Genomic DNA, 121,896 nt, shown 5'->3' with positions numbered 1-121,896 from the left:
GGTTCACCACATGAACACTCCTGAGAAATTTCATCAGAATTGGACCTGTAGTTTATGAGAAGATGCTTAAAGAAAAAGTTAACGCACAGACGCACACACAACGGACACAGGACCATGACAAAAGCCCCGCTGGCCTTTTGCCAGTGGAGCTAAAAACTATATCCTTCTGTCTTTGGAGGGGTATAATAATGAAGTATGTCCAAACAAACTGTATTTTACCCTAAATTGACCATTGACCATTAAAACACTGACAGTGTTTCATAATCATATTAGTGTTTCCTGAATGACTAGCCTGTCTTGAAGGACACACATGCATGTCAGCTGGCAAAACGAACAACAAAAACGCACTGTGTTTAAATTACATGTATTAACATCTACTTTTATAATAATTATCCAAAAACCGACATGAATTACAGAGAGTGAGCATGCAATGGTGACAGACTGTGAGACATCAGTAAGAGATAACATAATAGCACTTCCATAGTCTGAGCCTTTTTCTAGGAAAACAGGGCTTAATGCATGTGCCTTGTGTTGTCCCTTATGCAGTTCACACAGGCTAATCTGGACCGGTAAAATAAGAACATGCATTAAGCCCCATGTTCCAAGAGCGAGGTTCATTTACAATACTGCTCTCAGAGAACAGTGATGTGATCTCTGCTGCTCTCAGAGAACAGTGATGTGATCTCTGCTGCTCTCAGAGAACAGTGATGTGATCTCTGCTGCTCTCAGAGAACAGTGATGTGATCTCTGCTGCTGTCAGAGAACAGTGATGTGATCTTTGCTGCTCGCATGTTTACAAACAGAACTGAATAAATGACATCATTTACACTCAAATGAGCTCATTAAAAAAGCCTAGAAGAGAAAGGAACGAGGTAATGGTGTTACATTTTAATACGAGAATACAGTTTATCATTTCAGATGCATTAAGCTATTGCTTCTGCATAGCACATGTTTTAGCAGGTATAGATTAAGATAGCACTGTATGTAAGCACTGTATGTTAGCACAGAATTTTCAGGTACCATATTTAAAAAGAGTATCAGTTGTTTTAATTCAAGTTAAATATTGAAGTCAAAATAAGCATTTTTTGGAAAAACTATTTTTATGATTGGTATTATATTGAAACTTCTGCAAATAATGCATTTCAACATATTTTACTTCGGTGAAAACTTCCTGAACAAATTTGAGAAATTCCATAATTCGACATTTACATTTTCATTAAAAGATACAATTCTTTATAAATACTGGCCCTGGCTTTATTTATATGACAAACATTCTGAATTCTTAGTGTCATTACTTAACAAGTGAGAAAGACAGTAACCATGTCGAAACAAGTGGTAACAACAGAATTCCTTGAAGATAAAACAAAATACATTTACATACTTTTATCTGAAGTAAATTAACATAATTTAGACAATAATACGTAATATATTTAGTCTTAAAATGTTAGCAAGTTAACATATGGGTTATTATTTAATTGATCAAAATACTACATGTTCTATCAGATAATGCTAGCAAATGTAAAAACACTTGTACATGTATACAGTTGTTTTAACAGTTGACTCAAATAGTTTATAAATGCATTCAAATATTAGCATAACCTTGTTAAACATTAATTTCTTTAGATTATATTTATGAAAAAAATATCCTAACACTGGCCATGCAGTTACAAAATTTACTGAACTGACAAACACTTGCAACTGAACAAAAGAATGACCTTGCGTGTGTTTCAATAACAATTGACTTAGAGCTTCACTCAGAGAAAATGGGGCTTATGCATGTGGTAAGTGTTGTCCTAGATAAGCATGTGAGGTCAATCCGGGATGACACTTTACGCACATGCATTAAGCCCCATTTTCCTAGACAGCGCTCATTAAATACAAAACTTCATGTACACCAGTAATATGTAATGTCTAAACCCGTGAAAAGAGTGCCAAATACTCAAAAGTAGTTAAGAAAATACAGTGCAGCTTACCAATTGTAAATGTTAAGAAAGCTTTAAGCCCTTTTCAAAGTGTTACAAATGTTCAACCGATTACAAAAAAAGCCCTAGAGGAGATTGGGTGCATGAAAATCCAATTTTAAGCCTTGATCCGTAAAGGGATAATAGTTTTGGATGAGAAGTAAAATAAATTTAAACTTATAATACTGCTGAAATATTACGAAAGAAAGCACTAAAATCAGGCACTTTAAATGCATATATTTAATTTCATTTATTTCGTAGCAATTTTATTGGCTTTCTTTTTTATTAAAATGTTGTGCATGGAAATAATGAATGTCAAACGATGGGGAAAAAAATAACCTCAAACACATTTAAAATTTGTCTACAGTATGTCATAATATTGGAGTTACAGTGTATTAAGCATTAAGATATGCAAGAGGAAGATGTCACTTTATAGAAGTAAAATAAATTCTATTTGCACATTTGCAAACACTATGCTTAGCAAACAAATATTCATATTGCAGATGCATGTAACAAAATTTTACCAATTATAATACTAATAGCACATTTACAACAATTGTTTTCGAAGACATAAAAGAAGGGATAAGTAGGCGGCGAGCGTGTTTACTAAAATCCTCTGTATTGGGTGGGTTGAGATAATTGACAAGATCTTTTGTAGAAGCCAGAGTTTATCTACAGCACACACAATAGCTTTTGATAATTATTTGGGTACTCGAGCGGGTTTTAAATTTGTTTAAATGTTTGCATAACTACTTTGTACACTTGGTAGGCAACACTATAAGCTCCTTACTTAAGATCGAAGTGGAGTGCTTGAAAAACAGATCTGTTGTATTATTGTATATGTAACTTGCATGGTTTACCTGCAGCATTCCACCTATTTAAAACTGCATGTTTAGGACATATCACATTGTTGTTAAATACATTTCTTTAAAAATCAATTATGACCCCCCCCCCAATTTTCATACTGATATTTTTACACTTGTTTGTTTGAATTTATGAAACCACTGGATGTATATGATTGATACAGTAAATTTTATGTGAAACATTGTTTTTTTCCTTATTTGAAAAGAAGAGGACATTTTGTACTGAACATTTTCTTATCTGCAGAACAGAAGGTGACACTAACAATTGAATCCTCTCAATAAAATAATAATAATAATATTAATATCCTTCAAACTAACAAGGAATAACAAAAAGAACAACATGAACTGACATGGTTTTCTTCTTGCATCATGGAAAAAAACAACGTAACAGAATGATCAACAACTACAAAATATAAGGCAATACTAAAATTTCCCAAGACATTCAGAGAGTTTCTATTTTCATGTAATTTAACAATTCTCACAAACTTTACATTTCTGGCTTCCCAACTGCGTATCATAAAACTAAGTTAGTTGTCAGGTGCCAATTTAGGTCACAGACCTAACTTATGAAAAGAGGGATTATCGACTATTTGATTTAAAGCAAATATTAAAATCAATTCCCAAAGGTGAAATAATTAATCCCCGATTGGCAGTTTGTCTAAAGCAATTTGGAAACATTCTCTAGGCATTAACATTTGGTAATGTATTTTTTACAATAACAAGTCATGAGTTGATTTTTTTTACCAAACTTGTAATATAGTCATCATATATATATGTAATAAAAACAAAATTCCTGAACGAGTTAAATTAAATTGTGTTGCCATTTCATGACTACATGGTACATGTAAATGTAAACTTATATTAACAATGAATGCATTTAAAAACGACATAAATACATATGAATGAATAATGTTATCAACATAATGGACGGATCTATATAACGAAACAAAATAGATGTAAATATTTCTGAAATTGGACGGATATTACAGACTGGTATTATACAAGGCGAAACAAAACAATGCCAACGACAGATCTTTGGTTGCAACTAACAGTCAAAAACTATGTAAAAAGAATAATCAATTAACCTTTAAAATGCTTACAGATCATTTATAAAAAAAACATGTGAATAACAAAATTATATGTTGTTAATACCCAAAGTCCCCTGTTTCTCAATTACAATATAGTGGACTAAACAAACTAAAAAATGACAGAAACACGTACAAAGATATACATCAACAAATCCTCAACAATATGTTCTCTACATTTTTATACACAACAAGTACAAAAATAAAAGTAGTTGGCACTGAATCTTCAAAATATCACCTATAACAAACGAGTGAAAGATCAATCATGAACAACAAAACTCAAAATGTTCAACAAGTGAATACAACAAGCAGTAGAATTGACCAATGTTTACTAGGTGCAGGGTTTTGTCCAAGTATTGAATTACATTTTAGCTGTGCTCTGGGAAAACAGGTCTTAATGTATGTGTGTAAACTGTTGTTCCAGATTAGCCTCTGCAGTGTGCACAAGCAAATCAGGGACAACACTTTCAGCTTAAAATGGATTTTTGCTTAAAATAATCCTATCAATAAAACAACCCAAAAAGATTAGAAAGTGTTGTCCCTGATTAGCCAGTGCAGACTGCACAGGCTTAACTTTGACAAAACTTTATGCACATTAATAAAGACACAGAGCATGGCTGTACCCTTATGTATTAAGCCCTGTTTTCCCAGAGCGTGGCTTTACACTCATGCATTAAGCCCTGTTTTCGTAAAGCGTGGCTGTACGCTCATGCATAAAGCCCTGTTTTTGCAGAGCATGGCTGTATGCTCCTGCATTAAGCCCTGTTTTCCCAGAGCGTGGCTTTACACTCCTACATTAAGCCCTGTTTTCCCAGAGCGTGGCTTTACACTCATGCATTAAGCCCTGTTTTCCCAGAGCGTGGCTTTACACTCATGCATTAAGCCCTGTTTTCCCAGAGCGTGGCTTTACACTCATGCATTAAGCCCTGTTTTCCCAGAGCGTGGCTTTTCACTCATGCATTAAGCCCTGTTTTCCCAGAGCGTGGCTTTACGCTCATGCATTAAGCCCTGTTTTCGTAGAGCGTGGCTGTACGCTCATGCATAAAGCCCTGTTTTCGCAGAGCATGGCTGTACGCTCATGCATTTAGCCCTGTTTTTGAGGGAAGGCTCAATTACAAGTCAATGTTTTATGGACATGATGAACAATTAAAACTTTTATACAAACATAGTTATTATAATATAAAATCACTGCTTGTAAGGCAGAAACCTTTTGAACAGATTGGTTATTACTTGTGTATGAATATAACAAAAAAATAGTACAATTCCTGTAAAGAAGTTACGTTAGTAGAAAGTTTAATATGAACAAGTTCCCTCATGTTGTATTTTTCCTTAGTAAAAGTTCCTTCCTGTTCATCATTGACCCAAACAAATGTTTTCCTCAACAATAAATTGATTTGATGCGAGGTAGCCAAATTGTACATGTTTAAATATTAAACTGCTGATATGAAAAATTAAATGAAACATGAGTGAAATATGCACAGAAAAATAGGAAATGAACTTGTGTGAGTTTTTTTTGCTTTTGCCTTTTTATGATGGATCCTTGTTTACTTCAGTACAAACAAATAGAAATAATTGAATAACTCATTGACGACATTATACACATAATATCCCTGCGGAGTTTACAAAAATTACAGACATACACTTGACACTGGAGTCAAACTCGAACCATTTCATTGGCCAAGTCAATTCTCCAAAACATACACAGCAGTTGTAACAGCACTATCAAGGACAATATGTTTTCGAAAAATTGTCTGATATTCTCAAGCACTTTGTATATAAACAATTTAAATTATCCCAGAAGATTTCACTCGTTTTTAATTTTGTACATATCTCTCATCAGGCCAACCAATCAAAAATGACTGTACGACCTTATGAGTTATGAAGAGAAATCAACACCTTTATCAGTTAGAGGGGAGGAACAAGCTTGACCTCAGTGGTTAGCGTCCCCAAGTGACTTCAAATCTGCCTGGACTTCTGGGTCGCGTAGCAAGGCTTCGATCTCTTCCTGCTGCACTCGACGATGCTCCGAGTGCAACGATCGATTCGACTTGTTTGACTTCGTCGATCGGTTCGACTTAGAGCTCTTGGTGCTGTTAGCGCGGGACCGCGTAGACTGGCGCTGCAGCAGGTTGTGGCTGATGGTGCGATGGAGGTTCTTGTTGCTCGCGCTGGCAGCCATGCTAACAATCCAGGGGTGTTTAAGTGTCTCAGAGGCCGTGATACGCTCGCTCGCAGATATGACTAGACAGCGGTTGATAAAGTTCTTGGCGAGATCTGATACCTCTTTCCAATGCTGAAAATAGAAAAGGAGACATATTAATGTTGATTTTTTCATTTTGTGCCATCAGTGTGAATGTATTACAAAGTTTATGCATCCTTTCAGACCTGAGGCTGGATAATGTGAGGACGCGCATTTGGTGAATGAGTGGAACATAACAGTGAACAAAACCTGTTAATGTCACTATTAATCATTGAGCATTCACTCATGGTTATATTAAACTTTTACATGATTTTTTTTAGAAGTAGGCAATTGATTCAATAGCCTAATATTCTGCCCAAACCTCGAAATAGAATTCCATAAAATAACATAGTAACAAGAGAAAATGATTAAGAAATAAAGCACTTTATCACAGTACAGCATTGGGCTGCAATTTTGTTCTCATGATGTCATCTTTACGATGTCCCACTACATCTAATTATAATCTCATGACGTAAGAAAACACTGTTTCTGGGCAGTCAGCACAGGCTAATCAGGGGCTACACTGTCCGCTTTCCTGAAATTTTCATGTAAAAAGTATGTTCTTCAAGTAAGTTAAGTGCTTGTGGAAAGTGTATTGTAATCACTGATAATCCCAGACACTTTACTCTCATGCATTTAGCCCAGTTCTCTAACAACGCCACTCAAATGTTTGAACTACTGGTCTTAAGGATCAAATAATTTAGGAAGCTGAGAGATGACTTGTTCTAACTATCTTAACATGATTTAGGAAACACCTCAAGAGGGAAATAACCCACCTCCTGCCCTTACACCACGCTTCACCAAAACTCTTGACTTTCAAACAGATAAAGTAAAGTTGAGAACCATTGTGAAAACTATTATAAGGGAAAATAAGATGAAGGCTGGATATATCATAGTGCTTATTTAAGAATTACCTTATTTGTATTGTTAAATTATAGATTTTATTAACCATTAATTTATACCATTTCAACCACTAAATCAAACCTACATGTATATCTGAAAATATTTTTCTAATTGAATCATGGAATATATCAGGGCTTTTTTTCCTGTTTTTGTGAAGCGGCCTTGGACTCCCCCCCCCCCCATTTTGTGAAATAATGAGTTGCAAACTGTTCAAAATTGTGAAAAAATGAGTCACAAACTTTCTAAAATTGTAAAAAATTTGAGTCGCAAACTTCTTGAAATTGGGAAAATTTGAGTAGCAAACTTCTTGAAATTGCGAAAATTTCAGTTAAGAATTTCCTAACATTGTGACAAACAGCTAATCTCACAGAAGGAATCAAAAGCCGTGTTTGTGAAACGCAATGCCCCCTACTGCGCCGCTTTTAAGCCATGTATTTGACCTTTGACCTTGAAGGATGACCTTGACCTTTCACCAATTAAAATGTGCAGCTCCATGAGATACACATGCATGCCAAATATCAAGTTGCTATCTTCAATATTGCAAAAGTTATGACCAAGGTTAAAGTTTTGGGACAGACACACACAATGACAGACAGACAGGCCAAAAACAATATATCCCCGATCATTCGATCCGGGGGCATAAAATAGCCCTGTATATAAATAACTATTGAAGCAGAAGAGGATTGGTTCCACTATTCATAATTTAACAATCACTATGATTGAGCCATTCAATGTCATTTCTTGAAAAGCAATAAAGAATCGTCTCTAAACACATGCACTTCTAAAATTGATCCACAAATCATTGAAATATTGTCACTTGACAAATAAAGCAAAAGAAATGTATGTTATATATCAATATAATGACAGTGTTTTGCTAAAACATTATATCTGAACCTTTATGCACATTAAAATTCATTTCTGAAAATTTATTTCTGTAAATTATATATGTTGAACACTAGACAGCCTTTAACATCTATTTATGATTGAAATTCAACAAAAATAATCAATGAAAAATAAACCAGTGTCATTGTCCGCCTCAATGTAAAATTGCTATGTGGGGGACTAGATACTCTATTCAGATGTACTTTATGGGTATCAATTTCTTAACTGGTTCCAACAAAGGGCTCTGTTTACAGTTTGATAACACTTTATTGGTAGAAATTCCACACGCAAGTGCCAAAGCTTGATTTCAATGCAGACCATGTCAAGTGGTGATTGGTTACTTTGATTCATTGTTCTTTCTTGAATATTACAGTAAATATGTAAATGAGAATATCTGCGCATATTTAATCTATTTCAACAATGAGAAATGTTTACAGGACCCCCTACCTATGCAGCCTTTTTTTCTATTTGTCAGCTATCTTTAAGAGCAAATGACTCAGTTATATGTGGACCCTATTCTCACCCCTCATACTGATGACATATTTCAAGTTTCAATTGTTTCTATTGAATCACTTGAGAAATGTGGAAGGCTTATAATATTTCATGCACTCTTATCAACCACAATACATCCCCCGCTCAAACAGACTGACTGACCACAATACATCCCACTCTCAAACAGGCTGACCAACAACGCGCCCACGCTCAAACAGGCTGACCAAACACAATGCGCCCCCACTCAAACAGGCTGACCAAACACAATTCGTCCCCACTCAAACAGGCTGATCAAACACAACAGTGATTGTTTTTGCCCAATTGGAAAAAGTACCTGTACCATAGCAATTGGGAAACATTGTCGCGAAAAATTGTGAAATTTGGAAAATTTGTGTAATGAAATCTTCAGATTGGGAAATATGGGCCTTATTATTGCTTCGTATAAATTGCGTAAATCATTTGGTCAAATATTCATTATCATGCATTTAGGCTTAAAATATTCAGTTTCTATGCTCATGTTATTTGTCAACCTGCAGATAATTCTATTTTGGAACAAAATTAACATTTTCCTCTCTTTTGGGAATTTTTCAGATGGCAATTGCGAATTGTGTAGTATTTCCTTAATTGGGAGCGTATCTTTTACAGGTACTTTATAAAGAAGGAAAAAAAATCGCTGCACAATACACACTTGGTCAAATAGGCTGACCGACCAAAATGGGCCACCGCTCAAACAGGCTGATCAACCACAATACACCGCCCGCTCAAACAAGCTGACTGACCACAAGGCGCCCCCTCTCAAACAGGTTGATCGACCACAATATGACCCCGCTTAAACAGGCTGACCAACCTCAATGCGCCACCGCTCAAAAAGGCTGACTGACCACAATACGGCCCCGCTCAAACAGGCTGACCGACCACAATACGCCCCTGCTCAAACAGGCTGACCAACCACAATGTGCCCCTGCTCAACAGGCTGACCGACCATGATACGCCCAGGCTACAACAGGCTGACCAACCATATTCCATCTCCCGCTCAAACAGGCTGACCAAAAACAATGCGCCCCTGCTCAAACAGGCTGACCAACCACAATACATCCCTGCTCAAACGGGCTGAACGACCACAATACGTCCCTGCTCAAACAGGCTGACCAACCAAAATACGTCCCCTCTCAAACAGGCTGACCGACCATTATACGCCCAGGCTACAACAGGCTGACCAACCCCAATACGTCTCCCGCTCAAACAGGCTGACCGACAACAATGCGCCCCCCTTTCAAACAGGCTGACCAACCACAATACGCCACTGCTCAAACAGGCTGACCAACCACAATGTTACCCTGCTCAACAGGCTGACCGACCATTATACGCCCAGGATAAAACAGGCTGACCAACCACATTACGTCTCCCGCTCAAACAGGCTGAACGACAACAATGCGCCCCCGCTCAAATAGGCTGACCAACCACAATACACCGCCCGCTCAAACAAGCTGACTGACCACAAGGCGCCCCCTCTCAAACAGGTTGATCGACCACAATATGACCCCGCTTAAACAGGCTGACCAACCACAATGCGCCACCGCTCAAAAAGGCTGACTGACCACAATACGGCCCCGCTCAAACAGGCTGACCGACCACAATACGCCCCTGCTCAAACAGGCTGACCAACCACAATGTGCCCCTGCTCAACAGGCTGACCGACCATGATACGCCCAGGCTACAACAGGCTGACCAACCATATTCCATCTCCCGCTCAAACAGGCTGACCAAAAACAATGCGCCCCTGCTCAAACAGGCTGACCAACCACAATACGTCCCTGCTCAAACGGGCTGACCGACCACAATACGTCCCTGCTCAAACAGGCTGACCAACCAAAATACGTCCCCTCTCAAACAGGCTGACCGACCATTATACGCCCAGGCTACAACAGGCTGACCAACCCCAATACGTCTCCCGCTCAAACAGGCTGACCGACAACAATGCGCCCCCTTTCAAACAGGCTGACCAACCACAATACGCCCCTGCTCAAACAGGCTGACCAACCACAATGTTACCCTGCTCAACAGGCTGACCGACCATTATACGCCCAGGATAAAACAGGCTGACCAACCACATTACGTCTCCCGCTCAAACAGGCTGAACGACAACAATGCGCCCCCGCTCAAATAGGCTGACCAACCACAATACGTCCCTGCTCAAACAGGCTGACCGACCACAATACGTCTCCCGCACAAACAGGCTGACCAACCACAATGTTACCCTGCTCAACAGGCTGACCAACCACAATACGTCCCTGCTCAAACAGGCTGACCAACCAAAAAAATGTGCCCTCTCAAACAGGCTGACCAACCACAATACATCCCTGCTCAAACAGGCTGACCAACCAAAATACGTCCCCTCTCAAACAGGCTGACCAACCACAATACGCCCCTGCTCAAACAGGCTGACCAACCACAATGTTACCCTGCTCAACAGGCTGACCGACCATTATATGCCCAGGATAAAACAGGCTGACCAACCACATTACGTCTCCCGCTCAAACAGGCTGAACGACAACAATGCGCCCCCGCTCAAATAGGCTGATCAACCACAATACGTCCCTGCTCAAACAGGCTGACCGACCACAATATGCCCTTGCTCAAACAGGCTGACCGACCACAATACGTCCCTGCTCAAACAGGCTGACTGACCACAATACGCCCCTGCTCAACAGTCTGACCGACCATTATACGCCCAGGATAAAACAGGCTGACCAACCACAATACGCCCCCACTCAAACAGGCTGACCAACCACAATACGTCCCTGCTCAAACAGGCTGACCGACCACAATACGTCTCCCGCTCAAACAGGCTGACCGACCACAATACGCCCCTGCTCAAACAGGCTGACCGACCACAATGTTCCCCTGCTCAACAGGCTGACCGACCACAATGTGCCCCTGCTCAAACAGGCTGACCGACCACAATGTGCCCCTGCTCAAACAGGCTGACCGACCACAATGTGCCCCTGCTCAACAGGCTGACCGACCACAATGTGCCCCTGCTCAAACAGGCTGACCGACCACAATGTGCCCCTGCTCAACAGGCTGACTGACCATAATAAGCCCAGGCTAAAACAGGCTGACCAACCACATTATGTCTCCCGCTCAAACAGGCTAACACTTTACTCATATGCTTTAAGACCAGTTTTCTCACAGCCAAGCTCATATTGTTCAATTACCACTAATAGTTTATCAAGGCATGAGAAATGCCACACCTAGGACTTGAAAAGTCAATCAACATAAATCATTATTTGTACCAGCTTGTTGATAGCATTCTTTCACAGACCTGTATCTGAACAATAGCGACTGCCAGCATATTTACACTGCTCTTCAATCCTGTTATATCAGTCCATACAAAACAAGCTGAATCATGGCAATAAAGAACAGACCGGTACATGTAACATGAAATAAATTACAGATTGTCATGCCGATTCTTTTGTTCTGCAAATGCAGGTATATGATTATGGACATTGTAATTGAAGGCTACAAAATATGGCACCTGTTTATTCAAAGTCAGAATTTCTGTTTTATTTTCTTTACTATTAAAGAGGCAAAATTAAAGAAATCTGCTACGTACATGTACATGTCTTACTGACCAAAAAGCATTGAAATCAATGTTTTGGTATTTATAAAATGTATAGTTTCTAAACATGTCTCTTAAGTTATTCAACCCAGAACCAGGCACTTTGGAACATAAAAATAACTTAATACATTTCTGACATATGAAATGAACCTGACTCAGAAATAAACAGAGCTAAGTGCATGCAGGTCCTGTCCAGACAGACTTTATCAGGGTATTATATCATTGGTATTATATCATTGGTATTACATGTATCATTGGTATTTTTTGTTCAAAGAAAGATTTTTCTTAGCGAAGATCTAGTCTAGATGGAAATTGTCGGCCCTAATTAGGATATGCTAACAGGTTAATGCACTCCAATTTAGCCTGTTTTCCCGTAAGTAAGGCTTAAATGGATTTCAGTGTCAATAGATTAATTTTGATTAGTACCGACACCCTTTCAAATGCTTTGAAACATTTTTGGTAGCAGGGGACTATGAGGAAAATAGTTCCCAATGTGAAAGCACTACATGTACTTGACAAAATAATACAATGGACAACAATAATTACAGACAAATAATACATTATGTACATGCATTTTTGTCAATACAATAATCATATTATCATGAGGTTATTTTAACTTGTATTGAACTTGCTGTGACGACATAATGGATGTGTCAATAAAGGTAACCGTGTTGTATTATGCCACAACAAATTGATCAGTTGTTCAACAGAATTTTGCCCAATCTTAGAAGCAAGCGAGCGCAATGAAATACAAATATTTTAATTCCATTCTCGATATGATCAGAGGCAAGCGCTTACAGTGGAACAATAATAGTTATTGTGAACATATTCGTTAAACAATTTTGCAAAACACATTCAGCGTACAAATTTAAGGTGTGGCAAATCTAAATTGTGATCAATTGGTTTGTTTCTTAATGCCTTTTTAAAAATCCTTCAAGTTCATAAACATTAGCGGAAAGGGTTTGTGGGTTTATATTTGTATGTTGATTATACATTGTTAAGACCCAGTATTTTTTTTGCCAAAAATTACTGCTGTTTCCAAACAGCACAATGAGCGACGAATTATGTCAGATTGAAAACGCATGTATGTCTTCGTCAATTATTTAGTCAGACGCTTTATTTAACTGTGAAATCTAGTCCGCAGAGCGTTTTAATAATTTTGACCGCTCCGTTATCCATGCGCTTGCTGAATGAAAGCGTCGCCGTGTTGTGATAATAATTTCAAAGTTAAGAGAAAATTCCGAAAACGAGCTAAGCATTTTCGATCGAAGCTATTGCATCGTACGCATCAAATTTGACGAATTTTCGTAAAAGTCAAATTGGTTGCGTTTTCAATACGCATGGTATTGTATTTCTTTGCGTTTTTAAACATTTTAATAGGGTGAAAGACGCAGATATGCAGCTTATCTTGGGCACTGATAATATAGAGAAAACATTTTAAATACAAACAACAAACACTTTTCCAGAGCAGCTTGTCCTGCAAGGCAAGCCAATTGTTACCAGTTGTGAATAGTAAAGTGTTCATGCTTTTGAAACTTTCAATTCAACTGCGCTCTGTGAAAATGATGCTTAATACAAGTGTGCAGTGTCATCTCACACTAGCCTGTGCAGTCTCTGCAAGCTAATCTGGGACAACACTTGAAGCTATCATGTATTTTTTTGTATAAAGGAAGACTCTTCTTTGCAAAACTCCCATTTTGATGGAAAGTGTCATTCCTAACTAGCCTGCACAGGCTCATCTGAGACATGTTTTAATGCACCTGTATTAAGCCCCAATTTGTCAGAGGGAGGCTACATTTTACTTTTCAGTACATCACTGAAACTGGTGGATGACTGGTTACTAACCTATTTACAGGGTTAAATGACAGTTTCCAGAGTATTATTATAAGATTGGAATTAACTTTTGAAGTAACTTCATTCATACAATTGCTTGACCCATTATTTAGCATGGATCATTAAGAAAGAAATAATTTCCGTGGCATAATGACTATGCCTGCCTAGAACCAGAAGATCGAGGTTTGATCATCAATGTCCAAACACACTAAGTAATGGTCCGACCCAGAAAACAGACTTGAAAGTGTCTCAATTAGTCTTCAGCTTTTAATAAAAACTACCACAAATAATGCTGATTTAACTCACACATTTTTGCAAGGAATGATATAATTACATTTTTTACAGTGAGAAGAAAAAGAAGCATCTTGCTATTGCATGAATCAGAATAAAAACTGTTGGCACTCAACAGGCCAAACAGCAGAAACAATAAACACAGGATATCCAGATGCCGGATTGGTTCCAACTAACACTGCAACTTCAATCAACATCCCTATAACAGTGACATAGATTCCTATTTATCTCCTTAAGTACATAGGCAACAACTGGCAGCCCTGCACCAGCCTTTCTACCCCGCCTTTCTTTTTACCCAGACCCTCTGTTCTGTGGTTGAACTATCAGCAGCATCTGACAGCCAATTCATAACACAGACTGCACTTCGGCAGTGGCAACTTCACTTAGGCCATTAGTGAAGAGAGTGTGGTTTGCTGTGCATGTTACCTATTCAAGAGAGATTCAATTGAGCCTCAAAATGTGAAAACAGGGCTTAATGTATGTGCGTAAAGTGCCGTACCAGATAACTTAATATAGTCTGCACAGGCTTATAAAAAGACACTTTCTGCTTTTATTGAAGCTTTTGTTTAAAGGACAATGAAATTCAAAAGAAAATGAATCTGATTGTTCTGGTTTTGCCCTTTGCCCTTTGTTATCAATACCCTGTAACATTAGTTATCTTGGACAGTGCTCCAGCTAGGATTTGAAAAGGGCAGGGGGGGGGGGGCTTTTTGTCAAAAGGGCACTTTGGAGCGCGCAGGCGTTTCTGGAATGCTTCCTCTTGCATGTTAATATATATGTTATTAATAATTGTTAGAATATATTATTCCCGTTATTATTAAACAATTTAAATATAATGTCTACAATGAGGAAAAAATTAATTACAATGTATTGTAATAAGGTAATAAGAGATTTATTCATCATCATATGTAAAAAAAAAAAATGTTTTGTTTTTTTTAAGGGCAAGGGGGGCCCTAGGAAGGGCAGGGCGGAGGTTCGGGAGGGCAAGGCGGGGCGCCCTTCAATTTAGGCCTAGCTCAGAGCACTGCTGGATCTTTCTTTAGATTATTCTCATCCTTCTCAGTGTTCTTTTAAATTGAGTTAGTTTGTCTAGAATTACATGATTTCATAGCAGGATCTTTGAACAAGACACATAACTTTGATTAAGGGGAACTAACTTATTTAAAGGATTAGAGTATGATTTAAAACATATTCATTAACTAGATGACTCCTATAAAGTAGCAACAAAATAGAGTTAAATGTGCATATCACTTATACCCATAGTTACATGACCAGAGTTACATGTTCATATCACTTGTACCCAGTGCTCCAGATAACATGCGTAAAGGCGTAAAAACGAATAAAATTTCTTAAATAACGATTTAGATTTAAAATGTTTGCGTAAAGTTACGCATTGAAAAAATAAAACACGAATTCGACATTTTCGAACGTGCGTAAAACTTCCAGTAGCAAATTATATATGGTAAACATTTCATCCCAGTTCTGACTCGTCGAGGCGCTCAATTAAAACTACAACTTTAAGTCAACGTCACTCAAGCGTTTGCTGTGAGGAAGGGCCACACTCAAGATCGGTCGAAAGGCCAAACAGTCTCGATTCTGTTCTCCTGGTATTTTAGGCGAGTCATTACTGTTTATTGTACCTTTTTAATTACACTTATCGTAATTTTTATACACAAGTAATATACAATATACCTATTCAAAATGTCATTAAAATTAAATGTTAAATGTATATTTTTGATATGACTTTAACGGCGACCAAAACGCCATTATGACCTAAGCCGAAGTGTCAGTTACTGTTTTAAATAAAAAATCAAAATGGCCGACCGAAGCGGTGTATCGAAGCCTGGAAGGCAAAAAAAGCAAGATTAGCAAGATAGATGTGGGGTCTTTTGAGCCAGAAAAAGCTGTCCGATTATGGGAAAGCAAGAAACGGAAAAGAAAGCCAGGCTTTTCCAAGACTATAAACCAAAATGTTGGATTGTTGATGTGTCAAAAACAATGCATAAAAATTATTTGGTAATATAGTGTTAAGAATTAATTTTATAAATAGGGGGTAAATTGAGAATTAATTTTCGAAATAGGGAGTAAATAAGAATTTGACCAAATTTTTATCTGGAGCTCTGCTTGTACCCATAGTAACCAACTACAGTTACATGTAGATATCACATGTTCCCATAGCAACCAACAAGAGTTACATGAACATATCACTTGTACCCATAGCAATTAACTAGAGTTACATGAACAAACTACTTGTTTCCATAGCAACCAAATTCTTGTTATTTACATGTAAAAACCACATGTACTTATTTTTTTATTCCCAAGTTGTTATTGAATTGATGTAGAGAAGCATTTAGTTTTGAAACCGCGAAAAAAATGATTTTTCACATAGTTGTCTTTTTTTATACTAGATAAACTAGTAAATGATTATAGCCACCCTTAACTCTAGCCATCATACCGAGTTAGAAGTCTAGAAAAGATGGCAGCCATGCAAACGGGCAGAACCAAAGATTTCCAATGGCCTTTAATACAATAGAAAGATAGGATTTTAATGGGTGTATTATTTTGCTGTGAGCGGGCTACACCTAATCATTTTAAGCCTGTTTATAGACATTAGGCAGACACTGATGGATGTTTACAGTGCGATTTAGCCTGATGATGTAAATAGTGGTGTGCAGCCATTAGCTACCCTAAATAAGTTGAAGTGCAGAGCATAAATCATCAACTGTGTCATTTGCAAAGTTATTTTCACTTACATTACCTGGTGTTTTTTTGTTTAAAACCAAGCCCAAGAAATGAACTAGTTCTTTGAAAATGTATCAAGTGCAGGTAAAAAAGGAGATTAAATACAGACACATAAATAAAAGACGAAAGTGTTAAATGAACATTGTGGACAAGACATGCCAAAGAAGATAATTAATTAATACAGAGTTATTTAATTAATTGACAAGATAAAATCATTATGCATTTGCGACACATTCAACACTGTAAAAATACCAATGCTTTTGTTCTTATCCTTGACTTAAGCTCATTTAACTGGACCTTGGAACATACGGAACCTGATGCCATTTTACGTTCAGTTTGGGTTTATAAAAAACAAGAGATTGAAAAGCTGACAGGCGTGTTTAAATCATGATGACAGTATTGCGCAAATAAATTATATCCGTAAAATAAGTTTTGTGTATCCGATATGATTTTAAAAATATGTAACCAAACTATTCCATGTCCTTGTTAATTGTCCTCAATATTAGTTTTGCAGCAATATAAGCAAAATATTAATAGTTTTTCATACGCAAAATAAAGTTTATTCCTTTTGTTTGCAAAAAGTCTCTCCTGAGTGGAAATCCTGTTAAAGTGGAATTTCCGCGGAAAGATTCATTCCTGATGGCCTGTCAAGACTGCACAGGCTCACCTGGTACGACACTTCACTATCAGGCAGTCAAGATTTTCCCAGAGTCAAGCTCATTCAAAAAGATGTTTTTTATTGCACACACAAACATGTATAGACTAATGAAAAAAGAAAAATGATCTTTCATTATGTTACTGTTTTTTCTTAGTGTGCATTTAGGTTTGACGGAATTGTATTGTAGAAATGTGTTACAGTAATAAATCAATTTTGACTAAAACAAGAGATGTGTTTGTCAGAAACACAATGCCCCCTTCTGCGCCGCTTTGAAGTCATATATTTGACCTTTAACCTTGACCTTTCACCACTCAAAATGTGCAGCTCCATGAGATACACATGCCAAATATCAAGTTGTTTTCTGAAGTGACATAGAAGTTATGAGCATTTTTTGAAACCTAAACGCAAAACCTAAATGCAAAGTGTGACGGAAGGACAGACGGACGGACGGTCCGATCACTATCTGCCCTCCTTTGGAGGCATTAACAAGTGAAATCTAAACATTGAAATGTCATCACTCTAGATCTACAATAGCTATGTTACATAGAGACATGCACAAATTCAAAGCTGTTATTTTCTTACACCTTAACAGTTATTTAACACATTTGTTAATTAGTTATTTTCAACAAGTGAAAATCAAGAAAGAGTACATTTTTCCAGGTGAATGGCGGTCAGATTACTTTTGGAGATGGGCTCTGTGAATAATCTAGGTCAGACTACATCAATACACCAGCATGAATCACCCCCAGGCTCTCAGGTAGGAAGAGCAACACTAGATCCAGGACTACCGCTGCCAAATTTCATTCACAAACAAGTGAAACCAATATGCACGAAGCATTTAATAACATCTTTTTTTATTTTCATCCCCAGATCTTAGGATTGCACTGGGACGTGTACAGTTTAACAAGTTCATGTTTCTGAGAATGAATCAGTTATTTTCAATTTACGTCCCATAGCTATACTTTACATTTTATTGAATTGTTTAAGTTTAATCAATCATAGTATTTATGTGAATAATGTTATGAAACAAGAATTAAAGGCTCATGAAAGTGAGTCTTTGACAATATATTAATAAATTGGGGGAAAAACACACATCACAAACAAAAACCAAGTAAAAGAAAATTCTCAAACTTCATATACATGTATCAACCAGTTCAAGTGAAAACATTTACATCTTTGAATTTTATTAGTGAGTTGTAACCTCAAACAATTGCTGCTCAATAACTTGCCAACACGAACCTTCTGGCACTGAAGTACTGGTATACTAGTAAGGCCTCATTAATCTCATGCAAAATGTGCATGAACAAAACCGAATGCGAATACAGAAAACAATTCAAGCCTTTTCATGTATGCTGATTGAGTTCACAAGTGCAGGTCAATGTAGTCCAGCTATACATTTGAGGGTTGGAGGTGTAGAGCAAAAAAACTTGTTTGCAATGGTAAACAGCAAATTATAAATTCAAAGAATAATTATATGGTGCTTTACTTGTCAGGTCATTTTAAGTTATTTCTGTTATATTACTTGATAAAATACATAGGAGCCCCTCTTCTGCAGGGCTTTTTTCCTTCTTTAGCAAGGGCCTTATAAACCTATCCCCTGAGAGAAAGGCACTTCCCCAAGGATAATTTCTTTAAATCGATGCAATTTTCCCAAAATTTCAAGCTTACTTTGGGAAATGTTTTCCCCTTTCTCAGTCTTGTCAATATAGTTTTCCCCTAAAAGGAAGGACAGGCCATTTCTCTAAATCAAGAAAAAAGCCCTGTTCTGGAAAAATGCGATAAAATGCATGTTTGCAAAATGTCGTCCCAGACACTTTCCACCTAGCAGGGTCTTCACTAAGAAAAGGAAAAAACCCATAAAAGTGGAAAGTATCATCCCTGATTAGACTGTGCAGACTGGAACAATGCTTTATACACATGCATTAAGCCTGATTAGACTGTGCAGACTGGAACAATGCTTTATACACATGCATTAAGCCTGATTAGATTGTGCAGACTGGAACAATGCTTTATACACATACGTTAAGCCTGATTAGACTGTGCAGACTGGAACAATGCTTTATACACATACGTTAAGCCTGATTAGACTGTGCAGACTGGAACAATGCTTTATACACATGCATTAAGTATGATTAGACTGTGCAGACTGGAACAATGCTTTATACACATACGTTAAGCCTGATTAGACTGTGCAGACTGGAACAATGCTTTATACACATACATTAAGCCTGATTAGACTGTGCAGACTGGAACAATGCTTTATACACATGCATTAAGTATGATGAGACTGTGCAGACTGGAACAATGCTTTATACACATGCATTAAGTATGATTAGACTGTGCAGACTGGAACAATGCTTTATACACATACGTTAAGCCTGATTACACTGTGCAGACTGGAACAATGCTTTATACACATACCTTAAGCCTGATTAGACTGTGCAGACTGGAACAATGCTTTATACACATACGTTAAGCCTGATTAGACTGTGCAGACTGGAACAATGCTTTATACACATACGTTAAGCCTGATTAGACTGTGCAGACTGGAACAATGCTTTATACACATACGTTAAGCCTGATTAGACTGTGCAGACTGGAACAATGCTTTATACACATACGTTAAGCCTGATTAGACTGTGCAGACTGGAACGATGCTTTATACACATACGTTAAGTATGATTAGACTGTGCAGACTGGAACAATGCTTTATACACATACATTAAGTATGATTAGACTGTGCAGACTGGAACAATGCTTTATACACATACATTAAGTATGATTAGACTGTGCAGACTGGAACAATGCTTTATACACATACGTTAAGCCTGATTACACTGTGCAGACTGGAACAATGCTTTATACACATACGTTAAGCCTGATTAGACTGTGCAGACTGGAACAATGCTTTATACACATACGTTAAGCCTGATTAGACTGTGCAGACTGGAACAATGCTTTATACACATACGTTAAGCCTGATTAGACTGTGCAGACTGGAACAATGCTTTATACACATACGTTAAGCCTGATTACACTGTGCAGACTGGAACAATGCTTTATACACATACGTTAAGCCTGATTAGACTGTGCAGACTGGAACGATGCTTTATACACATACGTTAAGCCTGATTAGACTGTGCAGACTGGAACAATGCTTTATACACATACGTTAAGCCTGATTACACTGTGCAGACTGGAACGATGCTTTATACACATACGTTAAGCCTGATTAGACTGTGCAGACTGGAACAATGCTTTATACACATACGTTAAGCCTGATTAGACTGTGCAGACTGGAACAATGCTTTATACACATACGTTAAGCCTGATTACACTGTGCAGACTGGAACAATGCTTTATACACATGCATTAAGTATGATTAGACTGTGCAGACTGGAACAATGCTTTATACACATACGTTAAGCCTGATTAGACTGTGCAGACTGGAACAATGCTTTATACACATACGTTAAGCCTGATTACACTGTGCAGACTGGAACAATGCTTTATACACATGCATTAAGGCCTGTTAGCCTGTGCAGACTGGAACAATGCTTTATACACATGCATTAAGTATGATAAGACTGTGCAGACTGGAACAATGCTTTATACACATGCATTAAGCCTGATTAGACTGTGCAGACTGGAACAATGCTTTATACACATACGTTAAGCCTGATTACACTGTGCAGACTGGAACAATGCTTTATACACATACGTTAAGCCTGATTAGACTGTGCAGACTGGAACAATGCTTTATACACATGCATTAAGTATGATTAGACTGTGCAGACTGGAACAATGCTTTATACACATACGTTAAGCCTGATTAGACTGTGCAGACTGGAACAATGCTTTATACACATACGTTAAGCCTGATTAGACTGTGCAGACTGGAACAATGCTTTATACACATGCATTAAGGCCTGTTTTCCCACACCAAGGCTCACATGTACCGGTACACACTTTTAAAGCTAGATTCCTGTGTGAAATAATATCGGTCACCAAACATTGCCGTGCTGTGGGGTGCATGATGCAGCAATTTGAACTTAATTAATTGGCACAAAATAGTAATTAGAACAATTATAATGACAAGATAAAGGCCTATCAAAACATGATCATTTATTGGCAGGCCATTGGCTTGGAATTAGCGTGAATCAATTACATGCCCGTTTGATGGCTGTGTAAGAATGAATTTATAATACATGTAGGTTCAAACAATTTACAAACCCATTTTAATATTCAGTTCACTGGTTGCTGAAATAACACAACTCTTGAGCCTGTTAAGCATTCCTCCCATCATAAATCAGACTGTAAATCAGTTTGTCAGAACATTTTTTGTAACACCTGCCAAATAAAAAAAATACTTTTTCACAGTTTTCATATTTTAGCATGGTTAAAGCAAGGTTTCTGTCATTACACTTTGCAATTGTTCTTCATTTTCCACAGTGACTATCATTTATTCCTTTTCCTGTGTGATCAAGTTGCGCGATTAACATTATTTGCATGTGTGACTATTAGTAAATACTCATGTACATGTATTTCCCTGAGTGATTGTTTTTCATTCCTCTGCGTGATTGTTTTCCATTAATCCTCTGTATGATTGTTATTTACTCCCTTTGTGATTGTTATTCATTTCAAAGTGTGACCGTTGTATAAATTCATTTTTCTGTGTGATTGTAATTCATTTTGGTCTGCTTTTGGTCATTCAATTATTTCACTATCTGATATATGACCATTGACATCATGGAAATAAGGGCATGGGGCAAAATTATAGGGTGAAAGATAATTATCAACAAAAAAATCAAAAATGGTTGCTTAATCTGTTCATTTGAAACAGAAAATTAGATAATGCCTGGCATACATTTTAAATGTCTGGAAATAAATGTTAGTATTTTCATTCTTGCAAGTTGAACACCTGTGCAAGATATTTCATTGCAATCTTATCTGGACCACATGTAAACAATCTGGATTATATGGAAGAAAACCATTATCCCAGATAGGTGTTATCAATCTTTGTTTTCAAAGATAGCTTTTGCAAGCAATATGGAAATGATCTTTTTAGAATTAATCTCTTGTCATACAATGGTTCATAATTTAGCAACAAACAGATGCTCATGAAAAAAAAAACAATCAGACTTGTAGACAGTTTTTTATTTTCATACTTGAGAATGCCTAGTTATTTGTTTCAGAACCAAACTGGATAGTTTGTTTAGAATTTAAGAAAATTCTTAATTGTTGTCAAGCATTTCTAAAAACAGTCTCTGCTTTTTACAACTACTGACTGTACTGGATAAACAAGAAACCGTCGGAGACGGGTGATGCTCCCCAAAGGTTTTTTTGTCACAATATTGCACTTTATATTCAGATAAAAGGAAACATCTAGTAGTTGGGGGACAAGAATTGCACTACATGTACAGTTAATGGAAAATTTCAAAGGGCCATTACTCTGTGAAAAATCATCCGACCAGAACCAGCTGATAATATGCACATCCCCTCTTGGTCGTGAAGCTTCCCATAAAGTTTAATTGAATTCCGGTCATTTATTGCTGAGAAATAGCCCAGACAAAAATTGTGCACGGACGGACGGACACATGCACGGACAGACGAAGCGGCGACTATATGCTTCCCCCAAAAATTTAGGGGGAGCATAAAAAAATAATTGTTTCACTTACGCCATGAAAGAAAATATAACAATTTTTAGCTGTAACAAGGCTATTGTCAAGCAATATGGTCCCCTACCAACTCCACTATTGTCAGAAATTCCACCATTTTCAGAATTTTTTTTTGGTTGCCATAGCAACCACAATTTTTTTCTGTACTGTAGGAACAAAATTAAATGACGTGCATAATGTCCATATTGCCATCTATCCATGTTTCAAGTTTCATGAAAAAATATGAAGAACTTTTAAAGTTATCGCAGGATCCAGAAAAGTGTGACAGACAGACAGACTCACAGAGCGCAAACCATAGGTCCCCTCCGGTGAAAGCAGTAGGGGACAATTAAGAGCAAGCAATATTGCACACAAATTAATAAGACAATTCACTGCAACATTGTTGCTGTCTATTGTCCTTAAACACGCCCATCAAGCAGTTTGTGAAGGCGTTATGGTTTGACAAACTTGACACATTTGAATGGTTATTTTCCAAACACTGGGGTTCATACTTTATAAAAAAAAGCTTAATTATTCATAAGGGTAATTATAACCATTACAATGTTCATATATTTGTCAGGACAAATGCAAAATCCTGATATGAAAAAGCAACCGTTAAAGTGAAAATGTGACTTCTAGAGAGTTCAGAAGCTTTTTATTTTATTTAACCTGGTAACCTAGTTTTTGACCTCACATGACCAAGTTTCCAACTCAGCCAAGAAATTATTGCACCAAATCTTTCGACTAAGTTTCATGAAGGCTGAAAATATATGTGGCCACTACAGCATTGGAAGTTATATGTTGAGGATCCGAAGCATGACTCACCACACATTATGGATAAAAGGAGATCACAAAAGCTAACCAAAATAAAGTTTTGTTTGATTCTCTTCAAAAACACTGTCTCTTGATAACATCAGGCATTAAAATAATCCTCTATTTCCTCTGAGGAAGTGAGATATACCATGCTGCAACATGGAAATAAATACAATGGCAATAGTATACCTGTATACTGCATTACTAACAACATGTTTTTCTTAATTATGAACCAGACATACTTATGGAAAGAGAGATTAGATTGCTTAATGATCAACATCATACAAGAACCATCCCATTATAAGAGTCAGTTACTAAACACAAGTACAGCCATCAAACAGTCACTGTCTACACCTACATGTACACAATGAGGAATTACCAATTGTAAAGCCAGACCAGGCTTACATTGTATCAGTACACCCCACTACAACATCTAGGTAGTTTACCAGATCAATGGATTATGGGACTACTTTTTACCCCCCCCCCTCAGCCACTCCCAGCAGCAAGTGGTATTGTTTTGTTACACAAATAAGACTAGCTGGCACAACCATCTAAGATCTACACAGAAAATACAGGCTCTGAATTACTGAGAATGTAAAATACTCTGTGAAGACCAAATGCACCACAGCTGCATTTTAATAAGGTGGATAAAACTGGGGTGTGTCTGCATGTACATGAATCTGACTTTGTCTAACAATCTGCCTGGCAGTTAAAACCTTAAACTTTACCTTGGAAGAAATGTTCTTTTTTCTTTCATTTTATCCACATTGTTTAGATGAATTTCAAAGCAACAGCATTTCTCGCTACATGTTATAAACAGTGGTTAAATAACTGATCAACTGAATTAGGATTCCTTTCAAAGAAAAAACTAGGTGCATTGTGATTGAAAGTTACAGTTTGAAGAAGACTTGTCCATTTGGGCGAAGAGATTTTTAAAATAATTTTTAGTTTTTAGAAAACTTACGTTGTGAAATCTTCCATTTCTGGGTATTTAATTGCACAAACCCGTTTAAATCTTCTTGTAAACGCCTTTTTTAGTAAAATGTTGAATACGAATTTCAGTGCTCATTTGAAACTGACACTCGTCATTGGAGCAGGGGTTTTCCAAGCCATTTTGGGAAAAAAGGTGTTGTCAAATTGGGATTTTTTATTTTTTTAAATTGATAAAATAGCAAATTTGGCAATTGTTAAACAACAAAATGGACCAAATTGTGTTGTTTTTTTGACCAACAAATATTGACTGTTTGCAGGCCATTTTTTAAAACAAATGCAATTCACGCTTTAAGCCCACAGATTTAAAACTAATTAACATGTAATATAATTCTTTATAATAATTCAAATCAGGAGAACTAAATCCTATAAATTATTAGTTGTATACTTTGTTAGATTGTTATGAAATAAAATTGATATATAATAATCATTAGAAGATTCTTTCTAAAACAACAGCATCGCAAAGCGGGTGCCAACGCTCTGCTGCGGGTGCAGTTTTGAGTACATGAAATCTTGTCAGAAGAATATTAGAGGTCACAGTGACCTTTGACCTAGTGACCCAAAAATGTAGCTAAATATAAAGTTTGACTTTCAATGTTGTAGGTGGAAGCACTTAGATTTTAGAGCCAATGTTAAGATTTTAGCACGGCGGACGACAAAAGACAGCGGACGACAAGCTGGCTATGACAATACCTTGTTTTTTTTCTGAAAACAGCCGAGCTAAAAATAAAAAAAAGGTTTATTGGGGGAAATTGGGGGAAAAAATTTGGTTTGGGATTGGGCCTGTTTACTTTGGGATCGATTCCGTTTTACGACCTTTTTTAAATAGCAGGAAAACTCCTGTGGAAAGCTGGACCAATCTGGTGACTTGTTCAACTCAAGTGCTATATCCGTGTCATTTATAGTCTAAGGCTTGTAATTAAGGCATTTAAGCTTAACATTATCCTTTGGCTTTAAATATTTTCCCAAACATAAACATACATTTCAAAAGATTTTCACACCTGTGTTTAAAAGTCATGAACAGGAGAAGCAAAAAGGAGCTGGGTGTAGCACCCTTCTATTTCATGCTAGACCTTTCCCTAAATAATGAAGAGTTACAGTAAGTTCACAAACTTGCAAATGTCCAATTAAAAAAGACAATAACAATTCTATTAGCAGCATTTAGAGCAGGGCATGCCTTGTTTTGCAGTTGACTTGGGATTAAATTAATGTTAATAAGTTCACCACATTTTTGTCTTTTGTCAATATTGCGCTTTTAACCATACATGCACACAGTTTTTAGCATAGGTGCAACGCACCTATGCTTAAGGTATATACGACATTTCGAAAACCCACATCGATCGGTTGACCATTATGAAGCCTTACCTGATCAAAAATCAGACGAAATATCTATTTAATTTAGTATATGGTAATTCTTACAATTTATTTTTAAACGTTTTTCTAACGTTTTCTTCCAAGAATATTGCTGACACCGTTTTTAGTGAATTTTTCTTAGACCGTTTTACGTGAAAAAACTTTCTAAGAAACCAAAACAAATTTCGTTCGTAAAACAATTCTGTTCTTGTTGATAGTGACCTCACACCTAATTTCTATTTCCTGTGTTTACTGTTCTGTGAGAGGTCAAATGTTTACATAACTGAATTCATAAGGCCCTGGTTTAAGGATATGTAAAATTTTATCAGTTAATTATAAATGGAAATTAAAACATATTCTCAGCAGGAAGTGGGGCATAAAGCACTTTTATTCTTCGGAAATGTGTAAAAAATGGCGGAGTGCGATGAATGTTTTCTGATTTATGACATGGATTCTGACCTGCCTTTCTATGGATTTGATGAAGTAGAGTTTGAAAGTAATAGAGATGTGTTAATTGAAGTTAAAATGATTTACTTTGAGCCAGAAATTAACGTTACGAGTAGAGCTAAAGGTTTAAATGTGGCATCGGATTTAATGGATTCGCGCGAATTCTGGACGAGTGTTGTGTCTGTAAAATATTAAATGGAAAGCTGTAAATGTATCAAGTCGGAAAAGAAAACGGATGGTTGCATAATGGTATGAGTGAAATAATGATAATTCTACGTAATTATTTTCATAGTTATGTCATTTTGTAACCATTCACATTCGTAACTATTTGGAATTCCCGTTTCTAAAAATAGAACAATTTGGTAACAAGGGGGGGGGAGACTTGTGATGTCAGCAATCGTTAAGGTTACAAAATACTAAATAATCGAGTCATGAAGGGCTGTACTCTCTAAACAAATCATCATATTTTCCTCGAAGGCATGTTATACACTTAAGACTGTTGTTCTGGTTTTATCGTTTGGAGATATTGATAGGGTAAGCATAGGTCTTCACTACTAAATCCCTGAAATAGGATAAAGTTGGAGATTAAAGTAAAAAATGGCACTGCAAAAGGTAATAATCCACTAGAAAACGGCCGAAAAAAAGGCGCAAAAACAGTCGATTTTGATTTGAGTCAAATTCTTTTTTGGTTTGAACATGACATATCTTTTTTATTGCTTAAATCGATTCAGCTAAGAATGCCCGTCAAGAAAAGGTATGGTTATGGGGGTCTCTACAGTACAGGCAACGTGTACTTTGACAAACGCCACTCGTCGCGGTGTTCATTTTATGGTGTTCGCTTACCAAACGACCTCCACGATGGGTGTTCAGATCAAATATTCGCGGGGGCCGTTTTCCATAAGGTGGACACCGCAAATCACCGCGGACCCATAATATCTACCGCCGTGTTCATCGTGTTCGCTAGAACTAAAATAATTAAACATAAACGCAGGTCGGTACCAATTCGCAGAAAGAATCTACCGTGCGTTTGAATGTTATAGGTGTCATTTGGTGTCTAAAAAATTAAAATGATTACGAACAATCACAATTGATTACCACATACATGCAAAAATTCCCGTCTCTGTCCATTAACCGATAATCCCGAGATTTCCGATTTCATTCAAATTCTGGTCAATGTTGATGATAAAAGTGTGATAGAAATGCAAAAATCACAAACGTTCGCCATATCTCTAAACTATCAAATGCATTTCGGCATATATTTCTATTTAAAGATTTGATGAAATAAGCGCCCAATCAGAACAGGTGTATTTCAACATTCGTAAATCCCCTGACGCCTAGTGCGCGCGTTGTGTAGAGTTCATGTTCTGTTACAAATTGTAGCCACAAATAAATACATGTATATACATGTATGCCCATGATATTTTCATTATCCCCACGCTTTTTGAAAAAAAGGTGGGGATATTGTGGTTATCTCCGCCGTCCGTCTGTCTGTCCGTCCGTCCTGGCCACTATCTCCTCCTACACTAAAAGCACTAGAACCTTGAAACTTACACACATGGTAGCTATGAGCATATGTGCGACCCTGCACTATTTGGAATTTTGATCTGACCCCTGGGTCAAAAGTTATAGCGGTTGGGGTGGGGCCGCGTCAGAAATTATCACTCATTTTTTTAGGTTATTTTACATTTACTTCTTTATTTCTACACCGATTCACTTCAAATTGATACTGGACCTCTCTTATGACAATACGGTCAATCTCAACCATGCATGGCCCCATTCCCAACCCTGGGGCGCCCCGCCCACATAGGCCACACCCACCAAAAATTTCCATTTACTATAATTTTTTCATTTCTACACGGATTCACTTCAAATTGATACTGAACTTTTGTTATGACATTAGGGTCAATCTCAACTATGCATGGCCCCAATCCCAACCCTGGGGCGCCCGCCCACATAGGCCACACCCACCAAAAAATTCCATTTACTATAATTTTTTCATTTCTACACGGATTCACTTCAAATTGATACTGAACTTCTCTTATGACATTAGGGTCAATCTCAACTATGCATGGCCCCATAACCAACCCTGGGGCCCCGCCCACATAGACCACACCCACCCAAAATTGCCTTTACTATAATTTCTTCATTTCTACACCGATTCACTTCAAATTGATATTGAACTTCTCTTATGACAATACAGTCAATCTCAACTATGCATGGCCCCATTACCAACCCTGGGGCGCCTCGCCCACATAGACCACACCCACCCAAAATTGCCTTTTACTATAATTTCTTCATTTCTACACCGATTCACTTCAAATTGATACTGAACCTCTCTTATGACAATACGGTCAATCTCAACTATGCATGGCCTAATTACCAACCCTGGGGCCCCGCCCACACCCGCCCAAAATTGCCTTTTACTATAATTTCTTCATTTCTACACCGATTCACTTCAAATTGATACTGAACTTCTCTTATGACAATACGGTCAATCTCAACTATGCATGGCACAATTACCAACCCTGGGGCGCCCTGCCCACATATGTCACACCCACCCAAAATTGCCTTTTACTATAACTTCTTCATTTCTACACCAATTCACTTCTAATTGATGATGAACTTCTCTAATGACAATACGGTCAATCTCAGCTATGCATGGCCCCATTACCAACCCTGGGGCACACCTAGGTCTAACATTCGGCGTGGGGATACGCGTCGGCCTCTGCCGCGCCATTTCTAGTTTTCTTTGTTCTGAACCATAAAAAGCGCGCGAAAATTGGCGTGGATGTATTTATTTTTTACACAAAATCTTCGTAGCGCAGACAACATTGAGTTCTTTTAATTTCGATTTAAAGTTTCGTAGTGAATTTCTTCTCAAGTACCGGGGTAGCTTGCGAATGATTTGGAACTGACATTTCATATGAATAAAATAAAAATCAAACAAGCTGTAACACGCCATATTTAGATTTCATGCAACATGTACAACAGGGCTTGCACTAAGAAATAAATTTTGGAAGTCCTGACTTCCTGCTCTTCACTTATGGAAGTCCCACTTAAAAATGTTGGAAGTCCAAACAACTTTAATGTTGATGTTAACGGAATGTCAACTGCGTAAATGATCACAAACTCTTCCCATCCATTTTGGGTCACTTTAATCATACATGCCATAATTTTTCAGACCAATTCCGGGACATTGAGTTAAATTGTCCGGGACTTGTTAAATTGTCAATCAATTGACAACCAATCACAATAAAACAAATACAACAAAACAGTACCGGTATATCGTCAACTTAAAATCCGGACAGTCAGATGTGTGAACAACTATCCTTTGCCCTTACGCAGCGGGAAATAATGACGTAGTAAATTAAAGTCAATTAACAACCACATTAAACAATGCCGCCTTTTCAGTTTGACTGCGAACGTGAGACAATCAATATGATAACAGGACCCCTGTTAATTGATCGATTTTGACACGTAGCGTAGTGTGCCTTTACGGGTAATCATTGTCATGGAGACCCTGCAGATATACACAGATTCGAGGTGCAGTTAAGCCTAAGATAAGGTACATGTATATATGGATTTTGTCAATTCCCGGACATTTGACAGATTTCCGGGACAGCGGGACTAGTTCTTCATTTCCGGGACTGTCCCGGACAATCCGGGACATATGGCATGTATGCTTTAATTCTGTGAAAGTAACTAGATATATCATACAAGAAGGCGGAGACTACCCTAGGCTTTAAGAATAGGGAGAAGTTTGGAAAATCAGGGTATAAGTTTGTGCAAACAATATCGACTTAAAAGACAAAACATGTTAATTTCAAAACTTTTATTATTTCTATCATTTTACTATGTTTATTCTAAAACATTAAATTCTCATTAAAATCTACTTAATCATAACACATTTAAGTCATTCAACACATTTAAGTAATTTGAGATATGTGCAGTTGCACCTTTTCATCACATATTTATTGTCATTTTATTATCCTCATCCCTATGACTGCATTTGCAACACAGCGATTTTCCTTGTCCAATTGGGAAAAGTACCCGTACCGGTCCGATTGGGAAAAATTGAGTCGTGAAAACCTCAAAATTGGGAAAAATCGAGTCGTGAAATCCTGAAATTGGGAAAATCGCATCGTGAAGTTTGGGTCTTATTGAATACATCATACAGTTCATACTTAATTGAACATACCCATTTAAATAATCATTTGCAGGCATGCCTTAATGACCATTAAGTTATAAAGTTTATATAAATAACAAAATATTATAAAGAACACACCAAATCAATTACTAGTTGTTTTAATCTCTTTTAAAGCAATGTCTCTCTCTTTCATTTTTGTGAAAATTTCAACAATCTTTGATGTTTGATCATCACTCAGTTGCTTGCATCCCTCCCTGCACAGCATCATTATTGCTGTCAATGTGTCCTGTGATAGATGGTTCCGATTGGTTTTTTGGCATAATATTTGCTATTATGACTCATTTCAAACTACGATAAGGTTACAAACCGACGTAAAACAGTACGCTGGCTGCCTGGCAAAAGAACCGGAAACAGTAACAACTCTATTGATTGAATGCGCTGAATAATAAAACCCGAAATTAATCGAGCGCGTGGTTACACACAACTATACGATTTTCTTTGTTCGCTCGCCGAAAGTTGGTTTTTTTACGAAACTTTCTATCGTTTTGAGAAAAAATTCGGACGCTGATTGGGATTTTTCCAGATGCCGATTGGGAATTTGGGAATTTTCGCTCGATTGGGAAAGTACCGTTTTGGGAATTTGGGAATTTTCGTTTGATTGGGAAAGTACCGTTTACCGGTACTTTATAAAGAAGGAGGAAAATCGCTGCAACAAAACACAATCTTAATGAATGGTCATGATGGAGCATCTAGTATATCAATTACTGTTTATCCGAATACTATACATGTCCGAAATATGTACATTTAATAAATGCCTCACCAGTTTTACTTAAATAATCCAAACTTTCCATGTTGTTATCTGGTTTAACAAACCTTATCAAATGTTTGTTAAATCCATTTAATGTTTTCTCCATTATTGAACCAACATTACCTGTAATTTGAATCGCCAGCTTTGAACTGAATGCGGGTTGAATGTTACAATAGGTCAGCCATTTGCAATGTCGAAGGTCATGACGTAGCAATTTAATTTTACTCGGATAATTTATATCTTATCTAGGAAATGTGTTTTCTGAATGTTACTGACTAGTAAAATGACTTGTTAGTATAGAAAATGAACTGTGATTCCAGTTTATATCAGATGGTTATTACTTGTAATAATCGGTGAATTAACAAACTGAGAAAACTCGCGAGACCTAATACGGTAGTGAATCTATGTAATTAATTAAACTTTGATCAGTTTTGTTTTTCTTGAATTATTTTTGCCGTCTTTCTTTTACCGTGCCGTCTGCCCAAAACCAGCAGTTATCTCCTAATCATTAGACAACTTACGGCATGCGCAAAGAGGCACGAGTGTGTTGTTAAAGCAACCAATATTAAGCGACTGCTTTGTAACGGTCATTTTGCGATCCGCGCGGGGTGGGTGGGGGGGGGGGAAATTGTGTAACCGTTAGATAAACAACATACAATAAACTTGCTAATCACCTGCGGGCGGTAGCAAATATAAGGAGGCGGAGTTTAGACTAATCGAGACGTGTGCAAAACACATTGAGTCGGCAGAAAGCAGTGTTGATTGAAGTGTTATTTTAATCGACAACTTACGTCACGGGTTGCTATTTTCGGCGTATGACCAATTTTAAGGAAGTACAGTGGACGTCATGGGGTTTTGTTATCGGCGTATGGAAACAATTATCGGGCGTAATATACGGCCGTACGCCGCTTAGTGCAAGCCCTGGTACAAGTCATTTTCTAGAAATCGGAAGAAATGAAACCCAATTTTGTGAAAACAAAAAGGGCAATGGCATTGATTAACACCATAAAAGTTAATCGTATTGATCATCTAAACGCTTAGTTTTAGTTTCCGACTTAACATACTGCCTGAGTTTAAGTACTTAAAATGTGCATATAATATATACATGTACATGAAGTATATGATTTTATTTTGTAAATGTACATGTACATTTAAAACGCGTGAATGACCCTCGCAGACAGGTGTTTACGGTGGCTGCGCAGCATCGCGGTGATCACGGGTGTTCCTGTTAACGATAGCGTGCAATTGCGGCGATTTCGGGTGTTCGCCAAACACCGCGGTCAGTAGCGTGTCCGCCCCCCACAAAATGTCACCCATCGGGAAAATTGAACACCGCAGACACGCGTTTTTGTCAAAGTACACGTTGCCTGTACTGTATGTGCAAAATGTTGTATTTATTTTCGCTCAAAGTTGTCGCTTTTACATCGAAACATATAAGGAAACTTTTTAGTATATTTTGACCTAAACATTTACTTCAGCAGCAACTTCCCTGTATCTTGCAACTATGCTTTCAGCGCCATCGGCGCTCTCGTTTTTCTCTATTTAATATCAAGAACCTTTGATTATTTCAATGTGACATTTAAACTAATGTAAAAATAGTTAAAGATATGGAAGAATCATATTTTCCCGACGATTATGGAAGCTCAGATCTTTTCTTTGCGTATATAAGGGTCCGTTTAACAGACCCATTTCCAAAGCAAAGTGGTAATTGTATTTGTATTACATCTTACAAAGTATATAACTACGATGTATGGTGGACTAACCAGTTATCGAACACCTAAGAAATTACGTTAAATTACCTTAAAATTGAAACACTTCAAATGACAAAAACATTTTGTTTTAACAAATGACTAACAGTTCAATCATTGAATGATTTATCTGTAAAGTTTTCCGGCAAACTACCTTAAAGAATTCATAACAATGATTCCCTGATCATTGTCACCTCTAGCAGACAAAACAAAATGGTGGCCAATGTAAACATGACCTATTACCAGACACTTCATAAATACTACTCCAGTATATACAAAGTAACATGACTATCACGTGATCCGGACTCGGCGAAAAAATCTGCGTCTGCTCAGGGATTTCAATAGACGCAGAATCCTGCGTTTTGACGCGAGCAAATTAAAAATGACCCATTTTTGACGCAAGCCTTTTTTCTGCTGTGCGTCATTTTGACGCGTCGAAAATTTGACCCGTGCATCAGTCAGTTAACAACTCGAGTTACATGGTAATAAATCCCGCCGTGCTACTAATTGAAATTAATGTTTCAGTATTTGAAACTCGGTTTATAAGCGAGGGAATACCCCGGGCGTTGTTTATCTTATCTCATCTCTTCCAATACACATGTCACCGTCTAAATAGTGCGTGTCCACTAACTGGGTAATAAGCAGCAGTGGGTACGTGATAATTGATTGACCATCCGAAAAAAATGCAGGTTTTTTGCAGACTTTTCAAACGGCACGGTTAAAGAAAGTCGGCAAAATTAATTTAAGTAAAAACCATATTGATCAAAGGTCTATTAATTACGTAGATCCAATAGTAGATCTAAGTCCAGCGAGTTTTGTCAGTTGTTAATCCACCGATAATTACGAGTAACACCCATCTTATATAAACTGGAATCACATTTTTTAATACTAACAAGTAATAATACTACACATAAACATTGAGATAACACATTTTCTCGATAAGATATAAATTATCCGAGTAGAATTAAATTGCTGCATCATGACCTTCGACACTGTAAATGGCGGACTTAACATTCAACCCGCGTTCAATTCAAAGCTGGCGATTCAAATTGCAAGTAATGGAGATTCATTAATGGAGAAAGCATTAACTGGATTTAACAAACATTTGATAAGGTTTGTTAAACCCGATAACAACAAGAAAAATTTGGATTATTAAAGTAAAACTACTACAGGTAAGGCATTCCAAAGTGTACATATTTCGGACATGTATAGTATTCGGATAAACAGTAATAGATATACTAGATGTTCCATGCATTTAGATTGTGTTTTGTTAGAAAAGCTATCATAAGGATGATGATAATATATGTGATGAAAAGGTGCTACCGGTACATATCTTAAATGATTTAAATGTGACAGTGTTAAAAGACTTAAATGTGTTATAACTGTAAGGAAGTATATTTAATGTACCAATTCATTAAAATATGTTGTGTTATGTACCATGGTATTGTTATTTAATAAAGCAGTATACCCTTTTAAGATATTGTGTTACTCTTTGAGCATATTTTTATCTAAAAAATTGAATAATACAGACAAAAACACAATCAACGCGTTCAAAATTGACCCCACCATTTTTCAATTTGACTCCTCAAAATTTCAGTCCAGGGGTCATTGACTCCTGGTTTTCAAAATCTATTGAAATCCCTGGTCTGCTGCAATCAAAATTGCAAACGGAAATATGCTTTTTGGTGTGTAAATGCACGTTTTGATAAATGCATTCAAAAAGTAATAGCAAAAAACACACAAAACGGTGTAAATAACAATAAATGCATTTCTTTAACCTGTTTTCGGCGCATTTGTTTCAAGCTAATTAGGCAAGTAGGTATGGACTTCATGTGTGACCATTTGTTTATCAATGTGACGCCATGCACACTTTTGCGAATGTGCATACAGAACCAAAACAAAATGTCCGATAATTATATTAGGTGCTGTTCGATAACAGGTACTTAGACGATATATATGATTTTATTCTTCTAACTTTAATTATAATAAAAAGTAATATTGAATTTGCTTTCCCCATATCAGTGGATTTTTTGCAAAAAAAAATCAAAATCCCAATACTGTTTTTTTCCCAAAATGGCCAGGAAAAAGCCTGAGAATAATACCCGGTAATAGAAATGGAAAAAATTCATATTTGTACGACAAATATGGCCGATAAATTACTACAGGTGATATAAACTTAATAATTAACACTTTCGTACTTACCTCTCCTGCATAGCTATATTTTGCCTTGAGAATAAGTCTGTAAAGCCGCGTTCGATTCTCATCATCAAATGGCATAGTTCCACTTAGTAGAATGTACGTTATAACTCCAATTGCCCACACATCCACCTGAACAGTGTATGGTTTTCGTGCCAGTATTTCCGGTGCAATATATTCAGGCGTACCACAAGTTGTCCGCATCATGCTCTCGCCTTTAACAGTCGCACTCAATCCAAAATCAGTAATCATTATTTTGGAATCGTGTCCAGGATGATAATATAGGAGATTCTCAGGTTTTAGATCTCTATGGGCTATTCCCAGTCCGTGCAAATACTCCACCCCTTCCAAAACCATCTGTAACACCCTGGTTGCATCCCGCTCCGTAAAACTACCTTTTGCAATAATTCTATCGAAAAGCTCGCCCCCAGTTGCCAGCTCCATCACCATGTACACTTTATCCTTCGTTTCAAACACTTCCACCAGCTGAATTATGTACTGGTGTTTGACCCGTCTTAATACTTTTAGTTCTGACTCGAATACTTCCTTTCCTTGCACCCGATCGATCATTTTGATCGCATACGGCTGCTTTGTGAGTCTATTCTCCACACGCACTACGCGACTGAAGCTTCCCCGGCCTATAAGAGCTTTAATGTCGTATTTGGCCGTCACGCGTGGGTCAAACTTGTCCCTGTACTTTTTCACCTGAAAGATTGAGGCCAATTTTTTAGTCAATTGGTAAAATGTGTCAGAGACAAAGACTACCCCATTTTGTATTATATTAAAGTCTAAAATTTAGTAAATGCGAAAGAAAGAAAACATTTACCGAAATATAATCAAATTTCAATAAAGTACAGAATCAGTGGAGAAAACAGAATCATTGGAGATACATGTAGCATTTGATTGTTTCATTTTGAACATCGTCCATGACTTCCCAGTGTTTTAATCATTCAAATTCAGGAACGTTATAAGGACCCATTGCCAAATTATAAGTTTAAAGATTATTTTTTTCAAATGGGACCTAAAATTTTCCAATTGAAGGTTACCCAAAAAATTGTTGAAATTAATCTAAATATTTAGTCTACCTCCCATCCAGCTCTATAAGTTGAACATTAGTATATTTAATATTGAAAACACTTTTATTTTCAATTTTGAAGTATCTGTCAGCGAAAAAACAGCAAAGATAAATTCCCAAGTTCAGTCAAAAGTAAAGTGAGACTGGTATGGAAATGACATGATTTTATGTACCATAAAGTGAAAGTGAAATTCATACTTAATGTAATAACCTCATTAAGGGGTGTTGTGGCAGTTTATTTAACCGAGGATATATTTACAGCAACACTGATGATGCTATTATCACAACTCAATACTTTTGTTATCAGTATCATCAGAAATGACCGAGTTGGTTCATAATACAAATGTCAGTGGTTCGATCCCAGGCGGGGTTCACTTTTTTTATACTTTTTTTTCTTTCTTTAATTTAATACTTGTTTTATACTGCAGCTCTTTAGTCCTATTGTTTACATTTATCAATTTAAAGCATTTAAACACAAACTTCAATACATGCCGAAATCTGTGAACATGTAAGTTATTAATGATTAAGGTCGAGTTTGATACTGTATGGTATTATGTTTGTGATTAAATATTGTTTTTTATTAATGTCTTTTGGTAAGCTGTTGTGATCCCAGTTAAGATTGTAAACAATTTCTAATGTTTATGCATATTTCTGACAATCTATGTACCCGTACTTGGGTTTTGTCTTATAATAATTGCTGTTGTTTTTTTTAAATGAAATTTGACATCTAGACGGTAGGAATAATTAAAACAAAAAATCTCTGTTAAAAGTGCGGTGACCCCCTTTTTTATTTTTGTTTTATGATGAAAATACGTAGATGAACGTATTTGAGCAGTTTCGCAGAATTCTATTTGGCAGAATTTTTTTTAACTCCATCTATGTGGATAAAATAGTAAAAAAATATTTTAACCATGTTTTTATTTCATTTTTCATATGTATGTATATCTTAAATATAAATTTTTGACAAAATCTATTTGATGGAAAAAAATCAGCATAACTGCAGCAACACCCCTTAATATGTGCATACATGACGAAACCCATGTTAACCATTTTTACTGTTTAAAGAAAAACAGGTGTATAGTCTCAATAGTGAAACAATATGGCAATTATGCAGGGCCCTCAATCTGTCAAATCCACGGCCGAAATTCGGCCGCATTCCCCCCTGAAAAGTATACTTTTTTCCCCTTTTTTTTTTTATAGATAGATGTCTCATGATTACTATATCTCAATAATATTTTAATTTAATCTTGTCAAACATACTAAATTATGAAATCAGCAATGAATATAGTGCAAACATGTACAAATCTAATCAATAGGGGGTAAGTTAAAAATCCCCCAAAAAGGGAAACGCCGCGAAAATTCCCCATGCTATGGGTAGCGACCCGCTTCCCCTAAAATGGATTGAGGGCCCTGTTATGGAATAATTTTTTTCATTTCAAAACCTATTATTGACAGAATATAATACTTGTTACATAAATTAAATATATTAAACATATCACAATTGTTTTCCAAGTTATTCTCAGTGTTAATGTGAACATACTGAGCTCATGCCGGAGATTGAACCCACGTCCACCAGAGAGGTAGTCAAACAATTTAACCAAGTCGCTAAAGAGCTAGCTGTTGGAAGTGACCTTATTTCACTACAGTGTGTTATGAACAATTGTAAGTAGCAGCAACATAGAAAGAAATAGTATGTATTGCAGAAGGAATATATTTCAATCAACCAAAATGCATGCCACTAGACAGAAGTTCACATTTTCAATGCCAAATAACAGTATCAGCATTTGTGGTATACATGTAACACATAATGAGAGTCCAATAAATTATGTAAAAAAACAACTTGTTATAGTTGTTGGGCATAGCTGTTATTACAATACAACAAAACCATTTAACTAAAACATTAATAATGAATATGATCGTTCATTTCGTGAACATTACATTCTGATAGTGTACTTATAAATAACGTTGATATTTTGTAAATGAAATGTAACAATACTTGAAGACCGTCTACCTTTTTGTTTGTTTTGGGCTGGCCACCGTCGGGCGGAGGAGCCACGCCGCCCTTAGTCTTCCCGTTCATCTGGCGGTTCTGGGCGTTCGTGTAGGCCACGTTTGTGCCAGTTCCGCCTACTCGAGTTCCCGTCCTGTGACCCCCATAGACCGTCTCGACCAGGTGACCAGTCGACGGTGCCTCCGGCTCTAACTTACCGTTTGCGCAGCCCATTATGTAACGAAATACAAACGGGGTAGTCCCTTCATTACTTGATAATCTTGAAGGGGCTACATCGGGGCTCGACAGTTGAGAAAGGCACTGATTTGTGTATTGTTGCAACTAATCCTTCGGTGTATCCGCCATTTCTGTCAAATTAATCAAGCACCTGTTCTGAATATGCATCCGCCGTTAAAAATAGTCCTACTAGCAGACGCAAAAATCTTAATATAGTCACTGGTACCTCGGTCTCCTAGATACAAATGCTTTACATCACATACTGTAAGTGTATGTAGCTCACAAACTCAAATTTTACTAAACAATATCCGTAAAAATTAATGTGACCCAAATACCCAATACACATTGATTAATCGCGTAATGATCGTCTGTTAACCTGGTAGATACATGTCACGTGATCAAACGATCAGGAATACGTCACAAAGTTGTTATAACAACACCTTTCGAATCGCTAATCCCAATTATCAATTGAACTGTGTCACATGCACTGCCCGTTTCTCTATCCTGATAATAATCGCTCAGGACAAAACTAACGCGTTATTGGAAGAAGATAATTGACTTTACTTATCACATTTGCGGAAATTATTAGCTAGCACGTGTTCTCGTGCGCTGCATGTCTGTTTGATTAAATATTACGCAATTAACTTCATGACGCACATTGACAATTTTTCCCCATAGATGTGCAATTTAATAACGTCGATTCTCGTTTTTAACAATAAACATATGGAGACTGAAACAAACAATTGTGCTTTTTACTATACATAATTAGTTCAGCCATAGATCCATGTTGAATCTTTGGGTAAACTAGATGCCCATCACATATCAAACATACTTTGAGAACATATTCAAAAGTGCCAATTTTTTTAAACTATTTGAAAATGACAGTGTGACACAGACTTATACAGAGTGACACATACTCAACGAAAGCATGACCTAGACTGATAGACGGTGTGACCAAGATTAATAGACAGTGTGACATACACTTATACAGTGTGGCCTAGACTAATATACAGTGTGACCTAAACTTATAGACAGTGTAACCTACACTTATAGACATTGTAACCTACACTTAAAGACAGCATGACCAAGACTGATACACAGTGTGACCTACACTTATTGGCAGTGTGACCTACACTTATAGACATTGTAACCTAGACTTAAAGACAGCATGACCAAGACTGATAGACAGTGTGACCTACATTTATAGATATTATGACCTACACTGATAAACAGTGTACATACATTTATAGACAGTGTGACCTACATTTATAGATATTATGACCTACACTGATGAACAGTGTACATACATTTATAGACAGTGAGACCTACAGTAATAGACAGTGTGACTTTGACCAACAGACAGCATGACCAAGACTTAAAGACAGCATGACCAACACTTATAGACAGTGAGACCTACACTTATAGACAGTGAGACCTACACTTATAGACAGTGTGACCTACACTTATAGACATTGTGGCTTAGACTTAAAGACAGCGTGACCAATACTGATAGACAGCATGACCAAGGCTGAATACAGTGAGACCTAGACTTATAGACAGTGTGGCCTACACTTATAGACAGTGTGGCCTAGACTTATAGACAGCGTGGCCTAGACTGATAAACTATGTGACCTTCACTTATAAACAGTGTGACATAGACTCATAGACAGCGTGGCCTAGACAACGTGACATAGAATTATAGACAGTGTGACCTGGACTTATAGACAGTGTGACCTAGAGTTATAGGCAGCGTGCCATAGACTTATGGACACTGTGTCCTAGACCAATAGACAGTGTGGCCTTGACTGATAGTCATTGGGATCTAGACTGATAGACAGCAAGGCCTAGACTTATAAACAGTGTGACCAAGACTTATACACAGTGTGCCATAGACTTATGGACAGTGTGTCCTAGACTAATAGACAGTGTGGCCTTGACTGATAGTCATTGGGACCTAGACTTAAAGACAGCGTGGCGTAGACTTATACACAGTGTGCCATAGACTTATGGACAGTGTGTCCTAGACTAATAGACAGTGTGGCCTTGACTGATAGACATTGGGACCTAGACTTAAAGAGAGCGTGACCTAGACTTATAGACAGTGTGACATAGACTCCTATACAGTGTGGCCAAGACTGATAGACAGCATGACATAGACTAATAGACAGCATGACCTAGACTTGTAGACAGCGTGCCCTAGACTTATAGACAGTGAAACTTAGGCTTATAAACAGGGTGACCTAAGACTCATATACAGTGAGGCCTAGACTTAAAGACAGTGTGACCTAGACTCATATACAGTGTGGCCTAGACTTAAAGACAGTGTGACCTAGACTCATATAAAGCATGACCTGGACTGATAGTGTGACATATGAACAGTGTGACAAAGACTGATAGACAGTGTGACCTAGACTAATAAACAGTGTGACATAGACTCATATACAGTGTGACCTAGACTTATAGACAGTGTCACCAATACTGATAGACAGTGTGACAAGGTTGTTTTTTTCAATTGTCAGTCATTTTCACTAAGCTTGACATGGCAGCTGCAAAAATAAACAACATTGTAGTCAGTTTGGTAGATTCCATAGGGTCAGATATTGGCATAAAAACAACTGTTACTGTGCTTTCAGAGGCAACGTGTACTCAGTAGCTCACCAGGGATGACCCGCATTTATAAGGGTTGAGGCGATCACCACTATTGTTTCAACAGAGGGGATAACATACTCTGTGGCTGAGAAGTGGATGCTAGAATGGACACTTGCGACAGAGAAATCTCAGAATCTGATGCACAACTTAAGTCACTTAACAAGTTTCATCAGCTCAGGACAATTAACAAATTTTCATCAGCTAAGGACAATTCACACGTTTAATCAGCTCAGGACAATTAACAAATTTTATCAGCTCAGGACAATTTACAAGTTTCATCAGCAAAGGACAATTAACAAGTTTCATCAGCAAAGAGCAAATAACAAGTTTCATCAGCTATTTTTTTTTTATATATTGCATTTGATGCCAATTGGTATTTTTTAAATAAAGTTTTATCTGTGTACACATTCAAACTTTGTATAGACAGCAAAAATACAATTATAAATACGCACACCATGGTAATACCAAATATTGAAATAAAATAATAAGCTCACTCAAAAAAACAACACTTCGCAAAACGTAAGGACTTTGTTTTGAGAAACTAAATGGACAGTTGATTTAAACAACCAGGCTTTATCACACCAATTCAACTAAATGTACAAATCTTGAAGCCAGCCCCTCTTAACCCTTTTCCACTTAGAAGCAAAGTGAAAATGTTAAAACAGCATTAAACCATAACAGCCTGCAAGTAACTCGCAGTCTGTTCAGGTTTGATGCTGTTTGCTGCTCATCAGTATCTAAGGGTTGAAACTGAAACCTTTAAAACTTGGATCTAGTAAGAAAGGCTTTTAATCAATTTTAACTTTCTAAGGGACTACACATGTGTGAAAATACGTATCAGAGTGGTAAAGGGTTAAGACGATACTTATATCTAGGAACCTGTAAATGATAAGTTCAGGTCTGACCACTTTCTGCAGATGTTTAATGCCTGACAGCATAGAAATGATTGAAATACAACAATGTTTTTTTAAAGGCAAAGACCATCATAATAATCAGTTCATTGTAAAATGCGTAGTCACCTTGTCTTTCACTGTAAAAAAAAGTTTTCTAATAACTGCACCATTAACAAAATTAATGTATATGTTTACCTATTGATTTTTCTCCAATATTGATATTATAGATAGTAAAATAATTGTGCTTTGCATTTAAAAAGACATGAATACATACATGTTTTTGATTGACACTAGAAATTCCAATTTTAACAGTCAGTTTAAAGAAATGTTTTTCCAGACCCAAGTGTGAAACTGTCTCTTTGATGAAAACAAAGTATTGCTTCACTGTAATCAATCTTTAAAAATTGGGATTGCAAACTTGCATTTCCTGCCCTGATGAATTTTTACGGGACATAACAAGTAAGATAATACAATTTTGTCCTTTATTTCATGCATGGTCTTGTATAAATAATATAGGGCTAAAATATCATTAACATATCTTTCAAGACAATAACAATAACAAATATTTATTTTTTTAAGTACATAATGTAATTTTCATCTGTGTTTTGGAAAACTCAAACAACACTATAATATCCATCAGAAACATTATAATTTTTACATTAATAGATGATACCATATAATGCAGAGTAATTACGCCACACTATTTTGCACAGTTAATGGGTATATCCTTCGACCAACCTTAATCTTTTGAGCACTTTCACTTGCGTATTTTTAAACTAAACAAAATGTCTTCTTTAGTGAACCTTTCCTTCTTGACAAGCAAACGACGTGAAACAAAGTCTATTTTTTTTACATAGTTTCTGGCCATATGCGACACTGTATGGTTTGTACCTTTTCACATACAAGAGTCCATAACAAAGAACATTTGAGATCTCAATCTTTGTCCCAACTACCTACAATTTTTAACCATAAGAATGCTTGCACAATAAAGGTGTAAGATTCTTTAGGGAACTTAGTAAAAATTGTCCCATGAAATGTTTTTTAACCCATTTTGTCACCCCAAAAATTATTGGTCTTTTCACTGGCCAATACCTTTCCGCTTCCCATATCCGGCTGCTTTATGAACACAACACAAAATGGAATAAGCGACATAATATGCCAACCTTTGATGTTAACAAAGTCAGTTTGTGCTGCACTGTTTTTTTTTCTAAATGCACAGCCATTCCAGTGTATGGTATTTCACATTCATTCACCGTAAGTGCATGATTGTTTACTTTTAAATGTTAGTTCTTCATGCCCTCTGACTCTTACCCGCCTTCCACTCTTCGTCCATAAAGAGCACATTGGCAACAAGAGATTTTTTTTTAAATGTGTCACTTAAACCAGATTGGCCTCCTACTGTAATACATTAGTAGATTCCTTCCACAAATCATAGTCACATGATGCTGTAATAGACGTCCACCCAAACAACTTGAGGCAAGGTTTGTAGCACTTTCTGAAGGTCAAATCTGTCATTTTTTGTATGGCTTGTTCCGACCCCTGGCACTTCGACGACTTTTTGCTTTTGCCTGAAAGTTAAGCATTCATGCATTAAACAAAGAGACCACTAGCCCATTTGTCTAGGAATGGCTTTGTTAGTCACTTGTTTATGTCAGAAAAATTCAATTCCTGTTAAAAAACTGTACAATTGTTTTGCATCAACAGAATTGCAATCCTGAACATTTTTAATTGTGCATGAGAATTAATTATGATTTGTACATGATTTGGTACCCTGACCACTAGTACAGACTAGTTAGCAGCCACACTGTGAAATCATCATGATGTGTACATGATTTGGTACCCTGACCACTAGTATAGGCTAGTTAGTAGTTACACTGTGAAATCATCATGATTTGTGCATGATTTGATACCCTGACCACTAGTATAGGCAAGTTTCACTGCTATTTACAGATGTTGAATATCCCATTCCCCCTCTGTTACTAACAGTGCCACAAATATATCTCAGTATTAAGGTATAATTTATATGAGCCTTACTCTGCAAAAATGGGGCTTAATGCATGTGATTTAAGTATCCTGTCAGATTAGCCTGTGCAGAACACACAGGCTAATTATGGACAGCACTATAGACCTAAAATGGATTTTCGCTAATCATAACTTTCTTTCAACCAAAAATACCATTTAAGCACAAAGTGTCGTCTCAAATTAGCTGGCGTGCACTGCACAGGCTAATATAAGACGACACTTAATGCACATTAAGCATTGTTTTCCCACAGCCAGGCTCTTATGGTTTCAACCTAGCAATCAGAAGGTCCTTGTCAATGGCTCCTCTTGGAGCATAAAAGATCTTCTCTTAAGACATCAAGTACTAGTTCTACCTGTCTTAACTAAAGTGAGTAAATATGAGCCTTCCTCTGCAAAAATGGGGCTTAATGCACTGTGAAATCATCATGATTTGTGCATGATTTGATACCCTGACCACTAGTATAGGCAAGTTTCACTGCTATTTACAGATGTTGAATATCCCATTCCCCCTCTGTTACTAACAGTGCTACAAATATATCTCAGTATTAAGGTATAATTTATATGAGCCTTACTCTGCAAAAATGGGGCTTAATGCATGTGATTTAAGTATCCTGTCAGATTAGCCTGTGCAGAACACACAGGCTAATTATGGACAACACTATAGACCTAAAATGGATTTTCGCTAATCATAACTTTCTTTCAACCAAAAATACCATTTAAGCACAAAGTGTCGTCTCAAATTAGCTGGCGTGCACTGCACAGGCTAATATAAGACGACACTTAATGCACATTAAGCATTGTTTTCCCACAGCCAGGCTCTTATGGTTTCAACCTAGCAATCAGAAGGTCCTTGTCAATGGCTCCTCTTGGAGCATAAAAGATCTTCTCTTAAGACATCAAGTACTAGTTCTACCTGTCTTAACTAAAGTGAGTAAATATGAGCCTTCCTCTGCAAAAATGGGGCTTAATGCATTTTCTCGTATGAAGTAAGGCCAGTAAATTACTGGGCCTAATGGCTGATACAAAATTTTGGCGAAGAACTTTATTTGTATCTGACTTGCTAGTTATAGTATGGCCCAATCATTGTCACAAGATTACAAAATCTTATCGCAAGTAATAGATTTTGACTGACTTGTGTCCCAGAAAACCCTTGACTTTTAATGTAATCGATGAATAATATTTAGGTTTTATATTACCACTTTCACTGGCATCTAGAAAATGACATATGTCACTTGAAAATCTTGAAAGGACAACTCAAATATAACACATAATGTAATAATTATAATCCTAAAAAAACAAGAGCTGTCACCATAGGATGACTTATGCCCCCTATAAACGCTTGGTAGAAGTTATGAGTTTTTTTTCGAAACCTAAACGCAGATTTCGAAACCTCAACGCGGACCCTAAGTTCAAGGTCAAGGTCACAGGGGTCAAAATTTGTGTGCCTATGGAAAGGACTTGTCCATATACACATGCATGCCAAATATGAAACTGCTATCTGAAGCGACATAGAAGTTATGAGCATTTTTCGAAATCTAAACGCAAAGTGTGACAGACAGACGGACGGACAGTCCAATCAATATATATGCCCTCCTTCGGGGGCATAAAAATGTCTGAGAATATCAAAATAAATCAGAAAGCCACATAATCTAGAGAGCAAACACCATGCTAAATCCTTGAAATGCACTAAGTGACCCCGTGACCTAGTTTTTGACCTGGCATTACCAATAATTAAACATGACCTAGATATTGTCTTGGTACAACTTTTGACCAAGTTTGATAAAGATCAGATGAAAACTACTTCAATTAGAGAGCGGACATCATGCTAAATCCTTGAAATGCACTAAGTGACCCCGTGTCCTAGTTTTTGACCCGGCATGACCCATATTCGAACTTGACCTAGATATTGACTTGATACAACTTCTGACCAAGTTTGGTAAAGATCAGATGAAAACTACTTCAATTAGAGAGCGGACACCATGCTTAATCCTTGAAATGCACTAAGTAACCCCGTGACCTAGTTTTTGACCCGGCATGACCCATATTCAAACTTGACCTAAATATTGTCTAGATACAACTTCTGACCAAGTTTGGTAAAGATGGGATGAAAACTATTTGAATTAGAGAGCGGAAACGAAAGTATGACAGACAGACAAACAGACAGACAGACAGACGGACAGTGCGAAAACTATATACCCCCTTTTCTTCGAAAGGGGGCATAAAAATTGACATTAAACTCTATGAGTTATTGACATAAAGTAATATACCAATGACAAAGAGAATGCCTCATAGTCACGTTACCAGGCCTAGCCGATCACATCACTAGATCAAGTCCTGCATAATGGACAGTAAAAATACCCCATGGTCATGTGACCATTCCTAGCCAATCATGAGATATAGCCCAGAATTTATATCATTGAATATATCACATGGTCATGTGACCGCATCAAACCAATCAGATCATGAGATATATTCTTGCCTAGCAGTCAGTGACTTGCCTGCATGCTGGTTGCCTTGGTGACCATCTGACCGCTGGCTGACCACAGGCACAGCATGGAGTCCTCCCCACCGGTCACCAGCGTGGAGGTCTGCAGATAGACACAGAACGATAAGAAAATATGAATCGCATTCTGAGAAAATTGGGCTTAATGCATGTGCGTAAAGTGTCGTCCCAGATTAGCCTGTGCAGTCTGCACAGGCTTATCAGGGACGACACTTTCCGCTTTATGGTATTTTTAGTTTTAAGAAAGTCCCTCCTTACCGAAAATCTAGTTTAGGCGGAAAGTGTCATCCCCGATTAGCCTGTGCAGCCTGCACAGTCTAATCTGGGATAACACTTTACGCACATGCATTAAGCCCAGTTTTCTCAGAGCACGACTCATATAATGGCATAAGAAATCAGGCCTGGGCCTTTGTAACAGTGGCAGAGTTCATCATCCACACCAACGTCATTAAACCAGCCCCCTTTCAAGGAAAACTGGGCTTAATGCAGGTGCGTAAAGTGTATTCCAAGATAAGCATGTGCAGTATGCCCAAACTTAACTTTTGCTAAGGAGAGACTCCTTTAAACTATAAGACCTTTAAAAACATGTATTAAACACATTTCCCAAAGCTCAGCTCAAACAAGTATGGTTTGTGACCTAACTTTTATTACTTACAACTCTTATTTCTGACCCTGTGCATGTGCAGTGTCAGTAAATATATATTGGGCAACAGTGTAGCTTGAGCATGTAATCAATTTACTTCCCGCTTCCACACAGTGTAGGGTAAGTTGAAATAACAAGAGGGCCATGATGGCCCTGAATCACTCACCTGACTAATCAAATACAATCCCAACCCGATTCCATCAAGATAAACATTCTGACCAAATTTCATAAAGATTGGATGAAAACTGTGACCTCTATTGTCTACACAAGGTTTTTCTATTATTTGACTTAGTGACCTAGTTTTTGACCCCAAGTGACCCAAATACAAATTCAATCCCAATCCTGATTTCAACAAGATAAACATTCTTACCAAATTTCATAAAGATTGAATGAAAACTGTGACCTCTATTGTCTACAGAAGGTTTTTCTATTGTTTGACCTAGTGACCTAGTTTTTGACCCCAGATGACCCAAATACAATCCCAACCCAGATTTCATCCAGATAAACATTCTGACCAAATTTCATAAAGATTGGATGAAAACTGTGACCTCTAGCGTCTACACAAACAAATTGTTGATGGTTTTTCTATTATTTGACCTAGTGACCTAGTTTTTGACCTCAGATGAATCAAATACAATCCCAACCCAGATTTCATCAAGATAAACATACTGACCAAATTTCATAAAGATTGGATGAAAACTGCGACCTCTATTGTCTACACAAGGTGTTTCTATTATTTGACCTAGTGACCTAGTTTTTGACACCATATGACCCAAATACAATCCTAACCCAGATTTCATCAAGATAAACATTCTGACCAAATTTCATAAAGATTGGATGAAAACTGTGACCTCTACTGTCTACACAAGGTTTTTCTATTATTTGCCCTAGTTTTTGACCTAGTGACCTAGTTTTTGACCCCAGATAACCCAAAAACAATCCCAACCCAGATTTCATCAAGATAAACATTCTGACCAAATTTCACAAAAGATTGGATGAAAACTGTGACCTCTACTGTCTTCACAAGGTTTTTCTATTATTTGACCTAGTTTTTAACCTAGTGACCTAGTTTTTGACCCCAGATGACCCAAATACAATCCCAACCCAAATTTCATCAAAATAGACATTCTGACCAAATTTCATAAAGATTGGATGAAAACTGTGACCTCTATTGTCTACACAAGGTTTTTCTATTATTTGACTTAGTGACCTAGTTTTTGACCCCAAGTGACCCAAATACAAATTCAATCCCAATCCTGATTTCAACAAGATAAACATTATGATCAAATTTTATAAAGATTGAATGAAAACTGTGACCTCTATTGTCTACACAAGGTTTTTCTATTATTTGACCTAGTGACCTAGTTTTTTACCTCAGATGACCCAAAAACAATCCCAACCCAGATTTCATCAAGATAAACATTCTGACCAAATTTCACAAAGATTGGATGAAAACTGTGACCTCTATTGTGTATACAATGTTTTTCTATTTTTTTACCTAGTGACTTAGTTTTTGACCTAGTGACCTAGTTTTTGACTCCATATGACCCAAATACAATCCCAACCCAGATTTCATCAAGATAAACATTCTGACCAAATTTCATAAAGATTGGATGAAAACTGTGACTTCTAGCGTCTACACACACAAATTGTTGATGGTTTTTCTATTATTTGACCTAGTGACCTAGTTTTTGACCTCAGATGATCCAAATACAATCCCAACCCATATTTCATCAAGATAAACATACTGACCAAATTTCATAAAGATTGGATGAAAACTGCGACCTCTATTGTCTACACAAGGTGTTTCTATTATTTGACCTAGTGACCTAGTTTTTGACACCATATGACCCAAATACAATCCCAACCTAGATTTCATCAAGATAAACATTCTGACCAAATTTCATAAAGATTGGATGAAAACTGTGACCTCTACTGTCTACGCAAGGTTTTTCTATTATTTGACCTAGTTTTTGACCTAGTGACCTAGTTTTTGATCCCAGATAACCCAAAAACAATCCTAACCCAGATTTCATCAAGATAAACATTCTGACCAAATTTCACAAACGATTGGATGAAAACTGTGACCTCTACTGTCTACACAAGGTTTTTCTATTATTTGACCTAGTTTTTGACCTAGTGACCTAGTTTTTGACCCCAGATGACCCAAATACAATCCCAACCCAGATTTCATCAAAATAGACATTCTGACCAAATTTCATAAAGATTGGATGAAAACTGCGACCTCTATTGTCTACACAAGGTTTTTCTATTATTTGACCTATTTTTTGACATAGTGACCTAGTTTTTGACCCCAGATGACCCAAATACAATCCCAACCCAGATTTCATCAAAATACACATTCTGACCAAATTTCATAAAGATTGGATGAAAACTTTGACCTCTACTGTCTACACAAACAAATTGTTGACGGACACACGCATGCACGCACGCACATATGGACGCTGGACATCACACGGTCACATAAGCTCACCATGTCACTTCGTGACAGGTGAGCTAAAAATGGAACCAACTAATCTCACTAAGTACTATTCTCTATCCCATTATTACTCCTGCATTGAAAATGCATAATACATGCTCAGTTAAATAAATGTGATCAAATACAGTATGGAAGCAATTACTTGACACTATGCTAGTTGGTGAAATACTTGAAATGTTTCTTATTTTTACATTTTTTTATATTTCTCTAGCCTTTCACACCACCATCATATTTAAATGGGAAATCAAACTCAAAGGTGCAATGGTGTAGTGGCTATGGTTTCTCCCTGCTATAAGGAAATCCCTTGCAGTTTGCTCCTTAAAGCATTTCTGTGATCTGACCTAAATAATGACTCCAATAAAGCCCCTCAAAAACTACGCCAAAGTCCACTTACCTGATCGTCCCAGTGGATACAGCGCACAGTGGTGGAATGCCCGCCAGAGAGAGAACACTGCAGATTCGGCTCACTGGAACCCCCTGGCAGTTGGAATACATGCATGTCTCCACTGTAAGAGTTGAGCAAATAACATAATCAGAGCAACGTGCTGGGAAAACTGGGCTTAATACATGTGCATAGTGTCGTTTCAGATTAGCCTGGGCAGACAACAAGGATGACACTTTTCACCTAGACTCAATTGTCGTTAAGTAGAGACTTCCATTATGATGAAAGGATTGTCTCTGATTTGACTGTGCGGACTCCACAGGAAAAGCAAGGATAACACTTAACGCAAATGTGTTAAGTCCAGTTTTACCAGAATAGGGCTAATACAGACACTTAGGCAATAAAAATGCTGTCGAAGCATGTCATGGCTGTCCTGTTAGCACAGTTATTAGTATATGCACTTCCCACATAGCAGACACTGGTTCCATTTTCCACTTCAAGTGCATGTGAGATTGGTTGCTGTTCACCATAGCGGACAGGCAAGGATTCAAAAGGTAGAGGTCCATGGAAGGTACCTACATGCCAAATATGACAGAGATCGGTAAAGTATTGAAGGTGCTATGAGAAACTGTAACAAAAGCATGACGGAAAAATCTATTATTAGCCTCAGTGACCTTGACCCCAGTGACCTCAAACCTCATCAAAAGGTAGAGGTCCATGCAAGGTACCTACATGCCAAATATGAAAGAGATCGGTAAAGTATTGAAGGTGCTATGAGAAACTGTAACAAAAGTGTGACGGAAAAATGTATTATTAGCCTCAGTGACCTTGTTATTGACCCCAGTGACCTCAAACCTCATCAAAAGGTAGAGGTCCATGCAAGGTACCTACATGCCAAACATGAAATAGATCGGTAAAGTATTGAAGGGGCTATGAGAAACTGTAACAAAAGTGTGACAGAAGGAAGTAAGGAAGGACAAACTGGCAACTTTATGCTCCCTCGGAGAGCATAAAAAGGGGTACAATGCGTGTGCATAAAGTGTCGTCCCAGATTAGCTTGTGCAGTCCACACAGGCTAATCAGGGACGACACTTTCCGCTTTTATGGTATTTACGTTTAAAAATAGTCTCTTCTTAGCAAAAATCCAGTTTAAGCGTTAAGTGTTATCCTTTATTAGTCTGTGTGGACTGCCCAGGCTAATCATGTCAAAAAACATTTCCAGAAAGTTCAAATACAAATACATGTCACTTATATAGCGCAAAAATTATTTTAAAAATATTATATTGCGCTTCACAAACACTGCACATTGGTTATCCGTGAAAAAGATTGAACAAATGAGTTTTAAGTCTTGATCTAAAACAGCTCTCATTGTCAATGATTTTTAAGTGGCCTGGTATATTGTTCCACCTCTTCGGGCCAACAACAGATAAAGATCTATCCGCCATCGCCAAGTTCAATGAAGATTTGATGTGTAACTGTGAAACTAAGACAGCAGAAACAACCTCCCATCCGCTGAGAGTGTCCCCATACTATGTCCCGCCAAGAGATAGGTGTTTAAAAGCTGGAAATTGCAGCAATAATTCAAAACTTTTCGCGATTTTTGTGTATCTACTATGTTAATTGGATAGGGTTGCTTGGGCACACATTTGCTCCCCACATAATGCAGCCTCGGGCATGGAAGAACCTCATAAACTTCAAAATACACACAAACCAGTACCTGTGCGTCCCAGCCACAGCAAACATCTGGTCATTGCTAGTGGTGAAACAGTCCACTATGTAGTCAATACTGGGTGTACCCTGAAACAACATTGTTCATGGCATGAAAATAAATTAACTGCCCCATTCTGGGAAAACTGGGTATAATGCATGTGCGTAAAGTGTCCTCCTAGATTAACCATACATGCCATAAAGTTTCAGACAAATTCCGGGACATTGAGCTCAATTTTCCGGGATATTTGCTGATTTTCCGGGACATGTATACATATAGCGATATATATAGACATATAATTATGCATTTTTGGTATACACAATTTTTTCACATAGTAAATTGAGTACATTACTAATAAATATGTTGTTAGCATCTAAAACGATTTATGCATTGTTGATTATCACCGGCATTTCATTTATCTTTTCAAAGTGTATTATCTCCATCTTTAATTCGATCTTTATTGGCCTTGTTTGCCGAGTCGCAATTTATTTTCTTTTAAGTCAGCCGTCTTGTTGAAATGATGTAAGCGGCAGGTGCATAAAATCGCAAAATAGCAACATAAAATTGTATAATATATCACCTAATAGGCGATTCGCATTTTGTTTAATTAGTATACGTTACAGTAATTGTTTCATTTACTAAATATCTTAATTAAGATACACACTGTTTGAGTGTTTTTGTTTTTTAAATTTAATCTTGTCTGAAAATAAGTGTTTTGATATAACTGAATTGTGCATGAAATGCACAATTTCCATGAGGACAACATCAATGTTTTCATCAAAAGTCTCCGAAGTAACTGTCCACGATTGTATTGTGGAGGAGTACACACTATGGACCGATTAGTGTGCTTGGTATAACAAAGCCACTGAAACTATAGATTGATATTGACACAGGGCTATTCATGCATGACTAATTCACAACTGCACGAATCTTCAGATGTGTGAACAACTCCTTTGCCCTTACGCAGAGGGAATTATAACGTAGCATATTAAAGCCAATTAACAACCACATTAAACAATGCCGCCTTTTCGGTTTGACTGCGAACGTGTGACAATTGATATTATAACAGGATCCCTGTTAATTGATCGATTTTGACACGTAGCGTAGTCACCTATTCGTGTAGGCATTGCCATGGAGATGCTGCGAATTAGTGGGAACACAGATTCGTGGTGCAGTTAAGCCTAAGATAAGGTACATGTATATCTGGTTTTGTAAAAGCCGAGACATTTGACAGATTTCCGGGACTGAGAGACACGTTCTCTAATTCCGGGACAATCCGGGATGTATGGCATGTATGGATTAGCCCTGTGCAGTCCACACAGGCTATTCAGGGACCACACATTCTTTTACATTAATTTTCCCTTTAAAGGAAGCTTTTCCTTAACAAAAATCTAGTTTAGGTGGAAAGTGACTTTCCTGATTAGCCAGTGAGGAATGCACAGGCTAATCTGGGACAACACTTTGCATGCATTAAAAATGGTTTTGCCCTAGCCTCAAATTTAATACACTGAAGTTGTCAGTCATAAATGAATTTAACATATTGCATATGTTGATGTTGTCACTTACAAATTAGGTATAAACATGATATAAACATAAGATGAATAAAACATGACAACAATTGTTACCAATTATGTGGTTGTAAAATAAGAAGCTTTAAAAAAATAATTTAATAGTGCACTTCAGATGTCAAGGTTTGCATACCACAATTTCTGTCAGAGGAAATGAGATATGCTAACAGGATCAGATTAAGTTTAATTTCCCACAACCTTCTAGTTAAAATTATTAAACATAATTGACAGACATTTTAAAATACCATCCAACAAAAGGGACTACTTTTTGTACTTTAAAACTTGATAAACATTAAAAAGATATTTGTCACAATCATGATACAGTCGGTAAAGGTCAAGTTGAATTTTTCTTTTCAGAATGTCATGAACTGTTACTGTTTACCAACTTCAAAACATTTTTTTTATTGGTGAGAAATCGGGTGGAATGATTTCACAGATATCATACAGTCATAAATGGCCTATAAATCATTGACTATTAGATTAGGAGGAGTGCAAGTAATTTGATACATATTCTTTACAATCTGGGTCTATTTGTTGACAATAGAGATTGCTTTTACAGTTAATGATGGCAACAAAGCATTGCAGTATTAGAAAAGAAATAAAACCTCTCCAGTTACCAACTTACGGATGCTTGTACCTCACGTAAAAACAATTCAAGCTTTTAACTCTGCCTGATTGTTCATGTACAACATATGTCAACTGAAAAACATTGTAACACTTCTTTGCATTTTGCGTAGTTTAACTTTATTTATTTGAGCTTGATTTCACTGAAAGACGTAGGAATAAAGAGACACTGAAGTTAGTTTCATCAAAAACAAGATGTGTTTGTGAAACACTATGTCCCCATATATTTGACCTTTGACCTTGAAGGATGACCTTGACCTTTCACCACTCAAAATGTGCAGCTCCGTGAGATACACATGCATGCCAAATATTAAGTTACTTTCTTCAATATTGCAAAAGTGAACATTAACTTAGTGATTTTGACCCATATATTTGACCTTTGACCTTAAATGATGACCTTGACCTTTCACCACTCAAAATGTGCAGCTCCATGAGATACACATGTATGCCAAATATGAAGTTGCTATCTTCAATATTGCAAAAGTTTTGGCAAATGTTAAAGTCTGACGCAAATAAACAAAGCCACAAACCAACAGTCAGGGCAAACTATAGTGGTGGGGGACATAAAAAAATTGCTTGTAGTATTGGGCACTATTTTGACAGGAACCCTGGGTGCGATTTTATGTAATTATTTAACTATAAAATTAATCGCCATTTTTAAACTTTGATTTTTTTAACTATTTTTCACGATCCTAATTTCTGTAGGTGGAGTTTTCAACTGTTAATTATCATCATGTAAGCTAGGCTTAACTTACATACAGCAGCAAAAGTTTAATACAATCATGCTGGGTTCTGTTAAAAAGGGCTTTTAAATGCATGTGCGTAAAGTGTCGTCCCAGATTAGCCTGTGCAGTCCACTTAGGATAAGCAGGGACATCATTTTCCGCTTTTATTGTGTTTTTCGTTTAAAGGAAGACTGTATTTTTGGAAAATCAAGTTTAGGTTCATTAAACCCCCTTTCAAAAGAGTGAGGCTCAATTAGCATTGGACTCAATTAATTTATGTTCCATATGTACAATTCATATAGTTATAGCTTTTTTTAAAGATCACTTGTTCTTGAGCTTCAACATTATTAGTAAATTGTTGTTATTATAGGGAAGCTTAAAATACAAGCCATGTCAAAGACACAATGTCACAACCTATTCAGAGCATGTACTGCTAAATGCGTATTTTATACATTATTACCTTCAAAACGCTTGAAGTGCACTAAACACAGCTCTATTCTTAATTAATTGATAACAAGATTAATATCCAATGCCTAAGCTATAAATAATCTGTAAAGTAATAATGAAACACAAACAAACCATTTAAATTTGGAAATAGCATATTTACTTAGCCGATCCAAAATAGATTTTCAATAAAAAAAATCCATTGAGAATTCATTGCTATATTTAACACAAATTCATAAAGACCTTAGAATTCAGATTATTATTTGTATTTGAAAAAATCTTGTAGAAGTTCATTGGGTAAAAGCCATAGGTAATTAATGACAGACATTAAGTAGACTTCATGACAGTATTTAAGGATTGCAAAAAAAAATCTATTTGTAGATTAATTGTGAAATAATTCAGATCCAGTCATAAAGATGGTGTATAGTGCGTCTTGCTCTGTGAAAATGGAGCTTAATGCATGTGAGTACATTGTTGTCCAAGATTAGCCTGTGCAGTCGGCCATGGCTTAACGGGGATGACGCTTTCCGCTGTTATGATCTTTTTCATTTATAGGAAGTCTCTTCTTCCCTGATTAGCCTGTGCAGACTGCATAGGCTTATCTGATTCCACGCGTTATACACGTTTTCCTAGAGAACGGCTCAATTATGTCAAATCCCAGACCAGTGAATCTCTTGCCTAAAATGAAGTATGTTTATTTGCATACTATACCCCGGTACCTCAACCCATGCTCATGAAGATTCCGCATGGTTTTTAAATTATTCCATTATATAAGAAATTTTAACACATTTTTGTTATTTTGTAATGTTTTCAATATGTTTGCAACATAACCTCGTGGATATTTGTTCACAATCAATTACCAGCTTTCTGTTGTTTAATGCTTTACAATATTATGCGCTTTGCTAAAGGTTCCTTAATCTTAATCTTTTTTTCTTTAATTGTTTATAACATGTATTGGGTTGTAGCATTTTGCTGGGACAGTCATAGTCATTGGAAAAAACTGTTTGTTATACCCAGGCAAAATGAAGGCCATATGACCATGGCTTAACCATGGTCATATGACCATGGTATAACCATGATTTACCATGGCAAACCACGTTTTGTTAAATGGCACCACAGTCTTTGGCAATGGTCATCATGACCATGGTTGACCATGGTAAAATACCATGGTCGACCATGGCATAATACCATGGTTGACCATGGCAAAATACCATGGTCATGATGACCATGGTCAAAGACTGTGGTGCCATTTAACAAAATGTGGTTGGCCATGGTCATATGACCATGGTCTACCATGGTAAACACTGGCCATATGACCATGGTCTACCATGGTAGACCATAGTCATATGGCCTTCCTTTTGTAAAACAGCACCACAGTCTTAAGTGGTTTCGACAGAAAAAGGCTGATGATAACTGCTGGAATTTCTGCAGGAATTTCATGGAGAATTCCAGGAAAAAGGTCAGGCAAGCCTGATAGTTCTTTTTTTTAACCAAGACTAGAAATTAAAGGAAGTTTTACTTCAATAATTAACTTTATGGCATTGAACACTTGTGTCCAAAGGCTCATTGTCCTGAAGGGATGTGTCCATGGCCATGGAATTACTGAAAGAACTTAAAGATAAAATTCAACATTGTTATAAAATCATTAGAATTGCTGACAGTCTTCATTGGCATGTTGGCCAACAGTTAATGAGTATGAAATGATTGGTTCATGTTTCTGATTCTGTTGATGACAAAAACATTCATAAAGCAGAGGAAAGAGTGATACAATGTAGCAAAATTGGGAAACATAAGTAAACACAGTGCCAAAGAAGTTGAAATGGAACCAATGGCTGATCAGTTTAGCCGGTAATTTATAAAAGACTTAAATTTCCAAATATAACATAAACCAAGTGGCATCATTCAGCTTGCTTCAGTTTCAACTTCCTGTGCACACAATATTTTTCCTTTGTAAAAACAGCAATGCAACCCAGGCGAAGTGATGACCATGGTAGACAAATACCATGGTCAACCATCAAAATGGTCACCATGTTTTTTGATGGTTGACCATGGTATTTGTTTGTCATTTACATAAAATATGCAATAATGTTAATTGTTCTTGGAAGAATTAAAAGCACAGTTTAAGAAAGTTTTAAGGACATCTTATTTCAAGAACAGTTGAAGATGATATCAAAAACACAAACATGTACAACAATTAACATTATTGCATATTTTATGTAAATGAACATTAAACAGCATGGGAACACTAAAATGAAAATAAAAGTAACTTTGTCGATCATGGTCCATGTTTTAATTTACCATGGCCAACCATGGTCTATCTTTTGTCACTATTGCCAACCATGGTCCATATTTTTTGTGACCATGTCCAACCATGGTCCTGATCATATTCCACCACAGTTTTTGATGGCTGACAATCAAATACCATGGTCAACCATCAAAATCAGGGTGACTTTGGTCTACCATGGTCATCGTTTAGCCTGGGTTAAGGCTTTATCAGATATGTATGCACAGTAATGCAGACAACATTTTAGATTTGATCTAATAAATTGCCATCATTACCCAGGTATTAACAAAAAGTTAATAAAAAATGTTCTGAGTGTTTGTGAGCTTGAACATACCGGGTAGTTCTGGTTTTCATTAAACTGAACAATAAATTATTAATAATTTATAATGCTTAATATAACACTGGGAGCCTTTCCTCGATCTCCTCCAAAGACACCAAGTATTGGTTTTAGTCCCTAGAAACAGACTCGAGAGTGTTTCAATGAGCCTAAGGCTTTCTATACAATCAAGCTAAAATAAATAGGTTTAAAATGACTGTGCTTGACAAATTTTGGAAGTTGTTCCAATTGCTTTTCATTCATATGATCTAGGTCAGGTTACTTACATTATTCCTGGGTAAGCCCACCATCTTGGTGGTTTATCAAATGAGTCGCGTTCTGAGAAAACTGGGCATAATGCATGTGCGTAAAGTGTAGTCCCAGATTAGCCTGTGCAGTCTGCACAGGCTAATCAGTGACAACACTTTCTGCCTAAACTTGATTTTCGGTAAGGAGGGACTTCCTGGAAACTAAAAATACCATAAAAACGGAAAGTGTCGCCCCTAATTAGCCTGTGCGGACTGCACAGGCTAATCTGGGATGACACTTTATGCACATGAATTAAGCCCAGTTTTCTCCGAACAAAACTCAAATCTAGGTGCATATACTAGTTATGCCAGTAGCAGACAACTGCACTACTTATGTTTAATGTTTAATCACATTCTGCACTTGCACACGTCAAGACTCAAACAGTTAAACGCACAGGACTCATTAATCTAAGATTAGTTACTCGCGTGTTAAGCTATTCATTTATCTGTTATTTATTAATATGATTGCATGTAAAATTGACGTGTATCCTATAAACCCCTACTAAAAAATGATCTGATTTTTTTTTCAAATCGATTTTTAATAACTGTGAAACCATTTCATATTGGCTAAACATGAATTTGTATATTTTGTCACTAGACTTTATGAGTGCAAGTTGTTAAGGAATAATTATGTCTAAAATAATACTGAATTACCATAGGCATGAAAGACATTTATATCAAAGTAATCCACACATACATCCTGTGTCTGTTTGGCAATCTAGATAAATCTGGATATTCCGCATTAAACTTAACTGTTACTTGACATTTCCTGTAAAACGCAAATGCAGTAAAGCTGTAATAATACCATTGACTTCGTTCAAGTAGAAATGTAATGATTAGCGCTAATTGTTAACAACTTTATTACCCAGCAGGGGTGGCGAAATTAAATGTCTGAGTTTCCTGAGTCGTACATTTGCTTGCCTGGGCAACTGATTTTTTTCAATTAAGTTGTCTGTGAACAACCAGTCTGGTCGAGGAATACAAAACAATACATTGTATTAAAGCCCTAATAAAGATTTACAAAACCGGATGTTGACACGCGATTACATTGTCAGTGCTATTTGCAAAGCAATCAAGCTAAATTACTGGCACTCTCCTGCGCAGTGGTCTCCCTTATTCTATAAAAGACCGTGATTATGTCTTAAAAATACTCCAGCAAAAGTCTTTGATTTTGTATACATGAACATGCAGAAAACATGTATAAATAATAAAGAACATCTACTCTTGTTTACATTAACATGCATTTTGAAATGGCTGATCAAATAATCCGAATTGGGGCAACTGATAATTGCACAAAATGCGTATGCCAATTTTTATAATGATATTTTTCACTCATCAAAAGTTTAATTATGTGTAACAACTGTTTTAATAACACTAGCTTTGCAAGATTAAAAGTTTGAGAAAGTCTTTATATTGTTTATAATATACTGCTATAATGAATGTACCATGGAAATACAACTATAACTAAAACAAGCAAATTATACTCATTTTGATTTATTCCACATTATTTTACATTAATCAATAAATGCGTTTATAATTTATATAAACATTAATGAACAAGTGTAGTTCAGCAACGGACAAGTTAAATTTCCTAAATGGTTGTCCTTGGTCAAGTATAGTTTTTTGAGATTTCGCCACCCCTGGACCCATTGTGTGTGTTCTCTTTTTAAGGGGTGTTGCAGGTTGAACAGCAAAGACAATAAATGCAATTAAAAATGACAACGTGTGATTAACACCTGAGTGAAATAGTTTCTGCGTTAAAAGTCATTCAGTCCCACTAATCTACTCATAATAATGAACTAGTCAATTGGCATGCAATTAGAAGGGCCAGTAACTAGAAACTGATTACAATGAACTAGTTAACTGGAATGTGATAAAGAGGACCCACCTCCTGCAAGTGACTCCTAAGTTAACCCCGCTCCTGAACGTGATTTATCACGGACAAGTATTACAAACAAACCGGAAAATGACCAATGCAAATGTTTCTTTTTTCAATATCAGAAAAATACAAATTTACATGCTCACAAAACAATCATTCTTTGAAAAACTACGAAATTTTATGCTGCCAAAAAAAAAAGGTTTCAAAGCTTGTAATTACCACATTTACGTTGTAAAGTTCCAATATGCATTAATTTAATTTAGCAATAATTATTAAAAACGTTTAACATACTCTGATTTAATTTATTTTGTAGATTTCCCCATAATTATCCCAGTAAAACAAACTGTCTGCGCACCCTTTTTTTTATTTACAGTTGGTCACATTTATTACATCAAGGGCAGTTAACACAATCATAGTCTTTAACCGGACAACAGTTGCTATAAAGTCAAGGGCAGTTAACACAATCATAGTCTTTAACCGGACAATCAAGGGCAGTTAACACAATCATAGTCTTTAACTGGACAATCAAGGGCAGTTAACACAATCATAGTCTTTAACCGGACAATCAAGGGCAGTTAACACAATCATAGTCTTTAACCGGACAATCAAGGGCAGTTAACACAATCATAGTCTTTAACCGGACAATCAAGGGCAGTTAACACAATCATAGTCTTTAACCGGACAATCAAGGGCAGTTAACACAATAATAGTCTTTAACCGGACAATCAAGGGCAGTTAACACAATCACAGTCTTTAACCGGACAATCAAGGGCAGTTAACACAATCATAGTCTTTAACCAGACAATCAAGGGCAGTTAACACAATCATAGTCTTTAACCGGACAATAGTTGCTTTAAAGTCAGAGATAAGAAACAACACTTAACTTAGGTAACATTTAAGTCAAAGTTGGACTGAACTTTAAGTCTTAGATCATCTTTTGAAAGGTAATTATTACATTAACTGCATATCACATAGGTTTAGATTTATTATTAACAGTCTGACAGCAAAATATTTATTTTTATGAAAATTAAAGATGTCCGCCTACTTTTTTTGCTCAATATTAAAGGCCAAATGACATGACTATATGCATGTCATCCAGTAGAGATATGGTTGCTTAACAAATGTTTAAAAAATGTCAGATCATTAGTTCGTGTGATATGATGCACAAATAAAAAATATATCAGAAACTGTCATATTATTAATAAAGGGCAATAACTTCCTAAAATGATGTTTGAAAAAAACAACCTTAAAAAAAAATTCAAAGTCATTTCAATGAGAATGCTGCATATTAAGTGACATAAAATTCTTATTATCAAAAGTGGAAAGGATTAAATATTGAAAGTGTGATAACTCTCGAAAAAACAAGGCAGCAAACTACCCAAAACATATGAACATGTGAACCCTTCAATAGAAATACACATAAACTATCATCACCCATCACCGTTCGATCATTAGTACTTCACATCGCCCTGGGACCCTAAAAATCCAATTGAAAGTGATATACAGTCAATCTTGTGCATGCAACCACTTTGATTAAGCGACTTTTGTCTCATGCAACCACTTCATATGCAAACAGCGACCGCTGATTTTCATGGATTATGATGTCCAAAAATCGTTAATTAAGTTACAAGTTGGGGCTATTAGGGAAAAACTTGATCGCCAATTCATCCAGAAAATCGATACCTGTTGCAGAAACAGTGCACTGTACATGACAATCATTTCAGTTGACAATAAATGTGTTTCCGAATTTTGTTAACACAAACGTTTAAAAAATGTACACTAAATTGGTCAATCGGAACTATTCCGCATTTCTGGGAAAAGCCGAGAAAGAATTTATATGTCGTTTCCAAGCTATGGCCCAGTAATTAAGATTTCCAATCGGGACTCAACTGGCGTGAATAACGTGTTCAATAACTGCACCTTTGTTCTCTGTAAAAAGTTTTAGAGGCGAAGCCATGCACTTGCTATAACGTAATTGGGTCATTGCCATTGTGTTACAAACATATGATTGGTTTAGCATGTTGATCGCTAGACAAAAGAAGCCAATTTATCAGTGAGACAGGTGTTGTTTATGGCTTCTTGACAATAAGTGGCTTTCCTTTGATGTTGCCAAACAGTTAACTGTTAATTCACAAAAATTGTGAATTTTGGCGATACTTTTTTTGATTCCATAAACTCTTTTGTTTACCATTTCAGTAAAACAAAAACATTTGTTAACATGTAACTTTGGAATAAATTATCAAAATTAGTATTGCCTTATATTTATAATTTAAAAAAAACTATGTAAAAATTTAAATGATTGATACAAACACAAAACAAGAGCACCGAATAACGGGTGCCACGCTCGGCTGCGAAAGCTTGTAAGAATTTTTTTTTTTAGAGGTCACAGTGACCTTGACCTTTGACCTAGTGACACAAAATGGGTGTGGCATGTAGAACTCATCAAGGTTCATCTACATATGAAGTTTCAAAGTTGTGGGTGGAAGCACTTTGATTTTAGAGGCAATGTAAAGGTTCTAGCACGACACCGGCGGACAGCGGAAGACGAGCAGGCTATGACAATACCTCGGGTTTTCTCCGAAAACAGCCTCGCTAAAAATACAATTAACTTCTCTCAATGTAGCCTTGGATATTTCATTGTACCAAATACAATATGTATAATGAATCACAATCCGATTAGATATAATGACAGCAGAGTCATCCACAAAATGAGACTGAATTTGACTATCGTTTTACTATTCCCATTACCTCATTGACATTGTCAAAAAGGAAAGGCCAGTTTCTTTGTATGCAGTATTTTGTTTGTTTGGCATCATGTTATCACTTCCTTTTGATGTGGCAGTAATTTTGGCTCTAGACAATGGAACCTTTGTAGACATAGATTTTTAAGGATTTTACTTCCAATAAGAACAGTGATCCACATACATACCTTGAGTTGAGCTTTCAAATCTGCCCACTGCAGAACTGGATCACCCTGTAATGGAGAACGTTTTTGAATCGATAGCTTTTGATTGAATGATAAATGTAAAGTCTAATAAGAAATCTAAAAATGAGAACACGTTCTGGAAAAACAGGGCTTACAGCATGTGTCTAAAGTGCTGTCCCTGATTAGCCTGCTTGGTCCACACAAACTAATCTAGAACAACATTTTTGGGATTTTTTAATTTTCGTTGATATGTCTCTTCTTGGTCAAAATCCAGTTTAGACTTAAAGGGCCATCCCTAGTTAGCCAGTGCACAGGATAATAAGGGACAACACTTTACCAACTTGCATAGAGCCTTATTTTCACAGCATAATAAGGGACAACACTTTACCCACTTGCATAGAGCCATATTTTCACATGATAATAAGGGACAACACTTTACCCACATGCATAGAGCCATATTTTCCAGGATAATAAGGGACAACACTTTACCCACATGCATAGAGCCATATTTTCACAGGATAATAAGGGACAACACTTTACCCACATGCATAGAACCATATTTTCACAGGATAATAAGGGACAACACTTTACCCACATGCATAGAGCCATATTTTCACAGGATAATAAGGGACAACACTTTACCCACTTGCATAGAGCCATATTTTCACAGGATAATAAGGGACAACACTTTACCCACTTGCATAGAGCCATATTTTCACAGGATATCGGGTAATAAGAAACAACACTTTACCCACTTGCATAGAGCCATATTTTCACAGGATAATAAGGGACAACACTTTACCCACTTGCATAGAGCCATATTTTCACAGGACAATAAGGGACAACACTTTACCCACATGCATAGAGCCATATTTTCACAGGATAATAAGGGACAACACTTTACCCACTTGCATAGAGCCATATTTTCACAGGATAATAAGGGACAACACTTTACCCACTTGCATAGAGCCATATTTTCACAGGATAATAAGGGACAACACTTGACCCACTTGCATAGAGCCATATTTTCACAGGACAATAAGGGACAACACTTTACCCACATGCATAGAGCCATATTTTCACAGGATAATAAGGGACAACACTTTACCCACTTGCATACAGCCATATTTTCACAGGATAATAAGGTACAACACTTTACCCACATGCATAGAGCCATATTTTCACAGGATAATAAGGGACAACACTTTACCCACTTGCATAGAGCCAAATTTTCACAGGATACCAGGCAATAAGGGACAACACTTTACCCACTTGCATAGAGCCATATTTTCACAGGATAATAAGGGACAACACTTTACCCACTTGCATAGAGTCATATTTTCACAGGATAATAAGGGACAACACTTTACCCACTTGCATAGAGCCATATTTTCACAGGATAATAAGGGACAACACTTTACCCACTTGCATAGAGCCATATTTTCACAGGATAATAAGGGACAACACTTTACCCACTTGCATAGAGCCATATTTTCACAGGATAATAAGGGACAACACTTTACCCACTTGCATAGAGCCATATTTTCACAGGATAATAAGGGACAACACTTAACCCACTTGCATAGAGCCATATTTTCACAGGATAATAAGGGACAACACTTTACCCACTTGCATAGAGCCATATTTTCACAGGATATCGGGTAATAAGGGACAACACTTTACCCACATGCATAGAGCCATATTTTCACAGGATAATAAGGGACAACACTTTACCCACATGCATAGAACCATATTTTCACAGGATAATAAGGGACAACACTTTACCCACATGCATAGAGCCATATTTTCACAGGATAATAAGGGACAACACTTTACCCACTTGCATAGAGCCATATTTTCACAGGATAATAAGGGACAACACTTTACCCACTTGCATAGAGCCATATTTTCACAGGATATCTGGTAATAAGGAACAACACTTTACCCACTTGCATAGAGCCATATTTTCACAGGATAATAAGGGACAACACTTTACCCACTTGCATAGAGCCATATTTTCACAGGACAATAAGGAACAACACTTTACCCACATGCATAGAGCCATATTTTCACAGGATAATAAGGGACAACACTTTACCCACTTGCATAGAGCCATATTTTCACAGGATAATAAGGGACAACACTTTACCCACTTGCATAGAGCCATATTTTCACAGGATATCGGGTAATAAGGAACAACACTTTACCCACTTGCATAGAGCCATATTTTCACAGGATAATAAGGGACAACACTTTACCCACTTGCATAGAGCCATATGTTCACAGGACAATAAGGGACAACACTTTACCCACATGCATAGAGCCATATTTTCACAGGATAATAAGGGACAACACTTTACCCACTTGCATAGAGCCATATTTTCACAGGATAATAAGGGACAACACTTTACCCACATGCATAGAGCCATATTTTCACAGGATAATAAGGGACAACATTTTACCCACTTGCATAGAGCCATATTTTCACAGGATAATAAGGGACAACACTTTACCCACTTGCATACAGCCAAATTTTCACAGGATACCAGGTAATAAGGGACAACACTTTACCCACTTGCATAGAGCCATATTTTCACAGGATTATAAGGGACAACACTTTACCCACTTGCATAGAGCCATATTTTCACAGGATAATAAGGGACAACACTTTACCCACTTGCATAGAGCCATATTTTCACAGGATAATAAGGGACAACACTTTACCCACTTGCATAGAGCCATATTTTCACAGGATAATAAGGGACAACACTTTACCCACTTGCATACAGCCATATTTTCACAGGATAATAAGGGACAACACTTAACCCACTTGCATAGAGCCATATTTTCACAGGATAATAAGGGACAACACTTTACCCACTTGCATAGAGCCATATTTTCACAGGATTATAAGGGACAACACTTTACCCACTTGCATAGAGCCATATGTTCACAGGATAATAAGGGACAACACTTTACCCACTTGCATAGAGCCATATTTTCACAGGATAATAAGGGACAACACTTTACCCACTTGCATAGAGCCATATTTTCACAGGATAATAAGGGACAACACTTTACCCACTTGCATAGAGCCATATTTTCACAGGATAATAAGGGACAACACTTTACCCACATGCATAGAGCCATATTTTCCAGAGCAAGGCTCATTTAAATGTACATCTGAAGGTATAAAATAAACTAGATCGTAAACAAGGTTTTACTATAGCCATATAAGGAAAAATGCCCCCGCATCCTGGCAGCCATGTTTTTCAACAAACCGGCATCATTTTTTAACTCTTCCAAGATATTATCGGGATGAATCTTCTGACCAAGTTTCATGAAGATCGGGCAGTTAATGTGGCCTCTTGAGTGTTAACAAGATTTTACTATAGCCATATAAGGAAAAAAGCCCCGCCCCTTGGAAGCCTTTTTTTTTCAAGCAAACATAATTACATTATGTATTTTCGAACTCATCCAAGATATCATTGAGACCAATCTTCTGACCAAATGTCATGAAGATTGGACAATAAATGTGGTCTCTAGAGTGTTAACAGGGTTTTACTATAGCCATATATAGCCATATAAGGAAAAATGCCCCGCCTCTGGTGGCCATGTTTTTAAAGCAACCAAAACCATTTTCCAACTCATCCAAGATATCATTGGGACAAATCTTCTGACCAAGTTTCATGATGATTGGAATATGTGACCTCTAGAGTGTTATTAAGGTTTTACTATAGCTATATAAGGAAAATAGCCCAGCCCCCGTGGTGGCCATGTTTTTCAACCAACCGGCATCATTTTTGAACTCGTCCAAGATATTACTGGGATGAATCTTCTGACCAAGTTTCATGAAGATCAGACTATAAATGTGGCCTCTTTAGTGTTAACAAGATTTTACTATAGCCTTATATAGCCATATAAGGAAAAATGCCCCGCCCCTTGGCGGCCATGTTTTTCAAGAAAACATAACCATTTTCGAAATCATCCAAGATATTATTATGACAAATCTTCTGACCATATTTGATCAAGATTGGACAATAAATGTGGCCTCTAGAGTGTTAACAAGGTTTCACTAAAGCCATATAAGGAAAAATGCCCCGCCCCCTGGCGGCCATGTTTTTCAACCAACCAACATCATTTTCGAACTCGTCCAAGATATTATTGGGTTGAATCTTCTGACCAAGGGTGGCCTCTAGAGAGTTAACAAGGCAAATGTTGACGCCGCACAACGGACAACGGACAAAAAGCGATCACAAAAGCTCACCATGAGCATGTTGTGCTCAGGGGAGCTAAAAATTCATACAACAAAAACTTTAAAATGCTGAATGAAGATTATTTTTTGTCATCAAAAAGCAGGTTTTTGTATCATTTTAAATCCTACGACAACATGGTATGTCGTACAAGAAAAAACTTTAAAATTAAATTAAATGTTCAAAATGTAACTAAAACAAGAGATGTGTTTGTCAGAACCACAATGTTCCCTAATACGCCGCATTTCTTTTGACCTTTGACCTTGAAAGATGACCTTGAACTTTCACCACTCAAAATGTGCAGCTTCATGAGATACACATGCATGCCAAATATGAAGTTGCTATGTTCAATATTTCAAAAGTTATTGCAAAACTTTACTGTAATATTAAAGTTTTGGTTTTGATTTGTTAAAATTTGACCTTGAAGGATGACCTTGACCTCGAACTTTCACCACTCAAAATGTGCAGCTCCATGAGATACACATGCATGCCTAATATGAAGTTGCTATCTTAAATATTTCAAAAGTTATTGCAAAACTTTACTGTAACATTTAAGTTTTGGGACAGAATGACAGACAGACAGGCCAAAAACAATATACCCCCGATCTATCGATACGGGGGCATAAAAAGCAAAAACAAAAGAGCTTGCTCATTGGTAGAGCACTGGAATAAAAATCCAATTAATACGGTTTTCATTAAATTCCTGGAATAGCAACATAACTTGTGTATTGATTGGTGATGACATTACTTCTTCCGCCATTCTCCCCCTACCAATGGTACAGGTAGGGCAGTTGCCAGTTGCTGATATAAGCAAAAAAATCCAATTAATACGGTTTTCATTAAATTCCTGGAATAGCAACATAACTTGTGTATTGATTGGTGATGACATTACTTCCTCCGCCATTCTCCCCCTACCAATGGTACAGGTAGGGCAGTTGCCAGTTGCTGATATAAGCAAGTGTACTAATAACAGCTAAACCAGCCAAGAAAACGTAAGTTAAGTGACTGCCGTGACTTTATTGAAATACTTTTGAAAATAGCAACAACAAAACGCTAAATGACCCTGGCTCTGTAAAACCAGGACTTAATGCATGTGCAAGGATTGTCAACGCCAATAAGCCAGTGAAAGGACGACAGTATGGATTGTCAACGCCAATAAGCTAGTGAAAGGACGACAGTATGGATTGTCCATGCCAATAAGCCTGTGAAAGGACGACAGTATGGATTGTCAACGTCAATGAGCCTGTGAAAGGACGACAGTTTCTGCATGGATTGTCAACGCCAATAAGCCTGTGAAAGGACGACAGTTTCTGCTTTCATGTGCATGGATTGTCAACGCCAATAAGCCTGTGAAAGGACAACAGTTTGCATGGATTGTCAACGTCAATAAGCCTGTGAAAGGACGACAGTTTCTGCATGGATTGTCAACGTCAATAAGCCTGTGAAAGGACGACAGTTTGCATGGATTGTCAACGTCAATAAGCCTGTGAAAGGAAGACAGTTTCTGCATGGATTGTCAACGCCAATAAGCCTGTGAAAGTATGACAGTTTCTGCTTTCATGTGCATGGATTGTCAACGCCAATAAGCCTGTGAAAGGACGACAGTTTCTGCTTTCATGTGTATGGATTGTCAACGCCAATAAGCCTGTGAAAGAACGACAGTTGTCAACGCCAATAAGCCTGTGAAAGGACGACAGTTTGCATGGATTGTCAACGCCAATAAGCCTATGAAAGGACGAGAGTTTGCATGGATTGTCAACATAAATAAGCCTGTGAAAGGAAGACAGTTTCTGCATGGATTGTCAACGCCAATAAGCCTGTGAAAGGACGACAGTTTGCATGGATTGTCAACGCCAATAAGCCTGTGAAAGGACGACAGTTTGCATGCATTGTCAACGTCAATAAGCCTGTGAAAGGACGACAGTTTGCATGGATTGTCAACGTCAATAAGCCTGTGAAAGGACGACAGTTTCTGCATGGATTGTCAACCCCAATAAGCCTGTGAAAGGACGACAGTTTGCATGGATTGTCAACGTCAATAAGCCTGTGAAAGGACGACAGTTTGCATGGATTGTCAACGTCAATAAGCCTGTGAAAGGACGACAGTTTCTGCATGGATTGTCAACGCCAATAAGCCTGTGAAAGGACGACAGTTTGCATGGATTGTCAACGTCAATAAGCCTGTGAAAGGACGACAGTTTCTGCATGGATTGTCAACGTCAATAAGCCTGTGAAAGAACGACAGTTTGCATGGATTGTCAACGTCAATAAGCCTGTGAAAGGAAGACAGTTTCTGCATCGATTGTCAACGCCAATAAGCCTGTGAAAGGACGACAGTTTGCATGGATTGTTAACGCCAATAAGCCTGTGAAAGGACGACAGTTTGCATGGATTGTCAACGTCAATAAGCCTGTGAAAGGAAGACAGTTTCTGCATGGATTGTCAACGCCAATAAGCCTGTGAAAGGACGACAGTTTCTGCATGGATTGTCAACGCCAATAAGCCTGTGAAAGGATGACAGTTTCTGCTTTCATGGGTTTTGTCTTTTAGAGGAAGTCTTATTAGTGTTAATCCAGTTTTGAAGGAAAATATTGTTTCAGATAAGCCTGTGCAGAATGGGACTACACTCTAGGTACATGCATCAAGCCCTGTATCCCCACAGCAGCTTAAATACTACCTTAGAACTGTAAGATAATTCATACCATTTCACTGTCCCAGACGTACAAGCCGTCCAGGTGCGTGGTGGCATACACATGGTCCTGCCCTGGTCCTGTCCAGCCTATACGACACACCGTGGAGCACGTGTTGAACGTGTACAGAAGAGCGTCATCCTCGCAATCGGCTGTGAGATCAAACAGACAAACCAGACCGTCTGTGGAGCCTGACACGAGCTTGTCATTTTGTGTTCCATGAAATCTCACCTTAAGTAATACATCATCATTTGTGTCCATACCGGTCTTCAAACAACATTGCACAGTAAGGCTTTTTATGTGCACAACTTATTTGACCACAAAAGTAGGGATGCAAGAGGTTAACCGGTTAACCCACCGAAACGTTTAGTTAACCGGTTACATTTTCAGGAAAAGGTTAACCTGAAACAAGAGGCCCCAAAGGGCCCTGGGTCGCTCACCTGAGAGACTTAGATTGAAAGAAACAAAGATTAAAACTCTTCAGCAAATATTTCAAATTATTAGTATGACAAGACTGACTTTAAAAATAAGGTGTTCAAAAGTATTCACAATAGGCCTATATAGAAAATTACCCCACCCACCCTGGCGGCCATGTTTTTAATACCCAGATTTTTTTTAAATATATAAATAAGGAAAATGCTTCTTACAAACATATAGAGAATTCTGCCCCATCCCCTGGCTAGTGTTTTATCCAGGCCGTTTTAGCGTGGCGCGGCGCCACGCCGCTTTTTTGAAGCGCCTCGCTGCCCCTTTCAAAGCAAATCAGCGCCACGCTGCCCTTTTCAAAGGCCGCCGCCCTGTTTTCCGCCGTGCGCGACCTTATTGATAACATCTTAATTGCCTCTTAACCAAGCTTCTAAGCCGACTATTATCAGCGAAGATTCGCGCGGTTGTGAATACGTCATGCGTGAATAACCATGTGTCAATATCAATTGATAATTTCAGTGGCTTTGTAACACTAATCGGTCCGGATACAATCGTGCACAGTTACTTAGGAGACTTGATGAAAACCTCGATGTTATTCACGTGGAAATTGTGCATTTCATGCATAATTCAGTTATATCAAAACATTTATTTTTACGCGTAATTAAATTAAAAAAAAACACCAGTTCTATCTGTAAAATATTGATTTGATTTCAATTGAATGCAAAACAGTTTTAAGTTAATAAAAATTAATTTACAGGGCTTGCACTAAGCGGCGTACGGCCGTATATTACGCCCGATAATTTTTTCCATATGCCGATTACAAAACCCCATGACGTCCACTGTACTTCCTGAAAATTGGCCATACGCCGAAAATAGCAACCCGTGACATATACCGAAAATAGCAACCCCTGACATATTAAAGCTGTGGATTAAAATAACGCTCCGCCTCCTATCCAATACACTTGGCGCAGGCTCATATTAAAGATGTCGATTAAAATAACGCTCCGCCTCCTATCCAATACAATTGGCGCAAGCTCACAGTAGATGTGTGTTGATGAATTGTAGCAGACGACAACTTTAACACGTTTGCTGTTCACGGTTAGGCAGACCGCGCTTAATTGGAGCACGTGCTTGTTTATTGTCACGATGTTTTGATTACAATAACGTGTGAATGTCGGCAAAGAAGTTGATACCCCGTCTTGAACCCTGTTTGGCCAAAAGTTGTTAATTGTTGTAACAGTAGTAGGCCTGCACCATTGGTTCAATTAAGAACATTATGACCCGTTTGTAACTTGTCAAAATATGTTAATTGGCAAACACAGATATGAATTTTACAAAAATATTGAACTTGTACCACTTATCATTCGTGTTTAGAATGTCGCAACGTACGCTTTCCGATTTTGGCATTCCACTTTCGACGAAACGTAAATTAGAAATTGATGCAAATTGCTTTGTAAGCAAAACAAGTTTATATCGGAGACCAATTAACGTGTTTTAAATTAATTGACAATGAACAAAAGACAGTACGGCGCCGTTCCTAGTTACACTTTTCGCGAAATAAAATGTACACAATACAACACGTGGTCATGAAAACAATGTCATTACGCAGAACTTTCTGACTATTCAACAAAGTGTTAGTGTTTGTGAATCTCCATTTAAGATGCATATAAAGGACTTGTTTGTGCAATGTGTGTAACGTTTTAAAAACAAATAATTGTTTAAGAGGGTAACTCATTTAACAGTATTCTAAGACTTCTTTGAAAAGCTATAGTTTGTATAAGATATATATCCTATGGTGTTTAATCTTGTTTTTTGTTACTACATGAAAATATAAAACACATAATAAAATATACATTCTGGATTTTGTTGGTTTAATTATTCAACAATAAATCTCAAAACTATACATACAATGTTTGTGTGTAACAAAGCTTGTTATTAAGTCACTACACAGATATATTTGTGCCCTTTTTATGGATGTCGCGCGCTAAAGTGCCCTTTTTTGAAATTTTGCACCACGCCCTTTTTCCTTCCTGTATAAAACACTACCTGGCGGCAATGTTTTCCACTGATTACGACCATTTTCAAATTCATCTGACATATCAATAAAACCAATGATTTGACCAAGTTTCATGTTGATTGGCCAAAAAATGTGACTTTTAGAGTGTTCACAGGCTTTTTCAGTATATAAATATAAGGAAAATGACCCCCTCCCCCCTGGCGGTCATGTTACTAGATGGATCAAAACCATTTTTGAACTCAACCGTCATATCCAGGAAACAAGGGTTGTTAACGTTGTTTTGTGAAAAGAAAAGGTTTGCTGTTTTGGGCAGATATATACATTATGCTTTATCAGTAATTTGGTGTGTGTGTGTTTACATTTTTTAAATAGACATTGTTACCTGTTGCGACAAAGCTATTATTTTGGATAAAAGTAATATGAGGACAGTAATTTAATAATGAAGAAAATTGAAGTACATTTTTCAACAAATTGTTGTCCAAATTTGAGATCATTAGATAAGCATCTCAGCATCTTATAGGGGATGACTGTTTACAATCTGTTAAGCCAGAACACTTTTAGATACTGAAAACAACCGTATTTGTTCAAGAGATTGTGTTTTTATAAAATAGTTTTTGCATAATTAAATAAAATATGTTGAATTGTTATCATATATCAAAGTCAGTCATAACAAGAGGGCCTGAAAGGCCCAAAGTCCCTCACCTGAGATGACAAGATATTATTGGGACAAATCTTCTGACCAAGTTTCACGAAGGATGGAAAATAAATGTGGCCTCTAGAGTGTTAACAAGGTTTTACTATAGCCATATAAGGAAAAATGCCCCGCCCCCTGGCAGCCATGTTTTTTAACCAACCGGCATCATTTTTGAACTCTTCCAAGATATTATCGGGATGAATCTTCTGACCAAGTTTCATGAAGATCGGACAGTAAATGTGGCCTCTACAGTGTTAACAAGATTTTACAAAAGCCATATAAGGAAAAATGCCCCGCCCCTTGGAAGCCATTTTTTTCAAGCAAACATAATTATTTTCGAACTCATTCAAGATATCATTGAGACCAATCTTCTGACCAAATTTCATGAAGATTGGACAATAAATGTGGCCTCTAGAGTGTTAACAAGGTTTTCCTATAGCCATATATAGCCATATAAGGAAAAATGCCCCGCCCCTGGTGGCCATGTTTTTAAAGCAACCATAACCATTTTTGAACTCATCCAAGATATCATTGGGACAAATCTTCTGACCAAGTTTCATGATGATCGGAAAATAAATGTGACCTCTAGAGTGTTAACAAGGTTTTACTATAGCCATATAAGGAAAATAGCCCCACCCCCGTGGTGGCCATGTTTTTCAACCAACCGGCATCATTTTTGAACTCGTCCAAGATATTATTGGGATTAATCTTCTGACCGAGTTTCATGAAGATCGGACTATAAATGTGGCCTCTAGAGTGTTAACAAGATTTTACTATAGCCTTATATAGCAATACATGAATAAGGAAAAACGCCCCGCCCCTTGGCGGCCATGTTTTTCAAGCAAACATAACCATTTTCGAACTTATCCAAGATGTCATTAAGAAAAATCTTCTGACCATATTTCATCAAGATTGGACAATAAATGTGGCCTCTAGAGTAATAACAAGGTTTTACTATATATAGCCATATAAGGAAAAATGCCCCGCCCCTGGTGGCCATGTTTATCAACAAACCGGCATCATTTTTTAACTTGTCCAAGATAATATTGGGATGAATCTTCTAGCCAAGTGTCATGAAGATTGGACAATAAATGTGGCCTCTAGAGTGTTAACAAGATTTTACTATAGCCATATAAGGAAAAATGCCCCGCACCTTGGCAGCCATGTTTTTCAAGCAAAGGTTACCATTTTTGAACTCATCCAAGATATCAGTGGGACAAATCTTCTGAGCAAGTTTCATGAAGATTGGAAAATAAATGTGGCCTCTAGAGTGTTAACAAGGTTTTACTATAGCCATATAAGGAAAAATGCCCCGCCCCTGGTGGCCATGTTTTTAAAGCAACCAAAACCATTTTTGAACTCATCCAAGATATCATTGGGACAAATCTTCTGACCAAGTTTCATGATGATCGGAAAATAAATGTGACCTCTAGAGTGTTAACAAGGTTTTACTATAACCATATAAGGAAAATAGCCCCACCCCCGTGGTGGCCATGTTTTTCAACCAACCGGCATCATTTTTGAACTCGTCCAAGATATTATTGGGATTAATCTTCTGACCGAGTTTCATGAAGATCGGACTATAAATGTGGCCTCTAGAGTGTTAACAAGATTTTACTATAGCCTTATATAGCAAAACATGTATAAGGAAAAACGCCCCGCCCCTTGGCGGCCATGTTTTTCAAGCAAACATAACCATTTTCGAACTTATCCAAGATGTCATTAAGAAAAATCTTCTGACCATATTTCATCAAGATTGGACAATAAATGTGGCCTCTAGAGTAATAACAAGGTTTTACTATATATAGCCATATAAGGAAAAATGCCCCGCCCCTGGTGGCCATGTTTTTCAACAAACCGGCATCATTTTTTAACTTGTCCAAGATAATATTGGGATGAATCTTCTAGCCAAGTGTCATGAAGATTGGACAATAAATGTGGCCTCTAGAGTGTTAACAAGATTTTACTATAGTCATATAAGGAAAAATGCCCCTCACCTTGGCAGCCATGTTTTTCAAGCAAAGGTTACCATTTTTGAACTCATCCAAGATATCAGTGGGACAAATCTTCTGAGCAAGTTTCATGAAGATTGGAAAATAAATGTGGCCTCTAGAGTGTTAACAAGGTTTTACTATAGCCATATAAGGAAAAATGCCCCGCCCCCTGGCGGCCATGTTTTTAAACCAACAGGCATCATTTTCGAACTCATCCAAGATGTTATTGGGATGAATCTTCTGACCAAGTTTTATGAAGATCAGACAATAAATGTGGCCTCTAGAGTGTTAACAAGATTTTCTATAGCCATACATGTATATAGCCATATAAGGAAAAATGCCCCGCCCCTTGGCAGCCATGTTTTTCAAGCAAACGTAACCATTTTCGAACTCATCCAAGATATCATTATAACCAATCTTCTGACCAAATTTCATGAAGATTGGACAATAAATGTGGCCTCTAGAGAGTTAACAAGGCAAATGTTGACGCCGCACAACGGATGACGGACAAAAAGCGATCACAAAAGCTCACCATGAGCACGTTGTGCTCAGGTGAGCTAAAAAAGTAAATGAGTACAAAAATATGTACAGCTTCTAGAAATTCAATATTGATCTTCTTTTAAAGTACAAAACATCACTTGATCTTTCTTATAGTTGTAAATGTGTGCAAATATAGAAGTAAACACACACAAGACATTTTAAAATGTATCATATCAAAACAACTACCAAACTATTTGTAATTTAAATGCACAACAAATCTGTAGCATAAATACATTATTCTTACAAAAACAAATGCAAATCAACTTTTCTTCAAACAGTTGTTTGTGCTTTCTTAAAAGATGTGATAAGTTGTTGTTTTTGCTACCAAATTGTTCACATTTTTGACAAAGTGTTTTTAAACAACTGGAACAATTTTAGGACTCACCTTGCATTGATATTTCCAATTGAAACAACAATAAAACCTGCTAAAATCACAAATCTTTCATAATCACACACACACACTACTGACTAACTGAAAATTGTAGGGGTAAAACATTTCAAGTTGTAATGTCTTATCCAATTATGAATGGTTTCCATCTCACATCAACACAAAGGTCTTTGATGAAAGTGTATGGCAAGCGGTTTGACGCATAATCCCAAGAAACAAGGTTTCTCATGAGACCCTAGGTTCTCAGAATGAAAACCTAGGTTCTTGTGAAAACCTAGGATACCAAACGAGAACTTAAGTTCTCAGAATGAGAACCTAGGTTCCCATGAGAACCTAGGTTCTCATGAGAAACTAAGTTCTATGTGTCTATGAGAACATAGGTTCTCATGAAAAACCTAGTTTCTCATGAGAACCTAGGTTCTCAAGCGTAAACTAAGGTTTTCAAATGAGAACCTAGGTTCTCATGAAAACCTAGGTTCTCAAGAGAACCTAGGTTCTCATGAAAACCTAGGTTCTCAAGAGAACCTAGGTTCTCATGAGAAACCTGGTTTCTTGGGATTTTATAAACCTAGTTTCTCATGGGAACCTAGGTTCTCATGAGAAACCTAGTTTCTTGGGATTATGCGTCGAACCGCTTGCCATAATTAACCTCCAGTTGTCTCCCATTGCTTGTTACACGTGCTGGCATATGTGTAGAATGATAAGCAATAGACGTGAAACAGTGAATGTTTCTCCCCAAGAACATTTTTTGAACAATGTTCAGACAATGCTAAGTAATATTCAACGAACCTTGTAGGAAACTTCTCGAGGAATGAAATTAGTAAAGTAATCGGTCGACATTGGTCTGAACACGTTAATAAACAAGGGCTGTTTGTAAAACATGCATGGCCCCCATATGGGCTCTCCGTTGTAGTGACAGCCATTGTGTGAATATGTTTTTTGTCACTGTGACCTTGACCTTTGACCAAGTGACCTGAAAATCTATAGGGGTCATATGCCAGTCATGATCAATGTACCTATGAAGTTTCATGATCCTAGCCATAAGCGTTCTTGAGTTATCATCCAAAAACCATTTTACTATTTCTGGTCACCGTGACCTTGACCTTTGACTGAGTGACCTGAAAATCAAAAGGGGTCATCTGCGAGTCATGATCAATCTACCTATCAAGTTTCATGATCCTAGGAATAAGCGTTCTTGAGTTATCATCCGGAAACCATTTTACTATTTCGGGTCACCATGACCTTGACCTTTGACCTAGTGACCTCAAAATCAATAGGGGTCATCTGCGAGTCATGATCAATGTACCTATGAAGTTTTATGATCGTAGCCATTAGCGTTCTTGAGTTATCATCCGGAAACCATTTTACTATTTCAGGTCACCGTGACCTTGACCTTTGATATAGTGACCTGAAAATCAATAGGGGTCAACTGCGAGTCATGATCAATCTACCTATCAAGTTTCATGATCCTAGGCATAAGCGTTCTTGAGTTATCATCTGGAAACCATTTTACTATTCCTGGTCACCGTGACCTTGACCTTTGACCAAGTGACCTGAAAATCAAAAGGGGTCATCTGCGAGTCATGATCAATCTACCTATCAAGTTTCATGATCCTAGGAATAAGCATTCTTGAGTTATCATCCGGAAACCATTTTACTATTTTGGGTCACCATGACCTTGACCTTTGACCTAGTGACCTCAAAGTCAATAGGGGTCATCTGCGAGTCATGATCAATGTACCCATGAAGTTTTATGATCGTAGCCATTAGCGTTCTTGAGTTATCATCCGGACACAATTTTACTATTTCAGGTCACTGTGACCTTGACCTTTGATATAGTGACCTGAAAATCAATAGGGGTCAACTGCGAGTCATGATCAATCTACCTATCAAGTTTCATGATCCTAGGCATAAGCGTTCTTGAGTTATCATCCAGAAACCATTTTACTATTTCGGGTCACCGTGACCTTGACCTTTGACCCAGGGACCTGAAAATCAATAGGGGTCATCTGCCAGCCATTATCAATCTACCTATGAAGTTTCATGACCCTAGGCATAAGCGTTCTTGAGTTATCATCCAGAAACCATTTTACTATTTCGGGTCACCATGACCTTGACCTTTGACCTAGGGACCTCAAAATCAATAGGGGTCATCTGCGAGTCATGATCAATGTACCTATGAAGTTTTATGATCGTAGCCATTAGCGTTCTTGAGTTATCATCTGGAAACCATTTTACTATTTCAGGTCACCGTGACCTTGACCTTTGATATAGTGACCTGAAAATCAATAGGGGTCAACTGCGAGTCATGATCAATCTACCTATCAAGTTTCATGATCCTAGGAATGAGCGTTCTTGAGTTATCATCCGGAAACCATTTTACTATTTCGGGTCACCATGACCTTGACCTTTGACCTAGTGACCTCAAAATCAATAGGGGTCATCTGCGAGTCATGATCAATGTAGCTATGAAGTTTTATGATCGTAGCCATTAGCGTTCTTGAGTTATCATCCGGAAACCATTTTAATATTTCAGGTCACCGTGACCTTGACCTTTGATATAGTGACCTGAAAAAAACCTATCAAGTTTCATGATCCTAGGCATAAGCGTTCTTGAGTTATCATCCGGAAACCATTTTACTATTTCGGGTCACCGTGACCTTGACCTTTGACCTAGGGACCTGAAAATCAATAGGGGTCATCTGACAGCCATTATCAATCTACCTATGAAGTTTCATGATCCTAGGCATAAGCGTTCTTGAGTTATCATCCGGAAACCATTTTACTATTTCGGGTCACTATGACCTTGGCCTTTGACCTAGTGACCTGAAAATCAATAGGGGTCATCTGCGAGTCATGATCAATCTACCTATCAAGTTTCATGATCCTAGGCCTAAGCGTTCTTGAGTTATCATCTGGAAACCATTTTAGTATTTTGGGTCACTGTGACCTTGACCTTCGACCTACTGACCTGAAAATCAATAGGGGTCATCTGCGAGTCATGATCAATCTACCTATCATGTTTCATGATCCTAGGCCTAAGCGTTCTTGAGTTATCATCCCGAAACCATTTTACTATTTCGGGTCACCGTGACCTTGACCTTTGACCTAGTGACCTCAAAATCAATAGGGGTCATCTGTGAGTCATGATCAATGTACCTATGAAGTTTCATGATCCTAGGCCCAAGCGTTCTTGAGTTATCATCCGGAAACCACCTGGTGGACGGACCGACAGACCGACATGAGCAAAGCAATATACCCCCTCTTCTTCGAAGGGGGGCATAAAAATTAAACTGTTTATGAAATACATCTTTAATTGTAAATATTATTTTGAGACTAAAAATTTGAAAGAAATTCAGATCAATCGTTACATAATACATTGTTAAAGCATTAAATGAGTTTCAGATATTCAGCTCCCTTGTTCGGGCCTCAAACGACTGTACGGTACAGTTTTCTATTTTAAGTATGTCTGTGATATAGTAAGCAATCATTATGGTATAAATAAAAGTTTTATCTCTATTTATAATGTGTAATAATGTATTATTCAATCGTAAGATATCGGCAACACTGAGATAAAAACTTATGCACTAAAGACTTTGCAAACATATTTATATTATATAATAACTTGAGATATCTGCAAAAATAAAGTTTTTAACTGTGTTTTTTCATTCTGTCCAGCCCGTGTGTAATCATATGTGAACCCCATTGATCCTGCGCCCTGAATAATATGTGTCCCGCATTCCAAACGAGCAAGTATACGCCGTCCGACGCGTAATTCTGAAAACCTAGGTTCTCAGAGAGAATATGTTCTCATGAAACCTAGGTTCTCAGGAGAACCTAGGTTCTCTGAGAACCTAGGTTCTCTGAGAACCTAGGTTTTCAGAGAACCTAGGTTCTCATGAGAACCTCGATTCCATGAGAACTGAGGTTCTCATAATGAGAACCTAAGTTCTCATGAGGACCTAGGTTCTCTGAAAACCTAGGTTCTCAGAGAACCTATGGTTCCCAAATGAAAATCACGGATATGACAAGCAGTTCGACGCATAATCCCAAGAAACTAGGTTTTTCATGAGAACCTAGGTTCTCATTCTGAGAACCTAGGTTTTCATGAGAACCTAGGTTCTCATGAGAACCTAGGTTTTCAAATGAGGACCTAGGTTCTCATGAAAACCTAGGTTTTCAAATGAGAACCTAGGTTCTCATGAAAACCTAGGTTCTCATTTGAAAACTTGGGTTCTTGAAGCCATGTGCAATCTTCAAGCGAGAACCTAGGTTCTCATTCTGAGAACCTAGATTCTCATGAGAAACCTAGTTTCTTGGGATTATACGTCGAACTGCTTGCCATAAAACTGCCCATTTAATTGGGGTCAATTTCCAGGAGTGTTACACAATTACCACCTGGCAACAATGTAGGCACAGGTATAAATGAGTTTTATAGAGAGTAGCCTAGGATAAGTGAATAATCAAAGTACTGGCAGTACTGGTGTGACGATGCTTTTGAAGAGGATGGATATAAAACATCAATTTAAATTTATCTATATCACCACAATTGTGTATGTTGATACGAACATTTGGGTATGAAAAAAAATTTGGGTACGAAAAAAAATTTGGTACGAAAAAAATTTGCGAACGAAACATTTTTGGTACGAAAAAAAGTTTAGGGGTACGGGGAAGTAGTACCCGTGGGTAACTTGACCCATTGAGCGAAACTGGGAGGCGGGTCACATTCTTGTTCATTAAGTATGGCAATACATTCATGATGATTCTCGAAAGTAGGTATGAGCACATAGCCGGACCATGTGAGCTCAATCGTATGAGCACTTGACTATCTGAGTTCGCCCACGAACATATGGATAAGTTAACTAATAGCGAAATGACCTTATACATGTATATGCTGAAATCTAACAATCGAACGAAATATCAAACATGGTATGTACACTTAGGTGGTTGTGTAATTTCTGTTAGAATATCGTATTCAATATGTAAATTTTAAATGATTGTGCCCGCACTTGAGTTTGTTGCCTTGTTTGAGTCTATACGCGCCTAGGCTGCACCCAGTGTGTGTATTTGTGTTTTTCCAACGTAATGAGTTACCTCCGCGCTGAGGCTGCATAATGTTGGGACCCGGAGTGTGTCCAGCACTCCTACCTAATGAGATTAGATTGACGACAGTTGGGATGAATTTTGAATGATAGCTGCAATTTCCAGCTATTTGTTTTGTACTGAAATACTTTTTAATTTAATATATTGGTCAAATGCTGCACAGGGGGGGGGGGGGAGTGAGATTTTCCGGAAAAAACAACTGTCACAAAACATACAAAATATAACATTGCGCCGGGAGCAGGAAACAAACCGGTGTCGTAAAGGTGAAAAAGCGAAAGTCCTTACCACTGCGCTAGCGGGACGGACAATTACGCAAGAAAATGTTGTTTTATCTATATATATCATAGCAGTGCAGCGTTTACAATTTGCAGGTTCGAAATCGTTCGCATTCTTTAGTTTTGTGATCACGTAAAAAGTTAATTTTACATGTTTTTATTCGCAATTTATTTACTAAATCGAGAACAAATATCAAACAAAATAGAGAAAATATATAGTTGTTTCATTGGTCCATAAAAATAAAATGGATGTAAAATTACTAATTTGTAATTAACGTTCTGATACACTTATTGAATCTGTTTCCCCAGGATATGCTGTTCTATTAATATTTACCTTTATCAACACGAACGACAACTCTGCTAGGAGAATGTTATCAATGAAAATCAACGAGCAATCTCCTACGCAGTGGCGAATGCCAAGGGAAGTAACTGAAAAATCGAGTTATCTCAATCAAACTGGCTCGGTCTTTTACATAGCACGCCATTGTGAAGAATTTTTTTACTGGTTATCAAACCTTGGACGCTGCTGTTCCAGCATCGTCAAAAAGTCAAATAAGATTCATATGCAAGACTTCTTGTTGTTTTATTGGTTTTACCACTATGTTAAATTTCTGCAAAGATATAGATAACAATCATAAGTAATGGCAATAATTAATTTGAGTAATGCAATAATTATAAATAGATAATTGGTTTGTGGTTAATGTTTCTGAATCCATTACCAGTATCATCATAATCATCATAATCATCATCATTATCATCATCATCATCATCATCATCATCATCATCATCATCATCATCATCATCATCATCATAATCATCATCATCATTGTGCACCATCATCCACATTACAACAAGAGTTTGGTTTTAATATAGTCATATTATGAAAACTGCCGCTACCCTGGCGGCCATGTTTTTCAACAAACCGGTACCATTTTCGAACTATCAATACAACAAATCTTCAGACCAAGTTCCATGAAGATTGGGCTATAAATGTTACTTCTAGAGTGTTAACAAGGTTTCACTATAGTCATATAAGCAAAGCTGCCCCGCCCCCTGGCGGCCATATTTTTCAACAGACCGAAACCATTTTCAAACTCAGCCTAGCTATCATAAAAACGAAAGTTCAGACCAAGTTTCATGAAGATTATAAATGTGACTCCTTGAGTGTTAATAAGGGTTAACTATAGCCATATAAGCAAAACTGCCCTGCCCCATGGCGTCCATGTTTTTTTACCGATCTGAACCATTTTCACACTCAAGCGTCATATCCAGGAAACAAATGTTCTGACCAAATTTGATGAGGATTGGACCAAAAATGTGACTTCTAGAGCGTTCACATGTTTTCACTATATACATACAGAGAAAACTGCCCCCCCCCCTGGCGGCCATGTTTTTTCACCGATCTGGACCATTTTCGAACTCGTCCGAGATATCAATGAAACCAATGTTTTGACAAAGTTTCATGATGTTTGGGCAAAAAATATGACTTTTAGAGTGTTCACAAGGTTTCTCTGTAGCCATATAAGGAATACTGCCCCACCCCCTGGTGGCCCTGTTTTTCAATGGACAGAAACCATTTTTGAACTCAACCAACATATCATTAAGACAAACATTTTGACAAAGTTACATGAAGATTGGGAATCAAATGTGACTTCTACAGTGTTCACAAGGTTTTTCTTTTTTTTGACCTAGTGACCTAGTTTTTGACCCAGCATGACCCAGTTTCAAACTCGGTCGAGGTATCATTGGGACAAATGTTCTGACCAAGTTTCATGAAGATCGGACAATAAATGTGGCCTCTAGAGTCTTCACAAGGCAAATGTTGACGACGGACGCACGACAGACGCACAACACACGACGGACAAAAGGCGATCACAATAGCTCACCATAAGCACGTTGTGCAGGTGAGCTAAAAAATAATTTTAGTATGCTTTTTTCTTGGAATAATGTTTTCTCTTTTTCATAATACAATTCGTACAATTTTACGTTTTGCGCATGACAAACTGCCAAGTTGCGCTGGCGACTTGTAAAAACAGCATGCCGCACATTCGACGGTAGTAAATAAAGTGTCAACAAACAAGGCAATAAAGCAATAAATCAGAACCTTTGTGGTAACAAGCAGGGGGTGTGTTTTGATAATTGGCACTGTTGTGTTGTTTAACTCGCGAAAATTTAACTAGCAAACTGCATGGATTGGGGATTAGTAGCGAAGAGGCAATTGACACGTTTATCGAACTTGCGATAAATTTCAATTGTGGCATTGGATGGTTTATTTTGATGTTTTGTTAACATATATCCAACACTGATTGCCCGAAAATAAAGTATTTATAAGTTACAGTTTTATCAAGAATTGCATTCGTAGTTAAAATCTTGTCGATTTAACGTCTTATTTGTTCTATCAGAAATTAAAATCATTGTTAGTAATTTACGTCATCCACGAATGAGGCAACTTTTATTTAAGAAAGCAAATAATTAAACTAATTTAATAAATAAACATTAATAATAAAATTAAAACAGAATGCACCAAGAAACACACCATTTGTGAGCGATACGATGCGAGCGTAATGTAAGCGACCCAACCAAAATTAAGCTAATGGAACGTGAACATGAAAATTGTGTAATTCTTAATTTTTTTTACTCATATTTGTTTACGCAGGAAAAATAAAATTAATATATAGCAAACATAAACAAATTATTTAAATAAATGTTACAATACATTTTATTAAGAAACATACATATTATCAACGCAAGCGATCTCAAATTACTTCAATTTCTATAGAGAGAAGAGGTACAAGCGGTATGACATTGTTTATGTACACTTCAACATTTAAACTGCTTAAGGTGTTTCGGTTAACCGGTTACGGCAAAAGGTTAACCGGTTAATGATTTGTGCAACCTCTTGCATCCCTAAAAAAAAGTTATTAAAACATTTATTTTGCTAATCATCAATAAAAAGGGTTATAAACATTTTTATAATTTTACCGAATTTTTTCCATAACTTTTAATAAACAAGTTCTGGGAAAATGTGGCTTAATGCATGTATGTAAAGTGTCACCCTTGGTTAGCCAGTGCAGTATGCATGGGCTAATCAGGGACGACACTCGGCCTTTTATTGTATTTTTTCGTTTAAAGGAAGTCTCCATTTTCCCAGAGCAAGGCTCATATATACCTGAGTAATATCATCTTGGTGCGACTCACTGTAGGCTCCCATAAGCTCCTTGTTTCTACGGTCCCTGCATAAGAAATTCTCTCTCTCTATCACTCTGATACACACTTTAATGCTTTGTAGTCATTTAGAAAATTAAATTAAATTGAACAATTCAACTTAATTTTAATAGTTTCCAGTGTTAAAGGCTTCATTTTAAACCTTAAGATACTGACCAGCAGCAAACAGCATATTACCTTTACAGACTGCAAGGTACTTGCTGGCTGTTCTGCTTGCATGCTGGTTCATTTTGCTTATGCACAGGAAAGGGTTAAACATGATTGCAATTTCGACAGTCAACCTTAACTTTGAAGTGTACAACATCTAACATATTTTTTTTTTTATCAAGCAACCTTGCAATTGTGTAGTCAGATGAAAAAAAGCATTTATGTAAACACAAACATTTTCATAAACCTAAACCTGGACCAGTTGCTAACATTTTCACTCTGCACAAATGTGATTTAATTGGTTGCTGTGGCTAATGGATATGGTGTCCGCCTAGTGTTTGGTTGGTCCCGAGTTCAAATATCACTATCCCCTAAAAACATCATAGTGCCTCAAAAAGTTCGGGCTTTCAAAGCAATCAATCTTTTCAATGACTTTGTTTCGCTTTATATTTTACAGCCTCTGCCTTTTATAATGGAAAACAAAGCGTGATAGACCATGAAATTGAAAAATTAAACATTATCAATATGATTGTTAATAACACTTTTCCCATTGTTCTTAGCTCATGTTTAACTGCTTTCTAAAATGTATATTATAAAAGGCTAGGTAATTAAATTGCTGTAAAATAAAATCAATAAACCCATTATTTAGTTAATTGGAAAAGTTTGGCACATTAAAGGAGAACATTTGGTCAGATTTGTAGGCCTTTTTTTTAATACTTTTTGCAATTGGGAAAATTTTGGGCAAAAATAATCACTGTTTTCAAAAGCTTTAAGTTAAGTGAGCTAAGTTGACTGCTCCACAACCACCTTTGAGATGCAGACAAAGTGTAAAACATGATACATATAAATCATAGATATGCAAAATGACATTTTTCAAAAAGTATACTTCATAAAACTCATGACTAAGAAATATATTTGCTTAATTTATGGATAATCATCAATTGAAATAAATACTATAAAGCGTTAGTCACTTTTTGAATTGTTGACTTGGAAAATACATGCATTAGTATCATATTAGTTCAATATACTGATAAGTCGAAAAACATTAATGGCCATGTGGTAGCCTGTTAGCCTGATTTTGGTCATAAAGGTTCAGGGTCCCATGCAACCTCAGTGAAGAGATTAAAAAAAAATATCATAATATAATTATTTTACATTTGAACATACAATGTCATAATATGAAAAATACTATGAAACATGTCATTAACTGTCTTTAAAATCAAACAACTATTAAATAAAATCATGATATCTGTGAAAAAGTCCCTTAAAATGGAGAAGAATGGTTTTGTAATCTAAAAGCAGAATAGCTCAAGGCTGATACAACAGACAGTTCAAGGGCTCATGTAACATTCTGCCTACCAAAACAAGATGAAGGCGTTCTCATCCGTGTCCCTCTCCAGGCCTGCACACAGAACCTGGTCTGTCACATTCACATCCAGGCACGTGAAGAGATTGTTGGTCTCATCTGAACCTGCCATAGTACCAACGGCTATGGTTGAATTTAGAACTACTAGTATCAGTGGAGGTTACCATGGCCACATTGTCCACCTATCAACCGGAAGAGCACATGTTCAGTCCCCCACTGTAGAAATATTCTTAAAATCTACACCCAGTCACAATGAAAGTCACCATGCTATGGTTCTACCCAGGTAACGGACTCAAGAGCTTTTCAACAAGCATTTAGCTTTATATGGAATCAAGCTGTTGTAAAATTTGGATTTAGTAGATTGTTACAAGCGGGTTATATTTTAGTGCCTACCACTTGATGTTTAGCCATGAATCTTTCTCTTCTGCTTGAGTTTTGTAACAATTCTAAACTATCATTATTTGCAGGAGCACTTGAGTTTATTCTGTTCAAGTTCATAGTTAATAGTTCACACTTATAACTTACTTAGTTACTAGCAATCTCTAAGGAACAGAGAAAAAGAACACTTTAAAGCTAAACAACAGCTGTCTCCATAGGATGACATATGCCCCCGAAAAACGTTTTGATAGAAGTTAGGAGCATTTTTCGAAACCTAAACGCAGATTTTGAAACTTAAACACGGACCCTAAGTTCAAGGTCAAGGTCAAAGGGGTCAAAATTTGTGTGCGTATGGAAAGGCCTTGTCCATATACACATGCATACCAAATATGAAGGTTACATCTGAAGCAACATAGAAGTTATGAGAATTTTTCGCAACCTAACCGCAAAGTGTGACAGACAGACGGACGGACGGACGGACGGACGGACGGACGGACGGACGGACGGACAGACAGACAGACAGACAGACAGACAGACAGACAGACAGACAGACAGACAGACAGACAAACAAAGGTTTAAACAAAGCTTTGTAAAACACTTTTGCAGCTTTGTTCAAGGCAAAATGACTCAGAAATGTGAAAGTCACTGCACACATATACTGCAGGCTGAAGATGTAGGTTTTTGAAGTTCCAATTTAGTCACGTCACTGAACACATGTGGAAGAAGTTCCCTACAAAAACTTGTTACATTTTATGTGAACAGACTCACCGACTGAGCTACTTACTGACAAAGTGACTCCAATATACGCAGTCAGGGTTATGACTAATGGTCAATTAGGTAATTAAGCAATAAACAACACTCACATCAGTCAGAAGTACACAAGTACATCAGACTGAAAAAATATATTGGTATATATTTCTATTATAGCATATATACAAAAAAATATATATAAAATACCGGATTCCCTCCTGTGATTGACATCCGTTCCATGATAGCAAGTGTTCTCAAAAACAGGTTGTCTTTTATCAAGGCTCGCAACCGCATCATCCAAAAGCTCCCTTCTTTGAATAAATCAAGTTAAGACGGAGAGTGTCATCCCAGATAAGCTTGTTTGGACTGCACAAGGTAATATTTGACAACACTTTACGCACATTCATAAAGCCCTGTTTTCTTTCAAATGCCTTTAATCCATTTGAATATATATTTTCAGTTAGAGTCTAACCTGTGAATTGTTGAACTTCTTTTGATGGCTTTGTTCTACAGTCCCAACATCTGGAAACAAAATGGTACTGATAAGACTCAAACCAAAATGGAACTGATAAGACTCAAACAAAATGGAACAGAATAGACACAAACTAAATGGAACTAATAAGACTCAAACAAAATGGAACTGATAAGACTCAAACAAAATGGAACTGATAAGACTCAAACTAAATGGAACTGATAAGACTCAAACAAAATGGAACTGATAAGACTCAAACAAAATGGAACTGATAAGACTCAAACAAAATGGAACTAATAAGACTCAAACAAAATGGAACTGATAAGACTCAAACAAAATGGAACTGATAAGACTCAAACAAAATGGAACTGATAAGACTCAAACAAAATGGAACTGATAAGACTCAAACAAAATGGAACTAATAAGACTCAAACAAAATGGAACTGATAAGACTCAAACAAAATGGAACTGATAAGACTCAAACAAAATGGAACTGGTAAGACTCAAACAAAATGGAACTGATAAGACTCAAACAAAATGGAGCTGATAAGACTCAAACAAAATGGAACTGATAAGACTCAAACAAAATGGAACTGATAAGACTCAAACAAAATGGAACTGATAAGACTCAAACAAAATGGAACTGATAAGACTCAAACAAAATGGAACTGATAAGACTCAAACAAAATGGAACTAATAAGACTCAAACAAAATGGAACTGATAAGACTCAAACAAAATGGAACTGATAAGACTCAAACAAAATGGAACTGGTAAGACTCAAACAAAATGGAACTGATAAGACTCAAACAAAATGGAACTGATAAGACTCAAACAAAATGGAACTGATAAGACTCAAACAAAATGGAACTGATAAGACTAAAAAAAAATGGAACTGATAAGACTCAAACAAAATGGAACTGATAAGACTCAAACAAAATGGAACTGATAAGACTCAAACAAAATGGAACTGATAAGACTCAAACAAAATGGAACTGATAAGACTCAAACAAAATGGAACTGATAAGACTCAAACAAAATGGAACTGATAAGACTCAAACAAAATGGAACTGATAAGACTCAAACAAAATGGAACTGATAAGACTCAAACAAAATGGAACTGATAAGACTCAAACAAAATGGAACTGATAAGACTCAAACAAAATGGAACTGATAAGATTCAAACAAAATGGAACTGATAAGACTCAAACAAAATGGAACTGATAAGACTCAAACAAAATGGAACTGATAAGACTCAAACAAAATGGAACTGGTAAGACTCAAACTAAAACCAGCCTCGCTCTTGAAAAACGCGGCTAAATGCATAGTGTTTCTGAGATTTATCTAAGCAGTCAAGGCAATTTTTGGTTTAAATTAAGTATTTTCTTATTAAAAATCAATTCAAGGTGGAATGCGTTGTCCCTGCCTGTGCAGGCTAATCTTAGAAAACACTTAACACACATGCATAAAGCCTAGCTCTTCCAGTGCGCGACTCAAATAAAAAGGGGCAAATGTTCGCTATGAAAGGGGCAAATGTACGCTATGAAAGGGGCAAATGTACGCTATGAAAGGGGCAAATGTACGCTATGAAAGGGGCAAATGTACGCTATGAAAGGGCCAAATGTACACTATGAATGGGGCAAATGTACGCTATGAAGGGGGCAAATGTACGCTATGAAAGTGGCAAATGTACGCTTTGAAAGGGGCAAATGTACGCTATGAACGGGGCAAATGTAAGCTATGAAAGGGGCAAATGTACGCTATGAAAGGGGCAAATGTACGCTATGAAAGGGGCAAATGTACGCTATGAACGGGGCAAATGTACGCTATGAATGGGGCAAATGTACACTATGAAAGGGGCAAATGTACACTATGAAAGGGGCAAATGTACGCTATGAAAGGGACAAATGTACGCTATGAAAGGGGCAAATGTACGCTATGAAAGTCGATTAACATTGTCCAGAAATTTTGCCTTAGTGAGTTCAAGACGATGAAATCAAATTGTTTTCTCTTTTTAAAGTTATCTGTATTGAACACTTACCTAGTTTACTCTGTTTAAGTTTGTCTGTATTGAACATTTACATAGTGCTCTCCGTTTAAAGTTATCTGTATTGAACACTTACATAGTGCTCTCTGTTTAAAGTTATCTGTATTGAACACTTACATAGTGCTCTGTTTAAATTTTCTAGTACCAACTTACCAACTACATGTACGCTCTGTTTAAAGTGATCTGCAAAGACAACTTACCCAGTACTCTTTATCTACCTGATAGTTTTGTCAGAAGAGGATGAGAACAGAAGGTGCGGCTCTGTGCGGGCCCAGCAAACACCGGTGATAACATCTGTGTGTCCTGCACAGCAAGAAATAACACTATATTTATATATATAAGCCTGGTTTGGGGAAAACTGGGCTTAACACATGTGCATAGAGTGTCATCCCAGATTAGATAACTGGACTTAACGCATGTTCATAGAGTGTCATCCCAGATTAGAAATCTGGACTTAACGCATGTGCATAGAGTGTCATCCCAGATTAGAAAACTGGACTTAACGCATGTGCAAAGAGTGTCATCCCAGATTAGAAAACTGGACTTAACGCATGTTCATAGAGTGTCATCCCAGATTAGAAAACTGGACTTAATGCATGTGCATAGAGTGTCATCTCAGATTAGAAAACTGGACTTAACGCATGTGCATAGAGTGTCATCCCAGATTAGAAAACTGGACTTAACGCATGTTCATAGAATGTCATCCCTGATTAACTGGGCTTAACGCATGTGCATAGAGTGTCATCCCAGATTAACTGGGCTTAACGCATGTGCATAGAGTGTCATCCCAGATTAGAAAACTGGACTTAACGCATGTGCATAGAGTGTCATCCCAGATTAGAAAACTGGACTTAACGCATGTTCATAGAGTGTCATCCCAGATTAGCCTGAACAGTCTGCACAAGTTTTTCAGGGACGGCACTTTCGATTTTAATGGATTTTTTTGTTTAATGGAAATCGTTTCAACATGAAAATCATGTCTTTGGCATTGGGGAAAGAGTTGTCCCTTATTAGCCTCTGCAGACTACACAGGCTAGTCTGGGGAAACACCTTATGCACATTACAGAAATATCAGAATTTGTGCATTTCTTGGAGTCTTTTTATACAAGCATGTTTCTGCATACTGGTATCCTACTTGGGTGGGAATGAGAGTCGACATTGTTTCAGATATTGTGTCAATTTAAAAATAATAATTACAAAAATAAGTTATTTTTTATTTTGTTTTTTCATTTATTTTATTTGGGGTGAACTTTCATGGATTTGTAAAATGAGGCTAATTTGTTGGATTTTTATTTCAAGGATTTCTATATTTTGTCAAAAAACCTGAAACATACATTTTCTATAAAAAATATACTGTTATATTATAAAAGAAGAAAATTGCTACTATTATAAATTAAATAAACATTGTATAATCATAAGATTATATGTGTCTTTAAAACAAAGCTATCATAAATACACATCACCAGTTATATAATAGATCAAATAACTTTGCAATTCACAATTTATAGATACCTACACTGTGTTAATTATAAATTAATATATTCTTCAGCAGAACAAAATATAACACATAATAAAGATTAATTTAATTTAGAAATAGGGTAACTAAAGGGCTGCAATGGTGTTCCGGACATGGGATCCACCCAGCAACTGGGAGGTCCTGGGTTTGATCCTAAAATTTGTTTTGTTTGAAAGATTTTCTAAAAATACACCAAGTAATGGTTTATCCAGTTCAAGATGATATCGTTTTCTTTTGTCATGTTGTACATTGTAATTGCAGTTATATAATACAATTTTAAAGATGTTCATATTTTATGTGTTGACAAGACCAGAGGGACAGCATGTGGGAAGAAAATTGGAGCAGGGCGCAGTACCCTGCAACATGGTACATGGTGCAGTATTTCTCTCATCAGATCTTACGCTTGACACAATATTGTCAAAAATAAATGAGCCTAGCTATGTCAAACAAGCAATGTGTTTGTGAAACACTATGTCCCTATATATTTGACCTTGAAGGATGACCTTGACCTTTCACCACTCAAAATGTGCAACTCCATGAGATACACATGCATGCTAAATATGAAGTTGCTATCTTCAATATTGCAAAAGTTATGGCAAATGTTAAAGTTTGCACAAACAAACAAACAAACGAACATACAAAGCAACAAACCAACAGACAGGGCAAAAACAATATGTACCCAACTATAGTGGTGGGGGAAAAGGGGCTTTATCCAGTTTAGGTGTAAAATGTCATCCCAGATTACCCTGTGCAGTCTGCACAGTCTAATCAGGGTTGACACTTTCTGCCTAATTTAGATTTTCCATTCAGATGCACTAAGCCCCCTTTCCTGTTTAAATAATCTCCCAGTCTTACCAACCTGTGAGTGTTCCTACAGAGGCCAGGTTACTGCGAGACATCAGTTGGATGGAGAAGTTGCTGCTGGTGGCTGCCAACAAGTTGTTTCCCTTGGCCTCCCTGCACCTGAAAAGAATTTAGCAGCGCTTTGGGAAAATGTGGCTTAACTCACATGCGTAAAGTGTCGCTCCAGATTAGCCTATACGGACTGGACCACACTTTCCACTTTTTATGATATTTTTCGTTTAAAGGATGTCTCTTCTTGAGTTTAAGCAGAAAGTGTCTTCCCTGATTAGACCTATTCCAACTGTGGCAGTGCAGGCTAATCTGCACTAATACTTTAAGCACATGTATTAAGCCCCGTTTTCTCCCGAGTCAGGCTTATATTGAGCATAATTATTATAACAGTATAACAGTCATCAAAATCTGCAGTTAGACCAAGTCCGCATTCTGATAGTATGACTTAAGAGCAAGAAAAGGTTACATTGTCCTCTATATGAATCTGAAAATGCTTCAAACATCCTCCCCCCTCCATATGAAAGTGAAAATGTAACAAGCCGCCCCAATACATAGCATCTTGACTTGTGGCGCTTATTTCGATGATTTTTATATTTTGGCATGAGATGAAACCTTATTGTGGTGATCCTGGTATTTCAATGATACTAGTATTTCTAGTACTTTGTGATCAAGGCAAACAATTGATAACACTTTATGACATACGAGTTTTGTCCATAATTAATTACTCTAAATTTTCGGAAAGTTTATTTTACAATTCAATTTTACAAGGATTCTGCCCTGTAGGGCTTAGCTGGTGAAACTTTTATCGATGCTTTTTACAACCAAATAAAGGAAATAAAACATGGCGGACAAATGCGTTATGTCAACAGACAATTTCATCTGCGTGATTGGGTAGATAAGAGGAACTATATATGAAGTTAAAATAGACCATGATTTCACCCAACAGTGAAACATAAAAAAATTGATACTTAACGACATTCTTATTTTACAAGTACGTGCTATTATTCTTTGAGGCAATTGAAGCTATACAGGGCACACATTGCATACCCATATGTGATCGTCAATGCAATATTTTTAAAGTGTCGCCTGTTTTTTAAGTTTTTGAAAACTAAGAGTTACAAGCAAATTCGTTGAATTGATATCACCCGCCATTATACTTCTGGACACAAAAGTTTTCTGGACGGATGGACAACGCCAACGTGCATCATCCTCTCATCCATATATATACTCATACCAAGTTTCAATGAAATCCGTCAAAGCACTTCCGGACACACAAAAAAGCATTTTTTCAAGATACAAAGGGCCATAACTCTGTTATTACTGATGGTGAACAATGCCATTTGGCGTGCATCATCCTCTTATCCATATAAATACTCATACCAAGTTTCAATGAAATCCTCCAAAGCACTGCCAAGATACGGCTCTGGACACAAAAGTGCCAGACGGACGGAAGGAAGGACGGACGGACGGAAAGACGGACGGATGGATGGACAGACAACGCCAAAACAATATCCCTCCGCCTATGGCGGGGGATAATAACGGTAGACGTGTGTTCATTACATTATATATGTGGAAACTGAACATCCAGATGTTACCCCCAACCTGTGTGCTGTTATGTCTAGAATGTAGTCACTCTCCACTGCTTTGACAGACACTGCACACTTCTCTGTCAGTGACAGCTTCTGTATCATTTCAACTACTGAAGCCATTTGTACCCAGCAGCTGAAACAAAATAAAGAGAAATTTCTTAAATAAAATTCACATGGGTCAATATTGCCTTTTTTTAAGTTAGCTCATTAATGTCGACCAAAGCCCGACTAGAACCGGTATGTTTCACCGGTCAATAATACCTGCAAGGGGAGTTAGACAGTATAGATAGATATCCGAAACGCGTTCATCTCCGAAAATATAATCATTACGGTTCATACCGATTTATAGTGACATCTGCAAACATTCATGCACTAAAAATAATTATCTAGAACATATAGTGAAAATGGAAACATAACATGCAATCAAGAATAAGTGTAATTAAAACAATTCCCAGAGAGGGCCTTTTAAAAGGTTTCATGCTTACTAGGTCTTTTTACACAAAGAACTTCTTACAGTGACTCCGGTGATCTAGGTCTTCCAAGGGTCCGTCTTCCAAGCGCAAAATTGCATATCATTTGTCAACAAACAAGCGTCTATCATGTGTCATTTTTCATTTGTCAAATTTATACGAGAATGGGAGGTCATGAAAGTAAGGAGAAAGAAGCCCAGATATTAGACATATTTAGTCAGGAAGAGAGGGTACATGTGCATGCCTTGTTTCTTAAAATTGTGGGCAATCAACACGCGCTTACAGAACCGTTTTTGAAGGTAAACTAGTCCAAATAATTAGACGTAAGCTACCCCGCTTAAATCGACCTCATAGTTATAGGAGTAAAGGTAAACCTGCACTCTACTGGTTTCATTCATATGAGATAATGATCTCTGAGTCTGATTAAGCAATTAATCATCACCTCTGGCTCAAATTCTGAGAGAATGTTAGTCTCTGATGAATGTTTAGTTAAATATCCTGTAGGCGCCAGTTGTGGGATGTTTCACCAAGTAAACATCAAATTTAACAAAGACAGGCGTGAGTTTTATTTAAATATACATTGGAGGGTCAGAGGGATTGCACTTACACCTAGGTCTTGTTCAGAAATCCTGAAATCCCATTTGTTAAATGCTCAGAGTACATTAAACCTGTTCCCAGTTTACTAAATGGTAGTTTGCCCTATACCTGAATTATTTATAAACAGATCTAAAGCTTGGGTCTTGTTGGAATTTTCAATTTTTGTGCCAGTATTTAGCTACATTATGTTTGCAGTATTGGTTTAATTAACCATCAGACGACTGCAACACAGGTGGAAATTTTACAGTGTCAAACAATGTAGTTATCTTTGAAAACAGAAAGGTCTTATCCACTGGTAAATTGTTAAGAGGTACATGTACCTTGCATGTGATGTTCTACCTATTTTTTCTTTCAGAAATATGTGACATCCTGGCTACCACAGATTGATCAGTTATGGCGAACAATTTATGAATGTCAAGTCAATAAAGGACATGTGAAAGACAACAAAGTGTCCGAACTTAGGTTTGGGGCATTTCTCGGCCAAGTCTTTAAGGGAAACTATGGAGAAAAGGCCAACATTCTCTCGCTGTTGAGTGGTCAAGTTGGATCACAAGTTCATCTCTACCAGTTGTATAAAGTATAACATATTTAATTAGAATATAATAATGATCATTTTACATGTGTAATGTTATTCATTATCTTTTTCTTATCTTTCATTATAAAACCTGGTCAATTATGATTGTATTACTTGAGATTTACTGGTCTTTAAACAGATTAGGTAATATTGTTTGATTACAGATAACAACACATTGCAATATTGATCAGATACAAAGTGTAGGATGAAATTAACAAAAGCTACATATTTAAGTTTTGTTGTGTTACCAATATCACACACATTGTTAAGCCAATAAAATAATAACAATGTTACGCTTGTCCTTTTCTTTTAAGTATATCTAAACTGTCTTTCTAGAAATGGAGTACATTACCGCTTGATAAGTTTTTCATTTAACATTTATAATGTTTTAAATTTTAAAACATTGAATAATAACATTTTATATTATTTCAGACAGTGTGTAGCTTTGTACAGTGTTATCTTGACATAACTGCAAAAGATCATGCCACATGGAAATGTAGCTGCAATGCAGATGATGTTGGTCGAATGTCACAGAACATCCTTGCGCTTGACAGCATTCCGAGAGCAGATGATACCAGTCAGTATCGAGACTGTTACGAGGTTGAAAACTGGATAGCCCGGGAACCCATGTTTCTGCGAATGTTTGACAGAGTCTTCCATAAGATCTTTCCAGTTTTGGCAGTATGTCAATTTAGTATAAAATGATCATTAAAAACTTAAATAAGCACATACTTTTGTTTGAAAATTAACACTGCATTAAAGAATGCTTACAATCCTGGGGTATAAATTTTCACTCACCATCTCAAAATGGGGATTAAAATGTTGCTCTGGTCAATAATGATGTCCAACATACTTGCCCAATTATGTTACCCAATGATTGGAAGCAAAATGTGTCAAAATGTTATGCTATATCTTGTATTGATCATACTTTGTTCAACTAACCACTTTATATGTGTGTTTAATTGTTTATGGGGGATAATATTAAGATTCACTGTTTATTTCCATGAAGGGCACATAGAGCTCTTGTTCACAATATAAAGCTATTTTTTATTTCGGCAATACTGTCCCCTGAGCCCTACGATCAAAACATTCCCTGATGAAGTTGAAATCTTGTCAGGCACCCAAGCTAAGGTGTAAACATCTCAAGTTTGTTGTCAGACATTGTTATTCGTTGGCAACGTTTGTCTGACAGTCTATTTATTTTTCAGAAACATAACCAAGACACGATGTTAGAATCATTTCTGCCAGTGGTGACAAACGTCGACTGGTCCAAAACCTCTACAATCCTTGACACTTTATCGATAAGTTTTATCAACCGTAACATTCCACGAGAGCAGCAGAAAACGTGGCGTCTTCTTTACAGTAATCGCATTCATGGTGACAGTTTCTCGCAGCTTACAAGGTTCATTATGGGAAAAGGACCCAGTGTTATGGTTGTGCAGGATAGCAATGGACATCTGTTTGGGTGCTATGTGTCAACTAGCTGGGAAATTAAACCAACGTTTTATGGTGTGTCATCATGTGATTTTTATTATGTAAATCAATTTTTGTTGTGAGAAATTCTTTATATATATATCCTTTTTACTAGCAACGATTATGGATTTCTAAGTCTTAATCAAGTATGTAATATTAAAAGATAACATAGGCAAAAAGATCATTTGCCTAAGGTTGTATTTCTGGGTATTCTTTTATAAAAGAAAGTTTATAAATCCGAATTAATAGAGTTGTCCCAGAATATCATATACAATAGTGTTACAACATCAATGATTATGATAACATAAAATTGGATGGTTCAAAATACAGGACATATGTAGATTGTCTGCAAATATTTAACATTATATTTCCATTTATTATAATATAAAAAAGTTAATTTGAAAGAGATCGCTTCATGTTAACGTGTGCATGACAAAGTCATTTCACACTTGTCAAACGTCAGAAAAGTCACATGTAGTTCTAAGCATTCTCCATACTGATGAACTAATGATTTGTTTGTGTTTCTTATTCTAATACATGTAGAGCAACATAGTCATTATGAATGGAGTGATCTTACAATTGAACATTTCTTCAACTCAAAGTTGGTGCAACATAGTCATTGTAAATGGAGTGATCTTACAATTGAACATTTCTTCAACTCAAAGTTGCTTAATCGTCATGTTACAACGAAAGCGTTTTTACCTTGTCATACTATAGACAATTCTGTAAGTCATGTTTAGATTGACAGGAATAATAATGTCTTGTTATCGCATATTTCATGTTAAGCAACTTTATACATAAGAGCACTCACATTTTGTTTGTGATTTTGCACAAACTGTGTGGTAATGTTTGTGATTTTGGACAATTGAGATGGGGAGTTTAAAGTTTTTATAGCAAAACCTGGATCCATCTTTTATGTTGTCTAGTTTTGTATTTCTTTCAGGTGGCGAGAATTGCTTTCTGTTCACGTTAAAGCCTCGCTATGGAGCGTACAACACCACCGGGTATAACAACAACTTCATGTACCTCAATCAGGGACAGGAAACCCTTCCCAATGGGCTGGTAAGGTTGGCTTAGGCTAGACACATCCAGGCCTGTATTCACCAGACTTGAGTTGAAGAATAAAGAATATTCTCATAAAATGAATATTCAAGAATTATGTTAATTTTGAGTCAAACGTGGCATTTACTTCCTCTTTAAATATATCATTGTTCATGCAGAACATTCTGTTAAACACAATATCACCGTCGTAACCTGTATATATTCAAACACTGGGCATATTATTCTGTGTTCTAAATCTAATTATCAGAATATGGGCCTAGATGTGTCTATTGTATACAAAGATTATTTCCATTACAACATGTCCGCACTAGAAACAGATTCATTAAACTGTTCAGTTGTCTTTGCCATAATTAAGGAAATATGTTGATTTGAGGAGCAATTAATACTGTCAACTGTCGGTCTTTGTACCTAATTGATTACTTTTTATGGCTTTTTTGTAGGGTGTCTATTACAGCTTATACCATTACAGATTATACACATTATATCAAATAAATTAAGTATCAAAAATGCTAAAAACAGAGAATTTAGCCTTAAAAGGTAATTTTAAAGTATGGAATTGTTTGCTAAAATCTTAAATGCATATCACATATAATTTCCCTTTACCCCCACCACCAACCCACCACCACCGTTACCTTCAATACTTAAAGAAAATCAGGATATTGTTTTATGCTCATTTAGAAATGATACTTAACATGACAGGAATGTAGCAAGACCGGAAATCAATCTCAAATATGGGTATATAGCATCATATCCACATTCACTTAAATACTCGATGCTCCTTGATTGAGAGTACGAATTTTGAATTACCTGTATTAATCAGGCATTTCATAGGTTCCTGTAGCGGTCAGCTTAGAAATTCAACCAATGGAATCCCAATAATTAAAACAGTGACATGTGGGTTGCTGTTAGCCTTTGTAATATTTACATTTATCTGGTCAATAAGAGTTAAATTCTTTATTTGAAAACAAACATGAACATTTCATGTAATTAAATACTCAATTAGTAGCAAATCAATATTCTTCCACCACTCGCAATGGACAAGTGAGTGCATGATATGGTGTCGGCCTGATGACTGGGAGGTCAAGGGTTCCATCTCCACTGTGGAGCATTCCTTACATCCTGTAGACACCAAGTACTGGTTCTACCAAGGAATAAAACTTGAGAGTGTTTTGATAAACCTTAGGCATTTGTGCAATCAAGCTTAAATGAATAGGTTTAACATGATATCATTCAAAACAAAATTTGACTCATTTGCCCATGGTATTCAATTTAGGGAGAGAAGAATAAATACATTGAGTTTAAGCAACAAGTATTACATTTGATCCATTTTCTTCAGGGTTTGGGTGGTCAGCTAGAGTATTTTGGTCTGTGGATCGACTCCTCATTTAACAGTGGACACAGCAAGGCGAAGCCTAAGTGTACAACCTACGGGAGCCCACAACTGTCTTGCCATCCTGAGTTCACTGTGGAGTGTCTTGAAGTGTGGGCAGTGGGTCCCGAAAAAAAGAAGAACGATTCTGATGATGAAGAGGTATCTTTCTATCATGTATATAATTTAACAGAATATAAATAGTGTGCACCAGTTTGGTGCACTAACTTTATGCAAAAAACACTAGTGCATATTTTGTATTTGGTTGCGATCCCTTGTGTAAGTATTTCCTTTTCAAACACTAGCCCAGAGCTTTGTTTCTCGTACTTACAACAACTGAAAATTTTAATTACATCAATTTACATGTACATTTTTCATTTTAAAAACAGATGGAATGTATTAAAGAGTTGGTAAAATAAAAAGAATTTTTCGTTTTTATTTCGAATAGATGCATTGAAAACAAAATATACATCAGCAAACAAATAACAGATAAACAGATTTACAGAATTATGGGGTTTATTACCGTTTAGTTTTCGCATGAGAGTTTTGTAGCTCTGGACCTAGTGTTGCCATATAAACTGATAAAAGTATAGTTTTTTTCATGAGTGCATGAAGTAACACGATAAATACTCCTAAGTTATGCTTAGGTAAGCGCAGTCAGTTCATATAACATTGAAATTAAGAAAAATACAATTTATTTGCCAAAGATCTGACTTCCTGTGCATATGGGTTCTGTGTCAGTTTGGGTTTCATTTCGATCAGTTTTTAGCAAAATCATTTTGATTTTGATAGATTTAAGTCGACATTGTTAAATTTTACGCACAACAAAGAAGTCAATGGGTCACATGTTAAATAAAAAAGTAGTAGGGTAGTTCATAATTATAGTAAATTGCATTCATAGTTGGTCCATTGGGTGATCAAAATTTGAGACGGCAGATTATCCAATCAATTTGAATTTGCATTCGTAGTTGGTTCATTCGTAAATCAAAATATGTCATGGCACATTATCCAATTAGAATGCAGTTTACAGTATCATTAAAACGTTGTACTTTTTATTTTTAAATGTTTCATCGATGTTTGTATTGCTTTACGTCTTCAGGAGGCCAAGACAAGTATACTCGACAAGGACTTGGCGGCAAAAGCCATCCTGGAGTTGGCAGGAAAGACGCAGCATTCTGAAGGCATCCGGGACCTTATAGAGGATGAGCCGGAAATGAGCGCCGAGATGAAAAGAAAGATGAACACAATTCCAAAACTTCTGTGACATGGGATTTTATGATCGTTAAGATAAAACAAAATATGAGCACCATTCCAAAACTTCTGTGACATGGGATTAATGAACACAGAGATGAAACAAAAGATGAACACCACTCCAAAACTTCTGTAACATGGGATTAATGAACACAGAGATGAAACAAAAGATGAACACCACTCCAAAACTTCTGTAACATGGGATTAATGAATGTTAAGACGAAACAAAAGATGAACACTACTCCAAAACTTCTGTGACATGGGATTAATGAGTCTAAAAATGAAAGATAAAACCACTCCAAAACTTCTGTGACATGTGATATATAAGCCTTAAAATGAAAGATTAAAACCATTTCAAAACTTTTTTGACATGTGATTTATGAGCGTTAGGATAAAATGACAGATGAATACCTTTCTGAAACTTCTGTAATATATAATGTACATGGAGATGAAACAAAAGATGAACACCATCCCAAATCTTCTCTTACAATGTGATTTTTGAACGTAGAGATGAAACGGTAGTTGAACACCATCCCAAAACTTTTTTGACATGTGATTTGGGAAGCTAAATATTAATCGAATGATGAACACCATTCCATAACTTCGTGACATGCGATTTATGAACTTTTGATGAAATGAAAGATGAGCGAATTTATGTGACACATGATTATCTCTGACAAATTTCTTAGCAAGCTAGCATTATACTTAATATATAAAACACTCTTTGTTTTAGAAAAACAATTTGATACTGCTTACTTTTTTTAAACTGTATGGCATGAAATATTAATGAGTTGTAAATGTTGTATTGCGTTTGTTATTGGTTTGCTTATAATTATAGTGCAATGTTATTGGTTTATACTATTTTACTACATATGTATTGATCATTAGGCATTACACGTGAAAATACTCAATGTTTTTGTTTTCAATGATTAATAAATATGCTCTTTGTATAGCTATTTATTATGTATTCAGATTTTGTTTTTTATTGCATGCTCATCGGTGGTTTATAGAGAAATATCAGTGATTTAAAACTGATAATTCATTGTTTTAAACATTGAAAATTATCGATAATTTTCACTTTTATACTGGGAAATGGAGTCGTTTTCATTACGTTACGACATCATTATTTCAGCAAAAATAATTATTTTTAAGAAGAAATAAAGAGGAAATTTGTCAGATTAGGTGAAATATCGATTTAAATTCACTATTTAACATAGAAAAAAGTGGCTGGGCCACTCGTGAAATATTATTCTTTATGATCACTCGTAAATTAAAAACGACATTCTACCAAATCCAACAAATATCCTCTATATAATACATTTTGGGTTGTGAATATTCAAGAAATTATTGTAATAGTTAAACAGCTTGAGTTAATTTTATGAATTTTATTGTGAATGTACATAAGAATTAAGCTATTGAAATAAATAATAAATAACACATTTCTTGATTATGTTTGAATTTCTGATAAAAAAAATCAACAACAACAAATCAACATTCGTTTAATAATATTTATATGGGCATGCTTGTGTTTTGATACTTCAATTATTTGCCAAAGAAAATGATTATGGAGGGGAAACCCCCTACAAAATTCCAGAAAATCATACAAAAAGAACAACCATATACAGGGGAGAGTCCTGGTTTTTGTTCACAATCCAGAGGTCACGAGCCGGACTTATAAAACATTGTGCAAAAACTTTCAAGTTACGATGATTTATATGCCCATCACCATGACAATTGCGGAAGGGCAAATATTGTTACCTCGGTCCGTATGTGTGCGTGTGATTGTGTGGGAATTTTGTGTCCAACTCATAACTTTGTTGAACTTGATTGCATGTTGAATTATTGAATTTCAGTTACGATGATTTATATGCCCATCACCATGACAATTGCGAAAGGGCAAATATTATTACCTCGGTCCGTATGTGTGCGTGTGATTGTGTGGGAATTTTATGTCCAACTCATAACTTTGTTGAACTTGATTGCATGTTGAATTATTGAATTTCGAAATCAATTTATGCAATAGATCATCATATTAAGACGACAAATTGTATGCAAAAACACGTGGCTTACTTCAAGGTGACACTTGGAGATTTTCCAATATTCGTTTATGCATATACATAGAGAAAGTACATCTTTGTGTCTGCATGGTCCCTAACTTTTTTGCGCATGATGGTTTTGAATTGAATTAGCTAAAATGATCATTATATCAAGAAAAAAATGTTGCATGCAAACCGCTAAGTCTTTGCTTACAGGTTTAGGTCACATTTGGCACTTAAATGTTCTGTATATTCCGTATATAGCTAATAACTTAGTTGTGAATTTTGGAATTCATGGGCATCAGGGGATGCAAGTTTCTTTAAATGACAATAGTAAAATATTGTGAACACTCTAGAAGGTGCTTTTTTGTCCAGACTTTTTTTAAAACTTGCTTATAACTATGTTTTAATGATTTCTCTTCCTAGTTTGACAAATGGTTTTCGTATCGTAACAACGTTGCACAGAATTTTACAGTTCATTTGCCCGGAAGTATCAGGTGAGCGACCTAAGGCCTATAGTCATCTTGTTTTAGTTGCATATCATACGATCTTTCCTAGGATTAAATATATGTATACATGTGCACATTATTTAAACAATATCCTCTTTAACATCGTGAAGATTTTCACGAAACGTTTGAAGAATGGTCCTTAAGTGAAAATATCAAATTTGTTTAATCATTTAAAGGGATCTTTTCACGCTTTGGTAAATTGACAAAATTGAAAAAAGTTGTTTCAGATTCGTAAGTTTTCGTTTTAGTTATGATATTTGTGAGGAAACAGTAATACTGAACATTAACCATGCTCTAATATAGCCATTATATGCATCTTTTGACGATTTTAAAACCTAAAAATTATAAAGCGTTGCAACGCGAAACGATTGAATAATTTGGAGAGTTCTGTTTTTGTCGTTAAATTTTGTGAAACTACGAAGATTGCTTATTTAAGGTATAAAATACGTCATGAATGTGTACACGGCGGAATAGCTCAGTAGGCTAAAGCGTTTTTACTTCAGGACTCTGGCAGGACTCCAGGGGTCACTGGTTCGAAACCTGCTCCGGGCAATGCTCTTTTCCTTTTTTTAATTTTTTTCTTGATTTTTTACTGGAGCTTTTACGATCCAATGTTTACATTTATCAATATAAAGCATTTAATGAATAAGTTAAAAAAAATGCCAAAATCTGTGAAAAGGCCCCTTTAAGAACAATTTTTACCTTTGTCTCATTCTTGATGTATAATCCCACGGAACTTAATTAACAAGTTAATTTTGTATATGGCTACATGTGAGAGAATCACGGTAGGACTTGATAACGTAATGTATTCCACTCATTCTGAACCACGAAGTCACAGTATGTGTATTTGTGTTCATTTTGAATGTTTTGAACCGTCAATCAGAAAAGGTTATTGTTTTGCAATTCATTATTATGTGTTAGAATTATTTAATATTTCACGGTTAAATTATAATAATAACTGTATGCGTAAATTCTACTAAATTACCAATTTACGCCCCACTCACCCTCTACTACTACTGCTACGACATTTACTGAAACTAATGAATTTGTTACTGCCAATACATATTCTTTGAGAACTCTTGATCCGATTTCTCAACAGTTTTAAGTCGGTTTTAAGACTAACGTGTTTAGTCTCATATTCGATGGGGCATATTACACATTATTACGTCAAAATGTATTTAGTTTGATTGTTTCACTTGACATTTTCATTAAGAGATTGTAATACTTTCACATTTACCTGACTGTTTAATTTATTGCATTATGATCAGAATTAGCATAAGCAACTAATGTTCAATCCCCCCCGGGGGGGGGGGGGGGGGTAACTTCCCAAATTTTAGGTTAGGGTTGTCCCGCTGAGACTTCCGAAATGTGACCGATTTTTATACCGGAACTCTGATAAAGTAGACCCATTTTGATACAAGATTTTTTTTAAGCATACCCATTTTTATATGATACCTTTGAGAAAGTGGACCCATTTTAATACAAGAAGTTTGATAAAATGGACCCATTTAAATACTAGGATTTGATAAAGTGGACACATTTCATAATAGATTTTTAAGCTATTTCATATCAATACAGTATTCTTATTGAATTTGCAATTATATCTTTCCCGCTACTGAAATTTTCCTTTTGATACCCATTTATGTACAAGAATGACATTTATCATACCCATTTTGATACTGATACTTTCAAATCTATATGCATTTATATACAAGCAAATTTCTGATTTCAATATACCCATATCTATACTTAGATGCTCTAAACCATACCTATATCTATAATTTTAGTCGAAAAACACACCTCATAAAATCAGCACACTCCTATATACCCGTATATAGGAAGTTACCCCCCCCCAACCGGGGTTCAATCAGACCGAAGAATATTCGAGAAATCAGTGCCCCGTGGTTAGTTAAAAGTAAGTGTAGTGTAGCCTATGAATTATAAGGTTACAATATACTTAATCATTTTGGTGTTCAATGCTATACCCTCTAAAGAATGGAACGTCATTTATTTGAAGACACAATTCTCTGTATGGGCACTTGCCATGACTTTATTTTTGAATATTTCTGTGTGCATGTGGTAGGGAAAACATAGCTAAAGAAACTTCAGCGTACAGTTTATATAGTATTGACAGACCTGTACAGTCGCGCCTGTCAAAAATCATAAAAAGCGACATTTAAACTTATGGAAGCCAGAACTAGGGAAAACATTGTTGTATACTACAAATTCAGTGTTTTGCTTATAGGTTGGAGACTACATGAGATTTTGACAGATGGCGGGAAACCCTCATCAACTGGAGATCAGCCGGTAAAAAGGTGGCCTTAAAACAGTGACCGTTGATTCGCGTCGAGTTCTTTCTTACATACTGCATGCTCTTTAAGAAAAGGTATGGGTATGGGGGTGTCTACGCGCAAAAGTTTGACTTTATTTTTCGTTGAAGTTGTCGGTTTTACATTGAATTTGTTAAGGAAATCTTTTGGTATATTGTGACCTAAACTAACTTAAGGTAAAAATGAAAAATCATCTGCAAGTGCAAAATATGACTGAGAAAGCTGATTTTTGGTCATTTCTTAGCAAAAGAGAAGATTATAAGTGCATTAAATGCATGAATTCAGATGATTTGACCTGGAATAGTTGCTTTTCAAGTTTATCCCCCACCCTTATATACATGTAGCTGAATAAGGGCTAAATTGCTTTCCAACTTAAATTCAAAGGCATATTGGTTGACCGTGTAGCATTAATGTGCTACATGAAGTCAGAATTCAACGCCTGGGTCTCCGTGATCCAGTAACGCAACAATAGCTTGTGCGTAAAGCATTAACATGCAAACAGAGCCCCATTTCACCGACATGGAATGGCGGACATTTTTACACTTTGGACAGTGCAGCAGATGCTGAGCTGAGCCAGCATTCATGTTTAGTACAATCATGAATATAACAAGCTTTATCACTTCATATTATTCATAGAAATACACTTAGAATACATAAATGCATGTTTTTTTTAAATTTTATATCTATTTCTATTGGGTATTTTGACTTTTTCAGGTAGAGGAATGTCTGCGACTAAGCCGAGGGCCACTGCATAAGGGTTATTGATGGCAAAATAGGTAATAATACTAAATTATTATCATGTTCACACGTAAATAAGCATATAAATGATGCTAAAGGTGTGAAATACTGCCATAATCAGGTTTGTGGTCACTCAAACCCTTGCCGTTGTGCAATTCTCCGTGCAGTTTGAATCTATAGTTCGGCGTCCCGACACGTAAAGCTCGTGCTTTGCTGGCAGCGGAAGTTGGCACTTAACAGGTTTATCCTTGTTCCTGAGCATGTATGCAGTACAGCTGAGTTGATTTGCTACTTGTAACCCTACAATTAGCTTGTGTTCGGTATTGTTTTCTCACAATATGCTTACTGTTAATGTTCTGGCTTGAAAGGATGTCGCGTCGGACGTAAACATAGGATTGTTGTAGCAAGTGTCCCCTTCATCATGTAATTACCTTAGAGGGATCTTTTTGCCAAATTGTGGCACTTTCAACAACCAGTTTTGTTTTTTATTTGGCACATGCTTTTCTCATTCAGTGATGTAAGGGAAGTATTGACCATATTCGCGTGTCTTTGCATACAAAGGTGACATAGATCGATGATATTTGTTGTGTTGAGAATTCTGCGTGAAGCTGTGTCCCCAGAAGAAGTACTAGAAACCCCTTTTAAGAAGCCTACATTGATCTGAGCCCCCTTTCTGCGCCTGTTAGTACATGGAACCTCATTGCTAAGCTTATAATGCTTGCCTACATTTATGTATCTTGTTCATTTTAACCTTTCCTTCCAGTCTAAACACCGAACATGAGCATTTTTTTCTTTCGCTTGGTTATGAACCTCCATTTTGACCTGATTGTCACCATAAAAATAGTCAAAAGTACTTATTTTGTGCCCAAAATATGAAATTTTGTATTCTCTTGAACCTCTAAATGAGAGCTGGCAGTGCATATTGACCATCTGCTGCAGTTTAAAGGCACCCACGACATTATATGCTAGAATATATCATTGGCTGCTGGTAAATAAAGTGGCTCCGAGCGACAAGGCGTTTTCAAGATTTCACACTTCTATTGTTGCGCAACAACAAGTTATTGGAAGCTTATTGATTTCTACACTTTAAAGTATCTTTGATCTCTCATTTTTACTAATTTGTTTATTGTTTTGGATGAAATTGGATTTTTTTTGCTTTGAAATTGACATTTTTGGGGTGATTTAAAAAAAACAACACTAAGGAGACATTATCAAAATTGCTTAGAGCGATAATATCTAACAAATTCATTCTTTCCTCACCCCGCATAAGCTCCATGTGCCTATCCATTTGGTTTGTTTTGGTATATTGTTGCAGATATTGAACACAACAGCTTTAAATCTTAAAAGGGCATTTAAGCTTTAACAGGCCTAAAATCGCCTTCTTTGGACGGAAAACACCAGCGTGGAAAAATATGATATAAAATGGCCAAATGGACAGATAATCCAGCCAAACTTAAGGAAGATAATAATATGCAATAAAAACACATTTTAATCAGAATATATTTCTCCTTTAGGTTACAATATACTAAATCATTTTGGTGTTCAATGCTTTACCCTCTAAAGAATGGAACGTCATTTATTTAAAGACACAATTCTCTGTATGGGCACTTGCCATGACTTTATTTTTGAATATTTCTGTGTGCATGCGGTAGGGAAAACATTGTTGTATACTACAAATTCAGTGTTTTGCTTATAGGTTGGAGACTGCATGAGATTTTGACAGATGGCGGGAAACCCTCATCAACTGGAGATCAGCCGGTAAAAAGGTGGCCTTAAAACAGTGACCGTTGATTCTCGTCGATTTCTTTCTTACATATTGCATGACCTATATTTTTGATTGTTTAAATCCATTCGGCTTGGCATGCTCTTTAAGAAAAGGTATGGGTATGGGGGTGTCTACGCGCAAAAGTTTGACTTTATTTTTAGATGGTCGCTTTAGCGACCGTCTAAAGTGCTTGATGTGAAATTCAGGTCGATACGGCCTAGGTATGATTAACCCAATACCCGCTTGCGTATCCGCGCAAGAAAGAGTTGTATAATTTATGCAAGAGGTTTGAGTTCTCCAATTATGTGTATTCACAAATGGAAACATTATATTAATAGCGTGTTACATTCAATATTTTCGAACGGTGTTTTATAGAAAAGAATCAATAAACAATGATCTTATTGTACGTGTCGCGGAGGAGATTGTTTATGAATGATTAAAATAGTCCACTTTCTGCTGCGTCTGCTTGACGTAGTATTTTCGCTCAGCTCATTCATAACTCTGCGGCTGGCGATAAACAAAGGGGAGTCCGGGTGAGAATAACGCACTAGTGTAAGGTTACGCTTGTTTATATTCACAGGTCTCAATTAATAATACGTTGACCACGAGTTCAACAATTATTACAGGGATACGATAGACCACATAAAAAATGTTTCATTATCGCTGAAACTGTTAAAAAACATTTAAATATAACAAGAATATTCTCTAAATAATGTAGTCTTGCTGTTTTGAAATAAGGTTTGGAATTTTGGTTTCTAAATAACTTAATTCAAAACAAAAGTTTAATAATAGTGTTTTTTACTTGTTAGTCGCATATTTACCGCATTATAATGTGTGTTATAATAGGCAAACCATACATTAGTAAAATTCAATCTGCCTTCGCACATAGAAGGAATGGGTCAAATGGGTGCTGCGTTTCTTTTGCTTACTTCAGTTAGAGGTCAATTCTTTACGTAATAGCAACCACAAGGCTCCGGCTTCAAAGGAATTGCGGAACGATAATAAAAGTCGTAGTCGCATGGTATTTGCGTTTAGCGTCCTATTTGGTCACGTGGTTCTTTTTTCGCGGGTGTTTTGGCATTCATGATATGAGGCTATTAATAGGTGCGCCTGTCGATAAACAAAGGAAAGTTTACGGGTTATAACAACGCAATAGGTTACGCTCTCACATACAACTCAATGACGTAGTACAGGTCGTAAATTGAGAGATTCGGGAAAAAGTTGACGCTTATTTATATTCTCAATTTAGAAAACGTTGAACATAAGTTCAACAATAACTTCAGCGATACGATAGACAAAACAAAAAAATGCTTCATAATCGCTAAACCCGAATATAACAAACAATTTATAATAATTATACGAATGACCTGTTTCATAACCTCGTTCATGCTAATACAGCGGGTATTTCTAAAAACGTTCTTTGGTTCTGAGCAGATAGCGGCGATCTTTTCTATTTACGGGTGCTAGTAACGCAAAAGTAGAAGGTTAGTAGAAGGTTTAGCTTGTTTATATTCACAGCTCTCAATACATAGACAGTTGGATATGAGTTCATCAATTACTACAGGCATACTATAGGCAACCTCGAAAATGCTTTATAATCGCTAAAACCGAAAACAACTAAATATATTATATTAAATATATTTATAACAATAAATGTCTTTTAAAAATGTAGTCGGCGTATACGCTGACTTTGAAATAAAGTTAGCAATTTACTTTTTTAAATAATTAAATACAATTAAACAAAAGTTTAACTATTGTGTTGTGTTTTTCACTTGTAAGCTGCTTATTCACCACACGAAATGTGTGTTAGCATTGTCAAACCACACATTAGTGTGAGTAAATAAAAATTATACTACGGGAGAGCACTTCATATGTGTCCTCATATGCCTTGTTATGAGTATCTTTCTTCACTATCGAAATATATCGTATGTTTATATTTGATTTAAACGCAGTTTTCTTTCGACACATTTAAATCACACGTCAATAGCGCCGTCATGCGAAAATGGGTCTTATGCGTTTCGGCAAGCGTTTGTTAAACCCAACATGTGCTTTTGCGCAGACAGGCCATAGGCGATGCTGTTCGCTTTAAAATCACTCAATATGTTATGTTTCTCCTTACCAGAAGGAGGGATAGCTGAGTGGGCTATTTATATGATGGGCGCATATGGAATAAGACACATTTTCGCATGACGAGGGTCATAACAAATCTCATTGCGAATTGAAAATGCCACATTTAAGAACAATGCTTTTTGATACAAAATTGAATTCAAAATAGCAAACTTGTTAATAATGGCAGCCTATCCACACATTAAGGAATGATTTCCAGACGTGTTGACAAAGTACGGCAAACATTGTGGTATGATAATTAAACGATTTTCTCTTATCGTGACACTATACTATTTCGCTAATGATTGTTTTCTCATCTTGGAGGCGAAAGTGAAATTCTGCGAGATGGATTGTAACGCTTAATTGTAACAGGGCCACAATTTGTGTCGTTTGAGCATACAGAGAGAAGTCCGGAATTACTTACACTGAACAGTGCTACATCCTTTGAATTGAGCACATACGCAGTGATGTAGCAAAAATTCAGAGGTAGTATCTCGAATCAGCTTATTAAATATTCGAAAATATTCATGCGTGTCTGTTGGCGTTATGTAAAAGTCACTAAGATGAAAACTGAAACAGCTACGCCTAAAAGCGCATTAGTGCTCTATACCTATGTTTATGTTAGCGTTGTTGACACCGTGTGAACTGCTCGGGTAACAAGTAAAGCATAAACAGCAATGTTTATATACTTTTATTCCTCCATATACAATATACGAAGATTATTGTATATTTTGAATTTGTATATGGTGTTAAAAATCAAAACTTTTGTACACTGAACTTTCATTATGAATTTATATTCTTGGTGAGATAGTCATTTGATATTAGAAAAATATTCCTTTAATATGATGGTGACTGCAATTTTTTTTTATATTAAGTTCTCATAACCATTTTCATCATACTTTCTATGCTTTCAGAACTTCCAAAAAAGCATGTTGTTTTTATTTTGTCTTAGTTATTTCTATTAAATAATAAGGATGATAAAAAGTGCACACAAAATTCGACCCGTGCGCTATGACACAAACTTTATAAAGTTGAATGGCATGTGTTCATTTTAAACTTGCGATTGATTTTCAAAAATGAATTGCGTGTTAAATTATGCAATAGCGAACATCTTCAGTGCCTTCAGCGCGTTGATTCGTTGAAGTTGTCGGTTTACATTGAATTTGTTAAGGAAATCTTTTGGTATATCGTGACCTATTAGAGTGAGGAACGACAACTCGTCTATGAAAATTGTGTCACTCTGGATCAGCAGACGATTTATTTCATAAATCAATCTCTGGGTTAATAGTCGCCATCTTTCGAACTACTTTCAAAAGTACAACAACAACAATAACAGTAGAAGACAATTTTTATTGCGAAAAGTTTAAAAATTGAGTACATGTGTCACGGTTGTTGAGTGGAATAGTGTTATTTTCAACTGTGTACAAAGCATGTGAACTGGTAGTGGAATAACCGAATTGTTGGTGGAAATGGAATTTAGAAATATCTAATAATTCATCATTTTTCATGTCACGATCGTGTAGAATTATCATCAGCATCATTTCTGTGGAACATTGCAATATTCAAAATACAAGTGTTTCATAGCTATGGTGCTTTTGACATAGTTCACTAACCATCAAGACTGAAATGATTCATGCACACAGGTAAAGTAAATAATTGAATTTGTGCAGAATGTTTATTTTTTACAAATTATTATTTAATTTAACCAATTTATTTTAGATAGATTGCACTGAAACTCAAAGTCTAAAGCTTAGTAAGACACCAAAGCCAGTTTTCTGAGAAGAAACAATACTTGTTCAGAGTATAGCAGGCTAATAGACTTATCTTCTTCTTCAAGGTGGTTGAGGGGCTGATGCCAGCAATGCCTAGCCAAGACTTCCTTACCCCAGTCCGGCAATCAAAGCGTAGAATTACCCCTAAACATTTCAAAGACTTCAAAGTAAACAATATCGTTGAACAATATTCAGTTAAAAACTCTAAGTGTTTCACACCAATCCAGTGCAAAACCCAACTATATAAAAACTCATTTTTCCCTAAGACATTAATAGAGTGGAACAATCTTGAAGAAAGTGTTGTTCGCGCGGACACAGTTGACATATTCAGGTCAACTGTCCTACAGTGGGACTAAACCACCCTCTCTTCCGTTGCGCCTACACCGAAAGGTCCTGCGACGTACATATCCAGATCCAGAATGCGGCCTCTGGTTTATTTATTTGGCCTCGGCCTTTAACCTGGGTCGCTTTGATTTCAGGTGTTTAGCCCTCATATCAACAAGGCTTTCTCGACCCTATATGTACTTATTCATATTGCTTAAAGATTTTGAGAACCCTCGCTCAGTGCCAGTGGGGATAAAACAGGGACCTTCTTATAGCTAGATGAATGCATCAAATATGCCAGCAACATTTTATAATCAATAACTTTATAATCGATGATTCTGTTCTTTTAACTACATTACTAATTTACCAAAACAATATGAAACACATTTTTATGCTCCCAAAGAAGGGCATAAAGTGATCGCACTGTCCGTCTGTCTATCCGTCACACTTTGCATTTAGGTTTCGAAAAAACGCTCATAACTTCTATGTCGCTTCAGATGTAATATTCATATTTGGTATGCATGTGTATATGGACAAGGCCTTCCCATACACACACAAATTTTGACCCCTTTGACCTTGAACTTAGGGTCGGCGTTTAGGTTTGGAAAAATGCTCATAACTAATATCAAAGCGTTTATCGGGGGCGTATGTCATCCTACGGAGACAGCTCTTGTTTTTGCTACTGTCCTCTGCACAAACCATGATATATCTGCATATATGCATCCAACCAAATCAGTAAAACTATTTGTCACTTAATTACAGTAAACTTATTGCATGTTAACTTTTCAACAATATATATATATATATATATATATATATATATATATATATATATATATATATATATATATATATATATATATATATAACCGATCTTGAAAAAAACACACATCAAACTTCAAATTGTTTTAGTAAATTATAGGCTTTAATTGGTATTGTGACATTGTCACCACTCATGCATGTGACTATACAATTATACAACTATGGAACACATTATTTATGAGAAATTCCAATACATCAACATAACGTCTCAGATTTAAGGCAGATAATCTAGTGCTTTTTTGCTGCCATTTTTACTATTACAATTTTTTTCATTTTATGTTATGATGCATTGATCTTGTTTCTAAATTAACCAAGCAATCATGTTAAACTTTTGAAGAAAGATGTTGTCTGATAAATATTGATAATTTGAAAATATAATCACTACAACGTGAACAAAATTCAGTTGAATACTGTGACCAACGAAGATTTGCCAAAGAGCAATTCAGATCATGATTTAAATTAAATACAAGTAATATGAAAGTCTGCCTATTGGATCCCAGTTATGACTTATTTGTCAAATCTGCACATTAATTTGCCCTTGGCCATGTAGAATTGGGGACTAAATACCATCAAGTCATGTAAAAAGGAGCAGGGTATAGCACGCTGCTATAGATCTCTTGAGCTTTCACATGAATTTTACGGGTAATTTTCATACAACAAATGATATTATATAGTGTAATGATAAAGCATTGTGAGCACAAATTATATCTCTTACTAGTGGTGCAAAAATCAATTAAGTGTCACATTTCAAAGAAAATTTATATAAAAAGGTATTATTAATTGTTAAAGCGTTATAAAAGTTATTTCTATTCACTAAAGCATTTAATTACAAGAACAAGTGCATTTTATGTCCATTACAATACATGTAACAGTATTGGCATTGTATTTATCTGCATTTGATGTGCATTTAATACACTTAAAAATGCAGACCAGACACACTTCTAACAGAAACAAATGTATTTTTTTCTGCATTTTTCCAGCATTAATACTCTTCAAGTGTATTTTTTATCATCCCAAATACACTTTACCAGGAAAAAGGTATGTTAAAATACATTTTTAGTTTGTTTTAAGTATATTTTCAAATGCATTAAGACACTCTTTTGCAAAAAATGTTGAACAAAAACTTAAAAATATTTAATATACTAAAGTGAAGTAATAATTAAAGCTTTGTATGAGCATCAAAAACAGTGTCAAATTCATACCAGTGCCTATTTAGTAGCAGTAGGCCTTATATGGTCTACTTGTGGTAGAAATAATTCATTTTGTATAATACAACATACATAAATTAAAAAATATAGCTGCCCATACAGTTCAATACAATGTTCAATTAACTACACTATGCAAAGTTGAAATATGACATCAAGCTTGGAATAATCTTTTCAATAATGTATAATATGCTGTTTTAATTTATAAGTGAAATAGACACTTGCATATAAAAACTGATTTTAAATCAAAACTAAATGTTTAATCTGATTTTTAGCTCCACTGGCCAAAGGTCCTGTGTCCATCGTGCGTCCGTGCATTAACTATTCCTTTAAACATCTTCTCCTAAACTACTGGTCCAATTCTGATGAAATTTCTTAGGAATGTTCCTGGGGTGATCCTTTTTCAAATTTGTTCAACTAATGCCCCTGGGGTCAAATTTGACTCTGCCCCGGGGGTCACAAAATTGAACATTTGCTTATATAAGGCCTATTTTGTGAAAACTTTCAAAATCTCCCGTCCATAACCGTTGGGCCTAGGGCTATCAAATTTGGTATGAAGAGACATCTAATAGTCCTCTACCAAATTTGTTCAAATTATGCCCCTGGGGTCAAATTTGACCCTGCCCCGGGGGTCACAAAATTGAACATATGCTTATATAGGGTATATTTTGTGAAAACTTTACAAATCTTCTCGTCCATAACCATTGGGCCTAGGGCTACCAAATTTGGTATGTAGTGCCATCTTATAGTCCTCTACCAAGTTTTTTCAAATTATGCCCCTGGGATTAAGTTTGACCCTGCCCCGAGGGTTACAAAATTGAACATATTCTTATATAAGGCCTATTTTGTGAAAACTTCAAAAATCTTCTTGTCCATAACCATCCGGCCTAGGGCTATCAAATTTGGTATATAGTGACATCTAATAGTCCTCTACCAAATTTGTTCAAATTTAATCCCTAGGGTCAAATTTGACCCTGCCCCGGGGGTCACAAAATTGAACATATGCTTATATAATGCCTATTTTGTGAAAACTTAAAAAAAAATCTTGTCCATAACCATAAGGCCTAGGGCTACACAATTTGGTATGTAGTGACATTGTATAGTCCTCTACTTAGTTTGTTCAAATTATGCCCCAGGGGTCAAATTTGACCCTGCCCCGGGGGCCAGAAAAACAATTATATGCTTATATAGTGCCTATTTTGTGAAAATTTTAAAACTCTTCTTGTCCTTAACCATAAGGCATAGGGCTACCAAATTTGGTATGTAGTGACATGTAATAGTTCTCTACCAAGTTTGTTCAAATTATGCCCCTTGGGTCAAATTTGACCCTGCCCGGGGTCACAAAACTGAACATACGCTTATATGGGGCCTATTTTGTGAAAACTTTAAAAATCTTGTTGTCCATAACCATTGGGCCTAGGGCTACCAAATTTGGAATGTAGTGACATCTAATAAACCTCTACCAAATTTGTTCAAATAATGCCTCTGGGGTCAACTTTGACCCTGCCCCAGGAGGTCACAAAACTGAATAAACGCTTATAAAGCGCCTAATTTGTGAAATCTTTAAAAATCTTCTTGTCGAAAACCATTCGGACTATGGCTACCAAATTTGGTATGCAATAACATCGTATAGTCCTCTACCAAGTTTGTTCAAATTATGCCCTTTGGGTCAAATTTGATCCTGACCCGCGGGTCACAAAATTGAACATTATAACGCTTATATCTTGCTTATTTTGTGAAAACTTTAAAAATATTCTTGTCCTTAACTCTAGGACCTAGGGCTACCACATTTTGTATGAAGTTGGGTATAGTAGTCCTCTACAAAGTTTGCTCAAATTATGCCCCTGGGGTTAAATTTGACCCAGCCCAGAAGGTCACAAAAGTGTACATGTGCTTAAATAGGGCCTATATTTAAGTATTTGCACATGCAGAGAAATTTGTTTCAGCCTTTTTTTCAGCAGTGAAGCGATACAGGGCCATCATGGCCCTCTTGTTTAAATACTCAAAAAATGAAACCGTGTTCATGCTTGCAAAATCAAAGCATACACATGTATATAATGTGTATATATATATATATATATATATATATATATATATATATATATATATATATATATATTAGTTAAACTTAAATTGATTTACCATCGATAAAAAGATATAATAATATATATATATATATACTTGTAAAACTAAAAATTAAATATGTTTCTATTACATCATTTAGGACTTAAATTTTCAGACAAAGTAGAGTGAAGCTTAAAACAGTATCCAATTGTAACAGTCAATTTTGGGAAAATCAACCTTATAATTATTTTCTGTGATGGTCAATGTCATAATTGGTATAAAATGTATATTGAACTGGAAGTTTTCTTTATTTTAAATGATAACATTTGCTTGGTCAGCCATAATTGTCACAATCAAGTGGTCTTTTTACACTGTAGTTTTCTCACTGACTATGGGTTTGTTCTGAGAATGAGCCACACAAAGTATCGTTGGGGAGATGAGTTGTCAATTTTATGTTTATCAGTCTTTCATAATCCAGTATACCTGTAAAAAGTGAATTTGTAACTAATAATCACACAATATACACAATTAAAATTGTATGCATTTAGATTTATTTAGTACTGCACATTAATCATTTTCCAAAAATATGTAGCAACATTATATTATATAATGCTGCAATACTAAAGTAATTTACTAATTAAAGGTCGCTGATGTGTAATGGATGTGGTGTCCACCTAATGATCTGGAGGTCACTGGTTTGATCCCCAGTGTGGAAGCATTCTTAAGAAATCTCCAAGAGACACCCAAGTACTGGTTCTAGGCCCAGGAAACGAACTCAAGAGCATTTCACATACATGTATGTAGTTAGTACTTTAAATTTAATCGAACTTAAAATTGGATAAAAATTAAAAACTGAAACCCTTATTAATACATTTTATTTTGAATCAAGCAAATGTAGAAATTCATTAAAAAAATAATGAGAAAAATTTAAAAATTCTACTTTAAAGTAATCATGATAATTTAGATTATTTTCAGAATATTTAATGATGATAATGATACAATCATACATTACCTAAATGATAAAAATAAACATGTAATGTTAATTTATGAAAAAAACGTTTTAATTTTATCAATATCATGTTAATTACAACTAGATACAGGCAATTAGATCAGAAACGTGCATTAATTATATTAATGAACAACCCAGACATTTGGCATTTGTAGTGATTTGTGGTCACTATTTGATTAACGTTCTATACATGACCTGTCATAAAAGGTATTTTTTTAGCCAGTACTACAATCGGCAATGATAGTCTGTATTGCATACATATTTCAACGTCTATTATCGATTCGCTTCCTCAAACTGAAGAAATATTTAATGTTTACATCGCGAAACGTAATGCATCTAGTTTCACTTTCGGTTTGGTTGGTTTTGTAAACACCGTAATTTCATCTTAAAAATTGGATGATAGGGTGATTAAATAAAAATGGAAAAGTAAATCACTTGGATAATAGGTCAAAATGCAACACAAATGAACGTTAATAGTGCTATTTATATCAAAGTTTCGGTAAAAAGTTTGGCGCTAGTTCAACGCGCATCGTATACAGCCTTATAACAATAGACTGACAACCTTTTGGGTAGTAAAGTAGTAATACAAGGCAATATGGCGACCGTTAGCCACGAGGCCTATCTTACGGAGGAATCCGAGATAGCCGATGTATCACGATTGAAAATTGTGTAAGTAAGGCGATTGCACAATTATGTTTGTCAACATTGTTCGCATCAACTGACACGTATCAGATACCTGGTGAGATCAACAGATATTGATAATTTTATACTGATTTTTACTACTTTTTTCAGTACAGGTGCATACTTTAAGTAAGAAAAGCGATACATGTTATGTGATAAAATAACATATTTTCGCGAGATAGGTCATACCGAACATGTTGACATGTCACATGTCTGACAGAATCCGGGTCGTTCGTCATTGTTACGAGTTCACCCTGGGTCCGTCCGCCCTGATTTTTTTATATCGAATTTAAGTGAGTATGAATTTACACCAGACACATATTTCATGCAGCTTTTATGTAAAAAAACAACACTTGAATTTAAATATCAGTCAGACACACAGGGATCTTTAAGAAAAAACCTACATACTATATAACAGTATACAAGGGATACAACTGTCAAATTATTTGCACAACACCATGGTCTAAACAAAAGCAAAAAAATCTGTTCCAAAAGCATTAATTACACAAAATAAACGGCACACCTACAGCAGAGACATTTATCTTTCAGAAAATAATAAACTTTGCAATAAACTACGATCATTCATTAAATAAAAACGATACCTTTCATGCAAAAAAGCTCAAAAATCCTTACTGCGACACAAGTGTGCACAACTGAAAACTGATAATTCTAGTTGTAATGTCCCAATTTCCTTTAAAACTAACCCCTTTTGAACGTACATATTCATTTGCTAGTTCCTGTTTATAGTTTAATATAACATAATTTACAATTAATTGTGATATTTTGCTCGAAATTCGTATAAAAACGATTCAATGTCACAATAACAATAGTCTACTTCCATTTTAGATATTACACTTCATGTATTTCAAACATGCGATTTGATTGGTTAATTCTCAACTGCAGTAAACAGCTAACCAATCACGTTACGTGTTACATTACTTAACAACTTGCCTGTACACATGCTTGAAGATTGTAGATAATGTAAACAATTTAAGATTTACGGTGTTTTTACACATATGCAGTTACATGCCATCAATTCAGGGGTTTTTATCTGATTTGGGGGAAAGGGCCTGGCCTTTTTTTAGGGGAAAATTATCGCGCGAAACGCAGGATTTTGGGGGAAAAAAATCACACAAAACGTCGGATTTTGGGGGAAAATAAGGAAAGTTTTAAATAATCAATTCATCATATTTTACTGTTTTTAAAACAAATTCAAGGAAACAGAAAATTTTATTATGCAATATTTGTCTATTTTCTACACTGGATCAGGTTAACTTATATATTTAAAGGTTTAAAAAAAAAAAAAAAAATTATTTTTTTTTGTTGGGAAAATGAAATCTAGGGGAAAATTAACCAGCTGAGGGGAACAAAAAATCAGAGGGGAAAGGGCCGATTTTCGGCGGGTCACAAAGAAGGAAAAAGACCCTGATCATAAAAGTTGTCTACTTTGATTCATAAATTATATTTGCATTATAAAACAAGGTAAAATTTGCTGAACTACTCAGTATTATTAAATTATGGAACAAAATATGTCAAAGTGGTTGTGCACACTTTTGTCCGAGTTCGAAAATTTTACAGTTTTTCATGAAACTTCCGTTTCAAAGAAAACTATTTACGCATTGAGTTGACTGCTATAAAGATAGTATTATTCTGAAAGATAAATGTCTTGGCTATTGTTATATTGTTTATTTGGTGCAACTATTGCTGTTGGAAGCAATTATTTTGTTTTTGTTAAGATCATGGTGTTGTGCTGGAAATTTTACAGTTGTATCCTTTGTATATATATTTGTAGTATGTAGAGCATTTTTATTAAATGTCCCTGTGGTCAGAGACGTAGTTGCAATAAGTCAACTCTCAGCTTTATAACCCAAAGAGTTGCAGGTCAGTCGTCATTTTTTTTTATTTCTTAAATTTTATGTTTGTTTTATACTTGACCTTGTTTGTTCCGAAGTTTACAGTTTTCAATTTAAGGCATTTAATGACGGATTTCAAAACATGCCAAAATCTCTGAACAAGTCCCTTGAAAAGAAGGGAGAGTCAACTCATTTTTAACAGCCTGAAACAATATCCTGAGTAACTCTATTTTATAAATTGGCTAATGCACATAGAAAATCAATATGTATGTGTGTCCTGGCAACAAACAGTACATGTTATGTGTCTGAGCAACAAACGGTATGTGTTATCTGTCTGAGCAACAAACCCTACATGTTATCGGTCTGGGCAACAAACCCTACATGTTATATGTCTGGGCAACAAACCATAGTTGTAATCTGCTGGGCAACAAACTGTACATGTAACTGTCTGGGCAACAAACTGCACATATATAACTGCACATGTTATATGTCTGGGCAACAAACTGTACATGTTATATGTCTGGGCAACAAACTTTACATGATATCTGTCTGGGCAACAAACTGTGCATGTTATCTGCCTGGGCAACAAATTGTACATGTTATCTATCTGGGCAACAAACTATACACGTTATCCATCTGGGCAACAAACTGTACATGCTATCTGTTTGGGCAACAAACTGTACATGTTATCTGCCGGGGCAACACACCGTACATGTTATCTGTTTGGGCAATAAACTATTCATGTTATCTGTCTGGGCAACAAACTGTACATGCTATCTGTTCGGGCAAAAAACTGCACATGCTGTCTGTCTGGGCAACACACTGTACATGTAATCTGTCTCACTGTCTGGGCAACAAACCGCACATGTTTACAGTCAGGGCAACAAACTGTACATGTTAATTTTAATCCCTGACGATGGGATTCAGGCAGCAATTTTAGCGCCATATTGGTGCAAAAAGTTTAAAGGTCACATGGTACCTACTTGCACTAATTGGGCGATATGTCCGATTAATTTTGCGTAAAAAGTTTGAGCAAGACAGGATGCAATAACATGTGACATTTGTGAGGACTGACAACGTCAGCTAAAGGGAACTGATGAGGGCTTATACATTTTACATTTACTTTTACATTTAAAATGTAATGTTTAAATTTGAAAATTTAAATTAGATTAGGCAGTTTTATCTGTGGTTCATAAATGTATTTTTTATACATGTATTGATCCCAATTATTGGGATCAATACATGTATAAAGAATACATTTATGAACCACAGATAAAACTGCCTAATCTAATTTAAATTTTCAAATTTAAACATTACATTTTAAATGTAAAAGTAAATGTATTGAATACCAATTATTCTTTCAAATCATTTAACTACAATTACAGTTTATTTTCCCTTACCAGTGAAACCGGAGGGGACTTATGATTTGCGCACAGTGTGTGAGTCTGTGACACTTGTCTGGATCCTGTGATAACTTAAAAAGTTCTTCATATTTTTTCATGAAACTTTAAACATGGACCGATGGCAATATGGAGATTTTGCACGTCATTTCATTTTTTTCCTAAGTCAAGAAATCTGGTTGCTATGGCAACAAATAGAATAGAAATATTGCTGAAAATGGTGGAGTTTCACCATTAGGGGACTTTTATGGCTTGGCAATAGTCTTGTTTTATACATGCTTTTTAGCTCACCTAAACACTCAATGAATGGTGAGCTTTTGTGATCATTTATGAGTGCTATACGTTGACTGTGTATAT

The 121,896-nt window shown here is 36.4% G+C and overlaps 3 protein-coding genes across 4 annotated transcripts; 1 reads left to right on the top strand and 2 right to left on the bottom strand.

Annotated features, from left to right (window-relative positions):
- Positions 1–348: 348 nt before the first annotated feature.
- Positions 349–39,431, bottom strand: LOC127846527 (serine/threonine-protein kinase H1 homolog). Its single transcript, XM_052377828.1, has 3 exons — positions 38,817–39,431; positions 35,737–36,435; positions 349–6,202 (listed from the first exon to the last, which is right to left on the bottom strand). Exons 1-3 carry the CDS (start codon positions 39,027–39,029, stop codon positions 5,840–5,842), a joined length of 1,275 nt encoding a protein of 424 aa, XP_052233788.1. The 5' UTR covers positions 39,030–39,431; the 3' UTR covers positions 349–5,839.
- Positions 39,432–43,042: 3,611 nt separating this feature from the next.
- Positions 43,043–94,695, bottom strand: LOC127846534 (WD repeat-containing protein 89-like). 2 transcript variants are annotated; one of them, XM_052377891.1, is made up of 13 exons: positions 94,644–94,695; positions 94,143–94,262; positions 92,545–92,648; positions 90,388–90,472; positions 88,125–88,174; positions 86,518–86,629; positions 84,956–85,019; positions 70,362–70,580; positions 63,410–63,454; positions 52,342–52,421; positions 50,637–50,748; positions 47,095–47,184; positions 43,043–44,142 (listed from the first exon to the last, which is right to left on the bottom strand). In XM_052377891.1, exons 2-13 carry the CDS (start codon positions 94,247–94,249, stop codon positions 44,086–44,088), a joined length of 1,125 nt encoding a protein of 374 aa, XP_052233851.1. In that variant the 5' UTR covers positions 94,250–94,262; positions 94,644–94,695; the 3' UTR covers positions 43,043–44,085. The 2 variants fall into 2 exon arrangements, with proteins under 2 accessions (XP_052233851.1, XP_052233850.1); XM_052377890.1 differs by lacking the exon at positions 94,644–94,695 and adding an exon at positions 94,615–94,643.
- LOC127846526 (MTOR-associated protein MEAK7-like) lies at positions 94,694–102,373 on the top strand. The gene is made up of 7 exons (XM_052377826.1): positions 94,694–94,898; positions 95,552–95,773; positions 96,203–96,451; positions 96,979–97,279; positions 98,187–98,305; positions 99,642–99,836; positions 100,774–102,373. The coding sequence occupies exons 1-7, from the start codon at positions 94,764–94,766 to the stop codon at positions 100,936–100,938; spliced, it is 1,386 nt and encodes a 461-aa protein (XP_052233786.1). The 5' UTR covers positions 94,694–94,763; the 3' UTR covers positions 100,939–102,373.
- The last annotated feature ends 19,523 nt before the right edge of the window (positions 102,374–121,896 follow it).

This window comes from Dreissena polymorpha, chromosome 9 (genome assembly GCF_020536995.1).
Source record: "Dreissena polymorpha isolate Duluth1 chromosome 9, UMN_Dpol_1.0, whole genome shotgun sequence".
Taxonomy (NCBI): Eukaryota; Metazoa; Mollusca; class Bivalvia; order Myida; family Dreissenidae; genus Dreissena; species Dreissena polymorpha.
Note: the sequence above shows the minus strand (reverse complement) of the source record. Positions and strands in the feature narration are given on the sequence as shown.

Excerpts from the sequence above, each read along its gene's own strand:
- LOC127846526 (XM_052377826.1), top strand. The coding sequence starts at position 94,764 with ATGGGAGGTCATGAAAGTAAGGAGAAAGAAGCCCAGATATTAGACATA. Across the intron at positions 94,899-95,551 it reads TTACAGAACCGTTTTTGAAG|AAATATGTGACATCCTGGCT; the intron begins GTAAACTAGTCC and ends TTTTTCTTTCAG. Across the intron at positions 97,280-98,186 it reads AATTAAACCAACGTTTTATG|GTGGCGAGAATTGCTTTCTG; the intron begins GTGTGTCATCAT and ends TATTTCTTTCAG.
- LOC127846534 (XM_052377891.1), bottom strand. The coding sequence starts at position 94,249 with ATGGCTTCAGTAGTTGAAATGATACAGAAGCTGTCACTGACAGAGAAG. Across the intron at positions 85,020-86,517 it reads AACGCCTTCATCTTGTTTTG|GGACCGTAGAAACAAGGAGC; the intron begins GTAGGCAGAATG and ends TTTCTTATGCAG. Across the intron at positions 44,143-47,094 it reads CCAAGGCAACCAGCATGCAG|GCAAAAGCAAAAAGTCGTCG; the intron begins GCAAGTCACTGA and ends CTTAACTTTCAG.
- LOC127846527 (XM_052377828.1), bottom strand. The coding sequence starts at position 39,029 with ATGGGCTGCGCAAACGGTAAGTTAGAGCCGGAGGCACCGTCGACTGGT. Across the intron at positions 36,436-38,816 it reads AGCCCAAAACAAACAAAAAG|GTGAAAAAGTACAGGGACAA; the intron begins GTAGACGGTCTT and ends TCAATCTTTCAG. Across the intron at positions 6,203-35,736 it reads AATATAGCTATGCAGGAGAG|CATTGGAAAGAGGTATCAGA; the intron begins GTAAGTACGAAA and ends TTCTATTTTCAG.